The sequence below is a fragment of the Pteronotus mesoamericanus genome, unplaced genomic scaffold (genome assembly GCF_021234165.1).
Source record: "Pteronotus mesoamericanus isolate MK-2021 breed Mesoamerican mustached bat unplaced genomic scaffold, CSHL_Meso_final contig_130, whole genome shotgun sequence".
Classification (NCBI taxonomy): Eukaryota; Metazoa; Chordata; class Mammalia; order Chiroptera; family Mormoopidae; genus Pteronotus; species Pteronotus mesoamericanus.
Window position 1 is genome coordinate 226,172 of NW_026555060.1, and position 144,179 is coordinate 370,350.

The 144,179-nt window shown below is 38.3% G+C and overlaps 2 protein-coding genes and 3 pseudogenes across 3 annotated transcripts; 2 read left to right on the forward strand and 3 right to left on the reverse strand.

The window, feature by feature from the left end:
- Window positions 1-15,334: 15,334 nt before the first annotated feature.
- On the reverse strand, window positions 15,335-41,464 carry LOC129083677 (sulfotransferase 1 family member D1-like). 2 transcript variants are annotated; one of them, XM_054589584.1, is made up of 9 exons: window positions 41,353-41,464; window positions 36,621-36,668; window positions 32,658-32,815; window positions 29,028-29,153; window positions 27,936-28,033; window positions 21,652-21,778; window positions 18,684-18,778; window positions 17,632-17,812; window positions 15,335-15,632 (listed from the first exon to the last, which is right to left on the reverse strand). In XM_054589584.1, the coding sequence occupies exons 3-9, from the start codon at window positions 32,803-32,805 to the stop codon at window positions 15,520-15,522; spliced, it is 888 nt and encodes a 295-aa protein (XP_054445559.1). In that variant the 5' UTR covers window positions 32,806-32,815; window positions 36,621-36,668; window positions 41,353-41,464; the 3' UTR covers window positions 15,335-15,519. The 2 variants fall into 2 exon arrangements, with proteins under 2 accessions (XP_054445559.1, XP_054445550.1); XM_054589575.1 differs by lacking the exon at window positions 36,621-36,668.
- LOC129087395 (single-stranded DNA-binding protein 2-like) lies at window positions 34,875-41,040 on the forward strand (annotated as a pseudogene).
- Window positions 41,465-53,124: 11,660 nt separating the features above from the next.
- LOC129083690 (sulfotransferase 1E1-like) lies at window positions 53,125-81,737 on the reverse strand. The gene is made up of 8 exons (XM_054589595.1): window positions 81,661-81,737; window positions 76,520-76,681; window positions 72,976-73,101; window positions 72,078-72,175; window positions 68,143-68,269; window positions 66,472-66,566; window positions 56,566-56,746; window positions 53,125-54,094 (listed from the first exon to the last, which is right to left on the reverse strand). Exons 2-8 carry the CDS (start codon window positions 76,665-76,667, stop codon window positions 53,982-53,984), a joined length of 888 nt encoding a protein of 295 aa, XP_054445570.1. The 5' UTR covers window positions 76,668-76,681; window positions 81,661-81,737; the 3' UTR covers window positions 53,125-53,981.
- Window positions 81,738-83,500: 1,763 nt separating this feature from the next.
- Window positions 83,501-88,602, reverse strand: LOC129087402 (casein kinase II subunit alpha'-like; annotated as a pseudogene).
- Window positions 88,603-136,144: 47,542 nt separating this feature from the next.
- LOC129087410 (chloride intracellular channel protein 1-like) overlaps window positions 136,145-144,179 on the forward strand; it is a 17,004-nt pseudogene continuing 8,969 nt past the window's right edge.

The following is a 144,179-nucleotide window of genomic DNA, read 5'->3' on the forward strand; positions in this document are numbered from 1 at the left end:
CCAAGAGACATCATCATTAAAAAGACATATCAAAGACAAACAGAAAATACTAAAGGCAGCAAGGGAGAAGCAGGTAGTAACACACAAGGGAGCCTCAATATGGCTAGCAGCTGACTTAGTACAAACACAAAAAGCCAGAAGGGAATGGCAAGAAATATTCCAACTCATGAAAAGCAAAAGCCTGCAACCAAGACTGCTCTATCCAGCAAGGCTCTCAATTAAAATAGTAGATGAATAAAGGAGTTTCCCAGACTCAAGAAGGCTAAAAGAATACACCTCCACCAAACCAGCATTGCAAGATATGCTAAGGGGCTGCTTTAAGAAGGTGAAGAAAAAGAGTCTACGAATACCCTATTCCTTTCACAGTTACCAATACTTGATATTACCAATATTTTTAATGTTTATTAATCTGATTGTGACAATGATGTGTTAAATTGTTGTTTTATTCCTTGTTGAAACTGAACCTGTTTTGGTATATTTCTTGCCTATTTCTATTATTTTCACAAAACTTTAAATGACTTTTCAGTATTCTTTATTCATTTTTTAATTAAATGTTTGTATAATTTTTTCCCTAACAAACCCCCAAAAAACTATTAACCTTTTATAGATGTGTTGCCAATATTTTCCTATTCTATTACTTGTCCTTTAAGTTTTTTTATATGTATATTACTATATAGCTTTAAATGTTTAATATAGCCATATTGTCAATATTTTACTTTATAGCTTCTGGGTTTGAATATTTTACTTCAGGGCAAGAAAAATGTTAGTTTGTATTTTCTCCTAAAACTCCTTAGATTTTACATATTGACATTTAATTCACATGAATATTTTTAGTATAATGTGTGAAATAGGTCTCTATATTTATTTCAAGTAATAGTAGTCCGTGCACTTTGCTTGTTGAATAAGCCTTATTTTCCCCATTGATTTGAAATATCAATTTGATCATATGTTACATTGTTGGCCAGATATATGTTTGTTTCTAGAATGTTCATTATATTTTGTTGATCTACCTGATCATCTCTGTTCTGGTGTCATGTTGTTTTAATTGTGGAGACTTTATAATGGATTTAAATTTTTTAATATTTTATAATGAATTTTGACATTAAATAAATAAATAAATAAATAAATAAAACCTGCCTTTTTTTAAAAAAAGGCAAGAAAGAAGGAACTCCTACCTTTTGCAACAACATGAACGGAACCAGAAAATATGCTAAGTGAAATAAGCCTGTCAGTGAAGTACAAATCCCGTATGATCTCAGCTTTAAGTGGAATCTACTCAACAAAATAAACTAACAAACAAAATAAACCCCAGGCATGGAAACATGGAGCAGACTGAAAGTGACCAGAGCAGATGGGGAAGGAGGACAATGGTGGGTAGAATATGAAGGGACTAGACAAAGAACGTGTGTGAATGACCCTTGGACGTGCACAAAAATGTGGGAATCAACTGCGGGAGAGAAGGGAGGGTTGGCACAGGGGGAGGAGGACAAAGGGAAAAATCTGAGAGAAATGTAAAAGAATAAACATGATTTTTCAAAAAGTTATGTGGAAATAAAAAGAAAAAATATTTTAAAAAGATAAGAATATGGGGAACTATTTGGTTTATTTTTGGCTTATAACCTATTGGGGAACAAGGGAGGTGCTGGGTCTCATAGGAAAGGAGGGCTCTGAGCATAAGTGCTCTGAGCCCCCACAGGTTGGAACATTGTAAATAAAAACCTGTCCCTTCCAATACTGATCATTGGATCCTTAACCAATGTGCCACATGGATGGACCCCTGCGTGCTCAGTTACACATGTATACATCATTCATCTTTAATGAGGAAGAAGTATGATAACAATGAAGGGACATTATTGGATAAAGAAATATCCACAATAAATACATTATCAACTATGGGAAATAAATGAAAATATCTAAATGTAGCCTGAGTGAATCTGGATGTTCTTTCCTTAAATATCATCAAAAACATAAGAATCCACTGTTCTATACTAATTCAAAATCTCTTAATGACAAAACTTAAGGTTTATTCCTCTTTATAATGTGGATGTCTTTCAAGGTCCAGGCTGTGACACTGGGTTGTGTGATACAATATGAATGGTACTTTCTGGAATTGTAGAGAGTACAACCCGTACAACTATACTTGCTGGTACTATAGATTAATAATCATCCTGCCTTTAGAATGTACTTGGTAAACATTTTGAAGAATGATAGACTTTATATTTATGTTAATAATTATGGGGTTTTGTAATATATTAATAAAAGCTTTAGTCCTAGATATAAGAAATAGATTAATCTTATTTAGTCAATCATGCTTGGTAAATATTAGAATACAATTAATCTCATATTGTCTTATCTCTAACTATTAATTTGACCCAAAGTGCAGTAATTAGCCTTCAATGAGAACATAGTAGTAATGAGATCATGAACTTCAGTCTCTGGATGATAACCTTAAGCTTAAGGCCAGATTCTTTCACTTGTTCTTTTTTGAATAAACATTACTGAAACCAAAATGAGCACAGAACTAAGTTCTCATATGCAACTGACGGCAACCAAACATAGTTTCTTCTTCCTCAGGCAAGGTAGGTTTGCTTGATTAGGCAAGACAAGGTTCTTGGAGCTATGGGTATGGGTATATTTTCTTCTTTTTATTTCTCAGTAATAAAAGTGAATTTATAGAACGATAGAGAGTGACTGTCTCAGCATCAAAGTTGTAATCTTGGATGCTATAGGACTGTTTATTTTCTTAGTGCCAAAGAGAAAAGCCCTATTTGACAGTTGTAGTTTTTGTATATACAGCCATCCCCTGTGTTTTCAAAGTTCACGTTAAGCCATTTGTCTTTTAGGAAAGACCTCCATTAGTGCCTGTTTTCACTAACTGAAAAATATCTTAAGATTTTTGCTTTTGAAAAAGGTGAAAATCAAAAATAGTGTTAAACATATTTATTTTGAGCCTTATTTTGAGGGAAGCAGCAAGGTCCCTGAGCAGCAAGAGTGGCCCTGCCAAGCACCTTCCTTGGGAACTACATTCAGCATCTCAGCATCAGGCCATCACAGCTTTGAACTGTGTCTGTGAGCACATGTGCTTTATTTCAATTTATTTTAATTTATTTTGTGCACTTGTTGGCAAATTGCTTCTTTTCTTTATACCATTTCAGCTTACAAAAGTTTTCCTAAGAAGACTCTGCATTTGGATAGTGAGCAAAACCTCTACTCCTGACCTTATCTTGCCCCTGGAGAAGAAAATAACAAAATCTGCAACCTGCTGTCCATAGTCCATGGATATATACCCCACCCATCCCCAACACACACACACATGCATACACAACCCTCACTAGGAAGGGATAGAAGACAAGAATTGATTTCTTGGAACCAGAAAAACACACTTGTTACTGAACGTGGACCCGTTGTGGGGGAGTGGAGGAGGTCCAGATGGTATTATTCAAACAAAGTTCCCCCTTTCCCTGGGGCTCTCTGTTCTAGGTTCTTTGCCTGCCACCCTCAAAAATTATGGCTTTCAATGGTAGAGTTTGATGAAAAGAAAATGAATTATTTATTCAAAATTACACAGGTTTTGAATGATGACTAAATGTCGCCATTAAATCTTAAAATCCCTTTAAAACACCCACCAACACACAGTCCTGCCTTTCCCCCTTTGCCTGGTCAGGCTAGTCAGGCCAGTCAGGCCAGTCAGGCCTGTGAGGGGTACCGTCCTTCAGAAGAAAAAGAAAGAACGTAAGTCTGGAATTCAGGTAGACAGACCTCTCATTGTTCCCAGCAAAAACACCAACCGCTGTTTGGCCATGATCTTCAGTTCTTCATTCAGAACCCCGTGGCATCTTCTCATGGCCCACTAGCAAGAGTCCTTTCTCCCCTTTCCTTCCTGCATGGTGTTCACATTTTTCCCTTGCCGCATGGAGCAAACCATCTCCGAGCTCTCAAGCCCACACACTGTAACTGGGGGATCTGCTGCCCAGTTACACCCTGGGTTAAAGTTATACAAACCTTCCTGGTTAGCCTTGTTGATATGCAAAATAACCATCTTTGCATATGAGGTTTGAAGCTATTCCTGCTGTTATTGACAAGCAAAATGACTCTCAATAGCTCTGCTCCACTTCCATTGGGAAGCTGGCCTGTTAGTGACATACAAGATGGCTCTCAGAGGCCCTGCTCGTTGTCTCCCACCCCCGTGGAAGCCCACCTGGGGGTAAGAATATCCTATATTTTTCTTGAACACCCCAATTTCTGGACCCCGTTACAAATCCTCTTTGAGAGGAGGCCTATCTGCACCCTGTTACACACTCTTATAACAGGGTGCAGCGAGCCCCCAACAAAGGAGATTTGTAACAGGGTCCAGAAATTGGGGTGTCCAAAAAATATAGGATAGTCTCACCCCTTCCCCCAGGAGGGCTGCCATTAGGGACCTCCATTAGGGACCTCCATTAGGGACCTCCATTAGGAGGTCAAGGGGAAGAGGGGGCTTAGTTCCACTAAAACCATCTGGGGCTCCCCCTTCAACGGGGTCACATTCAGTAATGCTCTGACTCACAAAAATACAGGAAGGGTAACACCACTCTTGTTCACCACAGCGTTAAAGGGCATGACTTGAAGATCTTTCCTTCTCTTTTCCAAGGTGAGGGAAGAAACAGTTAAAAACACAAGTTAATTCTTCCTTTAGTAGGTCAGGGAATGTAGACAACTGCACCTAATGCCTCATAATTCTGCCACAGGTTTCCATTTCCTGGGGGAATAAAAAACCTCAGGAAAACATAAAAATAGTATATTCTATTAACATGTGATTTGTACTTTAATAACCAAAATTTTACCTCATCATTCCTCCCTCCCTGACCTCTGAAATTTTGAAGATAACCTGTCCCCGTACCTGAACCACATCCACTCTCAGCCTGATGAAGGGTATAGTTGAGCAAGAGTAGCTGCTGAATGCGTTGCTTGGTATAAATTTTTAAAATTGAATATTTAATGGTTTGTATTTCAGATTGATTAATGTCTTTTTGTGAATATATAAACAACTCAGACAAAATATTATATAACCAATTTAAAAATCTTTATAAATTGTGACTTCATAGTTGAATTAGTTCTTAGAATTAGTACTTATCCCATAGAAGAATTTTTACTGTTTTTAACTGTGTACCTTCTAAATTTTGATGCAAATTTCTTTTTTCAGGTAATTGTTACATCTAATGATTTAGAAGTGCTCCTTTTAATGCTTCTGAGAATTTTGACTTCCAGAGCTGGATGAGGTGAAGAAATATCAAAGAGCAACTAGTCTAAAGGGTCGCTTTATGACTGTGTGAAATACAAATGATTGTTTTGATTTTACTTTCATGAAGTAAAATGGACCTTTTCTCTTTTAAAGGTAATGATAACATATCTCAATGTACTCAAAAACAATAAAGAACATTAACCAGGAAAAAACATAGAATGGCGATTCAGACTTCTATAAACACAGGTGACTTAGGCATTTGTTATTCTGGGTATTGTTTCTAACTTTCCCCAAAGAACTGTAACTTTCTGAGACAGGCTCATTACCCTATAAGGGGTGAATCTATAGAAAGCACAGAATGATATATTACAGCACACCCTTACCCCGTGCTCAGTGTTGTGTATCTTTTGCCCAGGATGTAGTTAACTTTTTTTGTCATGACTTTGTTTTTAAATCCCCTTTACTTTCTGGTCTACACCATTTTCAGCCAATTATATTAGAAATTTATGACTGCAGGTCAGAACTAAAGATGATTTCTAACCAGGATGCTGTCACTTTGCTATCAGTAATAGCCTGGGAAATATTCTTTAGTTTCTTCCATGTCAGTTTTCTAATTTACAAAGCAAGGTCAGGATGAGATAGGATTTTGTAGCAAAATTACCTAGCAGAATTACCTGGATTCAAATCCCAGTTCTGCTGGACATTGGGGAACTTACCTACCATCTCTGTATTTCACTTTTATACTAGGTAAAATAGGGATAATACTGTTATCAAATTCATGAAAACAGGATGCACATTTAAAAAAAAAGTATTTGTGAAGCACTCGGTACAATGCTCCACTGGTAGCCAGCACTATGAGTGTGACCTCTTACTCCTGTATTCACTTTCTAATTCAGTAGCAGAAAAGGATAGGACAACGAGCAGTTACTAGGCAGAAATTAACTGTTTAGTTGAATTTTTTGAGCCAGAAGCAGTTTTGTTTACAAAGTTTTGTAAACATGGGTTGGAACTTAATCCCCCCAGGAATTGCTATTAGCAGGCTTCCTTCTCAACTATACCAACTCTACACTTGTTTAGAGGGCAGCCCTAGAGATTTCATTGTTTTCCTTTCCATGTCTCAGGAAGCTCCCTCAAGATGCCCACTATTGTCACTGTACCCCCTACCCACTGGTGCGTGTAAAACTGATGCATGTCTACATTCCTCCCCTTCTCTATTTCTCGTATTCTCTTCCCTTACAACTCCTCAGCCCCTAGAACTCACACACCGTAAGCATCCAGTCTCCATTGCTAACTAGACTGTTTGCATTTGCTTTTGTCAAATTTGTTCTCAGGGATTTTGAAGCCATTATAGTGCCTTGGACATAGAAGCTCTTATTACAGACACAGGTAAATAAATGTGAACTTCTGTTTTATTGAGAATTTATTTACTTTCCAAAGACAAGTATACCATAAATCACTGAGTTAAAAGATGGTTTTGATTTAATATGTCTCATATTATAGGAATGTAAGTAGGACACACACATCGTTGAAAATTACGTGACTGTCAGAACCACATCGGTACAGATGTTATTTTTTCTGAAACTGTCTTAAATGAGGTGTGTTGGTGGTCTCAGAGTGAAGCAGAACATATGGCTACATAATTATTTTATTAGACCTTGCCTAATGGAAAAGTTTCTTTTTTCCTTTCTCAATTTTGTTCCAGCTGAACACTAATAGAGTCTGGTTTCATGGACACATTTTGGCGAATGTTACTTGCAATAAAAACCACCATAGTTCAGAAAGCTCCACAATGTTGAAGCCAGTGCTATTTCATATTTCATTTCTAAACTTTTGAGTGGTCCTTGGTTTTTAATTTTTTGGTAAAATAGGTGTAAAATCTTTTAGTTTGTTCCGTTATGTAGTAATTTCACCAGCAGTTCCTAGAAATTAGAAAGAAAAAGTGAAGAAAACAAAACAGGGATTTTAAGTGTGAGAAAGTGTTAAAAAAATATTTCCACAATAGAATTTATTACAACATATAATTGCAGAGCTGATGACATCAGGGAAACCCTAGAATGAAAGGAAACCCTGAAATGATAATATTAATAACACTGCATTCAAATTTGTAACCATAAGTTTGCTGTCATATGGGTCTGTGATTAAATGTGTACATAGGTTTGAAAACTGTAACCCAGATATTAAAGCTGCAATAAAATTATTCCAGGTTGGTATGGGCTTTGGTATCTGAGAAATAGAAATACAAATATTTTTAAAGAAAAATATTTTAAATATGGGTCTTTAAAAATTCTAACATGTATGCTTCATACAATTATCTCACAACAAAATTACTTTGATACACAAAGAACAGAGTCTGCAGAAACAAAGATAATGGACATAAATCTTCCAATGTTAGGTGCTGGGCATATCAGAGAATTTAAAATAATTATGCAAAAAGTATTTTAAGAAATAAAGTAATAAAAGGTAAACTCTCAAATTGACAATTTATATAGCTGTAAGAAAACACTAAAACAAAATTTTAAAAATACTGTTGAAATAAAAACTTCAATAAATAGACAAACAGCAAAATAGTAAAATTGAACAGCACTAAAAAATGGAACAGTTCTGGAAAAGGACAACAGTAAGAAAATATGAAAGAAAAGTAAGAGATGTAGAAAGTAAGATAAAATGAGAAATTCTAATAAAATATTTTAAAAAATATAGATGAGGATTTATCAGAAATGGAGAAATGATGTGACTTCCCAGGCTCAAAATGTACAACACACTGCAAATAGTAAATATATTTTTTAAACAAATTCCACATGCAGTCACAGAACTGAGTTGCAAACAAAAATAAAAATATTTTAAAAGAAAGAGATAACCTTTAAAGAAATAACAATTTAGGGTACCAATAGACTTTACAAGTGACAGTGAAAACTACATAATTTAAATTTTACAGATTTTTCTCACAGAACTTTTGTATGTTATTGTATAGCCTTTGGTCTTTGAAACATACTTTCTGGAGAGTGAAAAGACAAGCCACAGACTGAAGGAAAAATATTTGGAAAAGATATAAGGCTGTTCTTCAAAATATTTAAAGAACTTTTAAAATTTAACAAAACGTGAACAAATATCCCAATTCAAAACTGGGCCAAAACCTTAACAGAAACTGTTACCGAACAAATGGACCCATGAGGGAGGTGGTGTGTGCACAGATGCTATTACCGAAACGACACTCCCCTTCCCGAGGACCACTCGGTTGTAGGTCCTTTGCCTGCCGCCCTTGGAATTATGCCTCTGAATGGCAGAGTTTGGTGAAAAAGAAAGGAACTATTTATTCAAAAGTTATACAGATTTAATTAATGGCTAAATGTCACCCTTAAACCTCAAAATTCCTTTAAAATAATCACCTGCACACACATCATCCTGCCTTCTCCCCGGCTTTGCCCAGTCAGGCCAGTCAGGCCTGCCAGGGGTACCGTCCTTCAGAAGGAAAAGAACATAAGTCTGGGGCTCGGCTAGGCAGGCCTCCCGCGGGTCTCAGCACCACCCACTGCGTCGCCGCGATCTCCAGCTCTTAATCCATAACCATGTGGCACCTTCTCATGGCCCACTAGCAAGAGTCCTTTCTCCCCTCTTTCTTCTTGCGTGGTCTTCACATGGTTCCCCAGAGTTTGTGTCTCTTCGTCTCTCCCACAGACCCCTGTCTCTCCTCTTTCTCTCCCAGTTACATTCTGTATTAAGTCTTTGGAACCTTCCTGATTAGCTTTGGTGATATGCAAAATACCCCTCTTTGCATATGAGGAATGAAGCTATCCTGTTATTGACATGCAAAATGACTCTCAATGGCCCTGCTCAAGGCTCCCATTCCCCATGGTGGCCCGCCCTGGGGTGGAGAGAATATATTTTTCTTGGACACCCCAATCTCTGGACCCTGTTAAAAATACCCTTTGGCAGGGGGCCTTGGCTGTGCCCTGTTACAAAATCTCACCAAAGAAGATATAAGAAAAGATGTTCCATGTTTCAAGGCAATACAAATTGAAACATCAATGAGATAGCACTGTATACCTATTTGAATCACGAAAATCAGAAACACTGACATTAAATGATTGCATGGTGTGGAGAAAAAGGAATTCTCTTTTATTGATGATGAGAATGCAAAATGTTGCAGCAACTTTGTAAAAGAGTTTGGCAGTTACTTACAAAAGTAAACATGCTTTTACTATATAATCCAGCAATTGTACTTCTTGGTATTTACCCAAAGGAGTTGAAAAATTATGTTCACTCATAAATATGCATGAGATATTTATAGCAAATTTAGTCATAATTTCCAAAAAATAGAAACAACAAAGATATTCTTCAGTAGGTGAATGGGTTAAAAAACTCCAGAAAATGGAATAGTATTCATCTTAAAAAAAAAAAAAAAAGCCCTGGCTGTTTAGTGGATTGAATGCTGAACTGGATTGAATGCTGAACTGCATACCAAAGGGTTAGTGGTTTGATTCCCAGCCAGGGCATATGCCTGAGTTGTGAGCCAGGTCCCCAGTAGGGGGTGCTCGAGACCAACCACACATTGATGTTTCTCTCTCTCCTGCCCCTCCCCTCTCTAAAGATAAATAAATAAAATATTTTTTTTACAAAAGAAAGAAGCCATCAAGCCATGAAAAGGCAAAAAAGGAACAAATCTTTTTACTAAGAAATAAGAATGTCTGGGGAGGTTATATATTATATGATTCTAACTACAGGGTCCAGCACAAATAACGCCCCCTTTTTTTTTAATTATATAAGCTTTTTATTACAAAATCATAAGCATGTAATTCTATAACATAACAGTATCATACTCAAGCACACCATATGACATTTTAGGTGAAACGTTCAAATTGCTGTTCATCTCGTGAGACATTCGCGTACCCTAACAACCACACTCAAGCAGGTGTTACTTCTACCAAACCCTGTATATGACATTGTGAATGCCTCAGTCCTCTTCAAAGAAGGTACAGTTCTCCCAGTCACCATCAGCTGCTCTGTCATATTTTCCTGAATGTCATTGATGGTCTGATATCTCTTTCCTTTTAAAGGTATTTTAGTTTTGGGAAAAGTCAAAAGTTGCAGGGCGGGGTGACTGAGTCACCTGGGTGATTTGATGTTTCATCAAAATACTCTGCATGAGATGTGATGCATGAGCAGGTGCATTGTTGTGATGAAGCTGCAAATCACCAGCTCCCCTTAGCTGTGCCATTCTGAATCATGCAAATAGTTTCTATGGAGGAATGTTTAAGCTTAATGCAAAATTTGATGCAGATTCATTGCTTTACTTGCTAAGTCCTTTTGAACATGAGGGTCACATAGTACAAATTCTCACTCAATGGCATCTACCACCCCCACTGACTAGTACAGAGAAGTCATCATTGTTCACTCATGCACATTCCAGTCCACTCTCCTGGGCTGCCAGGTTACATTGATGTCACACAAACCATCTTTGTTATATTAACAATGGCTGGACTTTTCCTGGACAGATCATACTGTTACAGAATTCATAAAACAGTGTGTATGTTTTATAAAATTGTTCAATCAACTAGAAATGGGTCATTTAAAATGATATATTAATCAGTTATTGGTTTGCTAATTAGAAAAGTGTCTACACATTATTCACTGTATCATGAGGTTGTTGCTTTGAGCAGCTACCTAGTCTTAATCTTGAATACCTATTCCTTATATCTCCATTTTTGTTTTAAAAGTTGTCATGTGGCTATATTTAGAATCAGCCTCTGCCTCTCGAATTTGCCTTTTGATGGGGGTGGGCAGCCAAACCCAATTTGGTTTGGCAACAAAACTACCACATTTTTCTAATAAAGATTGAGAAAATGCCAGACTCAGTTATTCAACTACATGTTACAATAAATTGAAATTTTCTAGTCTCAAATTAGAGCTTTTGAGGGTTATCATAAAAATAGAATTAGTTGAGAGTTGAATAGGACCTGGTTGTTGAAATGACATGAATTTGCAGTATTTATGAATACTTTTCACATCATTTGTACATCAAATATTTTATACCAAATGTACATTTTAGATAAGTCCATTTGAACTCTTCCATGTCAACTGAGTACATATGTAGACAATATTTAATATTTATAAAGCCCAAAGCGATATTTTTATATTGGCTAAGTCAAGTATTACAAGTGCAGTGCCAATGTTTTCTAAATCAAAACACTGGTGACATGATCTAAAAACTAGCTGCATATATATGAGAAAAAGACTAAAGCATATTAATTCATTCATTAATTGGTTGTGAAATTTCTTCATTGCTTAAAAACACAAGATATCTTTCTTATTTCAAATTATTGTGTTTTTTTCTACTTTGGAAGAATAAATTTCCTATTTGCATACTTCATTTGAGTAGACATACACAGTTGAATAAATCAAAGATAATGAAAATATACAAACTATAAGAATGATCCCTGAAAGTATAGTCTTGACAATGCAAATATACAATGGAAATAATTTTACTAAGGTAGACTTAGTAAAGGAGAACTAGTCTAAATCATTTTTGAAATTTTATACTTAAAATATGGCAATCTAAAATGTTGGAATTTGATGCAAAAACAGCACTTCTGAAATAAGCAGAATATTTGATATCCCTTTGGAGAATGCCTTGACAGCCTTAGAAGCATATTTCTAATGTATGGTAAAGGTGCTTGTAAGATGACTGAGATGAACAAATATACAATGGACTTTGTCTCAGGGAAAATGGAAATTTACTCTCTCTGGTTTAAAAGACTCAGTCTCAGTTCTACAGTATGGATATATTTCTTTTCCTTTTGGAACAGTCTGAATGTAAATTTCTTTTTTCCTCCTGGAAACTCAATCTCTTTAATCAGCTTACATTAAGCTGCTTTTGTGTTATGATATCAACGGATAAATCATTCAGTTACTACTTTAAATAAAATTGAATAATGTGAGGTCATTATTAAAAGACCATGAGAATGCTCATAGTCTTTTATTTGCTATTATTTCCCTTATTTCCTATTCTACAAACAGTAGCTGAAAAGTCAAACTGTTGAGAAAAATATTTGATTCAACCTTGCTTCAGTCAAGGTCAACATACAAGTTTGAATAATTTTCTATGTTTGTTTTTTAATATTTGCCTGTTAATATCACAAGACTATCAATCTTTTAAGATTAGGGCACATTCATCTTGTATCCCAAGGCTCAGAGCTGAGTGAGCCCTAAGAACAGGTAGCCAAGAGCCCAGTGACTAAAAGTGCCTTCCCCTTTGAAGTTTCCCTTTGTCACACCCCTCAATCAAGCCTTAGAACCCTCTTAAACTGCACCATAATTGATTTTCTTTAACTAAGTTTTATTTCAGACTGTAATTATATGACTTTCTCAAAACTGTTCTGTTATTATTTTTCAATTTTAAGATATTCACAGATTCACATGAAGTCATAAGAAATAATACAAAGATCCTAAGTGCCCTTTTACCTAGTTTTCTACAATGGTAACATCTTGCAAAACTGTAGTGTAATTAATATCAACACCAGAATATGAATAGTTAGGATACAGAATATTTCTATCACCACAGGATACCTTAGGTTATCATTTTATAGCTTCATCTACTTCACTGCTGTCCCTTCTTTAAATTCTACCAACCCCTAATCAGTTCCCCATTTCATAAATTTTGTCATTTGAAGAATTGTGTATTATTAACCTTAAAAGTAAAAAGTCAAAAAAAGAAGAAATAAACATTAATTTAAAATCCAATGACTGCAATCCTGTAAGCACTGTTTCAGGCAGAAACCCAAACAGTGTTCCAATTGTAGGGTCAAGTCAAGGGGTTTTATAAGAAAGGGAAAAAGAAATAATTGCATGAATAGATGAAGGAACTTACACTGATGTTAACAAGCTAAATTTGTCCTGAGCAATACATGGTTGGTTACTGATGCTAAAAAATGCCCATAATCATTAGTCCTTATGGTCAGGATGTCCGCTTTTTCCTGTTAGTTTACAGCTATTTATAAAATAATGCTGGTTTAGACCAGTTCAAAGATTATTTTGCCCCAGACAAATATTCCAAAGGCTTCAAGGAGTAAGACGTGCAAAGCATTTCCTGTGGACTGGTGCCTCAGACTCCATTTTGGAATGGCTCTGTTTATTTCATTTTTTACAATAAAAGTGAAATAATGTAGTCTTTGATGTATGGGGATTAGATGTTTTTCTCCACATAAATCCCTGGAGATTTTTCCAAATTCTTTGATGTTTCTTTTTGTTGCTTAGTAGTGAACCTTGGATAAAAGCATTTGGTCCGTAACTAAGAATGTTGAATGCCAGAGGGAGAAATGCTGTATAGCAAGTACCCTAATGTAGGCCAGAAGTCAGGTAAATAGAAGAATTCTGACAAAAGGGTAATTCATTGTACATGGAAATCCTTACAGAAGCCATCTAAATCTAAATAATATTGTAACAAAATGTTGGTCATTGATGGTAATATTTTGAGGAAATATCACCAGTTACAGCAACAGAATATTAGAATAGATTCATTTTGTGAAATAAAAAATAAAAGTAATTGGCTCATGCTAATTTTTCTTGCTTTTCATGATTCAGAATTAGTAGTGTTGACCCATTCTTTTGAAATTTAATATATCTAAAATGAGGTTTTCTGACCTTATGACTTATAAAATTATCTATGTCAAAGTCATGATGCCTAAGATATGAAATAACTTCTGAGTAAGTCAATGGTTAGTTATTATCTGTCTCAATAGTGACTTAAATGCTGGAGTCAAAGTACATCCTTCAGAAACCTGAGAGATTATATGGAGAGCATATATAATCTCTAAGAGCATGAGAGATTATATAGAGAGTAATGGGAAATTCTTAGACAGTGAAAGGTAGTGGAACCTCTGAAATTAATATGTTGGTGGTAAAGAAGTGTGGAAACAAATAATTAACTCTTCTATGGCATTGAAGAAGAAGTCAAGGGTTATTATCTGTGATTTATAAGATCGGTCTCCAGTAGCATGCATGCACTCCATAGAGCACTAAAATCAATAAAATGCAATTCAATTATTTATATATTTCATTCTTCTCTCCCTCCCTGTTTCTCTTTGTCCATTTATGTATATAACAATTATGTATAATTATATATAATGACAAAAATAAAGACATTGAACTTTATTCCAATAAAATTTATAGACTCACACTGGCAACCTTACTTTGTCCTTATGATGGGGGAACTCAAAAAGAGTTAAAGATTTTATACTTAGTTGATAGATTAAGTGATTAAAACACTTGGAAAGCTATTATTCCAGGAACCAGAATACATCACCTACGTGACTCTGGGATGTTGACAAGCAATTCAACCTTTGTCAAATGGAGATGATATCTGAGCCATTGTGCTCCAGGGAGGGAACGTCTGTGACACAGATAAAGAATTATTGATTATCAGATAAAGAAATACTAGGAAAATTGTCCTCAGACTGCAGCTCTTTTCCAAATAACATGCTGTCCAAGTCCTTTACCTCCATTTTCTTCTAATAAAAATGTTGGCTTGGGATGAGATATTAAGATGGTTTTGAGAGTATATAGCCCACTGTTCTATCAAATCAGTGGCATCTGAATAAAGCACCTCTGAAGATTCAGTCTTGTCTCTACCTATTGGTTCTTGTAGTGATAGGCAGCACAAAAATACCGGGTTTTCTGTTTTCACTCATGTCAGATAATCACAAACCATGTATGACAGCACTACAATATTCTGAGCAAACAGAAAAATTCTAGGAAGACAAAGAAGTTGACAGGGGTACTCTCAATTGTTGTTTTAACTGAGATGTAATTGATGTATAACATTATATGAGTTTCAGGTGTACAACAAAGTGATTTAATGATGTATATATTGTGAAATGATCACAAGAAGTCTAGTTATCATCCATCACCACACATAGTTATCATTTTAAGCATATAACAAAGAGAAATTAAAACCTTTTGGGAAATATTTGGTTCTAATCAATCTATTATGAAGACTCAAGTATCTTCTTTGCAAGTTCAAAGACCCAGAGCTTAAATTAAAAAAAAACTAAGCAGGTAAATTTATACTTTTAAACTTTATTTCATTTAGTCTTTAAGAATAGTAAAAACATTGTGGCAAGTAGTTAAAATCATACAGTACTGATTTTTCATATGTAAACTTTGAAATTCTTTGAATATTCTATTACAAATCATTAACATTATTAAGTAAGCAAATATATAGAGTTTTCTTTCACTACATGTTTAAAGAGATATTTTTCTAATTAAAGTGCCATCAAAGGAGTTGGACAAAGAGTAGGTAATTCTTAGATCTCTGAACGAAACTTCAGTGTAGAACCTCTCATTTTCTTTTCATAATCCTCTTCAAATTTCTCATATTGGGCTACAGTGAACTTGTTTTTCCAGTCTCCTGCAATGCCTGAAAATAAAGATAAATCATCAGTTTGAGATTACTGTAAAAGTACTTTCTAAGATCAGTTTTAGTTTGAATCATCACACTTACATTTTTAAGTCTTTAACTTTAGAATGCCATATTCACTCCATAACTCCATTCCTTAACTACTACTGCCACTCCCAGACTCCTAGACCTTCTTAGTTTTCCAAAAATTCCTATGTATTTTCCCCACATCTTATATAAAGAAGAAAATATTTTAAGGAGCTTCAAGATATGTCACCGGGAGAATAGCCAACATATCAAATATTTATTCTTTGGCTTTAAGAGATTTGTTAGCAAAGGATACAGAGAATTTTTCAGTCATTTTAAAACCTTATTTTTCAATGTCAGATGATAATTTATTTTTAAAAATTCTATGATCAAGTAAGATTGGAAAATTATTGGGTTAAATGTAATTGAATATGTTTTTATTACAGGATTGTTCAATCTTCAAAATGCTGACCATATCTAAAACCTCAAAGGAAGGATACAGTACACAAAATTTGAAATAAATATGTGATAAAGCAGTGCCATTTTCATAGAATATTTCACAGAGTAACCCAGAAGATACACCTGGAATCTGAGGATTTCTCAACTTTGGCATTGTGTTTATATCTGCACTATTGGCATTTGATGCCAGGCAATTCTTCTTGAGAAGGATGTGGGCATTCTCTCTGCATTTTAGGATGTTTAACAGCACCCTTTGTTTCTACATATTAGATGTCAGTTACATACCCCTATCATGATCATCAAAAATACCTCCAGATATTGCCAAATGTCTCCTAGGAGGCAAAATCATCGGTGTTTGGGATTCAGATATCCCCAACTATGCTTATCCATGGCATACTTACTTTTTAAAAGAAAAATCTCTAGAATGCATGGCGACACATTGTAATTAAAATTACTCTTAATAGTTCCCTTCATAGTCTCTCACCAAAACACCTGTTTCTCCAAAACTGTCTCAGTTTGGAAGATTCATTCTTTCCTTCACTGTTAAATTTTATATCTCTGACAATTGTCATATGCTGTGTGATTCTTCCTTGCCTCTCTAACTGTGGGCTTAAATTTTTTATATGCTTTGGACAGTGGAATTTGAATAGGTACAATATATACCACATCTGAACAGAAACTTTTAAAAAGCATTGCCAAGTTTCCACTACCTCTCTTTCTCTTCCTCTAAACCATAACATTGGCACATCCTACAAAGCGGCAGCTCTTTCAGCTGGGGTTTCAGAAAGGGAAGATACAAGAGGCTAAGCCCATAAGAGTCAATAAACACTGATCAGACTCAAAAAGAGCTGAGCACAACTGCCACAGCCAGAGGGTGACTTATAACCACTAATATTAAGTGAAAATTAATCTTGTGGTTTTAAACCACTGAGATTGTTGGGAGTTTGTTTTATATCAAAGCTGAGTAATACATACAAGACTAACAAAATTCATCTCTCTCTCTCTCTCTTCCCCTCACATACAATTCAATAAAACTCATATTTATTACATGTTAAGGTACTGTTTTGTGCAAGATGATAGTTATACATTGAATTCAAAGGCAAGGACACAATGATTTACCATAATCATAGCAACAACCTCAAGGAGTTGACACTTTTCCTCATTAATTTAGTATGTCTAACATCATGTAAGCTTGCTACTGGCCACAGCAAAATTTCTAAGAAATGAAGAACAGATATCTAGATAATTAAGACAAGTGAAGGACATTCTTCTGATATAGAAATTGGTGCCAAGACTCATGCTTATTGATACATAGGCTCTTGAGTAAACATTTCTCATTAGAGACTTCTCTTACATGTTAGTGTTGCAGCAATGATAGTTTCTTTGCCATAAATTATATTCTCATAAGTTTTTGGTTTTCCTAATTTTTTCTCATTCTCTTTCCATCTCATATAATATTGCTCCTATTAATTCACCTATACTCTCTTTAATGTGGCTATCAAGCTCTATAGCAGCTAATATATGATGTTCTCACCCTTTCTCATGAAGGGAGACACAGTATGATCCATATCAAATGTTGGTACAGTAGTATAATTAGCACAAGGATTCTGCTTCATCACATCAAAAGAACTATGATAGATGATTTTATTCACAGTTTCTTCTGGTAGATCTTTATCTAGAAACTTTAACAACTTCTGAATTTCACGCTTTGGATCCTAAAAGAATATAAAGACAAGGAAATATTTCAGGTAGAACTAGTCATGAAGTAGGCAAATACATTCAGTTAGGTTCTACGTATGTCAATATGGTAGAGGAAATTATTTTATATTTCATCCATACTTTTCATTTTGCTTTCCCAGGTACATATTCCATAAATAAGGAAATTAACATTGTTTCTCCACTGTGCTCGCCACTTGGGGAAGCAACTATGGACAAGATGCTTTGAGTTTCTGCATTAATGTATCTTACATTATAGTAAAGGAGACAAGAAAGCATAGGTAAAGAAACACATACATAAAATAATTAGAAGTGGTAGTAGATACTAGTAAAAGAACAATAGCAATAAAACAGACTCTAATAGATAATAACAAGGTAGGTTATTTGACATCATGGACATAAGAGAATTTTATGAAGAAGTAACATTTAAATGAAGACACGTAGGTTCACTTATAGAGACAGGAAATGGTGGCCTTGTAGGGGCTGGAGAGAGAGACAGGGACAAAAAAATGTTTAACTTTATATATTATCTTAATGATTTCATATTTCACATAGAGACAGAAGCCATGAAGAGTTTTGAAAAAGGAAGTTGGCACTATTTTGATTTAGGTTTCAAGATCATTCTCTCTGAATGGATAAGAGACACAAAATGAGATAGTCTGAATAAATCAAGATAGTTGCCTGAACGAGGGTAGGAAGTAGTGGTGGTAGAAAGAACTGGATTGAAGGAAAGGTGAATTTTCAAGTCAGACTTAGTAGGATAGTAGATTAGTCATATTTATAGATCAAGAGGAAAGGAAACTGTGATACGAAGAAGGTTAAGCTTAGGTTTCCTTAAAAAATAAAGAAGAAATTGTGGTTGTCTCTCACCTCTTTCATGTCTTCATAGAATAAGTAGAGGATACGACAATCTTTCCTTTTCTCCCACCAACCCTTCACATGGTCATACCAAGAGCCAAAACACACTACATTAAAAGATAAAATGTTTGTAAAATTAAAACTACTTACATAAAGAATAGTTCAATGTTATTCCAAGTTATCATTATTAATACATACATACTATTTACTAATTAGTTCAAGAGAAAGAGACAGTAGTACAACAGAACTATATCAAATCATCCCTGCTCTCACTGAATTTACAGTCTAAAAGAAGGATGAAGTACTTCTGGTATGGGATGAATTGTGCTCCCCAGAATTCTTACGTTGAAGTCCTGAACTCCAGTCAGTACTTTAGAATATGACTGAATTTAGACATGAAATCTGAAAGGAGGTAATTAAGTTAAAATGAGGTCATTAGGATAGGTCCTAATCCAGATGATTATTCTCAAACCATAAAATTTAATGGAATTTGCCTTGCTAGATTTTAGGTGTTTTTTTGCTTCTGATTTATATTTCTTTGGTTTCATATGAAAATGTATATCTTATATCTGTCCCAACACTATTTTGTAAGATTATCTGGTTTCATAGGTTCACAGCTAAAAAAGGATTTTGTCTTAAAATGAACCATACCTTAACTCTCGCCTATACCTGATTTATATGATATTTAGATGAGATTTTAGATCCAGAGTTGATGCTGCAATAGTTTAAGACTTCTGGAGCTTTGGAGATGGAGTGAATGTATTCTGCATGTAAGGACATAAATTTGGGGGGACTGGAAGGCAGAGTAGAATGGCTGAATTGTGTATACCCCAAAAATCATGTGTTGAAGTCGTAAGCCCAGTACCTCAGAATGTGACTATATTTGGTCTTCAAAGAGGTAAGTTAAAATAAGGTTATTACTGTAGGTCTGTGTTCAGAATGAGTGCCACCAAGATGTGCCATTCTGATATGCAGACTTTTTCAAACTGAAAACAATCAAGGCTCAGAGGCTCAGGAAGGAATTTTGACCTTCCCCTTTACTGATTAAAAGTATTTAAGATAGTAGGTGTGCTCCAGGAAGGATCGTATCATTATGGATAATTCCAATTTAATTTGAACTAAGAATGGTAGACAGGGAGCAACCTACCAAAGCCCATTTGATCAAACTTTTTCATGTGTCTCATTGTTTTAAGGTAGTCATAAATATTTGTTTACTGAAAACCCCTTGGTCATTTGCTTCATTTCCCTCATTCTTCCTCTTTTGTTCAGAATGACATATATACCTCATTTTGCCTGTCTGTCTTTGAATTTTCATTTTTATGTGAATTCTCCATGTGCATGTATTAAAATTTGATTTCTCTTTTCTTAATCTGCCTTAGGCCATTTTAATCATTCTACTAGCCAGAAGAACTAAAAAGGAAAGGGGGAAGTTTCCACATCCCCAGCAAATCCTAATCCCATAGGACTGGTCTCCTTATAAGAAGAGGTAATTACAACACAGACATATACAGAGAGCAGATCATGTAAAGATGCAGAGAGAAGATGGTCATCACCAAGCCAAGGAAAAGGGCCTCAGAAGAAATCAATCAGGAGGACTTCTTGATCTTGGACTTTAGCTTCCAAAACTGTCGGAAAATAAATTTTTCTTGTGTAAACCACTCAGTCTGTGGTACTTTGTTGTGACGACATTAGCAAATGAATACAACTTTTGCTAAATAAAACTAAAACTAGAAGAGCAAGATCGCAGAGAATAATGCAAACAATAAATAGTACAGCTGTTCATAGAAGAGGGAAAGAAAGAGAGAAAAGCATCGGGAAAGGAGAGGTGAAGAAAGGGCTCGGAGATAGCAGAATATATCTGGTTCTAGGAAGAGTAGCAATTTCACAGTGGAGATAACTGGCAGGCCTGGTGATCAAAATTGATGATACCAGAAGATGACAAACTGACACCTTGCATTTCCTGATATGATGCAAGAAGAATTCACCATCACTTCTATGGTATCCCACCAAAAATTCATAACTTCAATATAATCATGTGGAAAAATCAGGCAAACCCCCAGCTGAGGGACATTCCGTAAAACAACTGGTCCGTCTTATTTTATGACCTTTACAATTGTCCAAGATCACAGACTGAAGAGACATGACAACTAAATGTAGTATATGATGTGTGATCATGGATTGGATCATGGACCAGAAATATGTACATATTGCTATTAAAAAACATTATTGGGACAATGGGCAAAATATGAACAAGGTCCATAGACCTTAAGTATTGTAGCAATATAAATACCTGAGTTTTATCATAGTACTGTATTTATGTAAGAGAATACACTTGTTCTTAGAAAATACATGTGACAATATTTAGGAAAATAAAAAAAGAATGCATAGATATTCTATGGATAGAAAACAGTCCAAACAATGGCAGGAGCAAAAATTTGTAAGATACTATTGAGATGCATTTGCCTTGAAAGGAGACTTTTTATTAAAAAATGTTTATATGAGAATTAAAAGTAGAGTTACTACCATGGGTATGAGTATGTTTTCCTGAAAGAGGATATACAGATAGAAAAAGAAAACCTTGAGGATAAAAATCATTATTTAAGAACTTTCAGTTTATAGAATAAAACTGAAGGAAAGGTAAAGAAAAGAGAGTCCACGAAAAATGTATAAAATCAAAACAATAAAATAGCATAGTTAGCAAGAGAAGAAAGTACCTAGTAGTAGTCACCAAGTACTAATGAAACAATGAGACAAAGGGCTGAAAAATCTGTGTGTCACCTATTCTTCAAAAGTTCCTAAAGGGAAGAGATGACTATGTATTATCCTTCTTCTATTGTCTTCTTAACACATTAGTAGAGTGCTGGTCACATATTAGGTTTATAATAAATATAAAATTATATCTGAATTTTATATCTCCTGACCAAAAAATATTAATCTTTATATTATGGAACTTCATGATTAAAATAAGAGTTGGACTCACCTTTCCCAGTCATGAATTTATCCAGAAACTCCTCCCAGGTACCAGGTTCTGGGTGCAGTTTTGCCATTTGGTAGAAATGATAGTAAGACACAGCCACATCTTTAGCATTCCGTGCCACATAGACAATCTGTGGCGAATATGAGAAATCATAATTTTATTCACTACTATCAAGCCAATATTACAAGAAATGTTGAAGAGTCTTCTTGAGGAAGAAGAAAAAGGAGGTGGAGGAGAAAGAGAATGAGAAGAATGAGGAGGAGAAGAAAAAGAAAAAGAAGATGGAGGAAAAAGAGGAGAAGGAGAGGAAGGAGAAGGAGAAGAAGAAGAGGGAGGAGGAGGAGAGAAAAAAAGGAGAAGAGAGAGAAGAAGAGGAAGATAATTTTGAAGAATAAAATGGCAATAAATAAATACCTATCAATAATCACTTTAAATGCAAATGGCTTAAAGGCTCCAATCAAAAGACATAGGATAGCTGAGTGGGTAAGAAAACACACCTCATAGTGAAAAACACATAGACTAAAAATAAAAGCATGGAAAAGAGGTTTTGTGCAAAAATAATACTATATCTGACAAAATTAACTTTGAAACAAAGACTTTAAAGAAACAAATAACACTACATTATGATAAAGGGATCAAGACAACAAAAGGATATAATCCTTGTATATATTTAAGCACCCAACATAGATTTACCTAAATACATGAAACATATCTTGATGGACATAAAGAGAGAGTCCAACAGTAATACTGTAATAGTAAGGGATTTTAACACCCCATTGACATCAATGGATAAATTTTCCAGGCAGAAAATCAAAAAGGAAACAGCAGCCTTAAATGACACACTAGACCAGAATAATTTAATTGGTATCTTCAGAGCATTTCACCCCAAATCAGTAGAATATATAATATTTTTAAGTGCACATGGGATGTTTTCTAGGATAGATCACATGTTGGGACACAAGAAAAGTCTCAATAAATTTAAGAAGATTGAAATCATATCAAGCATCTTCTCTGACCATAAGGGTATGAAACTAAGAACCAATCACAAGAAAAAAACTAGAAAACACACAAAGACAGAGATGCTAAATAGCAGGTTACTAAACAGTGAATGGATTAACAGTGAGATCAAGAAAAAAATCAAAGCATATCTTGAAACAAATAAAAGTGAGAACAAAACAAACTAAAACTTATGGGACACAGCAAAAGCAATCCTAAGACGGAAATTCATATCATTACAGGCATATCTTAGAAACAAGAAAAATCTCAAATAATTAAACAAATAACAAAGACCAAAGTGAGTAGAAGAAAAGAAGTAATAAAAATCAAAGCAGAAATAAATGAAATAGAGTCTAAAAAACAATACAAAAGATCAATGAAACCAAATGCTAGATTTTTGAAAGAATAACTGGATTGATAAACCTTTAACCAAAGCCATCAAGCAAAACAGAGAAAAGACCCAAATAAAAAATAATAATAAAGGGAAGAAGTAACAACTTACACCAAAAAATTAAAACAATTGCACAAAAATATTATGAACAATTCAATAAGCCAACAAAGTGGGTAATCTGAATGAAATGAATAAATTCCTAGAAATATACAATGTTCCAACTCTGAATCAAGAAGAATCAGAAAATATGAGTAGATTGATGACAAATAATGAAATTGAAGCAATAATCAAACAGATCCCAATAAATAAGAGTCCTGGACCTGATGGTTGAATCAAAGGTGAATTTTACCCAGCATCTAAAGAAGAACTAACACCTATTCTTTTCAAACTATTAAAAAAAAATATCCAAGAGGAGGGAAGACTTCCAAACTCTTTTTATGAGGCCAACATTATCCTAATTCCAAAACCAGATAAAAACACTATAAAGAAAGAAAATTATAGAACAATAACCTTGATGAAAATAAATGTTAAAATCCTCAATGAGATATTAACAAACCAGGTCCAGCAACACATTCAGAGGATCATACACCATGATCAAGTAGGCTTTATTTTGGGAATACAAGGTTGGTATAATATCACAAATTCATTAACATGATACACCATATGTACAAAATGAAAGGTAAAAACCTTATGATCATATCAATAGATGCAGAAAGAGCATTTGATAAAACCTAACACAAATTTATGATAAAAACTCTCAGAAAGGTGGGATAGCAGGAACAATCCTCAACATAATGAATATACCATATATGACAGTCCCACAGCCAACATCCTACTCAATGAGTCAATACTAAAATTGTTTCCCTTCAGGTCAAGAAAAAGACAGGGATATCTGCTTTCAGCTCTCATTCACTATGATGCTGGAAGTGCTAGCCACAGCAAGTGGGCAAGGAGAAAAAAAATGCATTCAGATTGGAAAGGAATAAATAAAACTGTCACTATTTGCAGATGACATGATGATGAATATAGAGAACCCTAAAGTTTCCACCAAAGAACTACTGAAGCTGATTAATTCACTAAAGTGTCAGATATAAAATAAATATCCAGAAAGTAGTAGCATTTTCTGAACTATCAGAAAATGAAACTAAGAAAATAATCCCATATACAATTGCATCAAGATAAAATAAAATACCTAGGAAAAAATTTAACCAAAAATGTAAAAGACCAGTACTTGGAAAATTGTAAGACAATGAAAAAAGAAATTGAAATGCAAATAAGTGGAAGCATGTACTGTGTTCATGGATAGAAAGCATTAAAATCATTAAAATGTCCATACTACCCAAAGCAATCCATAGATTCAAGACAATTCCTATCAAGACACTAATGTCATATTAGTATTTCACAGAACTATAACAAATATTCCAAGAATTTGTATAAAACCACAAAATACCCCAAGTAGCCAAGCAATCTTGAAGAAGAACAAAGATAGAGGAATCACTCTACCTGATATCAAATTATTCTACAAGGCCGAAGTAATCAAAAAAACATGGCACGGCATAAAAACAGACATTTAAATCATTAGAAGAGAATAGAGAACCCAGAAATAAATCCATGGCTTTTTGGTAGATTAATATTTGATAAAGAAGGCAAGAACATACAATGGAGGAAAGACAACGTTGGGAAAATTAGACAGACACATGCAAAAAAATGAAAAGAAACCACCTTCTTACACCATACACAAGAATAAACTCAAAATGAATTAATTACTTTAATATAACCCCCAAAATCATAAAAATCCTAGAAAACAAAATAGGCAGTAAAATATCAAATATTTTTCATAACAATATTTTTTCTTGTACATATCATCAGGCAAGGTAAACAAAATAAAAAGTAAAATGGAACTATATCAAACTAAATAGTTTTTTCACAGAAAAGGAAACCATCAACAAGATGAGAAGATGAGCTACTGAAAGGGAGCACATATTTGTCAATGATACATCTGATAACGTGCTAATATCCAAAGTTTATAATGAACTTATACAACTCAACACTGAAAACACAAACAATACAATTTAAAAAATGGACAAAACATTTAAATAGACAGTTCTTCAAGAAGATGTACAGATGGCCAATAGACATATAAAGAGATGCACAACATCACTAAGAAGAAATGCAAACTAAAACCACAATGAAATATCACCTCACACTTGTCAAGATGGTTATCATCAATAAATCAACAAACAGCAAGTGTTGGAAAGGATGTGGAGAAAAGGAAACTCTCCTGCACTGTTGATGGGAATGTAGGTTGGTATGGCCACTGTGGAAAATAGTATGGAATTTCCTCAAAAAAATTAAAAATGGAACTGCCTTATGACCCAGCATTTCCACTTCTGGGAATATATCTGAAGAAAACTGAAACACTAAATTGAAAGAATATATACACTCCTATAGTCATTGAAACATTATTTACAGTAGGCAAGATTTGGAAGCCACCCAAGTGTCCATCAGTAGATGAGTGAATAAAAAAGCTGTAGTACATTTACACAACAGAATACTATTTGGCTGTGGGGAAAAAAAGGAACTGTTACTATTTTCAACATCATGGAATGACCTGAAGAGCATTATGGTACATGAAATAAGCCAATCTGAGAAAGATAAATACCATAAGATTTCACTTATGTGTGGAATTTAATGAACAAAATCAACAAAATAGAAACAGACTCATAGATTCAGAGAACAGACTGGTAGCTTTCAGAAGTGAAGGGGGTTGGATGGCTGGGTGAAAAAGGTGAAGGGATTAAGAAAAAACTCATAGACATAGTATGGTAATTACCCGAGGAAAACAGGGTTGGGAGGAGGTAGAAGGAGGTAAAGGGAGTATAAATGGTGATAGAAGGAGACTTGACTTTAGATGGAGAACACACAATACAATATACAGATGATGTATTATAGAATTGTATAATTGAAACATAATTTTATTAACTGTCACCCAAATAAATTCAATAGTAACTTTTTAAAATAAGAAATTATCTAATCAAAGGAGTTGTATTCAAAGCATATGGAGTATTTCTCTTTAATAATATAAAGGAAGGAGCTCCTATAGGGAAAAAAAGGCAAAAAACTTGAATAGATACCTCAGAAAAATATCTAAGCAATGTAAATCTTCTTCACCTAATTAGCCATTAGAGAAATACAAAGTAAAACCACAATGAGATGCCACCTGACATTTGCTAGTATGGCTAAAGTTAAATATTTTTAGCAATATCTTGAGTTACTTCAACTTTTACACAATGTTTTCAAAGTTTAAATTGGTGTATATGATTTGAAAAGATGTTTGAAAATATCTACTAAAGGTGAACAAATGCATACCTTAAGACCCAGCAATTCCATACCAGGATATCTAACAAAGAAAAATGTGTACATATATATGCAATGAAAGGCTTGTGTAAGAATGTACATTGCTGCACTATTTTAATTTCTGACAACTAACAACAACCCAACTGTCCACCAATAGTACCACAGATAAGTAAGCTATGAAATATTCAGATACACATAATGAAATGCCTAACATCAGTGGTTCTCAAACGTTGACATGAATCAAATTCACCAGGTCTTATTAAAACTGAGATGACTGGATCCCACCTCCACTGTTTCTGATTCAGTAGGTCTGAATTGGGCCTGAGAATTTGTACCTCTAATGAGCTTCTTTTGCTCAGGGTATCATATTTTGTGATCTAGAAGGCTACAATAAACAAAACAGAAACAAAATAACAACAATGATAAGAATTGATCTCACAAACATTATGTTAAATGAAATTAGCTCAATATTCAAGACTACATATTTGATGATTACAGACAAAACAAACAAACAAATTTATGACGAAAACTTTCTGGGTAGGGGTTATCTTTGGAGATAGGGATTCTTGCCTAGAAATGTACTAGAACAGAGCATTTAGGGTGCTGTTAATGTTCAATTTCTTTTAAAAAAATATTTTATTTATTTTTAGAGAGAAGGGAAAGGAAAAAAAAAAGAGGGAGAGAAACAGTGATGCATGAGAGAAACACAGATCAGTCACCTCTTGTATACACCCAATCCAGGACCAGGCCCACAACACAGGCATGTGCCCTGATGGAGAATCTAACTGGAGACCTTAAGGTTCACAGGCCAGAGCTCAATATACTGAGCCACACCAGCCAGGGTATAATGTTCAATTTCTTGATCTAGGTGCTGGTTTCATGGATATGTTCACTTTGTGAAAATTCATCAAGATATAGATTATGTTATATGCACTTTCTTCCTGATATTACTTTTGAAATAAGAGGATTATTACAAAAGAAGTCTAAAACTAATCCATAAATTATATGTTATATATAAAATATATATTTATACATATTATATCTAATTATAATATAAATATATAAATGTATAAATATAAAATAATATAAATAACATATCATTTATATATTATATATTGTATATAATTTAAATATAATTATATATAATATATTTATAATTATATGTATTTATAAATATAATATATAATTTATATATAATTATATATTTATAAATTGCTACCACACTGAATTCATGAATAAGCAGGTCTGGGGTTATTTAAATGTCTACTGTTTATAGGTAGACAGTGATGAAAAGATTTAGACAGGAAGGTGGGCATTGTAAAGAACTAAAAACTTGAGAGAGTCTCAGGGTTTGGGCACTGAGTGTAATCCCTTACCTATAGCACTGAAATCCATTGGTATTATTTTTATCCTTAGGATATAGGGACCACATTATTAGTTTTCCAATGATTTACCCAAGGGTTGAAATCCCCCATATTAATGCCTAAATAATTAGTAAAAGAAATTACAACACAAATAAGGATTTTTTCTTAAAATTTGCTACCTTGCAGTTATTCTTCCAAAATGAAGAAGGAAGAAGTTGAACAGGTAAGTGTGTTTTCACTAATCGAGGAGACTGCATCTTTTTCAAATCCTCAATGCCTACAAGCATAAAAGTTAAATCACATTATAAATGTGGAATCATAAAGGTCAATTACACTATAATCTAAGACTTTGTAAACTTTAACTCCACTATATAGCTTGAAATGGCTAAAGGCCTCATATACTTCTAAAATGTGCAATGAGATTCTTTTAAATGATAAATCCTGGTTAGTTAGGCTGTTTTACTGCCTATGAGTAGTAGAGTTTATTCTCTTTATAAGTGTCTATAAAATCTTCAGCTATACCTTCATGAGGCGGACACATCAGGAGGTCATGTGCAAAAACATCCACATTTTCTATCATGTATTTTCCTCTTTGTCTCATTTTACAATGTGGGAAATCACTTTCCATCTTTCTTTCTTGACATCCTAAAATATCTTTTTTCAAATTCGTTTTTTATTTACAGTTGACATACAATATTATATATTAGTTTCATGTGTACAACACAGTGATTAGATGTTACAATATCTTATGAAATAATCATCCCAATTTAAATTTAGTACCATTTACATCCCCATGACTATTTTTTATTTGTAAATTTCTTTCCAACTTTCTTATATTAAAATTCTGAAATCAAATTAAGGTGTAAGGTTCATGGCTAATTTAAAAATTTTTGATAACGTAAGACCTTATATGCACATAATTCTTTTTCTTGAGTCTGAACATCAGATAACTAGGAGCAGATGTGATTTTATATTGGATCAAACACTGAATTTTTACTGTATAATGATCACTTAGTATTCAGAATTAAATACTTCCTTCTGTCCTGTTAATAAAAAATATACTCATCAAAATCTCCTTTTATACAGATATTATCTTTGGGGGAAAGAAGAGTATAGTATGGTTGTTGGAATAACCAAATTCTTACTCTTCTATTATAGAAACTTATGATTCAGCTGTTCAAGCTCTGTCTGTGTCATTTTCTATCAGGACTCCACTAGACACCACAAATTAAAAAATAGGGAAATTTACTCTTATAGTGAAAAGGAAATACCATTTTCAATTCCAGGTACTATAAGTTCCATGAATGGTACTCGGTTGTATATTGCATCCCGTTTACATTTCTCAACATCCCCATTGTTATAGATCAAATCCAGGATTTCACTGACCCAGGTTGTGCCTGAAAAAAAAAATAGGAAGAACTCTAAACTTTGCTGTCAAAAAGAGAATGAGAGGGCCACAAGAAGTTTTGTAATATCAAAAACAAAAATGTGCTCTTTGTATTCATTCCTTTTCTCTCTTTTCCTAGCGGATATCCTTATCTGTCTTGAACATATACATATGCAGTGTGTGTGTGTGTGTGTGTGTGTATGTGTGTGTGTGTGTGTGTGTGTGTGTGTGAAATCTGATTAAAATGTTCACAAAAGTAAAATGTGGGGTATAAAAGAGACATTGTGGGCCCTGGCTGGGTAGCTCAGTTACGCTAGAGCATTTTCCTGATATGCCACACTTGCAGGTTAGCGCTCTGGTCAGAGCACATATACGAAGCAACCAGTGAATGTATAAATAAGTGCAATGATGTAAGGTAAGTGGAGACAGTCTGGCTTCCTGACCCAAGTGCTTGGGTAACTAGAGGGAGCAGCTTCTCACAACCTTGAAGGAGTGTGATAAAGCAGTGTTCACATAGCCTTGAGTTTGGGTACAATAAATTGCCCCTTAGCCATGAGTGGGCTCATACGTGCTGCTCATGCTATGTTACTTCAATTCTTGGCCTGAGGCTGGCTTTGTTACTTCTAGTACTTATGAAAATAGGGGCTTCTCAAGGAGAGAGGGAGTGAGGGCACACAAAGACACAGGCTCGTGGCCTGTGTGACTCCCCCAAATAAAGACATGTGAAGCATTCCCATGGCTCCATGCATTTTCTTCCATTTCCCTGAGTCTTGAGTGGATCTGCCAAGTCTAGTGAGGCTGCAACACAAACAACAAACTGTTTCTCTCTCCCACCTCCTTTCAAAATCAATACATAAAATTTTTAAAAAGAGAGACATTGTGTAGGTAATGATGCCGCATCTTCCTGTGTGGGATAGATGGGGGAAGCAGCCAATTTTAGTGAGTTTGAACACCAATTTGTACATTTCCTATTAATATCAAAAAGACTATTATTCTTTGGGACTGAGGTTACTTCCAGTAAAAATGTACAACATTTGGTGGAAGGGTGAAGAGAAACAAGGGGTTGAAAGGAAACAAAGGGAATTTTTTGTGATTGTATCTGTAGTGACCAGTGGGATGCTAACAAAATCAAAGACTGCATATCCTGTTTGAGCACAGTGGATCAAGTCACTCTGGTCTTCAGTCTCTGAGAAATGGATCTAATGTACATAAGCATATGGTCTACTTAACTATGTGACTTGATAATCAAATTATCAAGGTACTGTTAAAAAGTCATTATAAGACATAGCAGAAAAGTATCTTTTTCACTGTTCCTATTTCCTTCCTCTTTACCAAATGTGCAATGATAGTCTCTAAATTGAATAATCATTGATGGAAACTAAAAAACTACATTAAATAATCTATGCAAAGAGTAAATTTTTAGAAAAATTATCTGTTTTTGGAAGTACCTTTGAATTAGTTCCAGATATTAGAGTACTTTATGCCTCATTTTTAATTAGTCATTTCTGTGGATGATTCTTACTCCTTCTTGTCCCTAAACCATGAGTACAAGACTCATCCCCATCCTTCTAACTCAGACAACTACAGTGCTAGGTAAAAGGTGGGACAAATCAGTATTATACCTGAATATTTTGTTGCCTGATCTGGCTTAGACTTAAGCAATGATTCACAGAGCAAAACAGATCTAAATTCAACACATTTTCTATCAGTAGGTGGTTCAAATTTTCACCAATGTATCTGATCAAAAGAAATGTCAATATAGATATGTTTTGAATTGAAAATGTTTATTTAACATGACTTTAAAAAAGATATGGTTTAGTTCATGTAAAGAGTTAGTTAACTTGGATCTTAGCTGGGAACAAAAGAAAAGAAAAAAAATGACCAAAGAGAGTATTTGATTAATTTATTTGTAACCATCTAGCCATCTAACATTTAGTACATCAGAAAAAAAAATTAGCTTCAAACAGCACCTTTGTAGATGAACTATTTGTGTAATATATCTTCCAAAGGTTATCTTAAGAGTTTTCTATTTGTCAATACATCAAAAACAGATAAATCAAATAAGCATGTACAGTCTCAGTGATTGTTCTCCCTCTTCTAACCCTGTATCTCAACAAGAAAATACAAAGTAGTTATAGTGCTAAATAATTTGGGTTTGGGGAACTATTCTGAGAGCAATGTAAGTAGTAAGAAAAGAAAGAAAAAAAAGAAGCTTTTGCCAAGCTTGTTTTTTAATATCTATAAAAATCTGTATGGTACATTTGTTTACTTTCTGGTAGGACCACATTGCTCATACAATATTTATAATTTTGGCCCATAAAAGTCCCCAAATTCAGGACTTTCTTCCCGGAACTTGTTAAGTATTTTTTTGAAGTAATTTTAATATTTATATTAAATATTAATATAACATATAAAAATATAAAATATTAATATTTATAAAGAGAAGATCAGTGGTTAATATAATTAAAAACATTTTTCTCATTTCTAATAAGAAATGAGACAAGAATATAAATGAAAATTGACTTTAGAGTTTGGTAATTAGAACAGCTGACTTATCATGGGCTCAAGTAAATGAGTTGGTTAAAAGGTTGAAGAGAGCCTCATTTCTCTGATATTTCTCTGTACACCTATCACTGGGTAAATACAAAGACTCTATCATAAAAAGACCTGAAGAAATAAAAGTTATTCTTACTGAGTCATCTTAAATTCTCTTTTCTGATAGCAGTTCTTTAAATTTATAACAAAGTACTTCTAAACATATTTATAAAACATGTTTAAAATAATAAAATAATATTTTACAAACTATTTCTCAGATATTAAAATGAACAAAATATTTAAATATTAAAATGTATAGAAGTATGTATATCCATGTTTGTATTCTAATGTACCTTCATTTGTACATGCAATTTTATTAATTTTTATTTGAATTTAAAAAGGAAAACAAAACAACGGCATTAATTGTCTGTTATATAGAGGCTCCATTTAATTATGGGCCTTTTGGAATAAAAAGTGAGTTTGTCTAATTTGATTCAAAATTATCCCAGCAACAGCTACAGTGTTTGCTTGACAAGTAATCTGCAGAGCTGTGCGCTTAACACATATGGATCAATAACAAATCAACAAGTACTTATGACCCTTGAATGGCGAGGGTGTTAGGGGTGCCCACTCTAACTTTTGACTCCCCTGAAACTTAACTGCAGACATCCCTCCCCAATATTCACAGGATGTCTGTTTCATGACCCCTGCAGATACCAAAATCCCCAGATGCTCATGTCTCTTATACAAAATGACGTAGAACAAGGCACAGAGTCAGCTCTCCATATCCACAGGTTCCCATCTGAGGATCAAGAATACTGTTTTCCATTGTGGTCTGCTGAATCTGCTGATGCACAACCCAGGGATGTGGACTGCCAATTGTATATATTTTTTAAAAAATCAATATATAGATGGGTCTGTGCAGATCAAACCATGTTACTCAAGGGTCAACTCTTACAAATAAATAGAAAGGTCTTACCAGATTTGGGGTAGGTGGAGATCAAAAGGTCATCTGGTCGGCTTTCAAACGACTCCACCTGGGACCACTCCTCAGCAATGCTCCAAAAGAGAGGGGTGCCCTGAACATCCACTAACTCCCTTCTGTAGATATCTGGCTTGTTTTCCATTTTTGAGAGACTATAGTTTATACAAAAAGACACAAGTTAAAAAGTTTTTATTTTAGTAGCACTGATCAAGTAAAAGTAAATTTTATTAAATGAAATAATATTCTATTCCTCTAGATCCAGCAGCATCAGATCACAGTACTACTGCGTATTATGAATCAGCAGAAGGAAAAAATGTATTATGAAAACCAATGATGTCTTGCACTATTTATTTCATACGTGATGTTTATATAATAATATTATCAGTACCTTTTATGTGTACTTAAATGTGGACAGTTTTTCCTTGGGCAAAGATTTCTGGGATATGTAATAAAGTTACAGGACTTTGGAGTTTGAACTGTCTTTCTTAACCACCACACTGTCAATTCATTACAGTGGGAATCTGAATAAGCTCCATAACTGCATTGAGCTGTCTTAACTATAAAACCAGAAGTAGCTTAACTTAGTACTTCTCTCTCTCAAATCACTGCCTAGGCTGATAAAAGTAAATTATTCTAAGTCATCTACAAGAGACTACAGGAATAAAAAGGGGGGTCAAGAAGAAAAGAACCCAAGGTAAATCCAGCATTGGAAGGACATTGTTCTGATGAACTTTTCAGTTTTAGTGACATATGTTACATTCTTTAGATGTCATATGTAAAAAGTGGAAAAGTTTGAAATATAACTTAAGTCCTACTCCACAAAGCATGTTGTTTCCCAGTTTAACATGAGCTGAGTGGTTATTTTTCTTTCTCTGAAGTTCTAGGAAAATAATTAAAAAGCCTTGCTGAGACCCTTTAGCAGCCACTGAATCTTTCTTCAGTAACTAAAATTGGAAGTCTCTGAAGTCAATCAACATAACTTGTACCTTTTTCCAAAGTGTTATATTTTATCTTCTCTTTTTCTTTATTTTCAAGTCCTCCAATTCTACCCTTATTTTACCTCATCCCAAGTACCTTTTTTATTTTAAAAGGTTTTGAAGTTGCAGGATACAAAATCATATGTAAAAAATCTGTTGTATATCTATATCACAAAGAGAAATTAATAAAATAACCCCATTTGCAATTGCATCAGAAAATAAAATACCTAGGAATAAATTTAACCAAATAGGTAAAACACCTATACAGTAAAAACTATGAGACATTAAAGGGAGGAAACTGAAAAAAACACAAATATATGGAAAGATATTCTGTGCTCATAGATTGGGAAAATAAACATTGTTAAAATGTTCAAACCACCCAAGATAACCTACAGATTCAATTCAATCCTTATCAAAATTCCAATGACATCTTTCACAGAAATAAACATTCCTAAAGTTTGTACAGAACCAAAAAAGACTCAAAATAACCAAAGCAATCTCAAGAAGGAAGGACAAAGCTGGACAGGCATTATGCTCCATGATATCAAACTATACTATATATGGTATTCAATATTTTTGACCATATATCTTTCTGAAACTTTCTTGATTTTTATGTTACCACATTCTGATTGGTCTTTCATCTCTTTAATTCTTAATATTTCAAAGGAATATTTAGGACAGCATTGTTGTTCTTCTTGGAGTCCCCTAGTTCCTGGCTGGCTCTCTTATTGTAGATACTTTTCCATGATTTTAACCGCCACCTGTGAGCTGATCCTCCAGAAGATAGATTTGTCATTTGTTCATTCTGAGCTTGAGACCTTCATATCCAAGTGCTATTGCTCATTTTTCCCTGACATTCTTTAGACATCTCAGATTTAATAATCACAAATTTAACTCACAAACCTTGCTTTGCAGTGACCAGTTCTTGTCCTAGAATCACTGTGTACCTTATTAATTTGGTGATACCACATTCACCTCACCACTCAAGTCTGAAATCTGGAAGTCATCTTAGATTCTGTCTTCTCTTTGATTTTTCCAAAACTAATTGGCTCACAAATCTGGTTTTTTCTTTTCCTTCAAGTATCCCTGTGAAAAGCAGCTTCTCTTTATGAACTAGCTTAGCAGTTAAGACTATAAGGTCTCCAAATTTATAATTAATATGCTAGATCTGTCATTCATTATCAGCGTGACTTTGGACAAATCAAAATTCTGAGTTCAATTTTCTAATCTTAAAATGGAGGTAAGATTTACTAACTTTTTGCAGCTATTGCTGCTACACGCGGTAGAGGAATAATATGATGGATATAATGTGTATGTTGATAAAACATGGTATATATTTAGTAAATAGTAGCTATTATTTATATTATTATTATTATTATTACCCAGAAAAATACAGGTATGTCTTAATTTATATCCTTATCATTATAAACCTTGTACTATGGCAATGGTCTTAACATTTTGTCCCCTTATCTCTAAGTTCCTTGCCAACTCTCAGTAAGATATCTCTAAAACCTGATCACAACCACGTAGCTGAGAGGGTAAAGTTTCAAGAGCTGATCCTGATCCTCCCTCTGATTACCTCCACTGCACTTAGGCTTTAGCCTCTAGAAACATGCAATTAAAAAAAAAAAAAAGCATCCACACCCTCACATCTACCTGTTGGAACTGCATCTTCTGTCTGAGCTGATACTGTTACTTCTCTTATCTACCTGTAAAACTCCTGTTTGTTTCTCAAAATTTTTTACAAATTACTCCTCTTCTGAAAAGTCTTCCTCATGACCTAAAAACAAATCTCTTTTCCACTAACAGCTCTCTCTTTTCCATTTTCTTCTCTTGAATATACTGTTATTATTTTATGCATTTTTAGTGTGTTATTATCACTTCACAATGTCTGTTTCTTTGATAAGAACTTAGGTTCCTCATCCTAGCAGGCCTTTACTTTATTGAAGTTAATAAATGTGTACAGAAATGAAATGAATTTTCACTAATGCTCCAGGAGGAATAACTAAGGATTGAATTATTTTATGTTACTATTATAACTTTATAACTTTGGTTAGCAACTGACACTTTGGGATATACTAGAAAGTATCAGTCAGTAGGTCATAAACCCAATCAACAAGGAGTTTACACTCTAAATCATTATTCAAAATACACGCACACTCCCTCATACATATACACCCTCACAACCCTGTTTTCAGTGCATGTATCGCTTTTTAATTTTCATAAAAGTCTTCTCATTTAAATCCTCCCCCATTTTATTAAGGGGGAAATTAACATATAGAAAGCTTAAGAAGCTTGTCCAGGTCTCACTGTCAGTAAGCAGCAGGACTGGGTTTGAACCAAAGTAACCTGACAACAGAGTCAGCGACACTAATTACTTTTCTGTACTACCTCCAAAATACAAACATTGAAAAGATACATTGCAGTACAAGGCAACATAGGAGAATTGTCATATTATGGTAAGTTGGTTGTCAGGCCTGTAGTACAGGTAGTGTGATTTGATTTTAACCATGAAATTTAGTTAATTAAAGATACAAAAGAATATTCTATGTAGGAAAGATATGCAGTATTCCTTTTTGCTCAATATTGCATACTTTAAGGTGCTTTATGGAGATTTAATCTACTACAGTGCATATAAAATGAGTTTTAGAAAATCTGATTCACACTGATTTGTTTTAATAATATTTTTATTTATTATTTACATATTTTAGATAAGTATATAAAATTTTATTAGAACCATTTCTAAAGAAACAAATTGTACATTTTTAACCATGTTTTATGTATGAAAACTGTATAATAAAATATTTTAACTTAAATTATGTAGTTTCCATATCTTGGCATATCTGTAGTTTTGCTAATACCTGGTTATTTTAGATCATCCCTTGAAGATGAACTAATCACATCAGTGTATTCAAATTTTGCATGAGTTCAATTGTTTAAATTAGCATTATGACTCCTAATGAAGTCAAATTTAACTTACCTTTAAACTCCTGAGAGCTTTAAATGATCCTCAAGTTAAGAATCAGAGCTGAAAAAAATCATTAAAAGGGTGGTACTTTTAAGTGGCGTATAACACTGTGAGAGATACTGAGTTGGTAAAAGCTCATGAAGTGTTGTAGATGATCATGTCCCTTAGGCATTTTTTGTTTACTTCTCTGAAGATGTCCCTTGAAATATAACTTCTTCTAGAGGATAACTCTAAGACCGTGGAAACAATTTAATATCCTTCATGCTGTTAAAGTCATTGTTAGTCCATGTTTACCTGAATTAAACTATTGACCCTTAGGCCCATTGGCAAGTTAAAATAATGAAATATTGTACCTAAAGATATGATGTGCCTTAGTCATTAAGAAAAAAAGTGAATATTAAACTGAAAATTCATTATTCCCCTAGAAAATGATATCTTTATGTTTAACAGATTCTGGGCCTAAAAAGAACAGATTTTATTAGCTTCTTTTTGAATATGTAAAAGCTAAACTATCATAATGATAAGAATGTTGTATTTGTGGGAGTTTTCTCAGCACAGTATTGGGAACCGAAGATAGGCATTTGAGCCCAGCTCTTCTGTGAACCAGCAGAATGACCCTCATACTTATTTCCTATTTCTGAGCCATAGTTTACCTGTCTAAAAATATGGCAAATGTACAAAGTGGTCACTCCAGTTTGTTTCATCTCTAAAATTATACAATTTTAAGTGAAATTAATATTCTTTGATTAGCAAACTATGTTTTTTAAGTCACAACAGAAGAAACAAGAATGAGCAGTTGAGCAAAATAGTACTTTATTGCTGAAAATCCCATTAAAATACTGCTTCACGTTTATAAAAACTTAAAGTAGAGATTTATAAAAGCTTCTAATTTATAAAAACTTAAAAGCCATAAAATGTTATTCTGTACTCTACACATGACTTGTGGTGGTTTATCTCTGAAATAATTGATTCAATTTCTTGGCTTTTGACTATTGCATTTTGTTGTTCACTGGATACCTAGGAAAGAGGCCATGTTCTTTTCCTACACACTGTATTTTATGAATAATCTTACTTTATATTCCATAATTAAATCTAGTTAGCTAAAACAACGTGGAGTAATATTAAGGTACAGACTATGAAGAAGATTAATGTTTATAGAACACTTATAGGCATTATAATTTCCATATTATATATTTCATGTGGTATTTGTTTTGTTCTGACTGGCTTATTTCACTTAGCATAACACTCTCCAGGTACATCCATGTTGTTGCAAAAGGTAGGATTTCTTCTTTTTTTACAGCTGAGTAGTATTTCACTATGCAAAAGTACCACAGCTTTCTGATCCATTCATTTACTAATGAGCACTTACTTGGGCTGCTTCGAAAACTTGGCTATTGTAAACATCGCTGCAATGACCATAGGAGTGTATATATTCTTTCAAATTAGTGTTTTAGGTTTCCTTGGATAAATTCCCGGAGGTGGAATTGCTGGGTCATATGGCAGTTCCATTTTTAAATTCTTGAGGAAACTCCATACTGTTTTCCATAGTGGCTGCCCCAACATTCCCAATAGTGCACAAGGGTTTCCTTTTCTCCACATCCTCACCAACACTTGTTTTTTGTTGGTTTATTGATGACAGCCATTCTGACAAGTGTGAAGTGATAGCTCATTGTGGTTATAATTTCCATGTTTTTGATGATTAGTGATGTTGAACACCTTTTCATATATCTATTGACCATTTGTATGTCTTCTTTGGAGGAATATCTATTCAGGCCCTTTGTCCTTTTTTAAAAAAATTTGATTGTTTGTATTTTTGGTGTTGAGTTGTATTAGTTCTTTATAAATTTTGACTATTAACTGATTATCAGATGTATCATTGATGAACATTTTCTCTTATTCAGTGAGTTGTCTTTTTGTTAATGGTTTCCTTTGTTGCACAAAAACTTGTTAGTTTGATGTAGTCCCATTTGTTTACCTTTTTTTTTTTTTGTTTCCCTTGCTCAAGAAGACATAGGCAAAAAAAAATTTGGTATGAGAAATGTATGATAGTTTACTGCCTATGTTTTATTCTAAGGTTTTTATGGTTTCAAGTGTTACATTAAAATACTTAATACATTTTGTGTTTTTTGTTGTGTATGGTGTAAAAAGGTAGCCCAATTTTATTTTATTTTTTTCCAAGTAACTGTCCAATTTTCCCAGCACCATTTATTGAACAGACTATCTTTACCCCATTGTAAATTCCTGCCTCCTTTGTCAAATAATAATTGACCAAAAAGGCATAAGTTTATTTCTAGGCTTTCTTTTCTGCCTCATTGATCTATATGTCTGTTTTTATGCCTGTACCATGCTGTTTTTATTAGTATGACTTTAAACTACATAGTTTTATATCAGGTAGCATGATTCCTCCAACTTTGTTCTTATTAAGTTTGTTGTTGCTATTCAGGGTCTTTTGTGGTTTCATATAGATTTTTGGTGTATGCATTCTAGTTCTGTAAAATACAGAGTTGGTATCTGGATAAGAATTGCATCGAATCTATAGATTGCTTTGGGTAGTACAGACAATGTGACCATGTTAATTCTTCCTCTCCATGTACATGGTATGTATTTTCACTTATTTGTATCTTTTTCAATGTATTTCTTCAGTGTCTTATAAATTTATGAGTACATCTCTTTTGCTTCCTTGGTTAAATTTATTCCCAGGTTGGTTTTTTTTAATTTTTGATGAATTATGAATGGGATCATTTTCTTAGTTTCCCTTTATATACCAATAATGAACAAAAAGGATTTAAACTGGTATATAAAAATGCAACTGATCTCTACATATGTATTTTGTATCCTGTTACTTTACTGAATTATCAATTCTAACAGTTTTTTTTTGTGGAATCTTCAGGGTTCTTTATATACAATATCATGTCATCTGAAAATAATGACAGTTTTACTTCTTCCTTTCCAATTTGGTTATCTTTTATTTATTCTTGTCTGATTGTTGTGACTACATTTTCAGTCATATGTTGAATAAGAGTGGAGAAAGCAAACATCCCTGTCTTTCTTTTTAGTTTTCGCCTACTGAATAAGATATTGGCTGTGGGTTTGTCAATATAAGAGTACTTTCACTAACAGTGGCATATTATTATTCTCCTTTAAAATGTTTCCTTCTTTCTTGCTCATCTTTAACTTCTGTAAGTACATGAGTTTCTTTTCATAGCATGAGTTTCTTTTGAAGATAGGAGACAAATGCAGTGTGTTTGAGAAATAATGGTATTTATGTAAACTAAAAGCATTGTTAATTTCTGCTAATTTGAGAAGACTATCACCTTTTGAAATCAGTTTTTAGCACTCTCTCACAGCTATTTGTATCAAATTTCAGACTGCAAGAGAACATTGCTCTTAGGTGCAATGAACAAAGGTATACATTTGTTAACATTCCAAGGAGTACAAAGAATCGCATTGATGTTGAAAACACCCTCTAAATTCTGTGGACCATGATGAGATACTGAGTCTGATGACCCAAAACGAACTTTTTTTAATGACATAAAAACTTCTTTTAGCTTTTCTGAAGACTTAAATATCATATGACAGTATACGGCTTCAACTGTACATTGTCTGGATTTTAAATTGGGGATATAATGATTTAAGTCCAGTACAGCTTTATACTTGTTGATTGTGAACAAATTTACATACCATTAAAAATAAAAATATAATTTTAGAACAGTTCAGAACATTGGCTAATAAACCTGAGGAAAATATTTATTTTTAAAAAGTATTTTATACCTCGATACCCTGGTAGTCCAAGGCCCCCACTGAAGATACATATCCAGTCACTTAGAGCTGTCTCAGGGGATCAGCTTTTACTTCCCAGTGGAATGGACCCACTCGACAACAAGGAAATCCAGATATGGGCAGGCCAATGTAGGGAATGACTCCTCCCAGGGGAATGGTGCCCTTAGGACCACAGAAGTATGGAGGGGTAATGAGATCCCCACTGTATGTTTTAGGTGGCCTTGGAATGCCTGAAATGAACATGGGCCCAGGTGGTGGTAGACCTTGGCCAAACCCAACAAATTCCAACTCAATACCATATTCCTCAGCATTTCCTGGGAGTTATGTAGATCCTCATGCCTAGTCCAGCAGATTCAACCAACTCAGGAGACAACACGTATACTTTAATGAATACAGTACGTCCTGGACCTAACAGGCCTACTTTTCCAATGGGCCCTGGTTCAGATGGACCCATAGTTGGATTAGGAGGAATGGAGACATATTACATTAATGGCTCTTTAGGTTCAGAAGACATGGATAGTATTTCTAAGAATCTCCCAATAATAAGAACTTGGGTGATCAACCAGGCACTCCAAAGGATGTACACAAATCATTTTGGGCAAGATCTGATTTTTATGTTCTTATACATAGAATTTTTAAGAACTCATCCTAGCAGTGGTTTATACAAGAATATTCCTTTAAACTAAACAGAAAAACTGAGAAGGTAAAAGACTTTTAAAAGTATATTTAATTTTATAAACTTAAAATTAGTAGAGCAGACTACCTCAATACAATTTTAAATATGACATATAATCCTGTCCATTTATGATAGGAAATCAGGACCCAATAATTCCCAAATAGTTACTTTTTTAAGGCAAAACCTCCATAGGAGAGTTTTCCAGTTCTCATTTTCTAATTTTTTGATTATTAAGTTCAGTTTTATACAAAATACTGGCGCTTTAAAGATAGCTCATAAATCACTTACCAAGTACTTGTCTTAACAACCTGGAGGTCTAGATTTTGCTTCTATAGTAATGGATCGGCAGAAATTTCACCCTGTTGTTTGAGTCAACCAAGATAACCAGCTGTATGCATTAAGAAAAATGGGAGGTCTACAGAGCAGTAACACATTAATGATTAAGCTGTACAAAGTCCACTGTTGTTCTGAAAATGAAAGGAGTAAGGGAAAGATTTTTGCAGTCGCTCATGGGAAGAAATAGAATGAAACAAAAAACCCATGAAAAGCATCTAGAATTAAGTGCTGTCAAGTAATTACGTATAGTAAATGAAGGGACTTTTATATTTGCTTCTGATTTCAATTATAAAAGCAAGCCAAAACACAGGTGGCTGTTTTGTGCTTCCAGTGATCCTACTAGAAACCCTCTCTCTCTCTTTTTTTAAAGAGTGTATTTATTTATTTATTTTTAGAGAAAGGAAGGGAGGGAGAAAGAGAGGGTGAGGAACATCAACGTGTGGTTTGCTTTTCACTTGCCCCCTATTAGGGACCTAGCCCGCAACCCAGGCATGTGCCCTGACTGGGAATCAAACCAGGGACTCTTTTGTTTGCAGCCAGGCACTCAGTCCACTGAGCCACACCAGCAAAGTAAACCCTCTCTTAAAGGTGGTTTTTCTGTACCTCCAAACCTGTATGGGCAATTTAGACAGGCAAGAACATGCTCCCCGTGTAGGAGCATAGGGGAAAAATATAGCCAGAAACTTGGAGCATATTCTGAAACAGGATAGTAAGAAGCTAGGAAAATACCTAGGCAAGTGGAATGCGGAAACAGACAAAATCCTTAAACAAGGCCAAACAATTTGACCAAACTACCAACAGCTTGTGAGTAGCAAAACCTTATCTTTCCTAACAAAGGGCACTTGAGAGTAAATGGTTTATAGTTCTCCTCAATGACCAGAGAATAAATAGTCTAAATCACTTGGTCAGGAAGATAGAGGACAGAGAACCAGGAAATAAATGTCATTTGTGCCAGCCAAACCCAAGGATGGATGAAGTCAGGGGAACAAATAGCAAAAACCTTATTATAGCCAGACAGACCCAGGGTAAAAGTAAAACAATAGTCCTGGCCTGGTAGCTCAGTTGGTTAAAGCATCATCCTGATATGCCAAAGCTGTGGGTTCAATCCCTGGTCAGGACACACATAACAATCTACCAATGAATGCCGAAATAAATGGAATGACAAATCAATATCCCCCTTCTCAAATAAATTAATATTTTTTTAAAACTATAAAGCTAAACAAAGAATAATCCCAAACTTTCCTATACTCTCTCTCGTTTTGATGCAGCAGCATTTTAAAAACCCCTGGAAAGGTGATGAATATTCCCCTTGACACCTTCCTCTAAAATTCTCACCCACGGAAGACAGATAAAAATATTCAAGACCAAAGATACCAGCATGGACTCTGTCTCTGGAGCACACCCATGACTTTTCTCAGGCAAGAAATTTTTCCTTTTCCTCTGAGTCCCAAGAAGATTTGCAACCAGGGAAGCACTGGGCAGCTGCAGCTCATCCTGAGCTTACCCCCTGAACCTGTCTCCAAGGCCTCCATTTACTCTGACTCTCAGTGACCTAACAGAAGCCCCACCTCGGCTTGCTTCCCTGTAACGCTTCTAGGGAAACAAAGAAGAGCATGGTCTAGGCTTCCTGCTGTTGTTTCCTCTACCCTAAGTCTTTCCTTTGTTTCACTGTTCCCAGCTTTAGGTAATGTACTCTCAAAATTACCTGAACTTATGTTGAGAAACTTTTCCTGCATAAAGTCAAAAACCCACACACGACCGGCTGGCCTAAGGCAGACCCACTCTAGGCCCAATCCTTGTCTGGTAACAATAATATAAAATATTTACATTTTCATATTTTCTTGAATGAGAAGTTTCAAATTTTATTATTATACAGATTGATAAATTCCAAAATTTTAAACACTTAACCCTTTCCCAGCATCATTATTTCAGGGTCTAGAGACAAAAAGAAATCACATCTTAGAAAGTATTTGGGTCATACGAAAAATGATGAGAGCCTCAAACCAGTTTTTGGATTTTGAAAAAGGCATTTTTACCACAGTCACTGCTATTACTATGTAACTAAGAAAGATGATATACAGACCTGCTTTTGAATGGTATATACATAACTTAAGGTATAGAATTGTCACTGTCCAAGGACCAGGTCTGGAACTGGTCTGTCTCAGGTGGGCCTAGAGTATGTGGGTTTTTGATCCCATTGTGTATGATGTTGGCAGCAGGTTTTTCGTGTATAGCCTTTATTATATTGAGGTATGCTCTCTCTATTCCCACTTTGCTGAGTGATTTTATCATAATGAGTGCTTGCTTTTATCAAATGCTTTTTCTGCATCTATTGACATGATCATGCGACTTTTGTCCTTTATTTTGTTTATGTGGTGGATCATACTTGATTCACAAACATTGTACCATCCTCGCATCCCTGGAATAAATCCCACCTGATCATGGTGTATGATCTTTTTAATATATTGCTGGATTTGGTTTGTTAGCATTTTGTTGAGGATTTTAAAATCTATGTTCATCAGAGATATTGGCCTGTAGTTTTCTTTGTTGTGTCTTTACCAGGTTTTTGGATTAGGATAACACTTGTCTCATAAAGAGTTTGTGGAGTCTTCCCTCTTCTTCTACTTTTTGGGAATAGTTTGAGAGAGATGAAGTTTACTTCTTCTTTTAATGGATGGTAAAATTTGCCTGTGAAGGCATCTGGTCCAGGGCTTTTATGTGCCAGGAGTTTTTTGATTGCTGGTCTAATCTCTCTAGTTGTTATCAGTCTTTTCAGGTCTTCTGCTTCTTCCTGAGTCAATTTTGAAAGCTTGTATGTTGCTAGAAATTTATCTGTTTCACCTAGGTTGTCCAGTTTCTTGGCATATAGTTGTTCATAGTAATTTCTTACAGTCTTTTGTATTTCTGTTGTATCATTGTTACTTTTCCTCTTTCATTTCTAATATTATTTATTTGAGTCCTCTTTTTTTTTTCTTGATGAGTCAGGTTGAGGATTTGTCCATTTTGTTTATCTTTTCAAAAAATCAGCTCCTGGATTCATTGATTCTTTGAATTTTTTCCCCCATTTTCTGCATCATTTAATTCTGCTCTGATCTTGATTATTTCCTTCTTCCTATTCCCTCTGGAATTCGTTTGTTGTTGTTTCTCTAGTTTTTTTAGATGTATGCTTAGGTTGTTTGTTGGAGATTTTTCTGTCTTCTTTAGATAGACCTGTATGCATTGAACTTCCTTTCAGGACTGCTTTTGCTGTGTCCCATAGGTTTTGAGACGTTGTGTGTCCCAGGTACTTTTTGATTTCTTCCTTGATCTCATTGTTAACTCATTCATTATTTATTAACAAATTATTTAGTCTCCATGCACTTGAATGTTATTGAGTTTTTTTTCCTTGAGGTTGACTTTCAGTTGCAAGCCATTGTGATCCCAGAAGATGCTTGATATGAATTTAAATTTCTTGAATTTGTTAAGGCTTATTTTGTGACTTACCAAGCGGCTTATCTTTGAACATGATCCTTGTACATTTGAGAAGAATGTATATTTTGCTTCTTTGTGAGGTAATATTCTATAAATATCTTAAGTCCCTTTGATCTAGTGTGTCATTTAATGCTATTATATTCTTGTTGAATTTTTGTTCAGAAGGCTGTCCATTGTTGACAGTAGGGTGTTAACATCCCCTACAATGACTGTATTGCTGTCAATTTCTTTCTTAAAATCCTCCAAGAATTTCTTTATATACTCATATTTAGGTGCTCCTATATTGGGTGCATATATGTTTACAAGGCTTATGTCCTCTCGTTGGACTACTCCCTTAAGTATTATATAGTAACTTTGTCTCTGAGGTGGCCTTAGTTTTGAAGTATTTTTTTTCTGATAATGGTATTGATACTCCAGCTTTTTTTTCCATGTCAATTTGCATGGAATATTTTCATTCATCTCTTCACTTTTAGCCTGTGTAAATATTTTGTTCTGAGGTGGGTCTCTTGTAGACAGCATATACGCAGGATGTGCTTTTTTAATCCATTCAGCTACTCTATATCTTTTGATTAGAACATTTAATTTATTTATAGTTAAGGTTATTATTGAAAGGTACTTATTCATTGCCTTTTTTTCCCTTTGTACCCATGTACCTCACTCTATTTATAATTCTTCTTAAAGTATCCCTTTAGCATCTCTTGCAATGCTGGTTTGGTGGAACGGTACTCCACGAGGCTTTTTTTTTTCTAATTTGGGAAACTTTATTTCATCTTTTGTTGAGAAACAAGCTGATAACTTTACTAGAGTTCTTTTGTAAATAACTAAATGTTTCACTCTTGCTAACTTTAAAATTATCTCTTTGTCTTTAAATTTTGCCATTTTAATTGTGATGTATCTTGGTGGTGGTCTTTTTGGGTTTATCTTGACTGGGACTCTCTGTGCTTCCTGAACTTGCAGGACTCTCTCCCTAATGAAATTAGGGAAGTTTTCTGCCATTATTTCTCCAAACAGGTTTTCTATGCTGTGCTCTGTCCTTCTCTTCCTTGAATCCCTATGATGCTAAGATTGTTATATTTCGTGTTGTCTCAAAACTCTATTAAACATTTTTATTTTTCTTGAATCCTTTTTCATTCTGTTTCTCTGATCGGGTGTGTTTTTTTCCTATCTTGTCATCCAACTCACTGATTTGATCCTCTGCTTCGTCCAGTCTGCTTTTATCTCTTCCTACTGTGCTCTTCATTTCTGACATTGCATTCTTCATTCCCAACTGGTTCTTATTCAAGGTTTCTATGTCATTTTTCATGCTGACATAGTTTGCACTAAGTTCCTTGTAGTTCTCACTAAGTTTTTTGAGCAGTCTTATAACCATTACTTTGAACTTCTGATAAATTGCTTGCCTCTGTTTAATTTAGTTCTTTTTCTGGAGATTCCTCTTTTTCTTTCCTTTGGAGGTTGTTTCTGTGTCTCACCATTTTAGTTGTCTCTTTATGTTTGTTTGTACATGTTAGATTGATCTGCTTTGATCCCTGTCTTGTGGAGTGGCCTTATGTGTTAGGAGTCTTGTGGCACCCAGTGGTTCAGACTCCATGATCTCCTGATGTGGATGCTCTAGAAATACCCTCTGTGTGGGTTATGTGCACTCTGCTGTTGTATGTGTACCCTGATTGCTATTGGCTTATTCAGTGGTGGGAACTGCTTTCTGGCTGGTTAAGAGTCTCAATCTCTACCATGTCTTATGCACTGTTGTATAGAGGCTGGCAGAACAAAGCAAAACAACACTAAAACAAGCAACTTCCTCCTCCTCCAACAACAGCATTATCACTGACAAGGGAGCAGAGAATACTTAAAATAGAAAGATAAGTGGAATAGTAGAGAAAGGGGAAAAGGAAAAAGAATATGAGAAGACCAAAGGAAAGAAAAGTGATTTTGAGAGGAGAAAGGGGAAGAGAACTAATGCTAGTAATGAACTGAAAGAGAAAAACAGGGAAAAGGAACAAAAAAAGTAACATAAATAATAAGAGAGAGGAAAGCAGCAATGGAGTAATCGAAGGTAAGAGTAAAATAGGAGATGTGAAAGAAAAAATAGAGCACCACAAATGGGAGAGAAAAGGTGATTTAAAAAATAATAAAAAGGTTATGAAAAGAAAAAATAGCAAATATAATGAAAACAGAACCAAGTGGATTGGTTTCAGCAGCATTTGGTGCTTGCCTGCTGGCTTCTCCCTTTGGATGCTGCTCCAATGTCTGAGTTTGGTGTGAGTCATTGTTAGGTGCTGTCCATGTCTGGCCCTTGGCAGCCTTTTAGAGGCTACAAGTTATCCACCATGTGTGGCTGATTCGTCTGGGCTTGGCTAGTCCCAGGGTGGGCCAAGTTGCTTTGCAAAGCTGGCTTTTATTACCACTGTGTCTAGCGGTATATCAGTAAAGGCCCTAAGTCGCCACAGGATCCACCTCTGCCTTGAGAGTGTTTCTAGGTGTGTGTTGGATCCCCAGTCAGGGCACATACAGGAGGCAACCAAACAGTGACTCTCTCTCACAACATCAGTTCTCTCTGTCTTTCTCAATTCAATAGAATATATCCTGGATGTATCAGTCACCTTTCAAAGCTCATATCATCCTGATGGGGTGGGGGAAGGGAGGGAACAGTCCAGCAGAAAAACAACATAGGATGTTATGTGGGATGTTAGTGCTGCCTCCACAGCCAGTACCACCTCAGCTGCCTTTCTCTGCCCCTGTTGCTCCCAGCTCGTTGGCCATTCTGCAGCCTCCTCAGTCAGACTCTGTCTGTCTCTCAGTTCCAGCAGCACCCAGGGCCAGTGAGGTGACAGTTTTTTCCCCCAGAAAATAACACATTCCCCAGACAGCTCCCAGCAGTTGGGGTGTGTGACCCGGCCTGGTGCAGAGGGCACGGCGGTGAGACTGGGGGCCAGAGAACAGCCGCTTCAACAGCTTCTTCTGAAGGATTTTGTAAATTTCACAAACTGATGCATGCTCCAAACCTACAGAAGCACCATGCTGGGCAGCAGTAGTGGCTGCTCCGCCAGGAGATCCAGACCACCTGGCCCTGAGCACCCACACAGCCAGACACATACATGCATGCATGCTCGCCGTGTACACACTCACTCACACATGCTCTCACACACACTCAACTAGTTTTTCAAGTTGTTTGCTCTGTAGTTTAGCTGCAAGACTGGTTCAGGGCTGGAAGCAAGTGGACACAGCTTCCAGCTACTCTGCAGTTACCTTGGAACCTGGTTTTAACAGTCTTGATGAAACATGCATACTGGTCAGATATTTTGCATATATTTTTCTTCAGTTTGGATTTAACTGATGTGTTCTCCATGGTTTTACAATGGTTATAGGTTATTTGGAGAAAGGCCATAGAGGTAAAAAGCCTTTTTCATCACATATCAAGTATTTCTACTATAAACATGTTTTTATTGCTGATAATGTTAACTAGATAGGGTAGTGTTTGTCAGGTGACTCTGCTGCCAAGTTACTCTTCCCTCTCCATCCTACCCTAAACCCTTTCATATTCTTCAGAATGAAATCACACTCTGAATCCCACACTTAAAGGATGAGATGGGAGTTACATATCATTAGATGGAATTTTTCTGTAAAAGATATTTATCTCTTCTCCTGAACTTAATTATCTAGTCAATGATTTGTTTACATCAGCATGGAATTACGGATACTGATTTTCTGCTATGGGTTATAATTCAGGACTGCTTTACTTATTTTGTTGCCCAAATTGAATTCTCAGGTATTTTATTCATTAAAAAAAAACTCTATTGCAGGATTCAAATCATGTGTGATTACAACCCTCATAATGAAATGCTTAATGAGCATTTCCTAATCTTAACATGGTATAAATTAATCAGTTAGTCAAAAAGAATTTATTAAGTGCTTCTAAATATCTAACACTTGGCCTGAAAGCATTATTCAGGAAATTTAATTGTTAGAGAACTGTAAATATTAGGTAACCAGAAATCTTTAGCATTCTTGGGAGCATAGAAGAGTGGCTATCCCTGTGTACCTCACCACATGGTACTATCCAAGTTCCTCATTGTCTCCAGTCCATGCTAACTTTAAGATCAGCTCAGAAAAAATGCCAATGAATCTCAGGGGGACTGAAGTTTCTGTTAGATCTCAATCCTCTTTCTTCTCCAATGAAGTTACAGAAATGTCTGGATGAGCTGTGGGGAAATTCAATGGGTCCAAATTTCAATCAGTCTAATTTAGAATATGTTGGTTTACTAAGAACTGCAGTCAGAAAGATACATGAGTTGATTCTTATTTAGGTACATGTGAACAACACCAACTACGAGTTTTACAAATTATAAAATCAAAAGGTGTTAATATACACTTTAATGTTAAATTTTAAAAAATTGTGACTAAGTGGGTATTGAAGAAATAACAATTACAACTCAGTTGTAGAACAACCATCATTCAGAAAATCTAGCTATATAAAGAAGAAGCTACATGGAAACTGGTAGGAGGGATGGAGATGCAGAACGGGTTAGTCTCACAACCATGTGTGGCACATAAAAGCTGCTTAAGAGTGAGGGGTCCTGACCCCAACCAGGCTTCCGAGCCCAGGGTTCCAGTCCTGAGGGGAGGCTTCCCCATGAGTTCTGGCTGTAAAAACCAGCAAGGATTGTGGCTGACTGAGATGAAGGCTTCCAGAGACCTGGACATTCCTCCTAAAAGGCCCAAGCACTGACTCATTCTCTTCAGCCACTCTCAACTCCTGCATGGGGGCAGCAGATTGAAAAGGACCAGAGGCATGGGGAAGAACCGAATTGTTTGACAACAGGAGAGAACAAGAGGGGTAGCTTTCTCCATGATAGAAGGATGGGCAGCGGATTTTGCTCCTTTGCTAAACCCTCCTGACACAGAGCTGCCAGGTGGGTGCTGCATCTAAATGTCTGTCCACCTGGCTCACAGCTATCCCCACCCTGGTGATTCCCTAAGACCCCACCTCATCCAATCTTTGGGCCCACTCAAGTGTCTCCAATAGCCCATGCTTCAGATTTTCCTAAAGAATCTCTCAAACAGGCAGCACCTGTCCTCTCTATACCCTTTGCCCTTGCTATGTGGCCCCAGGCCCGACACAAGCAGCAGCCACACTTAGTTGGCAGCTTGGCCTCTCCTGGGCCCCTCCAGACCCAGCACAAGTACTAGTCATCTGCAGATCTCTCTTTAGCTCATGCCAGGTGGCCCTCGGCTGGACACAGGTCATGCAAGACTTTGCATCTCCCAGGAGGCCCCAAAGCCTGTGAACCCAGTGGAGAGTTTCAGACCCCACAGTGTTACAATCTAACCACCTCTACAAGAGACACACAAAACGGGAAGTTTCATTGGGCACCAAAGTATCGTGGAAGTGAGTCTTATTCCATGGGGTTGACCCCTGCGCAGCAGCACCTTTGCTGCAGTTGCAGCTGGTCCTAAGTACGAATTGACACTGGAGTCAATTCCACTTGCCTCCATGAACAATGAAGGCTCAGCTACAAGAGGAGGATGTACACAGCTGCACAGGGAGGTGACCTATGGGACCCAGCATGACTGAGCCCTACAGGACAACAACTACATAAGGCCACTCTACCATATCTGGGAGATGATGCAGCTCTATCGAATACATAGAAAAAATGCAGGGAGGCAGTCAAAATGAGGAGACAAAGAAACAGGTCTTAAATGAAGGAAAAGGAAGAATCTCCATAAAAAGAACAAAATGAAATGGAGGCAAGCAAACTACCAGATACAGAATTCAAAACAATGGTCATCAGGATACTCAAGAAATTTGGCGAGGACTTCGACAGCATAAATAATGATGTGGAAACTGCAGAAAAAGAAAGAAAGAAAGATATGACAGACACACTAACTGAAATGAAGAGTAAATTACAGGGAATAAACAGTAGATGAAGCAGAGGATAAAATCAACAATTTGGAATATAGGGAAGCTGAAAACACAAAATAGGAACAGCAAAAGAAAAAGAATCCAGAAATGAGGATAGTATACGGAGCTTCGGTGACAATGTGAAGTATACTAGAATTTGTATGATGGGGGTGCCAGGAGAAGAGGGCAGGGAATTGAAAACCAATTTGAAAAAACAATGATGGAAAACTTCCTTAACCTGGTGAAGAAAATAGGCATACAAGTCTAGGAAGCATAGAAGGCCCCAGACAAGAGGAACCCAAAGAGGCCCACACCAAGACACATCATAATAAAAATGCAAAGGTTAGGGCAAAGAGAGAATATTAAAAGCATCAGGAGAAGAACAGTTACTTGCCTACAAAGGAGTTCACATAAGACTGTCTGCTGATTTCTCAACAGAAACTTTGCAGGCCATACGGGACTGGCAAGAAATATTTAAACTGATGAAAAGCAAAGACCTACGACCAAGATTACTCTACTCAGCAAAGCTATTATTTAAAAGAGAAGGAGAGATAAAGAGTTTTCTAAACAAGGAAAAGCAAAAAAAATTCATCAACACCAAACTAATATTACAAGAAATGTTAAAGGGTCTTCTGTAAGAAGAAGAATAAAAATGACTACAAATATGAGCAATAAAATGACAATAACTCCATATACATCAGCAATTACTTTAAATGAAAAAGGCTTAAATGCTCCAATGAAAAGACACCTGGTGACTGAATGGGTAACAGAACAAGACCCTTATATATGCTGCCTACGGGATCCTTCAGATTGAAAAACACACGCAGGCTGAAAGTAAGGAGATGAATAAAGGTATTTCATAAAAACAGAAACAAAACAAAACAAAAAAATCTGGGATAGTGACACTTATGACAGACAAGCATGAACTTTAAAGCAAAGGTTATACTGGGTGAAAAAGACAAAGGGATCAAGCAAACAAATACCTCATAGACACAGACAACAGCATGACGATTACCAGAGAGGATAGTGGGTAAGGGGAGGTAGAAGAGGGTATGGGGGGATAAATCATGGTGGAAGGAGACTTGACTTGGGGTGTTGGACACACCATACAATACACAGATGATGTCTTTTAGATTGTACACCTGAAACCTATGTAAGTTTATTAACTGATGTCACCCAAGGAAATTTAATTTAAAAATAAAAACCAAACCAAACCAAAAACAAAGACTAAAGAAAGAGACAAAGAAGGATCCAGCAACTCCACTTCTGGACATTTACTGAAAGAAACCCAAAACACTAAATGAAATGACACATGCATGCCTGTGTTTCTTGTAGCATTATTTACAATAAATAGCCAAGGTGTGGAAGCAACCTCAATGTCCATCGATAGATGAATGGAGATAGAAGTGGAGCATATATAGAATAGAATACAATTTAGTAATAAAAAGCATTGAAATCTTGCTATCTGCAACATCCTGGATGGACTTAGAAAGTGTGATGCTAAGGGAAACAAGTGAGACAGAAAGACAAATGCCAGATGATTTCACTTATAGGTGGAATCTAAAAACATAAACAAGCAGAACTGAAACAGATGCACAGCGACAAAGAACATTTTGATGGTGGACAGATGGAAGAGAGGTTGAGGGGGGGAGTGAAAAGAGTGAAGGGATTAAGAAGTACATTTAGTAGTGACAGAATAGTCATGGGGATGTGAAGTACAGCATAGGGAATATAGTTAATAAAATCGTAAGAACTATAAATGGTGTCAGATGGGTTCTAAATTTATCGGGGTGAGCACTTCGTAAGATATATAAATGTTCAATCACACAGTTATATATCCGAAACTAATATAATATTGTATGTCATCTTTAATTAAAAAAAGAAAGGAAGAACAATTGTTGCCTTTAGTGATTGAGATTCTGCTTATCAGCTCTACCCTACGAAGACTTAATATTTTTAAGACTCTCCAGTATTTGTATGACACTTAACTATGTTATGACTCTCTTTTAAAAAATAATATGTTTACTTACTCCAGAAGCTTTTATTTTGAAAAATTATACTATTGAACAGGGAGTTCAAAAATCCCTACTTTTTTAATAAAGAGTAAGAAAAACCCCCATATTTAATTCTCCTTAGATTAATTGACCTTGTAGGTTAGGAATTACAGCTGTAGTAATCTACTGAAGAACCACAGTGAATTTTGTATGATCTTGCATGTCCTCTGATTGAGAGAAGAAAGCCTTGGCTGTTAAAAATAAATATGATGTAGGAAAAAATTACCAATAGACTGCAGAGAAATAGGGGACATAAGTGAAAACAACAGTTTATATAAAAATAATTGTTCTTCCATCCCTTGTTTTTGTTTTGTTTTATTGGCTAATACTGTATTTTCAAACCTTTAGTTCACAGAATGTAAATTCATTACATTTTATATATGACATTCAAGTGTAAATAACACTTATCAGAAGTATTTTTAGACATATGATCAATTCAGATATAGCCCAAATTTACATTAGAATAAGGGAAACCCTAAATTAAGCCATTTTGCAGAAAATGAAAAGAATCAGGAAGAAAATAATAGGTGTAATTATGCCTCTGAATTTACTTATTTATTTTTTAGTTATTTCTCCCATGATTTTCAAAGTTTATGCATATACTAAAATTACTACTAAACAGGAAAAAAGCTAGCATTAAAACATTGGAATGTTCGTTTAGCTTTAATGAGCTCCTAAGTTAAACTACATGGGTGTTCTACATCATTCCCAGCGATTACAGCTTTGTGTAATATTTGCAAAAGAAGAACAACAAGGAGAAGAAGAAAAAGAACAAAATAAAAAGGTAATATCATGAAAATTCATTCGTGTCCTTATATCGAGATCTGAATAATCACATGAACCTGACTATAACCTTTCACATGACTCCTTCTAATGTAATACAAAAAAAAAGTTGAGAAGTGGTGAGAAGAAAGGCTTAATCTCTAATACCAGGTCGGGCACAAGTCAACACCTGTTTGTGTGTGGTTGGTAGGGTAATAATATGGGTGTAATGATTTCTAGTTTTCATTTGAGTATTTTACCTAAAATTTCACATGGTGTGCTTGAGTGTGACAACGCTATGTTACCGAAATACATGCTTATGATCTTGTAATAAAAATATTTTGTAATAAAACAAGGGTGGTATTTGTGCCAGACCGTGCATGTTAGGAACACCTTTCTTAGACCTCAGTTCGTAATTTCAGTGTAGACCCCTTCATTTGCTGCTCATAGTGCATATCAAATTTTTCATTCAGGGCAACTGTGAAGTGATTTTTCCAGTCTCCTGTAATCCCTGTAACAAAAGGAAAAGACCGATAAGTATTGTGTCTTCAAGCCAGAATCACAAAGTTTTCTAATATTCATCACTTTCATGAACACCTCATCAAATTTTGCTCCTGTAACCCTCAATTATAGTCATAAAATGTATTCCATAAATAATATACATATTTGAGCCTGCAAAGAAGAATTTGTTGTGACTGTCACAACAACAACACACAGCAAATTTCTTTCTCTGGCTCTTCCCTCTAACGCTACTTCATTGAGGTTTTTTTCCCCTCCAATTTCCTCTCTAATGTCGGGGCTTCCTCCTAAGATGTGGTCCACATTTTACCCATGTCCATCTTCATGCCAATAACACCCACATGCAGATTTACACTTCCATATCCATCCGTCTACATAATAGTGCCACCTGAATTCCATACAAGTATCCTAAATTCAACTAGTTCAAAATTTAATTCATTTTCTTCCTCACCAAATAGTGTTTTCTTTTCCATAATCTGATTAGTGGAAATACCAGGTAGCCAAGGCATAAACTTGGACGTTGTCCCTTCAATCCTACATCTAACTTTTTATTCACACTCAGGTTTTCTTCATACTCATTGCCTTTTCTCTAATTCTACTGCCACTGAGAAGTTCCTCAGCATTTCTCACCTGGCTTATTACAATAGTCTAGCAGGCCCTTTTCTTTGGCTTTCTGTCACATCCAACCCTGTCCTGGCAGAAGGAAGTCACCCTGTATTTTAAACCAGTCAATAGTTCACTTTCCCAGTTTAGTCAAGAAGTTTACCTCGAGAAGCTCTACTTTCCCAGTGAAATAACCCCAAAAGCAAAGAAAGAGAAAATAGGGTTGGCCAAAAAGTTCATTTGTTCCTCTCAGTAAGATGGCTCTAGTAGTGCTTAGTTGTCCTTAACTTTATTTGAAATACTTTTGTTAGACTGTATTGTGACAGCTGTCATACTGGAGTGCATTTAAAAAAACAACAACATTGGTGACTTTCTGTGTAGCCATTTTAATTTGAAGATGGAAGAAGATATATAACATTTCCAGCATATTATGCTTTATTATTTCAAGAAGGTAAAAACACAACTGAAACATAAAAAAAGAAGAAGAAGATTTGTGCAGTGTATGGAGAAGGTGCTGTGACTCATCGAACCTGTCCAAAGTGGTTTGCAAAGTTTCACGTTGCAGATTTCTCCCATTAAGATGCCCCACAGCCTGGTAGACTGGTTGAAGTTGATGACAATCAAATCCAGACATTAACTGAGAACAATCAATGTTCTACCATGTTGGACATAGCCAATGTGCTCAAAATATCCAACTCAATAAAGGTACTGATGAAAGTGAAAAAATCTGTCTCTTCTTTTATGGAAAAAATTAAATGGTCTTTTCGGCCAACCCAGTATAAATTCTGGTTAGGTCTGAGGGTATAGCAGTAAGCAGCCCTTTATAATAATGATAATTAAATTCCAGAGTTTATCTTAAAAATACATATGGACACTTTGGGAAGGAAGACAGATAATCAGAGAAAGGGATCATTAAAATATAATCTGCATGTTAACTCTCTTTTTCAGGGGCTCCCTGTTTTCACCCAGTGGCAGATTTCTTATTCCTACTACTTAAAAAATTCCCTGCCTTTCTCACTGAGAATTTAGAGCACATGATTTTCTCTAGTCCACTTATGGGAAAAGAAAACATTTTTTCACATATCAAAAAGAGCAGATGTCCCCGTATTCTGTATATCCTACAAGTCTTTGAGTTTACAAACTGAGTACATCTCATCAGACCATGCCTCTTCTCAACAGAAAGTCCCTTCACTTTTGATATTTGATATTCTTGCTAAGCAGAGCCATATTTATACATATTTTTAAGGGCTTTGAAACAGTATTTCTTAAAACAGCTTTATTGAGGTTTAATTGATATATAAAGAACTGTACATATTTATGTACATACAATTTGATGAGTTTGGACATTTGCCACTTAGTCTCCAAAGAGGTCTACCATTTGGTCAAGGGAAAGCTTACTAATTGTTCTAAGCTTGTTCCTTCATCTCAAAATGAGATAATAATAGAAGCTCTCTCCTGATTCTCTGATAAAACTTTAAAGATAGTATTTTAAACTTATATTTGTTTATTAACGTACATAGCACAGCACCAAGGCACATAGGCTTAGTAAATGGTAGCGAGCAGAGTGTGGAATAAGTGCTGGGGCTGAGGCTGCAGTGGATGCCAGTCATTCTTAATATAATATGCTACATGCACTAAATAATCACCAAGTAGTAACAATTTATTAGTAGTAGTATTCCTAATGTTTTATGTCTCTGAGGAAATAGCAACACAATGAAGAGATCCTTCAAATATGAAACGGATGCTGAAGAAAAGAAGCTGAGTCCCCAGGCCTAGATAAGCCTCAATAGATGTGTGTGTGTAACTATTTCAGCTGGTAATTTCTTACAGCAATAGAGGCAAATCACGTGACTATCTTACCCTTTCTCATGAAGGGAGTTATTTTATGATTCATGATGTAATCTGGCAGTGTTGTGTAATTGGTAGATGGATTGTTTTTCATCTCTTGGAATGAAGTATGCTGTACAATCTTGTCCACAAGCTCCCTTGAGGGCTTCCTTCCTAGAAATTGTATCAATTTTAGCACCTCTCTTTCAATATCCTAGAAAGAAAAAAATATTTTGAAGATTCAAATACTAAAATTGAATACATTATCACTTGGATTAAAAGAAGAGAGAGGGGGGAAAAAAAACCCTCTTGGTCCCCCACCCCACCCCACCCCTACACATTTTGGAATTGGGCCTCTAATGAGGAAAAATACTTCCTAGAAAAGTGGTATCTTTTAAGCTTTTCTAAACACAATTTTTCTCAGCCATAAAATGAGCATAAAAGATTTTTCACACCATATACTTTCGTACATACCATGTACAAATTACCTCTTTATGATACCATATATAAAAATAAATTCAGGTAAGACCTGAAACCATAAAACCTCAAGGAGAAAACATAGGCAGTAAACTCTCTGACATTGGTCTTAGCAACATATTTTATACACACACACACATACATACACACATATACATATAACATGCCAGACAAAGGCAATAAAAGCAACAAATAAACAAATGGGACCTCACCAAACTAAAAAGCTTCTGCACAATGCAAGAGATCATCAAAAAAAAAAGAGAAAAGATAACTATTGAATGGGAGAAAATATTTGTAAATGATATATCCAATAAAGGGTTAATATCTATAATATATAAGGGACTCATACAAATCAATATCAAAAATGATCTGATTAAAAAATAAGCAGAGGGCATGAATAGGTATTTTCCCCAAGAAGACATACAGATGGCCAAGAGACATAAAAAGATGCTAAACATCATTAATAATTAGAAAAATACAAATCAAAACCACAATGAGATATCATCTCACAACTATCAGAATGGTTATTATGAAAACAGATAAAAGTATAAAGAAGATGTAATATATACCCCCACACACATACATGAAGTTGATGTGATATGTGATATATATACACATGAAGATGTTAGAGAGATATATATAAATATGTTTGAAAATGTGGTATATGTAAAGATGAGATATATGTATAAACATATATATGGCATGTCTAGAAGGTATGCAGCCATGTAATATGAAAAATAGAGACATTTATTGACGAAGATGCAAGATACAAAAGACATGGTACATAGGACAATGACACCTCCATCCCCTTCAACCAGGCACCTTGGGACCACACACAGTTCTCCTAATCACCATCAGCTGCCCCATACTATTTTCCTGTATCTCATCAATAGTCTGAAATCCCTTTCCTTTCAAAGGTGATTTTAGTTTTGGGCAAAGCCAGATGCTGCAGGATGCCAAATCTGGACTATAAGGGGGCTGAGTTACCTGGGTGATTTGATATCTCGCCAAAATTCTTTGCATGAGATGTGATGCATGAGCTGTTGTCACGAGGAAGCTGCCAATCACCTGTTGCCCTTGGCTGCAGCCTCTAAATCATTCAAGTAGCTTCCATGGAGGAATGTTCAAGCTTAATACAAAATTTGACGCAGAGTTGTTGCTCTACTCACTCGGTCATTTTATTTTTTTTTTTTATTTTTTTTTTCTTCTTTTAAATTAAATTTATTGGAGTGACATTAGTTAATAAAATTATATAGGTTTCAAGTGTACAATTCTAGATACATCATCCATGTATTTCATTGTGTGTCAATCATCCAAAGTCAAATCTTTCATCACCATATATTTGACACCCTTTATCCTTCTTTTTTTTTTAAATTAATTTATTTACTTTTTAAATACATTTGTCTCTGCCTTCCCCCCCCTCTTTCCCTTGCCCCCTCCCACCTTCCCTCCCTCAGCTCTTCCCCTTTGGTTTTGTCCATGAGTCCTTGCTATATGTTCCTTGACTTTCCCCTTCCCTTCCCTTTCCCTGCCCCCCCTTCCCTCTTGTCTCTGTTGATTTCTTTTCCTTTCAGTGTTGCTGGTCATATTTGCCTTGCTTCTTTGCATTGTTGGTTAGGTTCCGCTTATAGGTGAGATCATATGGTATTTGTCTTTCGCCCCCTGGCTTATTTCGCTTAGCATGATGCTCTCCAGTTCCATCCATGCTGTTGCGAAGTTTAGTACTTCTTTTTTCTTTCTGCTGCGTAGTATTCCATTGTGTATATGTACCATAATTTTTTGATCCAATCATCTACTGATGGGCATTTAGGTTGCTTCCAACACTTGGCTATTGTAAATTGTGCTGCTATGAACATTGGGGTGCATAGGTTCTTTTGTATTGGCGTTTTGGTGTTCTCAGGGTATAGTCCCAGCAGGGGAATCGCTGGATCAAAAGGCAGTTCCATTTTCAGCTTTCTGAGGAAATTCCACACTGCTTTCCATAGTGGCTGCACCAGTCTGCATTCCCACCAACAGTGGACTAGAGTTCCCTTTTCTCCACAGCCTCGCCAGCACCTGTTGTTTGTGGATCTGTTTATGATGGCCATTCTGACCGGTGTGAGGTGGTACCTCATGGTGGTTTTGATCTGCATTTCTCTAATGGCTAGTGATGCAGAGCATCCTTTCAAATGCCTCCGGGCCCTCTGTATCTCCTCCTTAGAAAAGCGTCTGCCCAGGTCCTTTGCCCATTTTTTGATTGGATCGTTTGTCTTCTTGGAGTCAAGTCGAGTGAGTTCTTTGTATATCTTGGAGATCAAACCTCTATCTGATGTATCATTAGCAAATATATTTTCCCAAATGGTTGGCTCCCTTTTCATTTTGCTGATGTTTTCTTTAGCCGTGCAGAAGCTTCTTATTTTGATGAGGTCCCACTTGTTTATTCTTTCCTTTATGTCCCTTGCTTTAGGAGACATATCAGTGAAAAAATTGCTGCGTGGGATATCTGAGAGTTTCCTGCCAATGTTCTCCTCTAGGACTTTGATGGTGTTGCGACTTATATTTAAGTCTTTTATCCATCTTGAGTTTATTTTTGTGTATGGTGTCAGCTGATGATCCAATTTCAATTTTTTGCATGTAGCCATCCAGCTCTCCCAACACCATTTGTTGAAGAGGCTGTTATTGCTCCATTTTATGCTTCTGCCCCCTTTGTCAAATATTAGATGTCCATAGAGACCTGGGCTTATTTCTGGGCTTTCTATTCTGTTCCACTGGTCTATGGGTCTGTTCTTGTGCCAGTACCAGATTGTTTTGAGTATAGTGGCTTTGTAGTAGAGTTTGATGTCCGGTATTGTGATCCCTCCTACTTTGTGTTTCTTTCTCAAAATTGCTGCAGCTATTCGAGGTCGTTTATGGTTCCATATAAATTTTTGAAATGTCTGTTCTATTTCTGTGAAATACGTCATTGGTATCTTAATAGGGATTGCGTTGAATCTATAGATTGCTTTTGGTAGTATGGACATTTTAAGGATATTAATTCTTCCAATCCATGTGCACGGTATATGCTTCCATTTATTTGTGTCTTCCTTAATTTCTTTTTTCAATGTTGTATAGTTTTCTGCGTACAGGTCTTTTGTGTCTTTGGTTAAATTTATCCCTAGGTACTTTATCTTTTTTCGTGCTATATCGAATGGTATATTTTTCCTGATTTCTTCTTCTTCTATTGCATTGCTGGTGTACAAAAACGCCTTTGATTTCTGAATGTTGACTTTGTATCCTGCTGTTTTGCCAAATTCACTTATTAGGTTGAGGAGTTTTTTGGTAGAGTCTACAGGGTTCTCTATGTACACTATCATGTCATCTGCAAACAATGATAGTTTTACTTCCTCCTTTCCTATTTGGATGCCTTTTATCTCTTTCTCTTGTCTGACCGCTGTGGCTAGGACTTCCAATACGATGTTGAAAAGAAGCGGTGAGAGCGGACATCCTTGTCGTGTTCCCGATCTTAGTGGGAAAGCTTTCAGTTTTTGCCCGTTGAGTATGATATTGGCTATAGGTTTTTCATATATGGCCTTTATTACGTTGAGGAATGCCCCATTGATTCCCATTTTGCTGAGTGTTTTGATCATAAATGGGTGCTGTACCTTGTCAAATGCTTTTTCTGCATCTATCGAGATGATCATGTGGTTTTTGTCTTTTCTTTGATTTATGTGGTGTATCACGTTTACTGATTTGCGTATATTGAACCATCCCTGCATCCCTGGGATGAATCCCACTTGATCGTGATGGATAATCTTTTGAATGTATTGCTGGATGCGGTTTGCCAATATTTTGTTGAGGATTTTAGCATCTATGTTCATCAGCGAAATTGGCCTGTAGTTGTCTTTCTTTGTAGGGTCTTTATCTGGTTTTGGGATCAGGGTGATGCTGGCCTCATAGAAGGAGTCTGGCAGTCTTCCCTCCTCTTGGATTTTTTGGAATAGTCTGAGAAGGACAGGGGTTAGCTCTTCCTTAAATGTTTTGTAAAATTCTCCTGGGAAACCGTCTGGTCCTGGACTTTTGTGTGCTGGGAGTTTCTTGATGACTGCTTCAATTTCCCCAACTGTTATCGGTCTGTTCAAGCTTTCTGTTTCTTCCTCCTTCAGTGTTGGAAGATTATACTTTTCTAAAAATTTGTCCATTTCATCCAGATTTTCAAATTTCTTGGCATATAATTGTTCATAATAGTTTCTGATGATCATTTGTATTTCTGTGGTATCAGTTGTTATTTCTCCTCTTTCATTTCTGATATTATTAATTTGGGTCCTCTCCCTTTTTTTCTTGATGAGTCTGCTCAAAGGTTTGTCCACTTTATGAATCTTTACAAAGAACCAGCTTCTGGATTGGTTGATCCTCTGAATTGTTCTTTTTGTCTCTATGTCATTCAGTTCTGCTCTAATCTTGACTATTTCCTTCCTTCTACTTGCTCTGGGATTTATTTGTTGTTGTTTCTCCAGTTCTTCAAGTTGTAGTGTTAGGTCTTTTATTTGAAATGTTTCTATCTTTTTAAGGTAAGCCTGTATTGCTATGAACTTCTCTCTCAGGACCGCCTTTGCTGTGTCCCATAGGTTTTGGACAGTTGTCTGTTCATTTTCATTTGTTTCCAGAAATTTTTTGATTTCTTCTCTTATCTCATTATTGACCCATTCATTGTTTAAAAGTGTACTGTTCAGTCTCCATGAGTTTCCAAGTTTTTGAAGTTTCTCTTTGAGTTTGATTTCGAGTTTCAAGGCCTTGTGGTCTGAGAAAAAGTTTGGTATTATTTCAATTTTCCTGAATTTACTGAGGCTTGCTTTGTGTCCTATCATGTGGTCTATCTTTGAAAAACTGCCGTGAGCATTTGAAAAGAATGTGTATTTTTCTTCTTTGGGATGTAAGATTCTATATATGTCAGTTAAGTCTCTTTGATTCAGTGTTTCATTCAGCGCCACGATATGTTTATTAATGTTTTGTTTGGAAGATCTGTCCATTTTGGACAGTGGGGTGTTGAAATCCCCTACTATCAGTGTGTTGCTATCTATATCTTTTTTGAAGTCATCCAACAATTTCCTTATAAACTTGGGGGCTCCTATATTGGGAGCATATAAGTTTACAATGTTGATGTCTTCTTGATAGATTCTTCCTTTAAGTATGATAAAGTGCCCCTCTGGGTCTCTCTTTATGGCCTTTGCTTTGAAATCGACTTTGTCTGATACAAGTATGGCAACGCCAGCCTTTTTCTCATGTCCATTTGCTTGGAATATTATTTTCCATCCCTTTACTTTCAATCTGTGTAGGTCTTTTGCTCTGAGGTGGGTCTCTTGTAGGCAGCATATGTGTGGGTCATGTTTTCTTATCCATTCAGCTACCCTGTGTCTTTTGATTGGGGCATTTAGTCCATTCACATTGAGAGATATTACTGATAGAAACTTACTCATCTTTTCTCTTTGTACTTGTGTTCCTCTCTGTCTCATTCTTTTCCTTCATCTGCTTAAACCAGTCCCCTAAGCATATCTTGGAGTGCTGGTTTGGTAGAGATGTATTCTTTTAGCTTTCTTTTGTCTGGGAAACTGCGTATTTCTCCTTCTATTTTAATGGAGAGCCTAGCTGGGTAGAGCAGCCTTGGCTGTAGGCCCTTGCTTTTCATGGCTTGGAATATTTGTTGCCATTCCCTTCTGGCTTGGAGTGTTTCTGTTGAGAAGTCAGCTCCTAGGCGTATCGGGGCCCCCTTGTATGTTACTTTCTCCTTCTCCCTTGCTGCCTTCAGGATTCTCTCTTTGTCTTTGACATTTGCCATTTTAATGATGATGTGTCTTGGAGTGGACCTCCTTGGGTCCTTCTTGAGTGGGGTCCTCTGTGCCTCCTGGATCCATGAGAGCCTTTCTCTCCTCAAATTAGGGAAATTTTCCATCATTACTTTTTCGAGGAGGTTCTCTATTCCTTGCTCCTCATCTTCTCCTTCTGGTATCCCTATTATACGGATATTATTGCGTTTCAGGTTGTCCTGCATTTCCCTAAATGCTTCTTCATTCTTTTTGAGCCGTTTTTCCATTTCTTGCTCTTTCTGGGAGCTTTTTTCTACCTTATCCTCCATCTCACTGATTCGATCCTCAGCTTCATCCAGCCTGCTTTGGATTCCTTCTACTGTGTTCTTCAATTCAGAAATGGTATTCTTCATATCCTCTTGTGTCTTCTTGATAGTTTCTATGTCCTTTTCCAGGCTGATATAGTTTGCTGTAAGATCCTGATAGTTTCTCTGCAGTTTCTCATAGTTCTCTTTGAGCTGGCTGAGCTCATTGAGCTTCCTTAGAACCATTGTTTTAAATTCCATATCTGATAGTTCCCTTGCCTCTATTTCATTGAGCTCTCTCTGTGGGGAGTCCCCTTTTCCACTCATTTGGGGAGAACTTCTTTTTCTTCCCATTTTTGTGAGAGTCTGTTAAGTATTTTTGTCCTTTACTTTTCTTTCTGGGCTTGCCTCTGATGATGTCAGTTGTTGACCCTATAGGGCCTTGGGTTGTTTGTTTGAGCCTTCCAGGAGTCTAATGCCTGTGTCTGACTCCTGCTTGGAGCAGCTCTGTGACCCCTTTGGTCAGGGCTGGGCTATTTTTTGGGATCTCTCTGCGCTCTCACGAGAGCTCCTTGAGCGCATTCCCAGCGCGGCAGGGTCCCCCACCTGCCTGGGCTCGCATGTGTTTGCCCCAGAGCAGGGGGCTTATTCGCGACCTCCCGTGCTCATCTGAACTCCCTGGCACGCGAGCTCCGCGGCACTGGTCAGTTTAGAGTCTTCTATTGTGTGTTTTCCCCACTTTTGGCTCTTTGGGTGCGTTGCTTGCCCTCGCCAAATGGGGACTACGGAAATGGGAGGAAATCAGCTCTCCGGTTAATCCTGTTTCTGGTCTCTCCTCCAGGGACTCTGGGCAGCTCTACTTATTTTGTGGGCTGCTCCGCAATCGCGGCGGGTAGGTCAATTTGTGCCTGCCCTTGCCCCTCTGTGCAATCCCTCACAGGCCGTATGGGTGCCAGTCTGTGTGAGGCCTTGCCGGCAGGTGCAAGCGTTCGCCAGCCCGCGTGGGTCACACACAGGCTCGCCAACCCTCGCCAGTCACTCGGCGCAAGTGTGCGCGCCTGCTCTGGGTGTTTTGGGGGTGTCTATGTTTGCTTTTCGGCTTTTGGCTCTTTGGGGGTGTGGCCTCTTCCCGCGCAATGGAGACTTCGGCAAGGAGAAGGAGTCACCCGGTCCTCCTCCCTCCCCCTAGCCCCCATGGGACTCCCGGTTCCTCCTCCCGTTCTTTCCCCAACGCCACTGTCTCCAGTCTCTCCTCAAGGCTCTCCCAGCCAGTCTGCACTCAGCCCCGCAGGTCACACGCGCACAAGCTGTGTGCGGAGCGCACAAAAGGCAGGTTAATTGATTCCCTTATGCCTGAGCGAGATGGTAGCTGCAGAGTGGGAAGTGCGTTATCACCCGGGCTCCACCGGCCGCAGTGTCAGTTCTCTTCACAAAGTTTTCCTCACCAGTCTTTTCCCAGGCACCAGCCCACCCTGCTGCCGCCTGTACCCAGCGATCAAGGAGGGTGGCTGCCGCTGCAACTTTTGCGTTTGCCCTTTAAATGTCTTTTTGCATCCCCAGCCACCTGTCTCTGGCAGAGAGTTGCCCCTAAGCTTTTTGGGGTTGTGTTTTGTCTGTATTTTCTCGGCTTTAGCGGCTGTAGTTTAGGGGTTCCTGTTTATGATTCAGACCCCGTTCTTCCTGGGGGGACGCTAACTGGCCGTTTCAATGTCCCTCTGGTGCCAGTGCCCGTGCGCACCCAGCCCACCCTCTCGAGCCTCCACCGCAATTCTCACCCGTTGGGATGTGTGAGAGTCGAATCCGCTGTCCGTGACACCAAGGCTCCTCTCCCACTATCGCTCCACGGCTTTCCAGGTGATTACTCCATTATTTAGTTGCAACTCCAGCTTGGTTTTGGGAGGAGGCCAGCGTGACTCCCTTTCACTCCTCCGCCATCTTTTTTTCCTATCTCACTCGGTCATTTTAAACGCAAAGGCCAGGCAGTGCACATGCTCACTCAATGGTGTCTACCATCTCCACTGACTAGTACAGTGAAGTCATCATTGTTCATGAATGCACATTCCAGTCCACTCTCCTTGGCTGCCAGGTTACACAGATATCGTGCAAACCATTCTCATTATATTACAAATGACTGGATTTTCTTTGGAGAGACTTCATATATAATATACAGCAGCCATAGTTTTTCAAGAGTATATACCTACTAGTGGAATTTCTGGGTCTTCATCTATGTTCCTGTTTTGCCCTTCGTAGATAGTGACAAATTGTTTCCATAGCGTTTGCATCTTTTCACACTACTATCAGCAGTGTGTTACTTCTCACTGATCCAAATCCTAACACTTGTTATTGTCAACCTTTTGCACTGTGGTCGGTAGGGTGCATATGGAATAACATCTCATAGTGGTTTTTATATGGTATTATCCTGATGACTAATGAAAGTAGAAAAAAGCTAAATTATAGGGAAATGCTGAGGCCATCAAACTTTTGCATATTGCTATTCTGGAACTCTCTCCTGCTGAAAGTTGAAATTGATACACGTGGAGGTTTACCATGCTATCTTACATATCCATTACTTTAAAAAAAATAAAGTATTCTATTTGTCTCAATGTGGTAAATTTTATAGAATTAATTCAGCTCCATCTTCTACATTACTAACCCATGATTGAGGCATGTCTGATTTTTTTATTTAAATCATCTCTTCATGATTAATTTTAATTTATTGTTTTTGAAATTCTTTTCTGGCCCTGGGTGGGTAGTACAGTTGCGGTAGTGTCACCTCCATATGCCAAGTTTGACGGTTCAATCTTACTCATGGCACGTACAAGAGTCAACCAATAAATGCATCCATGAGTGAAACAATAAATCGATGTTTCTCCCTTTTCCCCCACCCACACTCTCAAAAATAATAGAACATATTTAAGATAAAAGAAAAGGAATTCCATGTTGCTATTTTTTCCAATCTTACTTGTTAATTTTAGTAGCCTCTTGCTTCTCTGTAAAATTTATAAATTTCTTCTTTTATTTCTTTAAAAACCTTAAGCGTAGTTATTTTAAAGCCCTTATCTGATAATTCCAGCATCTATAGATTTGGAGACCAGTTGCCTCTTCTTGACTGTTGTGATTTCTTGCGCGTATGTATCTGTGTACGGTGGTGTTGTTTTGTTTCAGAAACTCAAGCTCTTTCAAGTTTTATTTTTGGAAATATTCTGAGACTTGGGTTTAAATATATTTGTTCACAGATTTTTATTCACTAGCTTTAAATCTGTGCTGAAGTTTCTGGATAATTGCAACTTTTGGAGGTGGTTTCATCATTTATGTAAAAGCAGATTTTTGTATCTACGGTGTTGCTAAATGCTAACATTTTCGAAATTACCAAGTTCCCCACGTTTTCAGTTTCTTACCTCCTTCAGGTCTTCGTAGAAAAGAAATAGCACATGTGGATTCTTTCTCATTTCCCACCAAGATTTTGCATGTTCATACCAGGGACCATAAGGAACTAAAATTAGAGATAAAACATAAGAGCGTAGTATCAGCTTTATGTAGCTTGAAAATGAGTGTTCAAACAACAGTAGCAACAAATTAATATAAATAAATGATCACAGAATGAAAACTAGAGATCAGCCGCAGATCTTAGGCAAATTTCTCTGCAGCAATGAGACAAAGCCTGTTGAGTGATTCACATACAGACACATACTCTGTTTTCATCATTATGACATGGTTTACAGCACAAAGAAAAAGTGTGTATGTGTGTAAAATCGGGTTGTTGGTGAGTGACTAGAATTATTAATGTTCTTATAATAAGAATTCAGCCCAGGTCTCAAACTTTCCATTTACAAACTGGCCTTGGCAACTGAAGCTAGTAACTATGTAATTATTTATTATACCACTTGCAGTTCAGATTATGAGAGCTGTCCTTGTAAGGGCTGCAGGGTCATTCTCACTCTAAGAGAATTAGCAGACTGTGGAGATGATGTGCTATAACCAAACTCTGTCTCTTCCCTTCTCTTCCTTTATCTCCTCCGCCACATATCCAAGTGTTCACCCAATAAAAGCTGACAGGAGGATATCATAATCTGTGAGTCCAAGTATTCTGTTTTGCTTTAAATCATTGCATATTTCTTGTTCTTCGACTCTACTGGCAATTTTTCTTTACAGAAGAAATTATATGATAAGATGTATAATGATTTATTCATCTGTTTTGTGGAGGTAAAACTTTATCTTTCTCTGCCTTACAGTGTGGGTTTTCATGATCTTGAAGTATATATTTTATTCATTATGCATTAGCACAAAGTTTCTCAAAATAGAACAGCAAACATAAAATGCATATATCCCACTTTTATTGAGTCAATGCCAGCTTCTATGGAAATAAAAATGGCATTGTTCTCATTTTTTTTACAATTACTATTGCAGGATCAGAACGGCTGTCAGTTAATATTAGAATGTCCCGAACCCTTTCTTCCTCAAATCTACATACTCAGTTGCTTTAATCTAGAGTTCAATAAAAGGGCAAACTTTTCCAGAATTTCTGTTCAAGTAACTCTAGTACTGTTCTGAAAAATCTAACCGAATCATCCAGACTACACACTGGGTGCAATGAGTAAAAAAATTGTAGATCTTCAGACTTCTTTGTAAATTCTACTCTCATGTCCCACCTAAAATTTTCCTTAGAAACAAATGGGCAGTCTCTTCTATTCCCTTCTCCCTCTAGTTCAATGGAGTTGTAATAACATACTGCAGAAGAGCTTTCTAACTAAAAAAAGACAAGAGCAGAAATGAGACACTGAGTCTCAATCTGAGAGAGAAAAATGTTACCTCCAAAACCTACAAGTTATTTTTAGGTACTGAACTGATGGGTCTATATCCTACTATTTGCTATCCACATCTTAAAACCCTTTGCTTGCTCTAAAGTTCAAGGGCATCTACAGCTTCTGCGTCTTTTTTCCTCCATTTTTTAAATTAAGGATCAGTGATGATTACAGACCAGGAAGGAGAACCAAAATTTTTGCTCAGGCATGTCATTTATCTTGTATCATGTACCTTGAAAGAATTCAAAGAAAGGAAGCAGTTTTTACCTTGTCCCTCCATGAATTTCTCCACAAACTCTGTAAACGTTCCAGGATCTGGATGACCAGCTGCCATTTGAAAGAAATAATAAAAAGAAACAGCCACATCCTTGGCATTCCGGCATACATAGATCATCTAAGAAGGTAAAATTAAATGTTAAATCACCTCATTGTTTTCAAATATAGTCTCATCAAGATTTTAAAAGAAAGCATTTGTCTTTTCAACTACAAACATAACACATACTCATTTTAGAAAGTATATCGAATTATAAAAGAGGAAAGCCATTCAGTAGCCTGAAGTGACAGCATCTTTCGCAGTGCCATTCAATGCTTGTTCTAACTTTTCACTTTTGTGCTATTTTCCATATGATATCCCATTTGAATGTCACAATTCCATTGTTATAAATAGGGCCAGATAGATTATTATCCTCAATGTAACTGAAGAAACTAAACTGAAGCTGAGTCACGATGCAACACTGAGAATAAGTCAATGAGAGTAAATAATTTGGTAAATCAATCAACAATAAAGTCCTCTGAACTTTATACTGTACCACCTGTTCTGTATACAAAAAAAAAAAAAAAAAAAAATAGGCCCTGTTGTTTTTTCACTCACAATCTTTCTCACAATCTTTAAAAAACAATTACATTTATGAGGGTCACATTAACCTCAATGAAAATATAATCTGTTTGACCTATAGAAGAAACACCAGCAAATTAACAATCAGGAACCTTGCTTTTAATAACTAGTACTGGTACTAACAAGTTTTATCATGTTGTAAAAAGCAGCAATCATTTTGGGCCTAAACTTTTATATACTAAACAAGTGAGTCGGTTCAGATCTCTGTGGTCACTTCTAGGCCTGATGTTCAATGCTACAGGAAAATACCTGCAAAGGAAATTCCACATCTCCATGGTCTTTAGCTTCCACCCTCAGCCACCTGAGCGATGCCATCAGGGAACAAAGGCTGCTCTTGACTTATCCACTATATATGGGATATAATTAGGCTCACTAACTGGTCTTACTCAGGTCTCCACATTTTCAAACAATTTCAAGGAAATCTATTTTATTTTAAGAAGCATGGATCTCAATTTGAAGATCCCGCCATAAACCTTTAAGTACTACAGAAAAAAAGTAATTTTTTTCCTTATCAAAGCGATTATTAGCCCTATTGAACTTTTCCAATTTTGTTTACAACTCTCCCTAGTTCTTTTTGCCTATTAGTTGAATGGAACCCTTTGCCACTCTATCCTTGAGTTTGCTTCAGACTTTTCACCCCTTTACTTTCTTCCTGCTGATACCTCTGTCTTGAGTACTCTCGGCATCTCATACTATCCAGGTTGAAAGCTTAGCTCCAGGTCTTCCGTGAAGTTTTTGTTTTCCCAGATGGCAGTGGGGAGCACACAGTTTATCCCTCTCTCCATAAACCTTCCTTTTCGCAGATCCTATTCTATACCCCAAACTTTTTATTACACATGCTCCTCCTACCTGCTAGGAAAGTTGACCTCTTTCCTGAAGCTATATGACTTTCACTGCAGCTTTCTCTTGGGTCAAACTTAGTTAATCGCAATTCACTTGGGAACATAATTCATCTTAAAAATACTCTACTTCAAAGACCCCCGTTTCTGTGACACTCAATCCATGACTCTCCTGGCTGCTGCCGTTTTCTATGTTAATATCATTTACTATGCACATTTGGTTTCCTTTTAAATTGGGTTGACTATTTTTAAGTAGTTTTTAAATTATAGTTAGCATTCAATACTCTATTACTTTCAGGTGTACAGTCTAGTGTTTAAACACTTACATAACTTAAGAAAGTGATCCCCCAATCTTGCACCCACCTGACACCATACATAGTTATTACAATACTACTGACCATAGTCCCCATGCTATGCTTGACATCTCCATGACTCTTGCAACTGCCAATTTGTACTTCTTAACCCCTTCTCCTCTTTCACCCAGTCCCTCAACCCCCCTCCCACCTAGCAACTCATCATGCTGACCGGCTGTGACAAGCTGCTGTTGTGTGTGGGCTGACATCACATGGCAGAGAGTTTGCTTTATCTGGGCTCTGATGCCTTTCCAGTCCACCCTTTGGAGTGCGTCATTTGTGGGGCTAACTGAGTGGCTCTCTGGGATGGTCTGAAGCTGGCCACGGGGTGTGTTGGTTTGGGGGCTTTCCAGGAGGGGCTCAGGTGCAGTCCCAGATCAGCTGTTGCCTGTGTCTGGACTGGGACCCCCAGGTAAGAGCTACAAAGTGATCTGCAGTTGGTCGCTGCCTGTGCTGGGCTTCGAGGCACCTGGGAGTAGTCATGCGGTGATCCGAGGCGGGCTGCCACCAGTGCCAGGCTTGGGATCACTGAGCAAAAAGGTCTGGGGCCTCCAGAGGCCAGCCGCTGCATGCCTGCGGTTTGTGGACCTTTGATAGATTTTAGGAAAGTCTGCAGCATAGGCCCAGGCTGACCACCTGTATGGATTAGCCTCTGAAAAGAGGTTCGGTCTCAATTGTGTGGGGCAGCTTTATGAACACTGGAACCATTGTAAAGGTACAGTATTTATTTCCATTTGAAAACTAAATGTGATAACATCAAGGCTAGAATCCATTCTTCAAAGAAAACCAAAAGCGACTCGGCCAAATCTTGAAAAAATGCTAATGACATCTCTCCGAGAAAACATACTGAGAGAGAATGAATGACTTTAGTATAATGCATGTGGCGTATCTAGGATTGCTTACTTTAAAAAAAGTAAACAAACAAACAAGCAACATTGGGATCTACAGAAATTTGGACCATGGATCCAGAAAGTCAAATACACCACATGACATCAGAGTATCAAGTAGAAATGTTTCATGACTGTGATAAATGCCTCTTTTTGTTAGTAATGACAACATATAGTATTTTCCTATCTCATATGTGTAGAAGGAATCATAGCATGTCTTTAAAACAGCTGGAAAGAACTTGAAGAGTAAGTAGCCTCAGTGGTCTGAGACTTAATGTTAGCCTCATATTTTGCAATTACTCATATCATTCTTTCTGAAAAAAACCAAAACTGATCATGTTAACCAGCAGCTTGATATGTCTATAACTCCTCATTATTATCAAATAGAATCCAAACTTCTTAACTTGACTTTAAAGTGTGTTGTAATCAAGTCCTAGCTTATCTTCCTTCACTCATCTAACCAATATATTCACTCAACTTTCCAGCCAAACTCATTTTAAACCCCTCCTGAGTTTGCTTCTGGGATTTTACAGACTAACTGTTGTGCATTCTGCAAATATCAGCTGAGATGTTACTTGCTCCTGCACGTCTTCCCTGACCTCAATATCTAGAATTCTTTTCTTCCTTAACCTCTGGCTATGCATTGCCTCTTTATTTGTCCCTTTAACACAATGAACTATGTGTCCATTAAGATAAAAGTCACATATGACTTGTTAAATGTTGTATTGCTGGCACATCATAGACACTCAGTAAATAATTATTACAATACTTATCTGGTTTATCTTTGTCTAGTTCACATGTGTGCCTCACAATACCAAACACAAAAGTTCATAATAGGAGTCCTTTCAATACAATTAGTAATAACAACAAATACAAAAGTAGCTACTGTTGATTGTTTACAACATGCTAGGCACTATGTCAAGCAGTTTACAAACATCATTTCACTTAGTCCTTATATGAGGGAGATGCTATTATTATCCTTCTTATACAGAAAAGGGAACTGCGGCTTAGAGAATGTACTTGGGATTTTTTTGTTTTCAGAGTCATCTCTAAAGTTGAAGTTGAAATCTAGACTCTCTGACTATACTGACTATAATCTACATTTATCAAATGTTTTCAGAGTCAATGAAACAATAACAAACAAGTGTGTCTACAACCCAGTTATGACTTGAAAATTCTAAAATGTCTTTGATTTGAATAAAGTTTTAAGTTATTTGGCTCTGGTTACCTTACAGTTCTTCTCCCAAAACGAGGTTGGAAGAAGCTTCACTGACAGATGAGTCTTCACGATTCTAGGTGATGCCATCTCTTTTAATTGTTTTACTCCTGATTTATAAAAAAATAAAGGTTAGACAACTTCAAAAATTATCAATATTTATATGAATTTTATAGATATTCTAAAAATAGAGGTAGCTTTAAGATTCTCTTTTATTAATGATAATATTATTAATATATCATACTATGACAGAATTTAGATAGAGTAAATTATAAAGAAAAATGATCAAATAAGAATTCATCACTTTGGAAAAATCATTATTAGCATTTAGGTAAACAGCTTTCTGTATAAATATATTTATATATCCAGACTCACAGCCATCAAACACCACCTACACACCTAAAATTTTTAAATATTTTCTAATAATCCTCTCCTCAATATTGCACTGATACTGCAATGTCAAGAAACATATGATATCCTTAACATTTTAATGAGTTTAGCGTCATTATATCACTTCTAAATATTCTTTTGTTGAGTAACATTTACTGTGTTTCAATTTTTTTACAATATTAAATAACTTGTAATAAATATCCTTTTGCATAGATCCTTAAAAATGTATGGATATTTTTCTGGTGTTCAAAGTATTATCACAGTTAGCCCATGGAGAAATAAATGCTCACATGTTACTGAGCTCTACTGAAGATGTGTAAGAGCTATCCTTATTCACTCTTTTCAAGACAAACACTATACCATAAACTCTGTCAAGATTTTAATTAAATTTATATGCTTTACTATGTAGAAGACATAACAGTAATTGCCACTCTTGACTACAGTCTTTTTTTTGTATCATCTACATCCACACTTTAAAATATATGTATATTACAGCTATTAAAATCAACATAGACATTACCATTCATCATCTCTTCTTTTCTGCTTTCCAGGAAAGGTATTCGATTAAAAATGGCATCTTTTTTGCACTTTTCCACATCACCCTCTTTAAATATCATGTCTACAATTTCACTCACCCAGGTCGTGCCTGTGAAAATTAAAGAAACCTGAGATTCCCACTGAACATGCTAGGCTGGTGATGCAAGTGATGAATTTATAGCTGGAGAAAGTAGCTATACTTTATTGCTAATTTATATATTATTACAATTGGATGTTACCAATGCAATAATATTGAAAGATGTCAGAATAGTCTCAGGACCCCAAAATAGCTTTGGTAAATATAGATGAATATTACAGTAAAACATACCTGTGGTAGAAGTCCCAGTTTGTCCATGATAAACTGTGACATTGTGCAAGCTGATAACAGTTTGGATCTAAATCTTTACATTTAACAGGTGAGGAAGCTTGAAAAATAGATGATACACTCAAGCATGCTTTCAAACATCAAGTTGAGTGCTTAGCTCAGTGTACATAGAAAAGAATAAGTCTGGTCCTTGCCCTATGGTGATCAAAGCCCCTTTGAAGAGTTAGATACAATAATTACAATGCTTCTTTTTTCCTTAAGATGTTATGATACCAGCAGGCACAGGGATTTAAAGGGCTGCAAAATAGGAACATTTAATTCAGTTCTTGATGTTTCAACAGGAAATGCCTTTAAGAGAACATAGTAATTGAGCTTAACCTTAACAAATTATTGGCATAAATTCCCCAGTTTTATGAGGTAGGGAAGGTTTTTTTTACCAGGCAGAAGAACTGTCTTCTTTGAAAACAAGTCAAAAGTCCAACACTTTAGAATAATATAGTGGTGAGTAAAAGAATTGGAAATAGATTGTAAAGCCTAAATCAAAGAGGCTACCTGAAGAGATGGGCAGAAATGAGGCTACAGAGACAAGCAGGCAGCAAGCATAAAATCCATCCTAGAGTTAAGTTGTTTTCTGAAAGTTTGAAAAGGCACTGGGGTACATTAAGTACGGAGCAAGGTTATCAAGGCTCTGCTTTGGAAGAACTCCTCTAGTGGCAGAATAAAGAGAACAATGGGGTGAGGGTCAATAAGAAGAGGCAAGAGACCTGGAAGAGACTGACTGTGAGACATATCTACAAGACATTATAGACAAAACATTTGACTGATTAAATATAGGAGATGAAGAAGCGAGAAGAAGTAAACCTGGAACAGCTCTCAGGCTTCCTCCTCAGTTGACTGGTTTTAGGCTGACATAGATGCTGACAAGGGAGAGAAGTGGAAGAAAAGCAGCTTTAGAGAGTGAGAGGAGCAGAGAGTCAGAGGAGCCAAATTCGTATTTAGCAGTTGACATATCTAAGTACCAAATGGAAAAACATCATAGAGAAGTACAAATTGGACCCTTCTAGTTTCTGAAGGTCTATGATTATGAGTTTGGAACTATAACAGTTGAGCTAAACTCAGAAAAAAAGATGATGGTGGAATAAGACGTTTTGAGGATGAACTAATAGAAAAGCTGATTACCTGAAAAACAGCTTTTTTATTTTTTGATCTGTGAAAATTGGTTATACTTTGTCTACACACTAATGACAATAATCATATCAAGTAAACAAAGTAGTCTTAAATTTTAGTTATGGCTCTATATTTATGCATCTATTGTACATAATTTTCTAATGGGCCAAATGTTTCATAATCTTTGACAAATTATGTTGAGTATTTATGATTCCTCCTAACTCTTTTTGAGTTTTACCTTGAAGTATTTTCAAATTTCCTGGGGGCAATTTTGCAATATAAACACTATACTCTTATTACACTTCAAAAGGGGAGTTATGAGTTATCTCCTATTCCTCACTTTTTTAAATATTTTTTTATCTTTCAATCACAGCTGGCATGCAATATTATATTAGTTTCAGGTGTACAGTCACATGATTAGGCATTTACATAACTTGTGAAGTGATCACCCCAATAAACCTAGTGCCCATCTGACACCGTATATAGTTATTGAAATATTATTGACTATATTTCTTACGGTCTACTTTACATGCCCATGACTATTCTGTAACTACCAGTTTGTACTTTTTAACCCCTTCACCTTTTTCACTCATTTGTCAAGCCCCTACCCATCTGGCAACTGTCATAATGTTCCCTCTGTGTGACTCTGTGTTTGTGCTGTTTGTTCATTTATTTTGCTTTTCAAGTTCCACGTATAAGTGAAATCATATGGCATTTTTCTTTCTCTGTCTGACTTATTTCATTCCGCCCAATGCCATCTAGATTGATCCATGTTGTTGCAGATGCCAAGATTTTTATTCTTTTTTATGGCTGGGTCACGTTCCATTGTATATATGCACCACTTTTTCTCTATCCATGGATCTATTGATGGACACAGGTTGCTGCTCTACCTTGGCTATTGTAAATAATGCTGCAATGAGTATATGGATGTATATATCTTTTCCATTTAGTGTTTTTCGTTTCTTCAGATAAATACCCAGAAGTAGAATTTCATGGGTCCTTCTTTATCTTTTGGTATAGCCTCTGTTTTAAAATCTAGTTTTGTCTGATATAATTATTAGTACACCAGCTTGCTTGTGTGTTTGTTTGTTTTCCATTTTCATGAAATATCTTTCTCCACCCCTTTACTTTTTTCCAGCTGTGAGGACTGGCCACAACCACCATAAAGGATCTGCTGGGCCAGGGCCGACCCACGGAGAAGAACTCACTTCAGCAGGGTTCCGGCACCTGCCGAGTCCATGCCCTGAGTGTGTCGCACATGGAAGTGGTCAGGTGGTGCTTCTGCTTGGTCTGAAGCTGTCCACCACATTCACTGTGTGTGCTGACTCTGGGGCTTCCCAAGAGGTCAGACCAAGGTCAGCCACTGCCTGTGTGCTGCCTGTGGCCACCAAGCATAAGCTACAAAGCAATCTGCAGGTGGCTGATGGGCTCGAAGTTTCCTGGGAGAAGCCAAGCTGCCAAGTGAAGGTGGTTGTTGCTCACGCCAGGCTTGGGACCACTTATCAAGTGTATACGAATGCAGAGACCAGATCTGCTTGTTTGAGAGTTTTTAGGAAAAGTCTAAAGCCAAGAGAAGCTTTTTGTATAGAAAAGCTGCTGGAGATGCTTGGGTGGCCCACAGGTAGGATAAGGTGGGGTGTCAGGGAATCACCAGGGCAGTGCAAGCAGTGTGAGCCAGGTTGATGTAAACTCAGACATGACGCCCACCTCCCGGCTCTTCGTGGAGAGGGCTCAGCAGAAGACCAATGGCCTCTGCCAGCACTTCTGCTTAGGAGAAAGCTACTCCTCTAGCTTTTGCCCTGTTGCCAGTTATTCTCAGTATGTCCAAGGCATCTTTTGATCTGCTGTCCCAGTGCTGGAGCGCAGAACAAGTGAGTCTGGGCTAATCTGTGCATGCGCCCTTTAAGAGGAATACCTGGAGCTCTAAAAGCCTCTGTCTCACTCATCTCCAATCTCTGCTGGTTTGTACAGACAGAAGTGGGTCTGTCATTACTAGGAGAAAAGGGAACAGCTTAGACCTAACAAGGAGACTCACCAGATTTGGGAAAGCTGGCAATGACAGTGTCATCTGGTCTCGCCTGGAATGCCTCTACATCATCCCAATATTTGACAAAATCATTATACATTGGAATTCCATGGACTCTGGTAAAGAATTCAGAATCATCACTTTTGGAAGACTCCATTGTAGAGTGGTGCACTGAAAGGAAAATAAGGCATGTTTTTGCACTTCATAACCACTTTATAATGTTTTAACTGTAATAGCAGCTCTGTATATTGAGGTTCCCTTGTCTAGCATTTTTTAGCTGTTGAGCAAATGGATTAAATTTATATTTAAGAAGTATATGACATAGTCTTGGTGATTTAAGAGCTTCTAATTTTTTTCATAAGATCAGTCTAACATAAGAAAATAATAAAATACAAGCCATTATAAAGTAAAATGTTTAAAACTATATAAAATGTGTGATACATTGGTATTATCATGTTTATATGTAATATATATATAAAATACATTCCACAATGAATGAAAACAATGGAGCCTTCAATTTCTCTGTCAAAATTGCTGGGCATATAAAAAGACTAAGAGCTTCGGAAATACAACAATATTTTGGCAAATTATCACTTGGATTAATCATGCCTACATTAAATAACAATAAAGCCAATTGTCACAATTGGTAGCTATTGCCAATTCTCAGAGTCCGAGTTTCCTTAGTTCCTGAAAATGTTTTATTTCATGAAGAAATCCAAGTGCTTGGGGAGTGTTTTTTAAACAAAGATGAAACTAGTAACACTGTAATGGCTATCTAAGGTATGATTCTTGAGGGTATAGAAGATCCCTCTGTGACCTGTGACATTACCTTCACTCTCCTGTCTCATTTAATCACTAGTATAGTAGTGGATACTCCCACTGAGTGATCTGTCTGAAAAGTATAAGGTTAAACCAGAAGGTTATCATTTGATAATTCATCTCCTGATCCCATGACAAAGTTCATGTTCAGGGTTAGTCACAGAGTTTTTAACTAAGTAAATTTTCTTTCCTTGGTTTTCAACTTCTTTCATTACCATTTTCCCCACAAATTACTGTATTTTGAGTTTTTATGTAGCATTTCAACTAATTGTAAACTTTTGTGGCATTAGTCTTTCTAGATCTCTCTTTAGTTCACTCTTGTCCCAAGAGCTGCCTGGTAGGTGGTTACATACGCATAGATTTATGACCACTATAGCTCTTACTGTGTTTGTCAGAGAATTCGTATCACAACAGGAGGCTCTTGGAGGCAGCAGTCCTTTCAGCAACCTAATATGTTTCTTTTCATTGAGAGTCCTAATCCATAAGAAAGACATTGTAAAGGGGAAATCAAATTCGCAGGCATTGTAACTAATGGATTAACCCAAAGGAAGAAATACCTAATAGCAAAATTTTAGAAAACTAAGTGTCTTGCAACTCAAACCAAAGAATTTGACCATTAACCTATACTACATGCTTTTTCTGGTACATTTCTAGCTGCACATTACAGGTGAAAACTTTCAGACGTTACCTCCTAACCCTTTCTCACCAGCATCTGACATTAAATCACACTGATGCTATCTGTTATCTTCCTGTATTTCCTATTGTTTAGGTCACTACCCTAGTTAGGTATCTTTCCAACTGTTGATTGAATACATAAAAATAGCCTTCCCATTGGCCTTCCTGTAAAAAGTTCATATATCCTCATTCTGTAACTAGCAGAGGAAGGAAAACGAATGTTATTTACTTATGTTCTACCAGACTTGAAAAGTTTTATTTTAAAATTGTATTTATAACTCATAAGGTTCTATGAAAAAACAGACATCATTATGAGGTTAGGTTTGTCCTGCACGAGACTCCTTGACGACAGAACTATATTTGCCTTACGCAAGGAAGGGTAAATATGCACACATTTATGCATAAATGTGAATGTGCATATATTATTTTTATATGATTGTTGAAAAAGTTGAACAATATAGAGAAAATGAAGGGGTTCTCTTTATTTTACTTTTTTAAAAAGGTTTTATTTATTTATTTTTAGAGAGAGGAAGGGAGGGAGAAAGAGAGAGAGAGAAACATCAATGTGTGGTTGTGCTCATGCGTACCCTACTGGGGACCTGGCCCACAACCCAGGCATGTGCCCTGACTGGGAATTGAACCAGCAACCCTTTGGTGGGCAGGCTGACGCTCAATCCACTGAGCCACACCAGCCAGGGCTTAGTCTACTCCTGAGAAATAATCACTTTTAATAGTATTGCAGTCATGCTTCTAAACATTTAAATATATGTTCAAATGTACACTTATGCGTATATTTCTATTATGTTTTACATTTATTTGTAGTCTACTTTTTCATTGAACTATATAATGTGAGCATAGTTTGGTATTGATATGTACATTCTGCTTTTGTTCTTATAAATGACACATAGTAGTCTATAGTATGGATGTTACACAGCTGATACAATTGTTTATTGGTGGAAATTCCTGTTTGTCTCAATTTTCTGAAATAAGTAGTATGTTAATGAACATCTTTCAGCGTCTATATTTTTACACTTATCTTTGCAGTGATAGTGGAAATGCCAAAATAAAAGTTATGCATGTGTAAAGTTTTGATAAATATTTTTAACAAATTAGTGAAATATTGTAGAAATTTGCACAGTATATGAAGTTTCCCATTTTCTCACGTCCTCACCGGTACTGGAAATTATTTGTTGTAATCTTTCATAATTGACTATATATTTTTAAAATTTGTATTTTATACATATTTTGTAATTTTCCTATTTTCACATTTTGTGAGTTTATTGGTTACTTTAATAATTCTGATACATTTTGTCCATCAGGACTGTTGCTTTTTCCTGATTTATACTTAGTATTTTATTATTGATTTATATATCAGAGGTACTTGATTTTTTCTACTTTTGTAAATTGTTGTATAGAATTTTATTGTTCATATAATCAAGTGTGTTAAGTTTGCCTTATGATCGGTATAGTTACCTAAGTATTTAAAAGTGCTCATATCATGATAAACACATATGTGTTAAAAGTTTATGCATTTATATTAACTTAAATGATGAATTTGTACATAGCAGAGAAAACAGTTAAGAATATAACTGTTCTTAAACAGTTATATAGTAGACCACCTTGGTTTTAATCTTAGCTCTCTTAACTGAAATTGAATCATCCTGGCAAATTGCCTGTGTTCCATTTTCTCATCTACAAATAGAGGACGTTAACACTTATACTTGCCTAAAACAACAATTGGGAGTTAAATTAAGGTGTAATCTTGGCCAGCTATAAATGCTTAATAAGCATGAGCTTTTATTGTTATTATGGCACATCTATATGACAAGGTAGAAGAACTAGACACTTGGGCCCTCTCCATATTAGTACATATCACATAGTAATATCTGTTCAAAGAAAGGAAAATACTTGTTGTCAAATAATTCCCAAGAATGTAAATATAAAATTATCTGAAAACAATCATAGTCAGTGATTTGCTTTCTATTGGAGGGGGTAAAAAGCTATAAGTGAATAATAGGAATTTTGTCCCCGTTTACTTGTCTAAAATTCTCTGGAACAACCAGCATGATATTCATTCCATTCAGGCCCCAGATTGTACAGCAGAAGAGAGACACTATGTAAGAGTTTTTCTTCTGTTTGTTTTTAACCAAATATTGGCTTAACATGTGTTTTGTAAACCACAAAACAACACTAATCATGGTCACTCCTACCAAAAGGGAAAAAAGTGCATAATGGCAAACTCACCTTTCCCAAACCTTCCTCTCAGACATATCAGATGTGGTCTCACCAAAATTATGATATTTTTATTATAACCAGCCTTGTTAATAAATCAACTTGTTCTCCCAACCTTCCCTTGCTCTCCAATAATAGAGCTTTCACTGGAAGAAATGTGTATAAAAGACTATGCTTGCCTGCCTACTAATGTGTTTATTCATGTGAACAACTTTCTTGGTGTTCTGCCAAATTGGAAAGAATTGGCTTATAGTCAGTTGGGAGTAGCTGATTTATCATTGAAGAGCTGTCTGACTTTTGGCTGCCACTTCATGATCAATTTTGGACTCAGAATTAAACTAAGTGGTATATAATAAAATCTCTTTCTTTGTTTAACTCCTTTGCTAAATTATCTGATATCACTATGTATGGACACACCCTCTAGCTAATCTGTTCTTTCTCAAACCATGTGTTTTAATTACAAGTGGTCGGTTTTATTTTAGAGCTGACTATGTAGATTACTGTTGTCTAAAAACACCAGCAAAAAACAAACAAACAAACAAAAAAAACTGTTAAAACTCTGATTCATAAATTCAATTGAATTAAGAAAGATTTTTTTCTTCCTTCTCTATTTCTCTTTTCCTGCCTCTCTCTTTCTTCCTTCCTTTTTTTGGCCTCCCCTTCTCCATCCCCCACTCTGCCTTTCCTTCAGCAATACTCTCTGTGTCAGTACCTACTTCATCCCCAGGAACAGAGTTAGGGGCTGGGATACCATGGTGAGCACATGCATAGGACTCACTTAGTGCTCACCACCTTGGACTTACCTAGATTTAGGTAAAATGGCTGAAATCAGAGAACATCCTTTGTACATAATTCTATCCCAGGCCTCAGCACTGGGTCACAAGGTAGATGCTCAAAAATATTTATTGAATTTAATTGCTTGTTCATGCCTCTCTGGGTTCTCTAGTTTTTACTAAAGACTCCTAGTTAAAATAGGAACTATCCTGGCAATGATCTACCTCTCACTACTTGACCAAGGACTTGTATTTCTGCTGCATTTATCTGATGTCTCTCACTTGACAGCAACAGTACTGTTTTTAATATCCATGGCAGTAATAGACTGTTTCTGATATATTTCATAAGCAACACAAGATTAGAAGTCAATCTTCACTGTGTTTCTACCTCGCTTGCTTTATTTCTTCATAAGTGAAATGGAGAACATATCAAGTGAGCAGGATTTACAAAGTAACTATGATACTGTCATTTATGTTCAAGCTATTAGAATAGAAAAGCACTACATAAATGCAAGATGCTGTTTTTAATAACCCACATGATTTGAAAGACTTTAAATGCTTTTACTTTACTAAGTGACTAAAGTATTGATAAAGACCTCATTCTTTCTATTTTCTTTTTTAACAGCTTTATAATAATAATAAAAATACAACCTGTCCAGATGATCCTGGGAAGGAACTGGGTGATTCAGTGTAGTTTTCCTCAAATCCCCACTCCGGTTTTAAGCTGCAAAATAAGATTAGTTGTATGCATCTGGAATGTTTCTGAGGACTTTTATTCCTAATGCCACAGAAGGAGGCGGAGATTAATTTGTGGGCTTGGCTTTCTAGAGTCTGTGATGCAATGGAGTAACACAAATATAGATCCAAATCGGAAAATGTACTCAGCCACACACAGTCATGCTCATTCACACAGAGATGTAGAATGCCTCTGCTGTAATATATCTTTTTTACAGATAGGACCTGAAACCAATACCAACATGGTTTTATTGGAATAAGAAATGTAAACAGATGTTTTCACATAATCTAAACTTATAAAAATATATGGCATTATTAAATAGTTAAAAAAGAAATCCAAAATGTGATGTGGTGGCAGACACCTCTAGCTCTAAGCTAGGTGTTGAAGTCCCCACAGCTGTGGTGTGGCTCCGCAGCTGGGGTGAGGGGACTGCCGGCAAACCGTGGTGGTGTCAAGTCCCCCAGAGGACGTCAGCCCCAAATTTTACTCTTTACAACAAAACCTAGCTTCCTCTGCTACTGTGAAGGCCAGCACAATGGATCTCACACCTGTTCCAGCAGCTCCACTTGCTTCGCCAAATCCATCACGTGTGGCTCTGCTCAGTTGCCTGGGTTATGGGGTGGCCCTGCCCACACAACACCAGTCCCTGCACACAACACGGACTTATGCTTGCCGTCACATTCATGTATTATCCTTCAACGCTTAAAACTGTAGATTACCCTACAAATGATGATAGCCCAAAATTATTTCTCACGGGGACAAAAAGAAAAAGGCAAAAGGTGGGTGGAGATGGGGAAGTATACTTTTTCCAGCCACTGGGTCATTCCTGAATAAATTCTCACAGAACCCCCTTGGTCCTCTCCCTCCCCAACCTGCCTAAAGACTGACCTTCCAGCTTTAGTTATGGGTGTGAACAAAAAGCCTATTTCAGAGATATGCACACCTATTAAAATAGGTGCACACACAGGGATGTGCTGGGACATGGTAAGGTTTCCTTCTGTGGCTGCAAAATAAGGCTACACAAAAAAATAGCAACAAGACTTATGGGTAGGCAAAAGAAAAAAGGTTATACTGAACTCCAAGGTAAGCACTTAGCATCTAACTTTTGATGAGATAGATGGACCTGCTCACGGCATCAGATTTAAAATGATGCCTGCTGACTTCAAAGGTGACTCAGGAGAGTGACTGCAGTTTGCTCCCAAATGAATGCACTTAGGAGAAACTGCAGGGATGAGATACATTTCCTAGAGAGCTCATGTCATTAAAAAAAATACATAAAACATGAATTCATAGAAGACTTTTGACAAATGCTGTCACTGTTTTAATATCTCCTTTTCCCAAATGAGGCTGGTGTGTCAGTACAGTCTCCTGACATGTCGCTGAAACTTGAGCCAGAATCTCACCCAAGGAAACCCAGACCACAGTAGAATACACAGAAAGTCAGATACTCAGAGCTTGACTGAACAGCTTAATTCAACAGTGGTCTCCTGTTAAATAAAGGTAACCGTACAACTCCAAGACTGGTCTCCCATGAATTCCAAAGGGAGAGGTCCCTCAGATCCTGAACTATGTGCACCATCTGGTTCACTGCCAGAGTGGCAGCTCCCTTTAGACTCTTGTTACTGGGGATGTTCGTTTTTGACAGACGTTTAGGCCTCTTCTTTCCATTTAGAAGGAATGACTAGAATTTGTTTTTTATCACACTAGCTCTCCTTCAAGATGTGTGTTTGGTTGGTTGGCTTTATTGGCAAGCATCTACGCCGCATTACCTGTCGCTTTCCAGTCTTCATCCGGCTGTCGTGAGACCACGGAAAGTACTGCATTATCCGCACAGGGCAGGGCGTGCTCCTTCACCACGGGGTAGAAGTACAGGTGCTCCACCACTCTTTGGCAGTCAGTCTCTGTTGATGGTCATGTGGCAGGAGTTTGCCCAGAAGATCTAGGGCTGACCAGATGTCTATTCTCACTGTGGATAAAATTTCCCCGTCGTTTCCGTGAATGTGGTCCCAGATTACCGTTGAAGTGCGGATCTAGGTCTACGTGATACTTCTTCGGATACCCATACAGCTCATCTGTACCCAGAACCTTGGCGATATGAACAAGCTGCTCGTAGTTGTCCTCTCCATGGAAGAAGGGTTCCTTTTGAAAGATCACACTCGCTAACATACAGCCCAAACGCCATTATGTTGAGGCTATAATCATACATCTGGTAGTCCCTGAGGAGCTCTGGTCCCTTGACGTTCCTGGAGGCCACGTGGACGCTGTACTCCTGAGCAGGATGGTAGAACTCTGCAAGGCCCCCAGTCTATTGGTCGCAGCTTTTTCTGTTGATGATCTATCACGACACCGTGCGGTTTCACATCCCTGTGCATGGTTCCCTTGCTGTGGCAGTAATCCAGAGCTTCAAGTAGTTCATACATATAAAACCCAATGGCAAAGTCTGCCAGGATCTGGTGAAGTTGATTAAAATCTGCATTATTGATATATTCGATTACCAAAGCTGGCGTCTTTGACAGTATCAATCAGCTTAATGATATTTGTTTCACCACGAAGGTTCTCCAGAATCTTAACCTCGTGTTTTATCTTCCTTTTCTTCACTGGCTTGAGAACTTTTACAAACACTCTCTCATTGTTAGTGATGTTAATGGCCTCAAATACGTCGCTATACTTTCCCCGGGATGTGAGCCTCATAGTCCCAGTCGTCGCAGCTCCTCAGGCTGCTCACCTCGGCGTAGACCCGGGCCCTGCTGCCCGCGGCCGGGCCGGGGATGGCGGGTGGGACCGGGGGTGCCGCGGGGCGCCGGGCGGAGAAGGTGGCGGGCTGCGGAGCGCCGGAAGAGGACGAAGAGCGAGGCAGAGGGCGGCCACGCCAGGACGGGCCCGGGGGCGCGGTCGGGCTGGGGGGCGGAGGAGGGCCGGCCGCGCCGGCTCCCGACCCCGGAGCCGCCGCCGGCGCGGCTGGACGGGCGGCGCTCGCGCTCTGCGGCGGCCTTCAGCTCGGCTCGCTGCCACGAGGGGGCAGTGGCGGCGGCGAAGGAGCTGGGGGTTTTCTTTCTTAGCTCCTGGCTCTTGATCAAATACCTAGATTTGCCAAAGGCAATGAACCAGTGGGTTGGGGAGAGGGAGGAAGAGGAAGTGAAGGGGAAGATGAGCGAGAAGATTGCATCAAAATAAACGACAGCTCAGGAAGAAAAAAACCTTACTAACTGATGAAGAATACAATGGTTAAGGTTGACCTTCAACCTTACAAACTTGCTGGAGGAGTGAAGGAGGAAAAGAATGACAGCGAAGAAGCAGGAGGGCAGTGAGGGCCTTAGATCAGGAGACCTAGGTCAATTTACTAAGACCTGTCATAGAAGGCTTTATAATACTTGGTTGTGTGGTAACAATTGCGAAATATCTTCTATTCAAAATGTTTGCCTGTAGCTCTTAAGGAGCCATGAAAATCAAAACCAATGACAGCTACAGAAAACATATAAACATCACTCATCTTTAGGTTATTATTTTAAAAACCTCACTTCTCTCTGCTCCAAAATACCGGCTGACTGCAAGGCTTTGTATGGAATTTCCTGATAAAGTTATCCATTTCGCATCATTAGAGTTTATATGAAAAGATGAGAAAATTTAAATGCCAAGTGTTTGTGGAATCTGTGAATTCTACACATATCTTTTCCTATCTCTGCACCTACTCTGTCTCTAGCTGAGAAAACTCTCCCTTGCTACCATGCCTCCATCCCCATCAAAACCTACAACTAAGTTCCAAACCTGATTAGTTCTCCTTTGTCTCTCAACTTTTCATAAGACTGCACATCCTTTGAAAGGCCTTTGGTGGCTCTTATAAGACTGAGAATTCTGTTGAATGACCTTGAAATCCTGTACTTGCTGTTAATGAGCCCTATTCTGCTGTGCCGAAGTTAAAAATTTACTTCCACACCTTCTTTATGAAGGGATTTGAAGAAAGCTTATTAGGCTATAGAAAGCTTACTAACAGAGTCTTACTCTGTATTTAGCACACTTCACGGCATCTGCAGTCTAAGGATTGAAAATACAGAGTCTGGCACAAATAACACCCCTTTTTATCGTATAAAAATCTTTTATTACAAGATCATAAACATGTAATCCTGCGACATAACAATATCACACTCACACATTATATGACATTTCAAGTGAAATGTTCAAATTGCTGTCCATCTCGAGTCGGACATTCACATACCCTACCAACCACCCGCAATGGCGTTACCCTTGCCGCACCCTGTATACCAATGAAAGGAAAGTGGCTGAAGTGTTCGGGAAAGAAAAGAAATTAAGAAAACCATAACTGTTAGTTATCGAAGGCGTTACTCTCCAGCCCTACCCAAAGTAAAAGAACAGTTAAGTGGTTCCTGAGAAATAGGGCATTTCATGATAAAAGTGAAGGTGGAGCATGAGAACCCAGGAGCTCAAGTTTACACTTTATTTTATTTGGTTTTATGCAGCTGGTCATTGTAATTTTATATCTATGTGTGTTAAATAAAATGTATTAAAAACATTTAACCTGCAAATATGCAAATTTCATATGGACTATATTTTTTGACCTACATAGCTTATTTTTAAAAAATTATGGATCTTTAATTATGAGGATCTGTGAGGCTTTCTTTCTTGTTTACCAAAAATGTTCTTTCATCCAAAATGTCAGGATGTGATCACAAGCGAATTGGAACAGGTTTAACCTTCTGACCTTTTTCCTTATCTTTCAGTTAGGAGCACTTGGCTGAGAGGATATGCCAGGTGCTTTAAATCACGTGACGCGACAACCACCAACGGCCACAAAACCTTTATCCTTAGAAAATCTTCTAAGTAATTAGGATTCACTTGCTAATAAAAATAAAACAATAGGAAAAATAGACAGCTTAACCTTCATTCTTCTCCATGAGCAGTGAGTACAAAAGAAATTACGAAATGTTTGTGTTCTTCGTCTGACCTTTCCCCTTAGTACCCTCAATGCAGGGGAAAAAAAACTCCAGATAAGCACCTGTTTTTTAAAATGTTTACCTTGGTTCTTAGAATTGAGGCAGATTTGCTATCATCCCCATCATACCACTGCTGTCATATTCTAAAACAGTCAAAATGAGTGTGGAATTGACATGTCTGTGTGAAAAAATGTTTCCAAGACAATGGTTGTTCCTTCTGAGTGACCATCAAACTTTCTTTTCCTTCTGTATCACACACAGCTCTCTTGGGTCAAGTTTGAGGATCCTAGCTTTTGTTTTATAAATGACAAGGCTTCAATGTCAATAAGGAAAAAAGTAAGTGACAGGGTGACTGAGCACTTCTTCAATTATTAGAATTTTTATTATTTTAGAACAGCCTTAAATGTACAAAAAGTTGAGCAGTTAGTACTAAAAGGTTTTCTTCCCTGTACATTTCCCCCCATTCATTAATATCTTGCATTAATGTGGTATATTTGCTAGAATTGAAGAAGCAATTATTGAAACATTAGTGTGTTGCAGCCTCCCAAACTGGGCAGGTCCACTTGAGACTCAGGCAGACAGAAGAAGATGCGCGGAGTCGTGGGGACGCTTGGCATGCCCTTATTCGGGAGTCACCCAGGCCACCAGCCCATGTCTATGTCGGAGCCCCGACTCTCTCTCTACTTTTCTCTCAGTGAGAAGCCCCTACCTCTTTAAGGACTAGCCCAAACAAAGCCGACCTCAGGCCAAAAAGTGAGGTAACTTAGCATGAGCTGTGCATGCGAGCCTCCTCAAGGCTAAGGGGCAGTATATTGCACCCTGGCTCAACGCTGTGGGAACACTGCTTTATCAGACTCCTTCAAGGTTGTGAGTAGCTGCTCCCACTAAATACCCAAGCACCTGGGTGAGGAAGCCAGACTGCCTCCACTTACCCTACAATTAGTATTAAATAAAGTCCATAGTTGACATCAGATTTCATTTTTTGTATTGCACAGTTCCATTATTATTGAAATCGTTCCATAATGGTGGGTGAAGGACATTACGTATCTTATAGAATAGTTTCATCCATCTAAAAAGTCTCTCGTGCTCCATCTATTCATCCTGTCGGTTGTTGCTGTAAAAACATCCAAACCTATAGAGAATTTTTATTAATTTATTTGAACCAAACTGACAACATATGCTGGAGAGCAAGAACTCAAATGCTCTGAAGAAGAATAGTTCCACGGTGTCTATTATGCATTTGAAATCAAGGAGAGAACTAAGGAAGATCACATGGAGGTGGGAGAAAGTAAGGCAGAGATCAGATTACAGCATAGTTCATGAGATTATGCCCTCTCTTGAGGGTGGTTGTTTCAAAGGTGTGTCAACTAACCTAGGTGCACAGAAACAATGGACAGGGCTTGCTTAAGGCTAAGGTAAGCCTTTTAGTTAAAAAAAAAAAAAAAAAAAAAAAAAACAGAAAGGGAAACGGAGAGACTTCATATGAATGAGGTGTGACTACCCACCGTGACCCACTATGGCCTGCCCAGTTAGAAATTGATGATCTGAGCACCTGGTGAGGTTGCTTTCCATAGAACCCCATTATTTCATCCACTCTCCTCCCCTAAAGTCCAGATAACCACTGGTCTTTTCATTGTCTCTATAATTCTGCCTTTTCCACACTGTCATATTGTTGGAGCCAAACAATATGTAATCTTTTCAGACCATCTTCTTTGCCTTAGCAATATACATTTAAGATTCTTTCATGCTTTTCAGTGGCTTGATAGCTCATTTATTTTGATTGCTGAATGATATCCTATTGTCTGAATGTACCACAGTTTGTTTATCCATTCACCTGTGGAAGGACATCCGGGCTGCTTTCCCATGTCTGCAATTACGAATAAAGCTGCTATTAACATTAATGCCCATGTTCTTCTGTAGACAGAAGCTTTCATCTCATTTGGGTAAATACTTAATTTTTTTAATTAGATAGTATGGCAAGGCTATTGTTAAAGAACAAATGTCCCATTAAATACATGTACAAATCTAATTGGCTTTATGAAAATGATTCATGACAAGGGCAGCATCCCCTGTGGCAAGTACAAAGGAACTCCTAGAAGCTATAGAGTGCGAAGGCTTTTATAGGCAGAAAGTGGTAGCATAAGACAGTTGTCAGCGAAAGGAGAGAAGGGATTGTTTCAGGCAAATTTCCCTTCCCTTAGGGAAAAGTAGGGGGTCTTCCAAGGCAGATCGCCTCTGGCTTCCTTTGGGAAACTGAAGAGTGCTGAGTACCTCATTAATACTGACCAGAAAATTCCAGACTGAGTTAATAACATTACAGTCGTGGAGAATGTTGAAACTGCAGTTCAGTCAGGTATTAAGTCTAGGTTTAGTGTCATGGACTTTAGCAAAGTGACCTCATTTGGAGCGTGTGGTTTTCTCTTTAACAAGCATGAAAACAGAAAACTCAAAACAGTCTTCGCTCACTCAGGAAAATCCCCTGGGAATCTTATCAGAAAAGAATGCCATACCATAAACTTCTGAGTAGCAATTATTTTAGCATGTGGGTATTTGGATATGTCAGAAATTTTACATGGTTTACAAAACTCAGCATCTTTGTTTAATATCAGTGAAAGAAAATTTCTTGAATTCGGATTTTGGCAAGGTCAAACTTACTCGTTTATCTTTTCGTTGTTATTCGTATCAGATTTATTCCTGCTATCCAATTGTTGAGTTAGCCTTCAAGCTAAAACCAGGAGTTGTTGGCCTATAAATGCGAGTGTTAATAACATTAGACTTATCCAATCATTCTAACAACCTTGTACATTTGAAAGTAACAAACTGTGTGTAAAAAACACTATGATTCATGGGAGGGGGGTTCCCACATAGGTCAACAAAAGTTAGCATAGCATCGCTATGCTTTAAAAAATGGCATAATAAATTTATAAGCACTTCTGAAAATTCTCACATTATGGCTCTATTCTTTTGGGATTTATTTATTTTGTGGGTCGTTTTCCCCTTGAACTCAAGCAACTATGAGCTGGCAGGAAGACTATTGAAACTACATTTTCCTCTTATTGTTTAGATTCCTTTCCTCCTCAAAGGGTTTACTTCTCCAAGATTATATCAATGTCTAGGTACACATGTTTTCCATTTACCCCTTCCTGAATTCTCTATTTTAAATTCTGGACTAATTTAAAACTGTTTTCCAAAAAAACATTAATACTATACTTATTTTATAGAAGTTAGCCTTTTTTCTGGTAACATGCTAACCTCTACCTTGTAACTAAGCTCTGTGTTTACTCATAAAGCTGCATCAGCAACAATGATAATAAGAGGAGATAATAATGAACACAATACCTACTATACGCCACCCACTTTATGTATAGTTATCTATTATCTTCGCATTTATTATATGAACACATGTCCTAGAACTATGTCTTGAGACTTGGTCAGCAGGTGGAGAGACACAGCTATGACGTTGGAATCCAGCAACAAGAAGAAGCTTCACAGTAAAAAGAGAGTGAGAGAACTTGAGTTACTTACAAATCCTTTCCAGAAGGCATATTATTAATCTTTAAAATGATCTAGACTTGAAATGACTTTTTTTGATCAAAAATAATAATCACACAGCAAATAGGCAGAAAGCGATAGGATAATAGAGTTGAGGGAGCATGGAAATTATGCAGAGTCAGGAATTGGAGCACAGGGGAACTGGCGGTATTCTGAGTCAGGCTCTACATTGACAGCTGGCAGACAGGGTAAGAAAGAGGCAAGCAAAGTGGTAGAGGTGTCGTTATAAGCATGTTGCTCAAAAGCGGTACTAAGGTCCAAACAGGAAAAAAGCAAGACTGATTCCTATATAAGAGGAAATAAGGTAACCAGAGGAAGATTTGGATATGGGGGGTCGGGGGCGCGGAAAGTGAGAAACCTGGGATAGAAGGTTTTTGGTCACAAGAAACAGTGTGACAAACTGCTAAATCTTAGCTAAATATTGATAACAGTATCTAATATTCCATAAGGGCTTATTAAATCTCAGGAACAATGCTAGGAACTTTACAATATCTTTTTTCATTTTCACAATAACTCTGCGAGTTAGTACTGCTATCCTCACTTTACGATGGGGGACCCAAAAAAACCCAGGATGTATTTATGAAAAATTGTGTATTTATTCTTCCATGTACAAAATTTAGTCTCCTTCAAAGTACTCTTCATTTGATGCACTACACCTATCAAGACTTTTTTCCACTGCTCAAAACAGTTTCTGAACTTGTCGATGTTGATGCTTTTTGGTGCTTCCGCCAGTTTTTTATTTCACCTCTTCCACGATGGTAAAACATTTTCCTTTGAGGACTTTCTTTCAATCCAGGGGAACAAACAAAAAGTCACCTGGGGCGAGACTGGGTGAAATGGGTCAGTGGCAGAAGGAGGTCATGCCATTTTATGTCAAACACTGCTGAACACTCAGTGTGGTGTTGGCAAGTGTGCTTATAAATCACTCATCGTGAAATGGGCAAATATGCCAAAAGTCTTCAAAAAACATGCACTGAATCTGAACACGGCCCCTCCCAACAACACCAGCTGGTACACTGATACAGATAGGTTCCCAGAACATTCGCCTCATAGGGGAAGCCTGTACCGTCAGAGGCCTGCCCTCCAGAAGAGAATTCCGTTTTGGGTGGGAGGATCCTCCCTTGTAAAACAAAAGAATAAAAGCCTGGTAGGTGCTCCGCCTAGTGTTTCTCAGTTACTTGGGCGTCCAGCAAGGTAAAAGTTCACCTCTTCCATTTGGGGCAGGGCACATGCTTGCATTGCAGGTTTGGTCGCTGGTCAGAGCATGTGTGAGAGGCAACCAATCCATGTTTCTCCCACACAATGATGTTTCTCTCTCTTCCTTCCTTCCCCTCTCTCTAAAAAGAAGTAAATAAAATATTTAAAAAAAAAAAAAAAAGCCCAGCAGGCTAGGTGTGTTGCACACATTTACAGCCATTAAGTGGCTGACTTGGAATTTGAGCCCAAGCTAAGTAAGCCAAGAACCCATTCAGAGAATCCTTTGGTAAAGGACTGTAGCAGCTGAATAATCTTAATCTCTCTGCATCACCCTTAATTTGGCCTCCACTCTTCCTACTTCCTCCGAATTCCTGGCAGAATGGGCCTCAGAGCATGGAGAGATGCCACAGCTGTGGGAGCTAGAAAGTTTTGTGCTTGGATTTGGTGTTGTTTTATTACTTCTATCGGATTCCTGATGCTGGATTTCTGTAATGATGCATAAGAAAACCTTTGGGTAGGGAGCTGGAAAGAGACTGCTTTTTAGACTTTTCTCAGCTGTTTCCTAGTCAGTTAATTATCAAACCCGACGGCACCTGATGACATTTAAAAATGTATGGGGGCTTCCGAGATCGTGGCGGTACGACCTTAGCTGCACTGGGCAAGAGGGGGTCCAGATGGTCGGGCCGTGGGATGGGTGCTGCTGCCAGTGGCGCCGTGCAGCCTGCGGACGCTGGGTGAACTATGTGCCGTCCCAGAGGCCTTGCTTGAGTGGGTTCTGGGGTTGTGGAGATGCCCTGGAGGGTGGGGAGAGGCGTACCTGGGACTTCGGCTGGCGGCACTTGAGCTGAGTCCAAGCCCAGGCGGTGCTCTACCAGCTCCTTTACACCTGCAAGGTCTGTGCAACCGGTCCTCCAAGCAAATCTCCTACCTGGTTTCTCAACAGGGCATGGTCACTGTGACCTGCCCTGGCTGCTAGAGCCAACAGGTCACCGCGACCATCGTGTGATAGTTCTGCGGCTTGGATGGGAGGAGGTATACTGAAGAAATCCAGGCGGTCAGAAGGGGGAGGTGTGCCAAGTGACTGGTCACGGGCCCTGGGGCAGGTTATAGAGGCTATGGAGCCTAAACTCCACCGTGGCTCCAGAAGGGGATGAGGACCACGATCCCTCCTACCCTGGCAACATGGAGACCAGGTGACCCTGCCTTCTACCCTCCAGAATGATGTTTTGTCCCTGGGCCTGTTTCTGTAAAAAGAAAGAAAAAAAGAAAAAGCAGAGATCACTTGCACATAATAGGGCCCTAGCTCCCCTGTTGTCCCTGTTTCTGGAGTCAGAGTGACTCACAGGAACACCTCCAGGAGCAGCCTCAGAGCCCCTGGGCCGCCCCTGGGCCGCCGCTGTGGCCCTGCTCAGAGGAACTGCCGGCAGGGGCCACGTCCGAGTGGGAAGAGGCTGGATGGCAAGTCTGAGCCCTTCCTGCCTCGCTGTGTGGCCTTGGGCAGGTCATTGGGCCCCGTTGAGCCACTGCCTTCTGCACGTGAAGATGCTCGTGTTGCCAGGTGTACAGGAGGGAAAAGCAGACTCAGGACAGGCAGACTGGCTCAATTCTGCCCCACAGCTCAGCTTCCTGATCTTGCTGGCTCTAGGGAAAGGCCTGGAAGGAATGGCCAGTGAGCCACCGTTCTTTCTGGGGGGCAGGATCACACACCCTGGGGGTCCCATCTCTCTCTTCAGACAGAAGGAGGAGGCCCCACAGATCCCTTTCATGCCCCCTGCTCACCCCCTAGACGCAACCTCGGCTGCTCCATATGGCCGAAGAGGGCCTGGCTGGCCCACGGTGGAGGGAGCAGCGGGAGTTGGGCTGTCGGCCGTGGGGCAGGCGATGGGCCTGTGGGTGCCCCACTTGGTCCTTCTGCCCCTGGGGTGTTCGGTTTGTCTTTCAATCTCGTTTCACTGTGTTCTCAGGGTGTTTCTGGGTGTATGAAAGTACACTTTTTTCCAGAAATGTTCTGGACTGTGTAATCCTCAGCATGAATCACCAGCCAGTCTCTCTGATCTGGCAGGATCTGAGCTCCTGATTACCTCCCTGTGTCGGTCCTCAGAGCCTCAGAGCCAGACCCAGAGCCTCGCCTCTCTTCTCCTGGGCTTTGGCAGACTGTGCTTTGCCTAGATTTCTTCCTGCCCTTCCCTTGGCAAACAGCTCTCTACTATTTCCACCCAGAGCCTGCTGTACCATTTGCAGAGATGTTGTCATCCTATAGCCTCAGCCAGTTCCCAGCCAGCTCCTGCACAAAGGCACCGAGGCCACGGAGACTGCAGGCCATGGGGACTGTGGAACCTGCTGGCCTGGAAATGCAGCAGCAGGGCCTGGGCCTGGGCCTTGGCCAGGCTACCTGAGTGCCTCCAGAGTTGGAACCAGAATTTGGGGCGGCCTGAAGAGCTGGCTGGACCCCAGAGTGCAGAACTGGACCTAGAAGCGTCACCCAAGACCCTCCCTTCATGGATGAGGAAGCCAAAGCCTGCGGTGTGGACCTGTGTGTTGACGATGTCTTTAATTTTTTTCATTCTAATTCTTTGACATTTGGGCCCTGCTGACCCTGGAGGGACTGCCCCTCCCAGCGCTAGTCAATTCCCAGAGGGAGTGGCAGATAAGTGAGCACGCCAGGGCAGGTACCAGACAACCGGGGCAGCCTCTCTGCCCAGAGCCACTGGAGTTGTTGGCACCAGCCAGTCTGGGGCTTCTTGGCCCTGCCATGCCTTCCAGTGGAAACCATAGTACAGGCTCTTATGCTGTTTTCCTTCCCCTGACGTCTAACCCACCCGGAGACTTCCCACATGGCCCCATGACCTGGCATCCCCCTTCCTCCTGGGACCCAGGAGTATCACCAACTGTCTTTCTATTGGCATTGTCTCCTGACTTGCCAGCCTCACCGTACCTGAACGACATTAAAATCTACCTTTTCAAACAGTAAAATGGAAGAGAATCGAAAAAGACCCATTCAATTCCTGCATCATGTTTCTTATCTTTTTCTTCACTAGCTTCCTATAGCTCTGTCTCTGTTAAGATACCTAGTTAAACGAGTCAATTCGGAAAAGAACAAGACATGTCATCAGAATAACTCCCACCTACCCAATGACTTCTGCCTCCTATTACAGAGACTCAGATGAAATTCCCACATTCAAACTGCCCCCAGGAAGCTTTCTTACTGCCAGCTAGCTCGGGGCACTTGTACTCTAGGAGCAGGTTCTGAAGACCTAAAGCCACAAAATCAGCTTACACCTGCACTGGTCCACTCTCATCATAGTTCTGCTCTGATCACCACTCTGGAGTCAGCCCACTTTCTACTCTTTCAGGTTTGGGGGAAGAAGAAACTTTCCCCTACCCTCAAGATTCTTTTGGCTGGTCTAATAGTCAAGCAGACATGAAACTGATGACCCAGACCAAATAACCAGATTTTATACATATGTATGTATGGGAACCTCATGCACATGAGAGAGTCAGAGACCACACAGACATGAGGGGTTCAGAGACAGAAAGTTAAATTAGGGGTATATGTAACCCCTTGAGCTAAGGAGGAGGGAAGTTTCCTTGTAGAAGATTTCCCTGCCCTCTAGATAGGTTATACAATGTTATTTCTAGTGGCCATTCTTATGATGAGCAAAGCTACTAATTTAAATTCTTGAAGGAAGATGTAAAAGCTTCTTGTGCGTTAGCAGGGATTTGATTCCCTTCATGTCAAAATAATTCACATGAAAAAGTGATACATTTTGGGGAGACCAACTCTGAACCCCTAGACTTTCCTCCTCTGAAACTTCCTAAGAAGTTTTACATTCCAGGTGTTGGGTTGATTAATTGTTACATATCTCACTAAGCCACTCTCATCTCAGGAGGTAATGACGCATGTGGGCTCCCCAAATTAAGCCTATGGTTCAAGCAATCAGGGCTGTAATGACAGGCATCTCTACGGAAACACAAGAAAATCACTGGTCAATGATTGGAGCAGAAATCCCAGTTTTTGAGTTAGGAAGGCAGCCAATCAAGAGGATTCCTAAATGTCTTTCTCAAAGTATCTTCAAATGGAGTGGAGCCACGCAGTGACAATCTGATCAATTCTCTGGTGGTCCTTCTCCAACAGGCACAAAGGTGTCCATATATTAGGCTGTTGTGGTGACCTTTCTGAAGTCTATATCAAGTTGTCCAACTTCAGCGCGCCTGGCCTTGGGAAAAGGGCAGTTTTGGTTTGCAATAATTCCAAGTCAAATTGGAAGCGTTTGAAAATTTAGAAATGTTAGTTTGGAAATACACACTCCAATACCGGAGGGAAATAGAGGAATTTAATATCCGGTCCAGTTTACAGATAGAAAGCAAACACCTTAAAAGATAATGAGCAACACTAGACTCTAATATCAACACAAATTATATTATTGAAACAATTTTTCTCCCTAAAATTCCCCCATTTTAGGAGCTAGGCAAGACCGATTTATTTACAAAATAAGACTAAGTTCAATAATTTTGGCCTCATTATTTGTAGGGGTCCAGCAAGTAATTAACCATATAGGCTCTTTTAAATCTGCTTTGCTAGAATTTTTCATAACAAATTTTCAGATTGAACATAAACAGAACTCTTGGAGCCAAAAAAGCCAAGGCAAGGACTTGTCATTAGACATTGTCGGTACTACCTATAGATTTAGATGAGTCCTCCTCTTTTCGATGTTCCCCTGATATCCTGAGGATATGCACCTGCCAAAAAGTGACATTCTTTACTCACCTACTAATGTTGCTGGGAACTCTGTAAACTAGCGCCCAGGCTAACCTTTCCACAAGTTGTTATTGGCGTTCATAAATCAATCTTAATTTCATAAAGCTGTCTGGTCATCTTTGAGTCTATGAATGTCTCTCTCAAATACGACGTTTCAGTCCAAGTGTTACCATGGGGTGGTTCACAGGGGTGCCAGGGAGTCTCCTCCATTGGCCTGGATGGAGCAGGGAGAAGTTCTTACACTGAGCATACAGAAGGCTCTTTTGCTGCCCCTGCAATTCCCGATTGGGTGTGGGGTCAGGGTAAGGCAGGCTCATGCACCAAAGAAGTCAAAGTGGTGCAGGGGCAGGTGCTGGACCCGAGAAGGAAGCCACTCGGTCTAGCCTGGGGAAAGAAGGGACTGGATGGGAGGTGGACCCACCCAAAGCATGTGAAAGTTTGGGAGGTTGATCAGTCATTTTGAGAAAGCATTTGGTCCATTCCAAGTGTTGGATTGATGTTTCTCTCACACAGTAATGTTTCTTTCTCCCCTTATCTCCCTCCCTTCCACTCTCCCCATAAATGAATAAATAAAATCTTTAAAAAAGAAAACAAACCTTTTTCTGCTTGAATCCAGGTTTTCAAGTACCTCTCTCAACCCTGCCTGATAATTGAGGGTAATAGAGTCAGGGAATATTCCAAGAAGTTTTCAAGGCTGTCCTTCAGAGCTTGTAAGGTTTGTTCAGTAAAATGGGTGCCTGAATCACTAGAGATTGGGGAAAATATGGCCCACGTGGGGAAAACAGGTTATTTTTCCTGTATCGTATACACATAAAATATTATTATTGTTAAAGAGTTCACTTAAAAATTAACTTTGTATCTTCCTTACATTTATTTAATTTGTTCTTAATAATTATGTTTAAATTATTTATGAAAATGTTACCGCATCAAATTGTTTTTTCTTGCTGACAAATTTTGAAACAGCATAACATGAATCTATTTGACTAAAAACCCAAGAAGACTACAAGATTATACATAATTCTCATAACTCCAATAACATGCTTATTTAACCAATTGAACTCAAGTTTTTTCTTTCTTTAGACTTTATTTTGAGAGGGGAAGGAGTGGAGAAAGAGAGGAAGAGTAACATCAATGTGTGGTTGCCACTTGCATGCCCTCTACTGGGGACCTGGCCGCCACCCAGGCCTGTGCCCTAGACTGGGACTCAAACTGGCAACTCTTTGGTTCGCGGACCAGCACTTGATCCACTCAGACACACCAGCCAAGGTTGAGCTGAAGCTTTAATATCAAATATTTCCCAGATCCCATAATTCTGAAAAGATTGAAGTTAGCTTCTATTACATTTTTGAGAACTACTATGTATGCACCGATTTCTTTAAGCCAATTAAATCGTTTTTTAAATATAAATTAACAATACAATCCATAGTTAGGCAATGCCACACAACACCCATAAACACAGAGAAAGATACAGAAGCCTCTCAGCCTTCGTCTAAAAATTACTGCCATTAGACAGGTACAACAATGTAAAAAAAAAGAAAAGATTGAATACAAGCTATGTTTCTGGCAGATGGAATAAATTAAGTTCAACTGCTTAGGTGGCTAAAGCTTTTCTTACTAGTATTTGTTGAGTCAATAGTTAAGATTGATATTGGTCCTTGGTAAGGGAGCCTTAACATTTTTTGGAAGTGGTTTGTATTTTCAGAAAAAACACCCTTCGTTTCCCATGTTTTCCTGCAGTTTTAAGAACTGGGGATGATAAAGTTAAGTGGGTTTTGAACTGCTTCGTGAGCAGAATTTCTGGTTTCAGAAAGATTTCAGTGTAAGAACAGTTGTTTTCAAAATTGAGTTGTAACTGAAGTGCCATCCAAGGTAGACCTACCTAACTATATCTTCTCCTCCTCTGGATTACACAGTTTTGTTTGAGCTTGGGGAGGAGGCTCAAAATTAAAAATTCCCATCAGGCTCTGAATCTCAGCTTCCAATTTGGACAAATTTCTAATCATAGAGTTATAAATCCTTTCAAATATCTTGCCACGTTTCAGCTGGGACAAACAGTAAACATTTGACAGTGCTAAACAATTTTACAGACTCAAGAGAATGCAAAGCTCATTACCTTTCAGCGTCATTCCTTCTGAAAGCTAATAGGAAGAACTGATAGAGAAGCATTCCCAGCCAGACATAGTATCCGTTCCCATAAAACTTTCAGGTCAAGGTAACGTAACTTCTTTACATAAAGTTTGTTTGAACATTCCAATTTTTATAATTTTACCAAGCCTTACATTCCCCATTAAAAAAAAAAACAAAAAAAAAAAATACAACTAATTGCAAACTGAGTCAGGGCTTCACTAGTGGATTTTGTACTACAGTTCAAGGAACATCCATGTCAAGGAGTCCTGGAAATTTTTTTCGTTTCTACCCCTTGATGATTTTACCCACTTTTGTGTAAAAAGGCTTTTGGTCCCAGTGAGAGGTCAAGCCAAGAGATCTTAGCCCTGTTATCAGGCCCTACGATCAGTCTTGAAATTGATTTCACCGTAACCAGCCTGACTGCTTTCCCCAAGCGATCGATGGTAAGGTTTCGGATTTTAGTCTCTGTCTCTCAGCTTTTTTAAGTTTTTCAAAGCTGGGATAAATAGAGCAGACTTGTTTGGGGCCCTTTAATATGGTGAGGCAGGGAGACCAACGGGGGTTTTGGTTCATTTAGCCTTTGGTAATGCTATATTAAAGCAGTTGTGTTCACCCCGTCGATGTCCATTTTATTTATCCAAATTATTAATTTAAACCACTTAAAGATTTCCATCCTGCTGGTATGATTGTTGTGACTGCCCTGTATTCCTTTTGTTTCATCCTTATTACTATTTAAAATTAGGTTCTCATTCTGTTTACTTGATTGGAAACGCTTGTTTTATAAGTGCAGTTTAAAACTATCTAATCTAATTGGAAGATTTCTCAAAGCAGACATTGTTAATTTAGGTTATAATTTCTCTGGGGGCTGGCAACAATTTGGTAGGAGCCTAGCCATAAGTAGAGTTTAGCCCACATTTCTGCCTGGTCATATTTTGGAGTTTCCAACCTGACAGTTACCAGGTCAGGTTATTTATTTATTTTTTTCTTCCAATGCCAGGACCAGTGATCACCAGCTGCCCAGATACCCAAACAACTTATGCTCTCTAAATTTCTTGAAGTCTACACTACACATAGAGTGTTCCAACTGCCCTATAATATTTGCCGCTCATGACAGAAGCTCTTTTTTCCAAGTCAAGTTCTTAAGACATAAAATTTTTAGGTTGCCTTGTAGTACGATTTTGCCATTCTTATTTTCTTTTTCTTTTTAAGTGCAGAGCAATTGTACTTGCAGTGTCATGATTTTTTTTTTTTTGACAATATCTGCAAATGTTTGAAGGCAATTCAGAAGAGGTCAAAGTGGACTTTGATTTTTGTTTTAATTTGTGTTCTATTTTATTAACAGTATCTTCATGACTAGCCATTGTAACAATATAAGAACTAAGGAAAAAAATTCAATCTGGAAGTTTTTTCAATTCAGGGGAGCCATAATCTGCCCTTAATTATTAGGAATGTAATAGCTACTCAAAGCAATATCCTTGTATGTCTTAACCAAGGAAGGAAGAACATAGTCTGAGAAAGCAAAGACTTTTTGTTGCACAGACAGTAAGGATGGTGCAGCTCTGCTCTCCCACAAAAATGCAGGTCATCTTCTGAAACCTGCCCAGCAATTTGTGGCACAGGGCAGGCACTACTGAAGTGGGATTTTTCCGGTACTAACAGGCAACAAAGGTTGAAATTACAAAGACCTCTTATGGGCTGGGGCCCCTTGTGACAAACGGCTAAGCAAAGAGGATCAGTAAGCCTCTCATGATTCAACCAAGGCCTAGAACCAACCTATTTAACTGGCCACCAAATGCTTCCTCATAAGAACCCTTGTTTCACGTGATGGAGACAAGAGGAAGTATTCTCACTGGCCATAATGACCAAGCTCTCAGGACATATAACAAAATGAAAGAAGAGACACCAAAGATAGAGAAAAACAGAATGAACAAAACCATGCATCCACATACCAAATAACCAAGACTTGCTACGTCCAAGAAACTAGTTTCACAAATAGTTTCTCCTCCTAATCTAAAATTAGTGGGGGGGCGGGGGGGGGCGGAATAGAAGGCTCTTGCCACGCTGCTTTCACTGAACCCAGATGTCAGAGATTTGGGAGACTGACTTAGCCACCACTCCCATCTTTGTCAGCAGGCTAGAGGCCCTGGTGCCTTTCCACTACAGTGCCCAGCCAGTAAGGAACTCTGCTCACCAACCGTGAAAGGGAAGAAACTTCTTTCTCTCGCCTGGTCTAATCATCAAAGAGACATGAGACAGATACGTGAGACAAAACTACCAAATTTAATACATGCATATCCATTGGAACCCCGCATACATGAGGACGTCAGTAACCCTGCATAGATGAGAGCTTAAGGGACGGAAAATTAAGATGAGGTATGTATGGCATTCTGAGCTTAAAATGAGGACAGTTTCCATGGAGCTTAAAGGATCATAGCATGATGATAAGAAGAGCAGGTGTTTAAACATCAGAAGTTTGTCTCGCCTTGTAGATCAGTCACTGAAAGTAATTATGGGCAAAGCTCCCAACTTAAATTCCGTAAGAAAGAGGTAAAATTTCTCGTGCGTCTGCAGAACTTGATAGTCCTCAGATCAAAATGATCCACATGCTAAAGTGGCCTATTTTGGGGAGACCTGTTCCAAACCTCTCTACAGCCATACCCTAGGAAAAGAGTCCATCTTGAATCTTAATTCATTTCTCTGCATCCTCAAATGTGAGGTAGGTTTTGTAGTTGATACTTTCCATAAGTCAGGGACAAAGATAAAGAAAGAAAGCTCGTGGTAGATTGATGATTTTTTCTACAAGAAGTGTGGATGCAAAATAAAGGGTTCTATGGAAAGTAAACTCACAAGGTGAGCTGATCATAAATTTCTAATTGTTTAGGTGATGGTGAGTAGTTATGTCAAGGCATATAACTTTTTTTATTAAAGTTATCTTTGCCAGAGGCAAGCCCTGTTCTTTGTTTCTGTTGAAAAAGACAAACTGGAACTTTAAGGAAACATAATCAATCAAGAGGATCTATGTGTGACTCTAGGTCTTATGGACATTCTCTCATGTCCCTACCTGTGAGTTCACAGGAAGAACTCTGTGTTTATAATAAAGCACCGTGGTTCTAACTTGCCCTTCCCACAACTTCCTTTTCCTTTTCATACATCAATACTCTTTCATCTTGGCGTCCGGACCAGAGTGTACATGAGGGTTGCCATATCTGCATGTGCTGGGTCACAGAACATTCTTTTTCCCTGAATAAGTCCTTTTTGGTGAGGAGACACCTAGTCTCTTATTTTATCGTTGATCTTTTGGGGGCACATCCAGGATTCCAGAGAAGAACAACCCCAGCTGCTTCAAGGCAGAGCGAGCAACCCGGCACTAGCACCACACGCAGAGCTGCTTTGGCTCACTGCTTATTCTTTGGTTCAGAAGCTTGGGGTGAGTCTCCTTCTGGAACTGAGCTTCTGCTTTTGGCATTTGGAAGCTCTCCAGCCTTTATTCAGAAGTTGCTTAGAGATTTATTGTTGTCGTCGTTGTTGCTGCTGCTGTTGTTAAAAGGCCTTGCTTGTTTGTTTGTCTTGTCTGTAAGTACTTGATTTGGCAAGTCAGCTGGAAACAAGTTGTCCTTCAATACAAAGCTGGCTTTTGCCTTAACAATCCCTTTGGGGACAATGCTGATTTCTACTGAAATTAGAGTTTGGCCCAGTATTGGACTGTGGTGTTTCATTGAGAGGAGTTCCACTTAGCATTCAGCTCAGCCTTTAAGTGTATTTTTGAAGGGTTAGTTATTTTCCTAGAGGTGGCTTTTAGCCTTTGGCTTAGTCCTCTCTAATCAAACTGTGTTAGAGTGAGGCTGACTGGTATCTGACCTGGAGGTTGCTCAAACTGTTGTAAATTTTCTTGGGTTTTTGCTCAAGACAAGAGCATCTAAAAATGAAATCTCAGCTATGTAAACATTTTAAGACCATCCTTCCTCCACCAGAGACCCCATCAGAGAACCTGATTAAAAGCCATGAGCCATTTTCCTTGCATATGGAACTAAATGGACAGTCTGACTAAAAGTTATTCAGAAAATTGGTGGCCACTCTAGGAACTTTTGAGATTTCCAACCTTAATTTTCTGAAAACTGAATTGGATAGAAATAGCCCTAAAATTGGTAAAACCTAGTGGAACGCCTATTTTGTATGGTATTTTGAGGCTTCCTAATGAGACAAAGAATCTGAAGATGCCTCTTTGCAAAATAAGTCTTACAATTAACAGAGGCTGTGGAAAATTTAAAAGGAGAGAACATAGCACCCAAAACCATGAGTTTTTTCTCTGCAGCGTTGTCTTCCTTTTCCTCCTCTACTCCATTGCCTCAGGATCCTTCTCTGGATCTGCCCTACCCTTCAATAGAGACTTAGCGTCAGGATTCTTCTCCAGCTTCCTCAAGCACTTTCTCCTCAACGTTTTTACCTCAGGCTCCACTGTCTTACCTTTTCACTACCACCTTCCTTACCTTTGGTTTTGCCTCCAAGTGCCATTTTTTCTTGAAACCAAGGCAGGAAAGTTAGGATGAGAGACAAAGGCCTCCAGCTCTACTCTTCCTCTTTCCTATCTTGGCTGGAACATCACAGATACAACCTTCGCCAACCACATGTTTCCCAGCCTCCTCTTTTCAAATTTTCTGTAACTGAGAAGATCAAAAAGAAATAGCTACCTGGAAAGGAGAGACAGGGACGAGCCACAGCAGCAGTCTCCCCACCAGTGTCGAAGGCTGAGGACCAACCTATCCACCCTTTGCCCACATTTAATAAAAGTCTTCAACCCAGACCCTGTCAGTGCATCTCAGTCTCCAAGGTCACTTCTTGAATGCATCCTATAGCTCTAATAAATTTACTGTGTTTTCCTAAATCCTTTGGTCATGCCCTTGAAATTTTTCTGGTCCCATAACAAGAATCTGGATCCAGTTAATGCCTCCCTCGGCCTCCTTGAGTGCTACCCAGCATCACCTTTTGATGAGCCAGTTAACGGGTCTTCTCCTTCCACAGCAGTACTCTGTAAGCCTTGCAACCAGGGAGCAGCACACAGCTGCAATTTGAGGATCCCTTCCTGAGCTTGTCTCCAGAAACTTGCCTTTTGTTTCTCTACTCCAGTCCTTACTGGGTCTGGGTTTCTCTCTCTCCCCGCCCCCACCCCCTTCTCTTGGGCTCCCTTCAAGTCTACCTCCTACATGACCAAGAACTTCAGACCTGCTCCCTAAGAAAGTAAGTCTTCTGCCTGCGGTGGCTGCTAAGTTTGCCCACATAGATTTGCCTTGTTTCCCTTCTGCCTTACATAAATACACATTTTATCAGATTTCTATCCTTTTTCTTCTGGGACCAGACATCATACTACTTTCTTTAGAATTTCCATGAGCCTCAGTTTTACCAGGGTCCAGGGCAAATTAAAATTTTCACAGACTACTTTATCATCTCATGACTATTGTGGCTTATTCCAGACATCCAAAGACAATAATTGGCAACAGCCTTATTGGCCCAAATAAATGGGGTAGCACCTGGGACTTTACAGACTTGCTCCCTGTGAAGGTCTTCCTTCCTCTCTCAGCCTCTCTATGCTTTGGACAAGTAAACAAATCCCCGCTGGGTGAGGAACCATAGATTCATGGTACAAGGGACAACACTGGTCCACCAGGGACAGTTATGCCAGGCTAATGGGTGTGAAAGACCTCATCCACCCATGCTTGGACCCTCTTAACTGACCCTCGGTACGTGGAGCAATGTGCAGAAGGAGGATTCTCAGTTTATGTCCTAGTGGGAGGACTGTTCAGGATGCCTAGCACTCATTAGTGCACCCCTTTTCTTTATCTGGGCATTATTGGAAGGTCTACTAAGCTACATTGTAGTCAACTATAAGGACTTTAAATTAAATGGCTTAAAACAGACAAAATCCTTATTTTACTCTACAGTACAGCATGGTCCAATATGAATTAGGAAATGAGAAGACATGGCCTGAAAATGGGGTCTTAAATTACAATGCTATCTTTCTGTTAGGTCTCTTCTTCAACGCCAAAAAAAAATGGACAGAAATCTCTTCCATGCAAACTTTCATGACCCTATATCAAGAAACAGGGAAAAGTGGTAGTGTAAGATCTACTATACTCATTCTGCTTTTTGTAGCATTCCCCAGGGGAGTACAAACATTCTTGCTGATCCTCTCTTATTTGAGCCTCCACCATGCCCAATAGATAATCCAGAAGAACATGCCAGCCAGGCGTCAGACCCCTTCCCATTTCTATATTCCCTGGAACACTTCCTCTGGCACCTTTCACCCTGCCTGTAAGGCTTTCGACTACGCCTCCAGGTTATGCACCACAGTGTCCTCCACTACTAATGGAAACTATAGAGTCCAGCCCCACGAAACATATCCAAATAGGAGTCTCCTATCACTCAGATCCCAATAAATTATGACCCCTCAGAGAAGTTATAAATGGAGATGTGGGAACCATGAGGGGTTATGTCCCTTTCAGCATGACGGATCTCAGCCAAACCAAAAAAAAAAAAGGGGGGGGGCGGGGAGCAGGTTCTCAAAAACCCCACGTCAATTTACAGATAAATTTCAAGCTTTGACACTGTCTTTTGACCTGACTTGAGGGCACACCCATATCGTTCTGTCCTCCTGCTGTATACTTCTGAATGAAAAAAACAAGGTCTGGTGAGCATTTTGCTGTTAATAGTCTCCTCTCTTTCCAGATGGCAACATGAGCATGTAAAACAAAGTCGCATATTTGGGATTTTACGTAAATGTTGACTGTTTTTTCCACTCCAGTGTTCAGGTTAAAGCTATGAGTTCAGCCTTTTGAGCCAAAGTCCCATAAGATAGGGGCTTGGCTTCTATAATTTCCTGGAGACTCACGATTGCAGAGCCTGACTTCCTTCTTCCTGGGTCAACAGACCTGCTTTCACTGGGGAACTATCCTACATCAAGATTGTCCAGAGCTATGCCCTTTAAGTCAGGTCTGCTGGAGAATTCCTGTTCAATTGTTTCAACACAAGAATGTTTGATTCTCAGGGCCCACTTCAAGAATTAAGGTAGCCAGACTTAGGGTTTGGCACACTTTTGGGGTGAGCTCAGGAGAATCAAAGATAAATGCATGGTATTTAGTGAGTGTTCCTTCTGTTAGCCAATGACACTTTTTGGCTTAGGGACAGTTTTAAACCTGATGTGGAGTTTGAACTTCCAAAGGCTGGCCTAGGGCCAGCTTAGTGGCTTCTTCCTTTAACAACGTGGTTGGTGATGCTGCCTGTAGGCAGCCCAGCTCTTCAATTACCACAGAGTCTGTTTTGAGAAGTAAACCACTAGCCTAGGAATGCTCCCTAGCTTTTAGGTTAGGAATGTTAATTCAGTCTATTTTTTTGCTACATATAGAGCAAATAGCTTTTCTAAGTTAAGGAGGACCAAGGCTAGGGCCTTGGTGAGCATTGGTTTGGTTTGAGAGCCTTGAAAGCTCAGTTTAATCCTGGTTCCAATCTGATGGTTCCAAATCAGGTATCTTTACTGACTCATGAAGGGGCTTAGCTATCAGCTGGGGGATACAGATTTGGCAGAAACCTGCCATTTCTAAAAAATATTTTTAATTGTTCTTTAAATCTGGGGGGGCTGAAATATTTAGAAGACCTTCTTTTTGTTGTCGTTCTAGAGAGAGAGAGTGACATCCCTGCGTTAAGTGGTAGCCTAAATATTTGACTGCTGAGGAAGAAATCCGAGTCGTATTTGATATCTCTTTTCCCCCAAGGAAATTAAGGCCTAAGATAGGTTGTGGTCAGAGTCCTGTTTGGTGGAGCTACAGATTAGAATATCATCAACATATCGAATTATGGTCCCATGTGGTAGGCCTAGTTCCCAGAGACGTTTTTGAAGTGCTTTTCCAAGGATAAGAAGACTGTCTTGGAACTCTTGAGGAAGGACAGTCCAAGTGTATACTGAGCTTTTGCATGGGTGTCAGGACCCATTCATTCAAAGGCAACCAGAAGCTGACTGACTGTCTGAGTGAAATAGGATGCAAACAAATTCATCCTTGAAATCGAGCACCATAAGCCATTTGGCTTCATGGGAAAGTTGGGATAAGAGAGTATATGGGTTGGGTACAATGGTGTGAAAGGGAATCACAGTTTCATTAATAGCTTGTACGTCCTTAAACATATGATACCCTTCGCTTGATTTTTTAAAAGATTTGATTGATTGATTTTTAGAGGGGAAAGGAGCGAGAAAAAGAGGGAAAGAAACATCAGTGTGTGGTTGCCTCTTGGGCACCCCTCACTGGGGACCTGGCCCACAACCCAGGCATGTGCCCTAACTGGGAATTGAACCAGCAACCTTTTGGTTTACAAGCTGGCACTCAATCCACTGAGCCACACCAGCCAGAGCTCCTCTTGGATTTTTTTCAAGCAGTATAGGAGTGTTATAAGGTGATGCACGAGGAACTCAGAGTCCCTGTTGAAGGAGCTTGTTAATGAGAGGTTTTAGTCTCTGAAGGGCCTCTAAGCCCACGAGGTACTGCCACTGGGGATTCCTACAGGGGTACCGGGGTGGCCCTCCCACGTAGTCCCTTGTGCCAGACTATTGGGTTGATAAGAGACTGTATATGGGTTGGGATACGGTCTAAGTGAGAACTATGAAGTGGTCATTTCTCTGGATTAAACTAAGAAGTTGATTATTCCCTAGGCCCAATATTAAATCCCTCCCCATTAACAGAGGACATTCTGGAATTACCAGGAATTGTTAAAAAACTAAACAGTCTTGAAGACAGCAGAGAGGTATGGGAAAAGGTTTTCTTTTAGGCTGCCCATCTACTCCCATAATGGTACAAGCCTCAGATGCCAAGGGTCCTGTGTGCTCCATTAAGACTGAGCAGGTAACTCTTGCATAAATTAAAAAAACAACTTTTTTTTTACTTGCTCCGTCTAGAGTCACCTAGGGTTGTTCTGTGGTCATTAGATGGCTCTTGTGTGAAGCCACCAGGAGCCCCGAGCCCCTTTAGTCTTGTTTAGATAAGGCCATTATGTGTTCAGGTGTCCCCTTCTCCTTTCAAAGCTGGAGACAGTCGCTTTTCCAATGGCCTAATTGGTTGCAAAGAAAGGGAACCAATTCCTCAGGGAAAGGTGAAGGAAGTTTCTTCCTGGAGAGAGGACACCATGGTCCTGGCTTTTGGGCACATTGTGTGCTCTAATTACCAGGCTCATTGCACTTAAAACCAGCCACCTCAAAGGGTCCCAGGAGTTCCCTATTCAGGAGTCCCACTATGCCTCTTGGGTGACCTTGAGGCTACAGGGTGCAGGCAATGACATACACTCCCACTGACCTTGCTGCTGGCCTTTTTGGCCTCATATTTGGCCCTTTCATCTCTTTCAGTTTGATATTGACTATTCAAGACTCCAAAGGCTGTTTTCAGTACCTGAGCCATCAGGGTTTGAGGAGTTACAAATTCAAGTTCTTGTAACTTCTGCCTGGTATCTGACCAATAAAATCTTGACTCGGTAAGGCTTGTCCCTCAAAAGCAGAGAGTAATCTATACTGGTATAATTGTTAACCCTCAATCAGTCTGCCTTGAAACAGCAATTTTTTTTTTCTCATTAGTTACTTCTTTTATTTTCATAATTAGCAGGCTTGAAGACACCTTTTTTCATGCCATTTACAAGGCGATGTGTCATATGATTCCTGCCAGCGAGGTCTGCCTGTGCCACCTTGCAGTTCCAGGCTGAGTCGTGGGCTGGGACTGCAGTTGCCACCAGGGTTTGTCTGTCTAATTGATGTGTCACCATTTCAGAAGCATGTCCCTGAGCTGCTCACCAGTCTGATGTTCTTTTTTCTCAGCAGGTGGACAAGACAATATGAATGACCCTCAAAGTCAGGTCAGAAGGCATTGTCATAGCATATAATTTATCTACAAACTGATCTGGGTCTTCTGAGAGCCTGCCTTTCCCCCCACCCCCTACACTGGGCAGTCATGCCTAAAAGGGACATGAAACCTAATTATTGCCACATCTTTGTTTGCAACTTCTCTAAAAGTACATAATTTGGTGGGGCCTGGGATAACTCTATTACACATGCCCCAGAGATTCTAAGGTACTAGAAGCAATAAATCTACCCCTAAATATAACTGCTCCACTGTAAGGGATCTCAAAGGCACCCAACTAAAGTATGTATGAAAAAAAAAGACCGTTTTGCCAAGAGGGTTGCAAATGAGGCCTCTGTTATGGCCCTAATTCCATATATTCTCCCTCTGACAATCTAACGAAGTTATGCCCCTGATGAAAATACCTGTGTCAAAAGGCAATGTTTGATTCTGAGCAACGAAGGATACTGGATGAGAGATCAGAGACTGTCACTCCCAACTAGGGATCAATAAAAAATTATAAAATCATTTCATGACTCTCTCCATGTAGGTAAAGATGCCACTTATTTTTCAATATTAAAAACATTTATTAAAAAGGCTTATCTTGAGTCATAAAAGAAGTCACTCAGGCCTGTGGCCTCTGTTCAGTTAATGAGCCAAGGGTAAAAAAATAAAGCTTCCCCCCTTCTCAAGCCCATCCAGACAAGGGGTACCTTCCCAGGAGGAGCTTGGCAAGCAGATTTTCCACAAATGCTCTCCTTCCAGGATTTCTGCTGTCTCCTGGTATTCATAGACCCTTTTATTGGGTGGGTAGAGACCTTTGGTACCGGAGCTGAAAAGGCAGTCGAGGTAAGCAAAGCCCTCCTTAAGAAGATCATTCTGAGGTTTGGACTGCCTCAAAGCTTCCTAAATGACAACGGCCTTTCCTTTATGGCCAAAACTACTCTACAAATAGCCCAAACCCTACACATTAACTATTATTTACATAGTTTATGGAAACCTCAGTCTTCAGGAAAGGCAAAGATGGCTAATCATACATTTAAAAAAAATCTTAGCAAAATTATGCAAGGAAAGTTTGGAGACCTGGCTCTGGCTCTTGCCCAGGGTCCTTCTAACATATACAGGGGCTCCCAAATCAAACTTAGAACTAAGTCCTTTCGAGATGTTATGCAGGAGTCCCTTCCTAATCGCCTACATATTTTGACCCAGACGCCTAGAAACAACTTAATATATCGTCAAAGTAGGGCAGGTGCAACAGGTTCCCCAGAACTATGGCAATCAAATCTTTCTGTCCCCAAGCACATCCTCTCATGCACTCAGTGTACCTCCTGGGGGCCAGGTCCTCCTCAAGACTTGAAAGGAAGGTTCCCACCCTGACCAGTGTGGCTTATTTGGTGGAACGGTCACTGGTTTGATTCCCACTCAGGGCACATGCTTGGATTGTGAGCTCAGATCCTGGTTTGAGTGTGTGTGAGAGGCAATCAGTTGATGCTTTTCTCTCACGTCAATGTTTTTCTCCCTCTCTTTCTCCCTCCCTGCCTCTCTCTAAAAAAAAAATTAATAATTATATATAAAACACATATAAAAATTTTATATATATATATATATTTTTTTTTTTTAAAGGAAGGCTTCCCATAGGACCTATTAACTCCAACATAGAAAGAAAAAATAACCTCCCTCTGGAAGATGCACTTATTGGGAGGGATAAAAATCCTAGAGTTAGGAACTAATTCATCACACTCCTCAACCTCAAAAGGCCCTTCAGGGGCCCAGAGATGCCCAGTTAACAAGAAGGCTACTTTCTCTTTCCTGCAGCAGTGCCCCTAAATGGAGGCCCAACATTACTACCTGCCTAAACCAAACATCATCTAGGATATATCTTTCTTTGGGAACACTTCCCTACAAAGGACAGCCACAACAAACTTTTGTGTCTCTGGGCCTTAGCCTACCCCTGCACAAACAATTCCCAATTCAAGAGACAATGCATGCTTGGTTTATTAAGACCCACAGGAGCAGGAAAAAATTGTCCACAATATAACCTCTTTGAAAACAGCCAAATGAGCCATAAGCTTACCCTTAGCTGGCATAGGAGTGACAATTGTCATAACCACCCCTTGGATAAGCTTCCCCTGTCATGAGACAACATTACACAATTTATCTTAGGCCCTAGAGGACCTAGTTACCAACATGGGGGAGACCTACAGGGATTCTGAGGCTCCCTAAATCTTCTCACTAATGTACTACTAGACAAAAGACTTCCAATTAGGCTACCTCTTAGCTGAGAAGAAAGGCACCTGTGCAGTCTTTATTAAAAGTTGCTGAACATTTGTAAACAAATCAAGTCAAATTGAACTTCATATCAAAACACCTACAAACAGGGAACATGGCTTCACAGATATAACCATAAGACAGATTTCAGTGTCATTTGGAAGGCAGCTAAAAAGGCTCTGTTTCCTTTCACCTGCCTCTTTCCACACCATTGATAACTATTCTTCTTTTCCTATTCAGCCCATGTTTTTAAATTTTCTTGTAACGTTTATCGTGTCTAGGTTACAAGAGTTTCATGCAAAGATGACACTCCAAAGATTCCAGCCCATGCCTCGACATCCAGGGGATAGAGAACTTGGGCCCTTAGATCAGGCAGGAAGAGATTTTGGATCCCAGGCTAGGCGGGGCTCATATCCCATCTCAGCTTGAAGCAGCTACAGCGACTGACCATCAAACTTTCATCCTCCCATATGATGATGGGATAGAAATCTACCGAAACGGACTTGTAAGGCAGAAAATTTAGAATAGGGAGCAAAGACCTTACGCTCTCCCCTTTTCCATCTTGGCTGGAACATTCAGACACAACCTTCACTGACCACCTGTTTTCTCACTTCCCCTTCTCTAGTTTTCTGTCACTGACAGCACCAAAAAGAATTTTTCTCTGGAAAAGAGAGACAAGGACGAGTCTCATCAGCAGTCATTCTGCCAGGGTCAGAAGCAGAGGACCACTTTTTTTCTTCTGCAATCCTGCACCCACATTTAATAAAACCCTTCTATGTGGACCATTCTGGTGCATCTCATTCTCTAAATTTGCCCCTTATTACTTCTGCAGGGTGTACTATCATTTAACAAAATTTAATGTGCTTTGCTGAATCTTTCTGTCATGCTCTTGCATCTTTTCTTATTTAGGAAGCTGAATAAAGCTGAGGCCTCTCTTTGCATCCTTGTGTGCCACCTGGCATCAAATTGTCTCGTACTTCTTACTTTGAACTTAACCGTACTTTCTCGCTTAAAATTAAACCCTCTAGGGATCCCAGTGAACCCCAAATTTCATATGGCCCCTGGACTAAAGCTGACTTAGAGCCATTACAAAAGAATTTCCTGTGGTAACTGGCAATACTCGCAAGTTTGCTGAAGAATCTCATATTAGGATACAGGCCTATCAACCTGGGTTTTCTAATTTATAGTGGATGATTGATGGTTCATTGAGGAAGGCCAGCTTTCATCAATGAGAATTGTTAGAATGAAAAATTTCAAAAAGGGCTTAGAGAAGCAAACATCCAATTCTGGGGGAAGAAGCTAAAGAGCTTGCTTCCTCCTTACAATTCCTAAGACTGTTCCAAAGCCTGTTGGTTGAAGCAAAAGTCAGACTTGCCCACATATTCTGACATCTGTTCATGACTATAATGATAGACTGCAAGTTGTTTTGCAGGAAAATCCGGTCTTCCCTCAGATGTTAATTCCACTCTGGTAACTTTTCGTTCTTAATTTGTTAATAGGGTGAACAAAGATCTTTCTGTCCAAATTAAGAGAACCAGGATGGAATGGGAGGCCCTTCCACCCTAGGTTTGTTTAATTTAGTCAATCAGCTTTTTTATGCTCTAGATTTGCCAATTAGAAGTAAAATTGCCAAGATTCCTAACGTTCAAACTTGGCAAGTGAGAGGCCATATGCAAAAACAAAAGACTCTAAACTTTTGTCATTATTGCAAAGAGCCAGAATGCTGGAAAAGGGAATGCCATGAATTTGAGCACTTTGGACTCCTCTAAGCCATTTGACCAGCCTTCTGAATACTTTCAAGGTCATTATAGTCCACAAAGATGAGACTCCAGATGAACAAGAAGGGCTTTTTCCAACCCTTACACTTATTCAACTTGGAGAAACTGCTCTTCGAATTGGAAAAAATAAAAAGCTACTTCTATTCTTATTAACACTGGTGTTTCACACTTCGTGTTCAAATCCCTGTCATATAGCAGCCCCTGCCTCTGAATAATAAAACAGTGCAAATAGTGGGGATTTCAAGAAACTTCAACACGTTCTACACAGCTTGCCGAATTGCATGCCCTCACTCAAGCTTGCATTTTAGCAAAGGGTAAAACTATCAATAGTTATACTGACAGGAGATACGCCTTTGATGTAACTCATGACTTTGGAGCGTATGGAATCAACTTCTTTTATCTCCAGTGGAGATAAAATTAAATATAGTCAGTATGTTCAGGAGTTTCTGCATACTATTCTTTTACCTGATGCTTTAGCTATTATTAAGATTCCAGGGCATTCTACACCTGACTCCCTTGAAGCTAAAGGAAATCATCCTGACACATATCTGTTAAGAATGCTGCTTTTGAAGGCATATGCCATAGCCAAATTTTTGTTATGGTCCAAAGCAATATTTTCCCAGGCGATGAGATAGAAAAACTGACCAGAGAAGATCAAAAATTGGCTTCAGAGAAATGAAAACAAGACTGAAAATGCAACAATTCCTCGTTTGATAAGACAAAAAAGCTCTCATTCAGGCTAAATAACAATCTACTAGAAGTAGATAGTAAATAACAAGTCCTCCTAGGAACTCTGAAATTTCCACTCCTCCCTACTGCACATGCATTAAACCAGTAGCCCGCTGACAAAACACTATCATTCATGAATCAATATTGTTAGAGAGATACTAACGAGGCTGTGAAATATACCTATCTTAAGTGTCTCACCTGTTTAAAGGGAAACTCAGGGAACCTATTTGCACTGTCCCTGGACATTTAAATTGCTTAATAGACAATGTGAAGATTGGCAAGTAGACTTAATTCAGCTTGTCCCATGTTGTTGATATAAATATGTTTTAGTCATGCTATGAATGTTTTCTCGTTTAGCCACTGTAGAGGCGCTAGCTTACCCACAAGGGAAAGCTTCCGTTTAATGAGAAGAAGGGGCTCAAGTCCTGTTAAAGATTATCCCCACTTGGGGAACTCCTCCTCTTGAATTCCATAGTGATCAAGGAACACATTTGACTGATAAAAACGCTACAACAAGTCTGTGCTCTTTGGCCAGTTCTATAACATTTTCACTGTGCCTACCATCCTCAGTCTTCAGGTTCAGTTGAGCACACTAATGGAATTATTATAATTCAGCTGGCAAAATTTGCAGAAACTCTTCAAATACTTTAGCCAAAAACCTGTCATTATTCCTCTTAAATGGCAAGCTTACTCCTTTTCAAACTCATAAACTTTCACCTTTTGCGATAATTACAGGATGTCACATGCGTTTGGCTCCTGCTTTATTTGATCCGCAGTTGGTAAGAGGAAACATATTTTAAAATTGCAAAGGCTTAGTTGCTTCTGTTGAAAATAATCATGCTTCAGTAGGACAATTTCATCCCAGTGCATTCCAAAGAAATAAGAAACTCAAAATCCACAAGTTACAACCTGGAGATTTTGCTTACTGAAGAAAACACCTCAGAAAAATTCCTCCAGACTTACTGGAAAAGCCCTTTCCCTTTCCCAGTAATATTGACTAACCCTTATGCTGCTAAAATCCAGGGAGCAGATTCTTGGACATGCGTGTCTCACCTAAGGAACGCACAATCCCTGGCTGGAACTCACTGCATTCAGTTTTATGACCTGACACTGAAGCTGTCGAAAATTAAAGCTGGCAACCTCTGAAGTAAAGGCATAGCCTGAGTAACTGAGGCAGGCCTGTACAGCTCTCCTCTTAATATTAATTCTTATTTTACTTTTCTCTTCCTCCTGAAAGGGACATGCTTGTGTTTCCATTTCCTAAGCTATTGGGAAAGGGGGAAAACTTTCTGAGCATTAAATCTATCATCAAGAACTTTGATCTGGCCAAGGTAATAATGGCCTTTCTTCTACTGTCTACAGGTTTGACCTCCTCATTTAAATGCATCATGTAGACTAGGTTGTTGTGTTGTTCTCGTTCTGTTTTGAATTCTTTTTGTTATTAAGTTCTGCACCTGTTGCTTGTTAACCCTGGGTGCAAACTCTTTCTTATTAACGCACTTTCCCTCTGATGTGAGATGGGACACCCAGAAAAGGTTCTTTCTGACACCGAGGGACAAAAAGGCTGCGAAAGTGGGAAGACCTGACCATTGATCAGTGATGCTTTTAGAGGAAGATCTTAACGAGAAGGAGGGCTCGAGGTGGTAATGATAAAGACTAACTGGAACTTTAAGGAAACATAATGAGTTGGGAAGGTTTATGGAAGGAGTTTGGGCTTAGGGACATTCTCACACTCTTAAGTGTGAGAATCCTACATGTGAGAACCCTACAGGAAGAACTCTATGTTTAGAGTCCAGCTCTATGACTCTCATTTCCCCTTCCCATAACTTCTTTTTCCCTTGTATAAATAATCCTCCATCTTGACGCCCAGGTCAGAGTGTGCACATGCCTGCATGCACTGGGTTGCAACCCCTTCTTTTTCTCAAATAAGTATTTTTTGGTGACCAAACAGCTAGTCAGTATTATTTTCCAGTCAGCACTGTGCATCTATGTTTACACACCTTTGAATTGCCTCCTTTCAGACTCCTTTTTCTAATACTGATCACCCGTTTAGACTCCTTTTTCTAAAGCATGACTACCCTTAAGAGAGCACATAATCTTAACTAATTTCTAGTTCAATCCCTGCCTTGCTTTCCCCCACCCTCATGTAATCTTCCTTATGTTCCCTCTTTAAATTTCAAATGCATAAAAGAAGCTGCCAACTGTTATTCTCAGAAGCATTTAAGGTCTTGCTCTGCAGCATACATATGTTATTGATTTTGACTCAGATAAAGTGTTAGAAAACTTCCCTGCATGTTTAGATGTTCTTATATCCGTATAATGTATTCCCTCTGTGACTGTCCTGGGTTGAATTGCGACCCCACCCCCACCCCCACCACACACACAAATGTTAAAAAATAAAAACTAATAAATTATTTAAAAAGAAACCAAAAAAACACACAACTAAAGAAAAAGAAAACAAGATGTTAAAGTTCTAATTCCCAGTACCTCAGGACGTGACTTTATATAAAGAGCAGACTTTGCCACCCTAAAATATGCATATTGATTATTTTAAGAATATTGATTATTTTAAACTGGTTATTTTCAAAAAGCAACAGGCATGAGAGAAGCTCTGAGAACTGAAAAGTTACCCTTTTGTAAGAAACATTTACATGTATCCGGGAAAGCTCCATTTGGGTCTCACTCTTTGTTCCAGGAAGAGAAGGATGGCTTTAAGTCTCTAGAAACTCTTATCAATGGAGAAGGCAAAGCTTAAATCTATGTAATAACCATATACTTATTTACTGTGTTTTTCCGAGTAACCTGCCATACTGACTTCCCACCACCACCATCTTTTGGTTTTAGCTGAATATAGTATTAAAGATGACGGCTTCAGCCATTTCAAGAAGTTATTCTTTTTTTCCCTGGGTCTCTCCCATGTATACAGGAGGTGTACATGTTATTAAACTTTTGTCTTTCTTTTGTTAGTCTGTTTTGTGTAAACGTAATTATTAGACCAGACAAAGAACCTAGAAAACCAAATTTGCCTATGCCTTCATGCGCTTTGCAGATGTAATTAGTCAAGATGAAAACTTCCTTTAGTATGGTAGGCTCTTAATCCAAATGAATCTATCTGACTAAATAATAATAGTTACACTAACATATATCCTATGTAATATAGTACAAGGAAAGAACACCTCATTTTAGAAAAATATTACACAGGACACTAAAGTAATCTAGGAGTTATATGACTTTGTGCAGATTTAAGAAAGAAACCATGGCTCTACAGTACTACCAATATTTCTGTTTTGCCTCTACTATAAGTATATGTATACAATCAGTGATAAGGACCTACTGTTTAAAAAAAAAAATCAACCGAGTAAATTTAAAGACCTGACTGGCTTTAGTAAATGGGTCGTGAATTTAACAGGACTCCATATAATAAATAGAAAGGTGTTCAAAAGAGTTCTACAAAATGGAGATTTTTACAAGCAGAAAGAAAGCTGGACAAGAAAGTTTAAAAAGTGAGTTGTTTCAAGAAGGCAAGGGCAATAATCAGCTAGATTTCTTCATCAGGGTTGAAAAATAAATTCCACACAGTTGGTTTAAATTCCATTCCTGGGACATCCTGAAACTGCAATTAGATTAGGTGGTAAGTGTTGGTGGGGCTTAACAAAAGTGGCTCCACTGGGGGCCTGTTGATCCTTTCTACACCATAACAAACTGAAATTTTACAGCCGATATTTGGTGGAGAATTGGACAATAACAATTAAACCAACACTTAGAAAAAAGAACATAAAAATATCAAGGTCAGACTAATGGTTTAAAGAAACATCAGTGAGGGAGTGACATAGAAAATGCCTCCTCTAGATCGTAATATTGTAATGTCAAAAGAAACAAACAAAATCAAACACAAACAAACCTGGAGTTTGTAAGAAAGGACTATATCAGAATCAAATATTTGTCAAGAAGCAGGGGATGAGGGTGAAGGTAAGAACTATTGCAATAAGGAGAACATTCTGACCATATGATCACCAAGTACCTTAAGAGGTAAGCAAGATAAATACTGCATTATCTTACTGAATTCTAAATGCAGACTGGTGCGGTCAGTGTGAAAAACAGTATGGAATTTCCTCAAAACACTAAAGGCGGAACTGCCTTTTGATCCAGTGATCCCGCTGCTGGGATTATACCCTAAGAACCCTGAAACACCTATGCAAAAGAACCAATGCACCCCAATATTCACAGTAGCACAATTGACAATAGCCAAGTGCTGGAAACAGGCTAAGTGCCCGTCAGCAAATGAATGGATCAAAAAACGGTGGTATATCTGCACAATGGAATACCACACAGCAGGAAGAAAGAAGGAACTCCTCCCCTTTGTGACAGCACGGATGGAACTGGGTAGTATTATGCTAAGTGCAATAAGCCAGGCAGTGAAAGACAAATAACGTATGGTCTCACCTGTATGTGGAACCTCATCAACAAAACAAACAAATGAGCAAAATAGAACCAGAGGCACGGAAATAAAGAACAAACCAACAGTGACCAGAGGGGAGAGAGGAGGAGGAAAACGGGGGAAAGAAGGGGAAGAGGGAAGTCAGGGAACATGAATGGGGGACTCATGGGCACTGGACGGTGAGGTGAGGACTGACTGTGGGAGTGGGGTGGGGGGATGGGGCAGGGGAGAGCAAGAGGGGAAAACGTGGGTCAACTGAAACTGAACACCTATAAAAAGTCTTAAAAAAGATGTATTTTTTAAAAACTTTATATTATGGTAATCATTTCACTATATATATATACACATATATATGTCATTTTGCTGTACTCTTAAACTAATACAATGTTAGATATCAATCTTATTTCAATTTAAAAATAAATATTTTTAAAAAATAAAAAATCAAACATGTCGAAGCAGTGAATAGGCTAGAGGGTAGGGAAAAAGGGGCAGTTACTGGTCAAAGGGCACAAACTTGCACTTAGAAAATAACTTATGGGGATCTAATGCACAGCTTGGCGACTACAGTTAATACTCTGTATTGTATATTTAAAACTTGCTAACAAAGTAGATCTTCAGTACCCTCACAAAAAGGAAACTCTGAGGCGAGGTCCATTTTTGACTAGCTTCATTGTGGTACTCATTTCACAATACTTAAATCAAATGATCACATTGTACACCTTAAGTACGAGATCTGTCCAAAAAAGCAGTCGAGCCATTGTTAATGTAACAAGAATGGTTTGCGTGACCGCTATGTCACTAGCAGCCAAGGAGAGTGGACTGGCATGTGCATGCATGACCAATGACAACTTCACTGTACTAGTCAGTGGGGCGGTAGCCACCGTTGAGTGGCATGTGTACCCTGTAGCCGTCACATTCTGAATAACTGAGCAAGTACAGCAATGAATCTGTATCGAATTTTGTGTTAAGCTTGAACATTCCTCCACAGAAACTATCCGGATGATTCAGGGGACCTCGGCTATGGACAATTGGTGATTGGCTGTTTCGTCACGTCAATGCGCCGAACTCATGTACATCTCATGCAGAGTAGTCTGGAGAAACGTCAAATCACCCAGGTAACTCAGGTCCACTACGACCCAGATCTGGTGCCCTGTGATTCCTGGCTTTTCCCAAAATTAAAATCACCATTGAAATGGAAGAAATATCAGACCGACCCAGAGATTCAGGAAAATACGACGGGACAGCTGATGGTGATTGGGAGAAGTACGTGAGGTCCCGGGGTCCCAAGGTGCCTACTTGGAAGGGGGCTGAGACATCATTGCCCTATGTATAATGTTTCTTGTTTCTCACGTCTTCTTCAATAAATGTCTCTATTTTTCATAGTGCATGGCTGGATACATTTTGGACAGACTTGTTCATACAATTTTAATGCGTCGCTTATACCCCAGTGAAGCTGGAGTGGAGAGGTTAGGCAAAAGTATTTTTCTTTTTTACAAAGAAATCTATAAGGTAAGTAGTAATCATGTGCGCAGAAGTGAGGCAAAACAGTGAGTGGTACGATGATATACAAGGTAAAAAAAGAAAAAAATGACCTTTAAACCAGCCTATTGTGGTATGCTAAGGAAAGGTTGTTTACAGATTTAGGCTGAGGGTGGATAAAGTTCAGGGTCCTGTGGGTAGGGAAAAAAAAATCTCAACCGAAGTTTAGATAACAGCATTTTTATTGATGTCTACTGATGCTCAGGCAGTTCAGCAAATCATTTACAAGGCAAAGAGTGGGAATCTGAAGGACCTGTTTCTGGTCTGGTTACCAGTAAACCAAAAACTATTCATGAGTCTTTTTTTTTACATAATACAATTTGTTTTTATTAATGAGCTAAAATATATGTAACATAAAATTTACTGTTTTAACCATTTCTGAGTATACATGTTATGCACCCATGAGTCTTAATAAGTCATTTTAGAACACAAAATGGTGAAGGGATTTCTTTCATCTTGATTGTTTTTCAAGAACACAGGCTTCAGGTAAAATTCCACACTGTTGAAAATGTCACAAAATTGTACATATGTTAAAATGAGGAATCAGATGTTATTTGTTCCTCTTGAAGTTCACAATGCCCTCCATAGTTATTATAGTTATTGTGTGGAAATGGAAAAATTGCCCTTTTCCTCCTCTGGCTCTTTTGGCTAGTTGAACAGACAAACTGACATGAGACAAACTGACAAGAGAAAATCCAATTCAATTTGCACACATGGGAGCCCCCCCAAAATACATGAGAGTCAGAAGCCATCCATACACTAGAGCTTCAGAGACCAAAAGGAAAAACAAGGTATATAATATATTTGGAGCTTAGGATGAGGTAAGGCACCTTGGGGCTTCAGAGGGGAAGAAGATCATTGCAGGGTGACAAGAGCCTATACCCGGTAAGTAGTAGTTTGCCCTGCCGTATACCCAGTGTCAACTTAAGAAACATTCAAACCCGTAGAGAACTTTTGTGAGTTCATTTGAGCCAAACTGACAACAACTGTCAGGAAGCAAAACCTTAGCAAGTTGAGAAAATGCTCTAGAAACTGACAGCTTTGTACCTTACTTTATGGATTTTTTAAGGGCGTTACATGAAATCCATCCATGGCAGACTAGGGAGGCGGGAAAACACAAAGGGGTGAAAATTCTGGGATTGGATAAAAAGTGAAATGATAGACACATATTTCTTTTACACAGTGGGTACAGGATAGTTAACAGTCAACACTTACCATGGTGACAGTAACAATGAGGGAATTTGTGGTCTCTCTCTGGTTCCATCCTGTGCTTTGAGGTGTCTGGAGAAAGAAAATTTGACATTCAAAGGTATGTTACCATAGAATCAAAAAGACGGTCGGCAGGCTTAAGTAAGGCAAAGACTGACCTTTGTCAGGGAGGACTCGAGCCTAGGACAGGACAACCTGCCATAAACTGCGCTTAGTTAATAAGTTGTAATTTCAAACCATCCTATGTGTTTGCTTCTGGTCTTCAGATTTGCAAAGCTGACACACAGGCCTCTCCCGAACATGTCAGGCTTAACTGTGACCCCTTTTCTTTCACAATAGGTCAAAAAATTTACATCGGATAACCTCTTAGCATGTGCACTACCACTAACTTAAATTTTCCTAGGAAGTTGAGTGGATCAAAGCTTTCTCTTCAGCACTCAGGACCTTCACTGCTTTTAGCACAAAATAATCCACATCCCACACATTCACATTTTGGTGTGACTTTTCCGAATTTATACAATACCAACACCACAAGATAGTGAATGAGAATAGACTTGATAGTGAGGCAGCCTGCTGCATTTTTATTTATTTTTTCCCCTGGTGAGGCTGTTTAATGAGCTCTGGGGACATGGCACAGTCCCATACAAAAACACTCAACTTTGACCCAGTAGGAAAAGACAAAAACAGAAGAGTAAACTTGTAGGGAGAGGGGGCAGCTTTTTAGTTGGCTGGGGGAGGGGGTGGAATGTTCCCAGGACCTTCTGAAGACAGTGGGGGCCTCAGCATTGGGGGCATGGGAGCAGGGGGGGTGGACCCCAGGATTTCACGGGTGAACTCCTGGAGGCTGGGGGTGGACCCCAGGAGCTGGAGGATGAACGCCAGGAGGAGGCGGGTGGGCCCCAGGAGGCTGGGGGTGGACCCCGGGGGCTGGGGGTGGACCCCGGGGGCTGGGGGTGGACCCCTGGGGCCTGTGGGTGGACTGAAGAAGCTGGCGCGTGCATCCCTGGAGCCTTGGGTGGACTCCAGCAGATGGGGGAGGGTGGACACCTGGTGTTGGAGGATGGACTCCTGGGGCAGAAGGGTGAACCCCAGGAGCAGGGGGATGGACCTCAGATGATGGTGGGTGGACCACCAGTGCTGGGGGATGGACCCCAGGAGCTGGAGGGTGGACCCCAGATGTTGGTGGGTGGACCACTGGTGCTGGCGGGCTGGACCTCAGGAGCTGGGGGAGGCAGCTGGGGAGGGCCTGGGGGCCCTGAGGGTGCAGGCCCACTGGGTGGCATGGGGGATAGAGGCAGGCCTCCTGGTGGAGGCGGAGGCAAAGACTCTGGCAGTGGTGGTCGTGGGGGCAAACCACTCATCAGTGGGGGTGGCGGTCTCTTCACTCCAGGAGGCCCGGAGGAGCCTGCTGCATTTTTAAGGGAACCTAAGTTTCCCACCCTGATGCTACCCTTTTGGGATATTGACCTTAAGCTGTCTATTAAAGAATACAAGACTCAGGAGGAATGTTTGACCTTCTCTTTCCTGCGCAAGAGATTCAGACAAAGAAATCTTTGGCAGAAAGAACACCTTAGAATGTTTATGCCACCTTGTCTTAATTTGAATGAACTATTGTCAATACAGGGCTTCAGGCAGGACGACTCCTAGCCTGAGAGGAGATAACCCTGTTCCTTCGTTTCTGAACCACTCAGCAAGTTTTTTGCCATGTATGTTTCCCTCTCTCTCACTAGCTGTTCATAGCCCATTCTCACTTCTAAAATCTAAAACCCCATCCACTGCCTTTTCTCCTTTGTTTAAAATGTCTTATACGCCTAAAATATCATGCCATTGTCTCTGGAATGTTAGCCAAGCTAGAAGAACATAGAAAATAGGAGGAAAAGTATTAATATTTTGGACCTCATAATTATCAACTGAGAAATGCAAAAAAATTTTTTACCACTATATCTAAATATAAAAGTTAACATAGAAATAGAAAAAAATCTCTTCTTCCTTTCTTTTTTCTTCCTTTCTTCCTTCCTTCCTTCCCTCCTTTCTTTCTTTCATCTTTCTTTCTTCTGTTGTTGAATGAACTCAGAAAAATCTGGAATTATCAGTCCTGCATTCTTAGTTCTAGGATTAGTCCTAGATTTCCTAATCTAGGAGAAATCCTGGTCTAGGATTTATCAGTCACTTATCAGGATGATGGGTGTCAGGTGGTCTGGAAGATGGTGCCAGACTGTCTGGTCAGGTCTTGGTGGTCTAGATAATAGATGTTAAGTAGGTTTATCTGAGAGTTTTTCACAGGATAACCCAGTGGCTAGATGTGTGAATCCCTCAAGGGATAATTAAAGGCTGTAACCAGATGTATATTCTGCACTGATGCAGAAGAGGAAATTTCAAAGAAGTTGAGGTTTTCAGCCTAGTTAAAACAAGAATGAAATCTTTCCTCATGCTTCAACCTTCATAATATTAATCATTTTAACAGCTCACTTAAAATGATTCCATTTTCTACATTCCTTATCTTCACCTTTTAGGTTCCTTGACCTGGTCAAACAATTAAAATGACATAAGGCAGATTAGCAGGAGAAAAACAAACAGAAGTTTAATAACATGTGCACCTCCCATATATTTGGAAGAGACCCAGGAAAACTGAGTAATTCCCCCAAAAGGCCAAAGCCATCCCCTTAAATACCACCTCCAGCTAAAGACAAAAAAAAAAAAAAATGATGCAGGGGATGAGGAGTTAGTTATGTGAGGTCACCAGGAAAACAAGTAAACAAGTATATGGTTATTATGCATATTTGTCAGCACCTTCTTTATTGATAAGGTACAGAGGGGCAGACACTCTTACCGATGGGGATTTCCAATCATCCCCAAACAATCCTAATGCTAAGAGACACATTTTGGAGGGGCAAATTCTGCTCCCCTACAGTAACTTTTATCTCCTCTTACTATGTGAAATGGGACAAACACTAAAATTTTTATAAACGTGTTTATAAATGTAAAAAGCACACATTATTTTAATATGTGTGAAATGAACATTGGCTGAACAAATAAGTGAGTGCAGAGGTACAGGAGGACAGGAAGTGCTCCATGTTGCCTCTTTCCTAGTTTGTTAGAACACACTGCTTCCTCTGCCCCACGCTTGCCTCCACATCTTGCTTAAGTGAAAAGAACAAAGTTTAACTTGCAAGAGGTAGTGACTTGGAGTACTGTGCTGTCTAGTATTTACAGGAAACCTGGTTATAATTAGAAATATTTATGGAGCTCTGTTTGAAGGGAGTGAATTCTATCTGTTTCTCTGGACATTTTAAATGTTACCCTTGCATTAAGCCAGACCATCAAAGAGTTAGTTATGTGCTTCGAGCGAATTATTTTGCCTCCTCGTAGAAACATTTCCAGGGAGCCAAACCTCCATACACAAATATAATGGAGAGGCTTAGAGTTTTGACATTAGACTTAGGGCATACTTGAATTCAATTCTAAATTTGGTCACTTAATCAATGCTAGCTTAACAAACAGTCGTTTGCAACACAATGTTGGTGTGACCCAGTCCAAAGTTTATTTTGCCCGGTTCAAACTTTCTAAAGGTGTACGGAGTAAGACATAAAACGCAATTTTTCTGTTATGGCAGCTCTGCCTTCATTTTGAAGTGGCCGTCTATACTATTTTCATAACTTTTGGGGCTTTATCTATACGTGGAGCTCATATAGTTACCTATTTACATAGGGTTTCTGGAATATTATGTATTGAAAAAGGTTATCACAACATCTGGAGATAATAAGCCTCTATGAGGGTGTATTTCCAGAATGCTGATCTGGATTCTCCAGTCAATCATATCTAGGTCATCCTTTCCCTTTGGCCACAGATGGTCAAGGAGGAAGTAGACATTTTCCCAGGTAAGACTACTCCGATTATCAGTGAAAATATCAGTCTCTAGGTTCTGGATCGTTTGCGGCTGGTCTCTTTAACATACAAGTCAGTTAGGGCGAAAGGGTACCCAATTTTCATTTGCAATGTGACTTGAGGAGTAGAGGAGGCCACATGGTGAGAAGAGAAGAAAACAGATGTGAGAAAAAGATACATTCCTGGGGCATTTCTCTTTGGCCTTCAGTGCTTTTCTGAAGGCCACACACTGTCCTTAGACTCCAAAAGCACCTCACTGGGAAACTGTGTGTAGTTTCAGAAGTTCTGTACTTATGTAACAAACTTTTTCAATTATTTATTCTCTCCTTGTCTTTAGAATGCAAAATTGAACATTGAATAAAAATAGACTGAATGTAAAAGAGAGACTGTATGTATGACCCATGCATCCACGCAAGAAATGCATTTTATTGATGAAACCAGCATTGGCCACATCATGTGCTACCTTAATAATTACTTTAACTGAAAATCATAATATACTTAACTACTACTGTATTAAAATAGCCTCTCAATAGCTTGATTTGTTCTCCATCCAACTTAAATTCTTCATCACAAACAACTCTCGAGGGGAAATAATTTATAATTAAAAACTGGATTCTCGCTAAGCAAGAATATAATTCCACTCAAAAGGGTTTGGCCAAAGAGAGTTTAATGAAGAGGTTTTTGTTTTAATTTAGGCAAGACTGAGGGATAATCAGCAATAATCAGGCACGCAGAGACCTGCTTCAGTAGGAAGCTGTCACCGCTCTTGGTGTGAAGGGACAAGGAGAAAGGGTGTTACTAGAGCCCAGTGAGACCCGGCGAAGGGCCACCTCGCAGGAGCCTTTAGGCGCAATGTAGTTGTTGACTTTTTAATTAGACCTTCCTTAGATTCAGCATGTCTAATAAACCATGAAACAAACTTAATATCTTTATTGTTTTTGTTTTATTAACTAAGGGATAATTATTAAATGCATGAGTTTATGTCATACTATGTAAAATCATAGAGTCTTGCAGTTACTCCTGTCTTAGTTTGTACCATTCTGTAGGATTCATGCTCTTGTTTTTTTATATGTCTTAAGTAGTTTTAGCCACATAGTCAGGGTAGTTCATTTTCGTTGCTTTATTATTATTCTTGTTATTACTGTTGCTTTGTGAAGAGTTGGGTTTCTTTATTATCTATTCTACTAGTGGTTCCATGATTAACTGCAACTTTTTATACTGTAGGTGCACTTCGGGGTGAGACTTTCATATTCAGAAGTGGTGGTGGTTACCAAGCAGGGAGTTCTTTCCTTGCCCTTCTTATCTTCACTTCTTTACTATCAGGCTTGGCCAATATCAACTCAAACAAGTTGAAACAAAATGCCTTATTTCCCCCACATTTACATTTTAATTTAAAACGGTATACAGAGTCATTGTCTGAAAAAAACTGTCAAGCCAAAAGTACTGCAGATTAAACAAAAAGCAGAAGTCTCTTACACTTCCTAAAAATTAATCACTCATTATTAATATTTATTCTGAAGTGACCTATTGGGGGGATGCAAGAAAACTGGAATTAACTTCTGGAGGGTGAGCCCCTTGTAGTACAGGCTTCCCCCAATAGGTGAGGGTTCTAGCAACCCATGTGTATCAGTGTTCCAGCTGGCCTTGTTGTGAGAGGCTGCACTGAACTTCAGTGAATTTGGTTTTGAAGACTCCGTGCGTTTGCCCATTTCATGATGGTTGACTTACAAGCACACCTGCCTGCAATGCACTGAACGTTCAGTAGTTTTTCAACTGCACTGCCACAAAAGGGCGTGACCCCCCAGGCCCTACCCTTCCTTTTCACCCAATCTCACCCTGAGTGACTTTTTCTGGTTTCCCTGGATAAACAAAGTCCTCAAAGGGAAACGTTTTGCTGATGTGGAAAAGGCGAAACAAGCAAACCAACCAGCGGAAACACTGGAAACCATCGAAGCTGCTGAGTTCAAAAACTGTTCTGAGCAGTGGGGAAAAAAAATCTCAATAGGTGTGTTGCATCAAGTGGAGAGTACTTTGAAGATGACTAAAGGTTAAACATGTAACAATAAATACACAATTTTTAATAAATACATTTCAGGGTTTTTTGGGTCTCCCCTGTGTGTCTTCAAATATATTGTAGAATAAGAAGGTACATTAATAAATAAATAAATAAATATATTTTCAAACTCTGGTATTTAGGCTCTTATTTAAGTCTCAATATCTGGGGATGTGGGACGGGTTTGAACAAACTTGATGCAATGTCAATAGCAAAAGAGAAGACCACTTAGTTATAGAAATATCAGATCTTTAAGAATAAAACTATATGTTATTATTTGATTTTTTTAATCCAAACAGTACATGTCTTTATAAACAACTAGAGTAATTTACCATTGAAGATTTTTGTGCCATCTGGTCAACCCCTGAATTTTCTGAGGCTTAAAACTGTGCTAGTGTTAAAGAATAAAATGATGCATGAGACTTGCTAAAGATGGTAAGGCTGCTTTTGTTCAGGATTATCGCAATGAAAATAGAAATTACTGCAATGAGGTTTGGCTGTCGGGGAGACAGACTGGATTTAGCTCCTAATACAGCAAGGGAAGTTGGGGATTTACAGCTAAGGAGCAGAATAAATGTAGGGGGAGATAAAGTCAAGCGATAGGTTATTACCTAGAAAGGAGAGTGCAATTCTTTGCTAAACTGACCTAACAAGATTCCTGCTGCAGGCAGACCGGGGCAATTAGACGTCACCTGGGAAATGATAAGGCATGAAAAATTTGGTCATATGTTGAGAGTGATGAGACTTTGCTCGTGGTTGGATTCTGGCTAAAAGAATTTAGTAGGACTCTAGCCCAAGTTAGATTGTACAAGCACTGAGAAAAAAGGGCCAAGATCAGGCCTAGTCAGGTAGATGGCTCAAAAAAGCCTGACTAAAGTTTGGTCAAGAAGGGAATCTTCAACACTGGCAGTACAGGATCATGCTGCACTCTCAGGCCACATATCAATATCTTCTGCTCGACTGACCAGGCAACCGTATTTCATTTTCGATTTCTGGCTTGTAGTGTAGCAAATACCAAAGGTCATCAGAAAGTTTAAAGGTAGTCAATTCTATTCATTTTCTGTTGTTTTCATAAATTCTGTGGGAGTGAATGAACTTGATTCTTATTTTTTAATTCAACTCAAATAGTTACTTAAAAGTTAATTCAAGAAATAATTCTGTGGACAAAAATAAGGGCCATATACTAAACCTGACAAGCTCAGGGGAGGCCTGTGTGTCAACCTTACAAAGTCAGAGACAGAAAGTAACCACATAGGATGGTCTGAAATTAAAACTTTCTACCTGAAGGTGGTTCGTGGCTGGTAGTCACGTCCTGGGCTGGGTTTTTTCCCTAACAAAGGTCGGTCTTTACTTTAACTGGGCATGTCTGTTGTCTTTTGCACGTAGGAGAACATACCTGATAACATGGCTTTGAAATAACAAAGTAATTTCCTTTGTTCCAAGAACCTTTCAAAGCACAACTGCCAGAGCTATAACCACTAATCCCCTCATTGCTATTGTGTTCATTGTCGACTGTTAACTATCCTGTACCTGCCTTTGTAAAAGAAACATGTGTCTAGGTGTTTTACTTGTTATCCAGTCACAGAAGTTCCCTCACCCCACTTCTTACTTTCTCCTGCATCCCTAGCCTATTACCAATGAACTTCATGTAACCCCCCTTAAGTCTTTTCCTTTGATTTTGATGTATAAAATAAGTGGCAAAACTGCCATATTCCAGAGCGTTTTCTCAATTTGCTGCGATTTTGCTTCCCCGCAATTGTCAGTTTGGCTGAAATAAACTTGAGGCAGGAGATGGTCAGGAAAGAGGAAGCTCCGGACGTACCCCAGGACTTAGGAAAAAGGGCATCGATACAGGACAGAGACCCTGTTCTAAGATCAGTGGTCACTGGGTTCTGGAAAAGTGCTGAGTCGTGGCAAATCATGACTGTTCCTGTGCAGAAGATGCTCCCTCATGACCTGTGCTTCATTATAATAGGTGAGCATTGTGGGCCCCTATCCCCAGTGGGCAGTCAAGGAAAATCATAGGAGATGGGATGTGCAGCAGCGTAAAAGTAATATAACTACTTGCACATGCACAGTAAAAGCCCACCAAAACTATCCAGAAAATACCCACCCTATGGAACAGAATCTCTCTGGCCACTGAAAGTCAATCTCTGTTCAGAGTTGACTTGCTCCCATATTCTGTGGTGTGTACTATTGCTTAATAAATCTGCTCTCTCTCTCTCTCTCTGCTATAAACTCTCTGTATGTTCTGTTCAATCCACTGTTCATGATCATGAAGTACCTGGATACCTGTGCCCACCTGCGGCAGTTTTTGGCAAACCAGCTAGAAGATGCTCAAGTGGTAAGCCCCCTTTACTGCCGTGGTGCCTGCGTATGTCCCTTTTCCATTGCCAATTACTTAATCAAATGTTTCTATACTATTTTTGTGAGTCTGGTGTTTCCTGATGGAAGATCAGCCATTAAATTGTGGGCATAAGTTGAGCAGTTAAAAATCACAAGGGTGCCCACTGGTTGAAGACACTCATGATAGGACAACCTGGGTGCAGAACAGGGTTAACTTTAGTCCCCGCCAGGCACAAGAAAATGTCTGCACATGAGCCAGGCACACTGTTAAAACCACAAGACACTGCCCCACCGCGCGGCTGCTCCCTCTTGACCTTCATATGGGATATCAGATACCATCTCATCTGCACTAGGAGTTCTCTTTGCAGTCTTCTCGTTTGGCCCACAGTCTTTTATGCTTGTCCTCCCCAGGTGAGTTTTGTCCTTTATACCGTACCTGTTCTCTGCTTGCCTGTTGTGTATGAAGAGGTCCTGCTATATTTGTACCCAGAATATTTATTTTAGGGTCACTAATGGCCCCATCACTAAGTATAGTTGCAGGAATGAGCCACTCCCATCTTTGGTGTATATATACTATCATTGCAAACAGTAACACTGGCCAGAGTCCCTTAACAGGCACCTGCTGGTCATTTGTTACTAGAAAAGGCCACAAGGGACTACTCTTTCCCAATTAATTGTATTTGAAATTCTACAGCGGTTTACTTGCCTCTATAGGGGTATCTTAACTTCACTTCATAGGCCACTGTTCAATATGAGATCTACCTCCAGTATGAAGTGGAGACCTTTAGACATCTCTTGAGGTCACTTCTGGTGGAAATTTCAGACTCAGGTACAATTTTTTAAAGCTCTGGAAAAATTAGATATAAGAATACCTGAGTGTCCTCTTTGTGATTTGGGAAAGGGTCATTTTATAATGAGATCATCTCGATGTTCCTCTTGGTGATTTATGGGGCCAGAAACTATTTTGTTAGTAAGACCTCTCCTTTGCCCCAGACCTTAAGGCTCACAGGAAGATGAGGGTCTCTGTAGATGGAGAATACAGAATGGAAATGTACTCAGGCCACCTGGGTAGAGCAGTGGGTCTGGATTCTGTCTTTAAGATTATAGGTAATTGCTCAAGGATGCTGGAGTGGTTCCCTCCCTGCAGTTCTTTGCAGACTGGATACTCACTGGGACCATGAGTTACACAGATAGTGTCCAGGGAACTCAGAACCTCCAAATCAAGCATAGGAAAAGAAACAAAGCTAGACCATGGTGATCCTCTCAAGTCCTTTAGATATCTGTCAGCCGATACTCACTAACAGGGGTGTCCAAACTTGCAGGTATCTGAGGATCCTCTGTGGTATATAGTGTTAAATTTGAAAGATGCCTTCTCTTGTATTCCTTTGCATTCTGGCTCTCAGTATCTATTTGCTTTTGAGTTGACTGATCCAAAGATGATGATACATCAGCAATACACTTGGACTGTATTGCCACAGGTTCAGGAATCATCCCCACCTCTTTGCTAGAGTATTAGAAAAGGATCTTAGAGAGCTACGGTTACAAGGAGGAGCCTTTTTACAACATGTAGATTATATACTAATCTTTAGTCCCTCCAAGGAAGCTTCTGATCAAAATACCATTCAAACTCTGAATTTCCTAGCTGAAAAAGGATATTGAGTATCAAAAAAGAAGGCTCAGATTACCCCCCAAAATTAAATTACTTATGGTATATTTTCAGTTCTGGGTCTAGGCAATTATCACAGGAGAGAATGAAAGCCATTGCTGAGTTAATTCCTCCTGCTACTAAACAGCAGCTTCACTCCATTTTTAGGAATGGCAGGATTCTGTGGGATTTAGATTCCCAACTTTGGACTAATTGCTAACCCTTCGTATGAAGCTACTAAGGGGCCAAACACAGAACCTGTTACATAGGAAAAAGAATGTGATAAGGCTTTTAATAAAATCAAGCAGGCCCTAGTTGAGGCCCCTGCCTTAGGCATCCCTAACTTAAACAAGCCTTGCTCTCTATACAAAACAGAGAAGCGAGGAATTGTTTTAGGGGTCTCAGTCCAACAACTAGGGAATGAACCTCAACCAGTTGCATATTTCTCTAAAAAGCTGGACACTGTAGCAATCAGGTAGTCTCCATGTCTAAGAGCAGTTGCAGCTAGAGCCATACTAACAGAGGAAGCTGCTACACTAACTCTCAGACAGAAGTTAGAGGTCTTAACTCCGCATCAAATACAAGGAGTATTAGAAATGAAAGAATGTCTTTGGCTAACAGGAAATAGACTGACCAAATATCAGGCCCTTCTTCTGTAAAATCCTGAAGTAACTGTAAAAACTTGTAATACCTTAAATCCAGCCTCCTTAGTGCCTACAGAATCATCCCCAGATTTGACCCATTCCTGTTCAGAGGTTATTAATCTTATTCACTCCAGCAGGACGGACTGGCTAGACCAACCCTGAAGAATGGTTCACCAGTGGAAGCAGCTTTGTACAGAATGGATAGCAAAAAGCAGAAAATGCAGTATTAGTTTATATAGCACCATCAAGGCATGACCCTTTCCATGCTGGACCTCGGCCCAAACAGCTAAAATTATAGCCCTTACCTGAGCTCTCATCCTAGGACAGGGAAAAGGAGTAATATCTATACAGACTCCAAATATGCCTTCCATGTTCTGTGCACTCATGCTACCACATGAAAAGAGGGCACCTCACTGCTAAGAATTCCCCTATTAAACATAGACCAAAAATCCTAACTCTGTTGGAAGCAGCTAACCTCCTGTAGTAAGTGGCAGTCATGCATTGCAAAGGCCACCAGAAGGATATGTCCCCTATCTCCCAGTGAAATAGGAGAGCAGGCCAAGAAGTAAAGACAGCAGCACTTTGAATGGCCAAACAAATGGCCTTATTACCCTCTGTAAGTGGTTCAGATATCAAGCCCAACTACACATCAAGCCCAACTATACAATCTGAGGGCTTTGGGGCAAGGAGATATCCATGAAGGACCTTAGATATATAATGACCAGAAACTCTTCCTTCCCCATGCTTCCCAGTGGAAATTCTTAAAGGCTTTGCATGATTCCTTCCACACTGGAAGGGGTGTTACAGTGACAGTGGTTAATAAATTATTCATAGGCAGGGGAATAGCTACTACCATAAAGAATATTTGCCTGGCTTGTACTTTTTGTGCCTACAACAACCCTGGGCAAAAGCTATCCCTGTCCCCACTGATAGAACCTCTTACGTGAAGAGGGACCTATCCAAGAGAGGACCTGCCGATTGATTTTGACAAAATACCTACTTGTAGAGGATGGAAATAATTACTAATCCTGATAGATACTTTTACTGAATGAACTGAGGCTTTTCTGACAAGGAAGGAGAATATCACAGAGGTAGAAAAAGCTCTCCTATAGGAAATAATACCTCAATTCAATCTCACTTGATTCCTACAAAGTGATAATGGACCATCCTTCACTTCTGGGATCACTCAAGCAGTCTCTGAAGCTCTAGGCATAAAATTTTATCTCCACTCTGCATGGAGACTGCAGTCCTCTGGAAAGGTAAAACAGGCAAATCAAACTTTAAAAAGAACATTAGCAAAACTTTGTCAGGAGACCTCTGAGAACTGGGCTAATTTGCTATCTATAGCCCACATGAGGATTAAGAGCTCCCCTAAGACCAAGACTAAGCTCAGCCCATTTGAAATGTTGTATGGTCAACCCTTTTAAATTCTAGATCCAAAATTTGATACAGAGACCCATCAAGCCATTAAGTAAACAATAAACTTAGGGTAAGTGCAGAAAACTTTACAGGAATATAGAAACAAAGTTTTACCAGCACCAAAAAGGAACTTTCATACTACTATATCTCCAGGGGACTGGGCACCCTTTAAAACTCGGAAGGTGGGATCACTAGCAGACCAACTCAACCCTAAATGGAAAGGACCATACCTGGTAGTTCTGAGTACCCCTATAGCTGTAAAACTTTTAGGGGCCAATAGCTGGATTCATATTTTCAGGGTAAAGCCAGCTCTTGCTGATCTCAATCTGACCCAGGACCAGCTAAAGACCCAAAGCCTAGGCTATACCTGCAAGCCACTGGAGGACCTCAGATTCCTGTTCAAAAGGAGGAAGCCCTAAAAAGTAAGTAATGATTGACGAGTGTCCAAAATGAAAGTCTCTGTTGTGTCTATTAACCATTGTTTCCTCACCTACACCCTGTATAGGGGAGTGGTATAAAACTTTTTTAGGAAATATTTCTTGAACAGTAATAGCAGGAGAAAATCTGGCCCAGTGTTGGATATGTCATACTAACTTAGAAACTTCTTTCAAATATAATACTCATAAAAAAGCCTACTCAATAGCTAACAAATCCTTAATCAATGCTTTAAATTCTTCTACTAATTACGTGCGTTCCTTTTTCTTTAAGAATCAGGTGGCAGATTCTTAAGAACCTCCTCCTTTGTGCTTGCATATTAGCCCACTAGAGTTAAAGTAATTTAATTACTCTAGTGCCTCTCTTAAGTGCCACAGTATTAAAGGATGCACCCCATGTTATAATAATACTCATACCAGGGCTATTAAGCCATTTGAATCCCCAGCCTCCTTTTCAAGTTGGAGCTTTCTAGAGAATCTTTCTGAGGGAGAAATTTTCAAAGCTTTGAATTGGTCACATAGAGTATGCTACTAGGATTATGATTTGAACTGTATTCCTAATATACCCATTGCTGCTTTGACAAAATTTGTAATGCAGGTATCAACAATAGTATGGACTGTGTTGATTGGAAATTGAGCCAACCCCTTCAAGGGGTATTAGCAAAATTTCTAGCACTTCCTGTGTGAGGGGAATATTGGAGAAATAGCCCAGGGCTCCTTAAGGATTTCCCTTACCATATGCCTTCCTTAACAAATATAGCTCCACCAATGCCACAGTCATTGCAGCGCCCCTGAGCCTGTTTAGCCATGTGGAATTCCCAATAACTGGCTAACGGGCCATTCATAACTTCAAGAAGGTATTGCTTATACAGAGCTCAACAACTCTAAACATGAGGGTGACTGTATCTTAGGAACTTTGGCATCTCAAGATCTTACCATTATAAACATAATCCGAGGTCCTTGGAGTCAGTATCTCAGCAGGAAAAAAAAAAAATGAGCTTTAGGTATAGCAGCAGCGAGGGCTGCTGCCACTAGAGCAGCTGTGGCCCTCTGGGGAGGCTTTGCCCACCATGATACCACCCTACAGGAACTCACTAAGATTATAGAAGAAGTTTACAAAGGTACAACTGATGCCCTAGATGGACTAGGAAGATCAATAAACTCACTGGCAAATGTAGTCATGGTTAATCACTTTGCCCTTCACTATCTTCTGGCAGAACAGGGTGGGGTATGTGCAATCATTAACAAGACCTGCTGTACTTGTATAAATAACTCTGAAATGACATGAACATAAGAAAAAGCTATGAACAGGCAGAGTGGCTACATAAATACAATAAACAGGGCTAAGGAATTGAGGATAACCTGATCTCCTGGCTCCCTAGCTTAACATGGCTACTAACCCTCCTAGGTCCCTTAATAACTTTGCTGCTCTTACTACTTTTAGGGTCTTGTTTGTTTAATTTACTTGTTAAATTCATATCTTCTAGATTTAAGCAGTTCCACATCAAAATGGTGATGTCCTGGGGTTTCCAACCAATCCCTAAGGATGATGTAGAAGCTGACCAACATACAGCATCATGATGGCCTCATTGAGTTCCTTTTTTAACCTCTAGATAGAAAAAGTCAAGTGTTCTGTGATTCTCGATAGGCAGGGATTACTGCCCCATCTACACTAGAAGTTACAGAGGAACGATCTTTGCCCAAGAACCCCCAAAAGATTTCTGAGAACCATGTCTCTCAGGAGGAAGGTGAGGCAGGAGATAGTACAGACTAAGGAAACTCCAGAGGCACCCTAGAACTAAGACAAAGGACATCGATACAGGAGAGACACTGTTCTAAGACTGATTGTCCCTGCTTTCTGGAAAAGCACTGAATCGTGGTGAATCATGACAGCATCTGTACAGAAGCAGCTACATGACCCCTGCTTCATTAAAATAGCATTATATTAAGTGAGCAATGCGCCCCCGCAGTGGGCAGTCAAGGAAAATCATGGGAGAGTTCATGTGCAATAATTTAAACATAACTAATTGCATGGGCACAGTAAAAGCCCACAAAAACTAGCCCAGAAATATCCACCCTATAAGAATAGAATCCCTCTGGCCACTGAAGGTCAATCTCTGCTCAGTATTGACCCTCTCTCATATTCTGTGAAGTGTACTATTGCTTAATAAAAATGCTCTTTCTCTCTCTGTTGTAAATTGTGTTCACTTCAATTCATTGTTCACGATCACCACGAGCCTGATTAACTGTGCCCACCTGCAACAAACTCACAAAAATTCTTACAAGTTTGGATGTTTCTTACATTAACAACTTCTTAGCATAAACTAAGTAACAGACATTAAGTTAGTCATTGCATATACATAGTTCAATCACAGGTAAATCTTACCTATAGAAGCTCACCCTGTAATAACACTACCAGAATGTGTCACTAAACATGATGGTGAAATACAAAGAAACTATAGAGAAAAGAGTAAATATCTTTACTCTTCCCATTTTTGATCAACTTCAGAGAAAAAAAAATTTTTTTAATCTACTGTGGCATTCCCACTAGTCTTTGAACCAAATGTAATAAAGATTGGTAGAGGAGAAGAGTGTTTTTAATTACTTTTCCCATTTTAAGGCTATTTCTCAGAAATAATTTTCTTTATTGCTTCATTACTTAAGGTTTTTCATTAACTTCAAAAGTGTGCTAATCAAACACACACACACACACATACACACCTCTTCTATATTGTCTATAGAGGATCTGGAATTCCATGCATAACTTCGGATTATTTGTATAATATTCTATATGTGCCCCAATTCTCTCTTCTGTAGAATCAGAGGTTTTCCCTAGTACTTATCATTAGTAGGAAAATTTTATTCAAAACAAGAACTAGGACCTCAGCAAACAACTTCCTCCCTATCCAATGATTTACAAATATCACCACTATCAGAAATTTCCACCTAAAACCATTCTTTCTTATACATGTTAATAGTGCCCACAGTTACATGCACCGTGCACTGGACTTTGTGCTTTAAATTATGAATGTACCTCTAAGGAACAAAACCCACATACAGTGCAGTTCCCTTAATCCTGCAGTTATTTTTTCTCTTTTCCTCCAAAGTCTCACCGGCCATTAAAGCAGAAGTTACTGAATGCTAAGAAAAGGTTTTAAGACAGTATTTGAGTTATGTTTTAAAAAACAACTAAGATTTCTCAAATGGTAAAGTGGTAAACATGAAATGGTCAGTGATATGATCTTCCATATAAAATTAGTGTCAGTGTTAGAGAATCCCCATTCACGGGCCGATTTCTCATCTTGTTCTGTTTAATGGAGTTTAAATTCTGACAAGTCCAGGTGGGGAATTAAAGCCCCGAAAGTGGTGGTGCTTGGGCAGCTTTTCTTGATGCTTTATAAGCAGCTTTGTTTTCCTGGCTTGTTTGGTGTCCTGACCCGTGCATTACGGCAATCTGGTTCAGTGGATTCACAGCCTTCAGCAATTTTAAAATCTCTTTTGCATGTTTGATGTCCTTATTCCCCATGGTTAAGGCTCCTCTTTCTTTTTATATTGCCCTATGGGCATGGACTACCATGAAGGTATATTTAGAGTCAGTGTAGATGCTAACATTCTTTCTTTGGGACGATTCTAAGACTCTGTTAAGGTCTCCTAGTTCAGCCTTTTGTGCCAAGGTTCCTACCACAAGGGCATGGACTTCTATTACCTTGTCTATGGTGACTACTGCATACCCGGCTCATCATCGACCCTTCTCCATGAAGTTGCTCCCATCAGTATATAATCACCAGTCAAGTTCTACCAGTGGCTGGTGCGATAGGTCCAGTCTGCTGGAGTGAACTTTGTCAATAATTTTTAAATAATCATGTTGAAGGTCTGAGCCTCCCTCTGAATCTGGGTGTAGGGTGGCCAGGTTTAAGGTAGTGGTGGTTTGCAAGGCAACATGTAAGTTGTCTAATAAAATGGCTTAATATTTCCCCATGAACTCTGTTGTCAGCCAGTATCCTCACCTCTCAAATATCTTCGTTAGGGTTTCTATTCTTTCTATTTTTAATTTGAGTTTCAGGCCATCCCCCTCCTTGCAGTAGGAACATTAATTGGTGCCTAGTCAGCCTTTCCTCCTTCTTTTCAGGTCCCACCTCTCCATTTGGTTTCTCTGTACTGTTTCTAACAAAACAGTGGCCTGCTTTAATTTCTTTGTTCCTCAGGCATGGTAAACTTTAAAGGCTATGTCCACCACCTAGGAAAGACTCATTCCCAATGTCCCATCTAAACATTATAATTTTCTTCTCATATTTGGACACTTTGCCCAATAAAAGTCATAAATAAATAAATAAATAAATAAATAAATAAATAAATGTTTACCATTTGGATATTTTTATGTGCATGTGGGTCAGCACCAGTGGTCTTTCAACAGGTCTGATAAAACCTTTCTAAAACCTCATAAAGGTCTTGATTTGGTTTCTGTTGAATGGTTTGTATCACATTCAAGCTTTTTTGTTTAAGCACCTCTTTCTTAAGCCCCTCCAATATGCACCTTTTGTAACAATCTAGGAAGGTTAGGTCCCCACTATTTGGGTCCCAGTTGGGCTATGTCAAGGGAATCACCCTAGGTGGGTTATGGTTCCTGTTAGTATTTTCTTGATGATGTGATGAGCCTCTTCATTAACCTTACTTATAACTAGCTACCTTTCATCTGCTGTTAGCAAGATGCTAAGGAAACCTGTACCTCTGCCCAGATTGGACAATGAGTTGCAAAAATGGAGGTGATACAATCTGCTATTTTCTAAGGATTCTCCCTTTGTGAGGCATTGGAATTCTTCCAGTTCAGTAAATCTGTAAAATGGAATATGGGCCCAATAATATCCAGCAGGCTGGTCTTCCTGGTTTATTCTGCCTATAAGGTATTGCCTCAAAGGGAATTGTCCTGTTCTGAATAGGGATGCTTCCTGGCCAAACTGGGTGCCCCACCAGATCTTTGAGGGAGAGATCATTTCTTCATCATACAGGGGTAGGGCTATCACCCCTCTATGACCTATTTCAGGGGTATATAGCAGCAGGGGAAATCTGCTGCTGCTAATCTTGGTTTCCCTGGGTTCAGAGCATTAGAGATAGTTATCTTCTCATTTTTTTTTCCCTGAGTTTTACTATCAGGAAGGGGTTTTGAAGCATATTTCCTTCTCCGTATCATTGGAGTGTTTTCCTTTTTTTGCCAAATCCTTATTGTGCAAAGGCATAAATGCCTAGATACGAGGAATTTTGTTCCATTCCCCCAACTATTAGCAAAATAATTCCAATTGTACAATGGTGCAGTGGTTTAGGGAACCATTTGGGGCCATTTTCCCCCATGGTTTAAAGAATACAAAGGCCAAGCAGTGTTGCAATAGAAAACCAATTTCTTCTTAGTCATTGGATTATAGCTGTACATGGACCAATCTGCAAAAATTCAGCTCAGTGGTCTCCCTTCAGGAGTCAAAACAGAAAAAAACCCTGATGAAATTAAAGTTATATGGGAACTTAAGAGAGACTTTAACTTCAGTAATAGTTGATAGGCTTAAGTGATTAATGCATGGGGAAACCTGTTATTTCTGGAACTGGAATGCATGACAATTAGACTGCAGGAGATCTACAAGCAATTCAGCCTTGGGCCTCAGGGGGTATGCAAGTGATGGAGATGGTATATGAGCCATTGTTTCCTAGGGAGGAAACACCCATGATGCAGATAAAGAATTGTTGATCGGCAGATAAAGAAGTACTAGGAAAATCACTGCAACTCATCTTATTAACCATTTTCCAAACTCTTTACCTTCCCTTCTTTTTCCTTGGAAAATGACTGGCTTGAAGTGAGATGTTAAGATGGGTTTTGAGGGCACGTAACCTGACATCATCTCAAGTCACCAGCATCTGAATAAAGCGTCCATAAAGATTCAATCCTCACTTGTACTTACTGGTTCTGGTAGTGACAGGCAGCATGAATGTTGACTTTTTAATTTTCAAAAGAACAAACCCCAAACCATAACAAGATCCCAAAGTGGGAACAGATAAACAAAACTTGAATCCATAATTCCATTATTCCAAACATGTGCTCACAAGCAAGTCTTAGCATCTTATCTCCTGCCAGCTGATACTACAAATGATCCTAACTGGACCCAAATGGTGCAAAGCCCAAGTGGTAGGAATAGCCTACCAACTGTTACTGCAAATGGCCCCAACCTGACCCAAGTGACTCAAGTTCCAAGTGACACAAAGCCCAAGTGACAGAGATAGCCTACCAAACAGTACTACAAATGGTCCTAATTATACCCAAGTGGCACAAAACACAAGCGGTACAAAGCCCAAGTGGCAGGGATAGCCTGCCAGGTGGTACTACAAATGGTCCTAACTGGACCTAAGGGGCAAAAAGCTAAAGTGGCACAAAGCCCATGTGTCATAAGCCTGATTGGCATAAAGCCCCAGCAGCAGGGATGGCCTGTCAACTTGTACTGCAAATGGTCCTAACTGGACACACATGTTGCAATGTCCAAGTGGCACAAAGCCCAAGCAGCAAGGATAGAAGACCCCAGTGTGCATGCTGGTTTGACTTAATCTTGGAGTCCTTCTTATTTTCAGACCCATTTCGTTTCACCAGCCAAGATTTTCAGGTGGCTGATGCCTTGAGAAAGAAGGCAGAGATATTCCCCAAGAAAAACTCTGCAGTTGCTGAGAAGTCCCCACAGTCCCACTTCTGTGATCAGCCAGCCACAGGCAGCTGGGACCCCAGCCTGGGCCCTCCAGGACTTACTGATGTCCACACTGTTGTGGCAGAGTTGTCAAAAACTGTAACAGAACAAAACAGGCATTTGGCTGCTGGCTTCCATGAAGCCAAACTTGTATAGAGGCACTGGTTCAAAAGGAAAGAAGTTTTATACAAGTACTACACAACCTGGGGAAATGGTGGACTCCTGTCTCAAAAAAATCTTCATCTTCTTGCTCAAGCCCCAGGTTCTTATAAGGATAGGGAGGGATGGGCTTTTTTCCTAGCCAACTATATTTCTAGCCTTTGGTATGCTCTGGGCTCTATTAATTATTTTTCTAGCTTTCAACATGTTTGGGGTCCTATCCATCTTTTTATCTTTTGCTGTGTTCAGGCCCTATCCATTTATTTTTCCAGCTTTCTGTGTCCACTGTGGTGCTATTCATTCATATTTCCAGCTTTCAGCACACTCAGTGTAAGAACCTTCTCCACACCACCATCTTGGCCAATTGGAGAAATTCCTGGTACTCCAACTGTCTACAGTAACATGACCTTCTATAACTTTCCTTGTTCTTAGTTTGTCTTTTTTTAATCATTCAAAAATAATCAACTGTTATTACAAACTAATTACTTTTAACTTCTCTTGAAAACACGCATCCCTTTCCTTTCTTTGCAAAAGCATTTTTTTTAATTTCAAAAACAAAATAATGAAAAGAGTATTACTGATAATACAAAATCTCATATACTTTCAGCAATTATTAACAGTTGGGCTATATATACAAGGTTTGAGAAAAGCCCAAAGAACAAATATAATTATTATTATCTCTAATGGTATTAGCAGACAGGTAAAGACAATCAAATAAATGAATTTCAGCATGAGTTTGTAGAGATACAGGCCTTGTCGATGTCTTAAGATAGCTGTCTATCTCTAATGTTGTCAACTTCTTGTCCTCAAAAAGTTTTGTATCTCCACTGTAGGTGGAGGCAAATATAAAAGAAAAGGGCAGATGTCCACTCATGGCTGGGTACCTGATAAAGTCCCTTTAAACAGTGTTGGAGAGAGTCTTTAATTATTGTATTTCCCAATGGACAAAATTTCGTGGTTATAAGTCATAGTCTTTGAAGTCTTTGTTTCCTGGAATAAATGTCACTGATTTATCAGTCCATATAAGTTGGTTAATAAGTTCTTAAAATTAATGCAGAATGTCTCCTTTGAGTAAGGTTGATTCATATATCCTATGATCTATTCTAGAAGCACACAGTGACTGTCTAATAAGGAGTAAAGTTGAGTGTTTATCAAAAGAACTAGACTTAAGGTTGAGGAGTCATATAAAGAGAGCCCTTGGCCAAAGGAGATTAAAAGTTTCTGAAAATTTAACTAGTTGAGTTTTAATTGTAAAATTTGTATGTTCTACCAATCCAGAAAACTGGAGTGATCGATGTGATGAAAATACTGTCGAACAGGCCAACTGTCACAGATGAATTGCAATATTTGCCGAGTTCAATGAATTCTTCAGTTACTGTAACTCGGAGAAAATATTCTAATTTGGAATTAATTTTTTCTAATAATAATTTCCATACCATTACATTAGTTACTCCCCTGTAAGGAAATGTCTAAACCCAGTAAAAAAAATGTGCAAATCATAATGAACACATTTGTATTTTTGAGATGATGGCATTTCGATAAAATCCAATTACCATACCTCAAACTTAAATGAAGTGAGAAATGTCCTTGGTGCACATGAAATTATTTTCCTGGGTTATATGTGGACAAATAGAACACTTGTCATATACTTTATAAGCTATAGAATGAGAAATTTTTCAGTAATATTTTTTACTCTATGAAATCATCTTTTGAGGACTTCGTAGTGTTAGCTCATGTACATGTTAAAGTATAGATAATTGAGTCCCTATGTTCAAGATTAGCTTCTGATGGAGACCATATCTCTTTGTCTGGGTCAAAACCTACACTTTTCTGTTGCTATATTTCTTTTCTTCTTCTATAGTCAATTGGCACTACAAAAGAACATTTTTATCAGTTCAATAGTAAGCAAGAAGCATTCTCAGGTCTAGATAATTTGGCTGTTTAATGTTGCCTGTCTAGCTTCAGAATCACCTAAATGACTTCCTGTTGCTTTCGTGGTGGCTGCTTTAGCAAGTACTAGAATTTTGATAATTACTAATTGTTTCCATTTCTGTATGACATATATTAATTCTGCAGCTTATTTTCTATTCTTTATTGGTTACCTAAGAAAGTTAAAAAGACTCACTTCTACAACATTCTAGAGTTGTGAGCTACACCACAGGCATAGCTAATATTAGTGCAAATATTGGCTATTTTCTCTTTGCCCTGAATTAGAAAAATTAATTCAGTTTGTTGGACAGGTCTTATTCAGGTAAATAAAAACATTTAATTATATCCACCATGAAAGCTATTGCATACCAAGTTCAGTAACATTTCTGTTCATCTTTTAAAGATCCATCTGTAAACCAAAGTACATCAGCATTGACAATAGAAATTGCATGCAAATTATTCCTAGGAACAAGAAGGTGGTCTGTAAACAAAACACAATTGTGGATGTCTTCAATCTGCAAAGAATGTAGCAAAGTTGCTGGGTTAAGACTGTATAATTGAGTTAAAATAATATTAAGTACAAAGAGCTAGAGCCAGTTGACTGACAGAAGCGTCGAGTGTGATGAGAATTCAGTAGATGTTCAGCCCTGACTGGTGTGGCTCAGTGGACTGAGTGCTGACCTGTGAACCAAAAAGTCACTGGTTCGATTCCCAGTCAGGGCACATGCTTGGGTTGGGGGTCAGGTTCTCAGCAGGGTGCATGTAAGAGGCAGCCACACATTGATGTTTCTCTCCCTCTCTTTCTCCCTCCCTTCCCCTCTCTCTAGAAATAAATAAATAAAATCTTTAAGAAATGAGAGAGAATACAGTATAAATTCAACAGAATAAGGAACATAAAGGAGAGAAAATAACTACCTTTTTTGTTTGTTTGCATAACATGTCTATAGCAGAGATGGCTGTCATGCAGGGAGGAAACATTTCGGCTTCTGATTCTAATTGCTGACTATAATAATCTATAGGTCTATAATAATCTCTTTTTTTTTAGTTTTAAAATGTTCCCTTTATTTTCATGCATAAAAAGTTAGAAAGTTTATAATTAAGGTGCCCTAAAGCAAGAGCTTTAGATAATTCTTTAGAGATTTTACAGCTTGTTTCCCTTCTGGATTTCACTAAATAGGATCAGATCAATTTGATTTTAATAATATAGAGGCTGGGCCACTAAAAAAAATTTTGGAATCCAGTTCTGGCAGTATCCAGTCAGACCTAGGAGACGTCTAAGCTGGTTTTGGTGTGCTTGTTTATTTGTTTTTGGAAAAGAAAAATATTATTCTTCTGAGTCTTTCAAAGTTAATTAGTAGCCTATCTTTAGATATTAGATAAACAAGGTATTTTACCTGAGGTAAACAAAATCAAAGCTTGTCTTTTGATATTCTATGTTCCTTAATGGCTGGCTCTTGTAATAGGTAAATTGTGTTCTGCTGGGAGTATAATATGTCCTAGAGCATAAAATAGATGTATCTACATAGTGGATTAAAGTGGAATGTCAGGAAAATTCAGCATTCAAATCAGCTTTTAGTCTAAGACAAATAGGTGGGACTCTGTATATCCTTGGGACATTACTGTCCAAGTAAGTTTGTAATCTACCCATGTAAAAGCAAAGAGGTATTTCAGTTTCTTTTCTTTTTTTTTAGAAATGCTGAAAAAGGAACTACATAAATCTATAACTAAAACTATTGGCAGTCCACAGGAATATCTGATAATAGGTTATGTGGATTTGGAATGACAGAATGTCTGGGAATAACTATGTTATTTTTAGCTATTGGATTCTGTACAAATCTTTATTTTTCCCCACTGGGTTTCTTTTTTCTGGGAAGACAGGAGAATCTCAGGGGCTCATACATGGAATTAAACTCCCTTTTAAAAGTAATCTTGTATATTGGGGTTATTCCAACATGTGCATAAAGAGTATCAGTGATTAGAAAAGGCTTGACATTGTATTTGAATGTCTTGTAACAAACATTCAGTCTCAAGATTATTTTTTGTGTGTCAGGATTCCTTTAAAACAATTATTTTCCCAATTGGTTAAGTATCTACTTTTCTAGTTCTAAGTACATTTTACCATTCTATATAAAGTATACGTGTGTGTCACTGGTTTCAAGAAAATTTTGCTCTATCAGGTAAATTGGGGAAGATTTGATTAGCAAAAATATCTAATATATTGCCCCATAACATTTCCTTGTTGGAAGAAAAGAGGTTGTGATTTAAAAACAGACATTGGTTGATTAGATTTCCCTGTCATTTGTGCAGAGGTTTTCCTCTGGGGTAGAAGGCAACTTAGCTGGATATGGTTAAGAACAGATAAAGTAGCCTCAGTATTTATCTACTAGGTCTTAATCATTGTCACATTTATGGTAACTCAAATTTATCTTAAACTATTAATAAGGAGAAGAAAACACCCTATCATAGTTCTCATAGCAACCCTATGTTTGCTTCTGATTCTTTTTCTCTTTCTACAATCCATTTATGTTTTCTATAATCCTTTTTAATGTGACCTGGTTTTCTATAACACAATAAAAACAGATTTATTTGCAGGAGCTTCCCAGCACACCTTATTTAGTAATTCTGTTCTTATGCTCCCTGAAACCCAAAACCCGTAGGTGTATTAATTGCAGTAGGTTAAAATAACCAGGATCATGTTCTAACAATTAAATTCCTCTGTGAGTCCATATAAGGGTCCCAGATAAAGTTGCAGAATTCTTTAAGTATATTCCTTAATTATGTTCTAGTCCAAGGAAT

Bases quoted from the DNA above. Each gene is read 5' to 3' on its own strand.
- LOC129083677 (XM_054589575.1), bottom strand. From the start codon at position 32,805: ATGGAAAACAAGCCAGATATCTACAGAAGGGAGTTAGTGGATGTTCAG. The intron at 29,154-32,657 runs GTAAGACCTTTC...TTTTTTTTTCAG, and splicing joins CTCCACCTACCCCAAATCTG to GCACAACCTGGGTCAGTGAA. The intron at 28,034-29,027 runs GTATTTCCTTTT...TTATGCTTGTAG, and splicing joins AGTACCTGGAATTGAAAATG to GCATTGAGGATTTGAAAAAG.
- LOC129083690 (XM_054589595.1), bottom strand. From the start codon at position 76,667: ATGGAGTCTTCCAAAAGTGATGATTCTGAATTCTTTACCAGAGTCCAT. The intron at 73,102-76,519 runs GTGAGTCTCCTT...TAATTTTCACAG, and splicing joins TGCCAGCTTTCCCAAATCTG to GCACGACCTGGGTGAGTGAA. The intron at 72,176-72,975 runs GTAATGTCTATG...TTTATAAATCAG, and splicing joins AAAAGAAGAGATGATGAATG to GAGTAAAACAATTAAAAGAG.